The sequence below is a fragment of the Coturnix japonica genome, chromosome 11 (assembly GCF_001577835.2).
Source record: "Coturnix japonica isolate 7356 chromosome 11, Coturnix japonica 2.1, whole genome shotgun sequence".
Taxonomy (NCBI): domain Eukaryota; kingdom Metazoa; phylum Chordata; class Aves; order Galliformes; family Phasianidae; genus Coturnix; species Coturnix japonica.
In genome coordinates this window covers 4,234,502-4,378,680 of record NC_029526.1, presented here as the reverse complement: position 1 = coordinate 4,378,680, position 144,179 = coordinate 4,234,502, and the positions used below count along the sequence as shown (strand labels likewise).

At 38.6% G+C, this 144,179-nt stretch overlaps 1 protein-coding gene across 2 annotated transcripts; it reads right to left on the bottom strand.

The window, feature by feature from the left end:
* Positions 1-35,783: 35,783 nt before the first annotated feature.
* TOX3 (TOX high mobility group box family member 3) lies at positions 35,784-110,772 on the bottom strand. Of its 2 annotated transcripts, none has more exons than XM_015873900.2 (7): positions 110,235-110,772; positions 64,629-64,694; positions 60,483-60,737; positions 46,740-47,009; positions 45,627-45,854; positions 44,435-44,515; positions 35,784-42,296 (listed from the first exon to the last, which is right to left on the bottom strand). In XM_015873900.2, the coding sequence occupies exons 1-7, from the start codon at positions 110,334-110,336 to the stop codon at positions 41,556-41,558; spliced, it is 1,743 nt and encodes a 580-aa protein (XP_015729386.1). In that variant the 5' UTR covers positions 110,337-110,772; the 3' UTR covers positions 35,784-41,555. The 2 variants fall into 2 exon arrangements, with proteins under 2 accessions (XP_015729386.1, XP_015729388.1); XM_015873902.2 differs by having other exon boundaries at positions 60,483-60,734.
* Between the last annotated feature and the right edge of the window lie 33,407 nt (positions 110,773-144,179).

Sequence of the window (144,179 nt, the reverse complement as noted above, 5' to 3'; positions counted from 1 at the left end):
GCAATATCCCTCCTGGCTCATTTCATCCTTGAAGGGTGCATTTCAGAAGATCTAGATTGGACATAAAGAACACAGAATTCTAGCGGATCTAACAGGAGCACTAGAAAGCCAGTGAAATCTGCAGAAAAAAAGATACCATACCAAATCAAATTGTTGACACCTGGCATTTAGCTTTGATAGAAGTCTTGCTGTAACAAGGCATAAGACTGGATATATGCGGAGTTCAATCTCTGAAGGACCTACCTGAGGTTGAGTCCTCTCCTACATACTCTCCCATGGACTTTTCCTTAGGTAAGGGGCAGGACACTTTTCGTGGCCTAATACTTTGAGAAAATAAATAAATGAATAAAGCTATATTCCAATAGCTGGATTAGGGAGGGTTTGCATTTTAAAACTAGGTGTCTTACCGAAGCATCCTATACTCTGCAAAACACACATTTCAAAAGGAATCCATTTTTCTATTTACATTTAAGTTCAGAATAATCAGAGTTCCTTGCAAAAAGAATTGCTTGATGCTGTGGCAGTCCCATGACTGTAACAAATACTTTAAGGGAAAGAGACTATCCTGCTTCAGCTGCATAAGCTGAATAAGTAGTTCTATGGTACGACATCAATTAGCCATTCAATAATCACCAACTCAGATTCCACTGACTTAAACAAAAAAAAAAAAGTCCTTTCATCTTGCTGACAAGGAGAAAAAGACCAGTACTCTCATGTGTTTGGGTGCCGTTTTTTGTCTGTTTGTTTCACTAATAAAAGAAGAGATTCTGTAATTTTTAACTTACTGTACGAGTCTGGATTCATTAAATCTTCCTGAATACAAAAGAAAAAGTTGTAGTGTCAGGCACAGAATAGTTAAATACATATATCAGAATAAAGAAAATCAGAGCTGAAATATATTGTCCAGCATTTTAATAAAACAGTTAATCAGAGTGCTACTTTATATTTTCAAAAATCTAATTATTTTCCTTAATAAAGCTTAACTTTTTGTTTTCATCCCTATAGCATGCAGCTCATAATACCCAACTGTAATGTGAAGGAAAGTAGTCATATATGAGCAATACATCATCAGGAACAGATAAAGAGACTATCAGTGGTATCTAGCATTATAAAAAGATTCTGTGGGTAAGTGAACATATATTTAATCTCTGTTAACATTTTTTCCCTGCAATTTAGAGTAAGAGCTTCACTGTCATTGCAATGCTAAAGCATCATCTATCATAAGAGGAACAAAAGACCAAAGCTCTATTCAAAGATGATAACATGAAAGGCTTTGGGGGCCTTTTATGCTTTCAGTCACATGGCTCTGAATCCTCCTTTTCTCAATTATTTCAGTATAATACTAAATAAAATTCTGCATCTATCCAATGACAGATCTAGTCTGGAGATTTAAAGTAATGCTAATGGTAAAATGCAAGTTGTTTGGATGTTTTCTCAATTGCAACTTTAATTTTTCTTCTAGTTTTGATACTACACAGGTGAAGGCATCCATGAGAAAACAATTTATCTTTAGAGTCAGTGTATCTAGATCCCATGGCTATTTATTTAATAAATCCCTATTAAATAAAACCTGTTTTCATGTTTACAGTGCTTTTCCATGAGGATCTCAAAGCATTTCATAAATGATAATTAACAACATCCTAATCATATTTTTCTTTTTCATCTATTGATTTATTTACCAATAAAGAATCAGGAACACTGGTGGGGTTTTTTTGCAGGATTTTTGAAATCTGGCAATAAGCCTGTAGCAGAATTAAGAACACAGCCCATAATCGCAGGTATTCAAACACTGTTCTTTGAACACAAAAGCATTATTTCAGAATGTGTCTTGTTCGGAACAATTTTCTAAGTGAGCAGTTTTATAAACAAAATGCAGCAGAGCACTGAAGTCTTGGTGTTTTGTGTCTAGCCATAGGTACATGAAGTATTTATTCACATGTTGACATGAATTGTAGCCTATGAGAATTCTTTCTTATTCTGTTTTCTTTCTACTATGTCTTCAATTTTTCCACCTCTCATCAATCCTCCAGAAGTACAGCACATGCATTTTAATGGGGAATACATCAAAGGTCCACAATGATGCCTGACTACTCAACAGAATGCCAAACTGGTGAATCACATCTCATAGACAAAACAAAGACCAGTCTAAACACTTCATGTATGCTCGATTTTTAATCTCTGTATACAGGAATATACTTGATGTATTTTTCTAGGCTCAGCAGCATTCAGCTCTGCTTCCACTCTTCACTCACAGGTTTTGCCACATTCCAAAAATATCAGCAAAATCCCTGATTCCTAAATCTGTTAGAGCCTGGTGTCTGCTAGCCATGCTGAACATATCTTTAATAACATATTAACATTCTAGTTGAAGAACTAATGCTACATAAAAAAGAGGTATAAGTTGTTTCACAGAGCACTGTACGAGAGACTTGGATTCTTGTGCTTTCAAAAGGGAATATAAAGGGAAAATAATTTTTTAAGAAGAAATAAACTATATCAATAATGGTATCAGCTCTATAAAGTATTGTTTGTCTGCTGGAATTGGAGGCCAGGATGAAAGATTGAGATGGCATGTAAGAGAGTTCAAGAATTTCATCCATATCCAATATGTTCCATCCATGCCGTAGTAGTGTTGCTGCTCAGTCTCTCTCTCCCCTCCGTAGAATCATTTCATTTTTAATGGAATAAATACATAAATTTAAAATCTGAAAGCTTGCCTGCAGCCATTAGCTGACTATTGACAATTTTCTATGAAATATCTTTCTTGATATCTCTCAACTCTAGAAAGTCAGATGGCAAAATAAAAATGTGTAAAACGTAACCAAAAGTTGAAAACTAAATCTGTAATCCATGAAAATGCTGTGTTACTCCTACTTTGTGCTGATTATTGTCCCCTTTCACACAGTGTCAGCTGCCTCATATATTGAAGCAACAAGCTAAGCAAGCAAGATGAGCTGCCCCTGTAGGATGCAGCTCCAGCCACGCACAATGTGAAAGCAGCCAGCAGCATGAAGCTGTTGCGGTGCAGCGACACCTCAAGCACCAACACCTACCACTATGTCTGAGCAGCAGTGCCAGAACAGTTTGACCAGGGAGGTGGTGGAGTCACTGCCCCTGGAGATGTCTAAGAAAGGGATAGATGTGGCACTGAGGTACTGGGCATGATGATGATGGCTGGACATGAGGACCTTAGCGGTCTTTTCCAACTTTAATGAATGCTAATTCTGTGAAATCTGACGGCAGAAGCCATTCTAGAGCTGCTTTGCTTATACCCAGATGTTCTTCACCTGGGGTCAATATACAAGTGCCACTAGTGGGGCATCAGCAATCAAATTCTCAGCCCTTCCCTCCAGAGCATTGCAGTAAGACTGGAAGAGGGGCCCCAACATCCAGGACAGATTGCAGGAAGAAGGAAACACAGCTGAGTGACAAAGTCCTCCTTCCTTATCTCCTTGCAGTGCTACCTACTTATCCTTGCTGCTGAGCAGACTATCAGAAGAGGCTGGCATAGTCTGATGGTGAACAACCAAAGCACCCTACCTGTGCATGTCTGTGAGACATTCCTTACAGCTTTCTGAGACCCCTCATTAGAGAAGATGTAACACATCTGAATGATCTGACAATATTGCAGACCTTTTCTTTAGCCAGAAATCCAACTTTATCTACAAGCCTAGAAAAGCGCTGTTGTTATGTATGCATCACACATCACAGATTTTATTTTGCAAAAAAAAGCTAAAGGATATTTTGTTCTAAGGCACAGAGCTTGTTATTTATTTTATAACACTATTTGGACCTTGAGGCATGAGACTTGTAAAGAAAAACTGAACTATACACATGTTATAAAGCATTTGGAATCCAGACAGACCCAGATCCACAGTAAAGCAGACTCACATTCACTCCTATTTTTGCACCAACGCATACCTAATTTAACTGGGAAATAAGAAGTATAGCTATGGCAGACTGGGGGCCCCAAAAACCCAAGCTCCATTGGGTAGAAGTTGGTAAGACCCCATCCTGTTCTCCTTAGAAGACACATTTAATTATGATCTCATAATGGACACAGCATCCAAGCAAACTGAAAGTAAATAATACATTAGAAACAAGATACAAAAAAATAGATTATTTTTTTTTTAAAATACACTTGCCTAGTTTTCCTTAGCTAATTAGCATCCTTTCTTAGCGGTTTAAGTAACTGCTCATTTAGATCAGTGAATGATTGCTCTGAGATTAGGGTGTGGGAAATATCTTTCTGTTGGGAATAATCTACTTATGCTACTGTTTATTTGAAGCAGCGATAAACACAGAGATTTTCCTTCCATATGTGCCAAGTATAGGAGAAAGCAGAATGATTAATGAACCCTTGCATTTTGCTGATAAATTACTAACTTCAGATATAAATTTATAGTTTTCATTAGCAAAAGACATCACAAAAAATCATAACTAATTTAAATCTGTTTCATTGCAAGCTATTCTTGGGTTTTTAAGAATGTTTATATTATTTCCATTTGATCTGCTGGGAATGACATTTTGCACACCATTATTTATAATCTACAAAAATTAATTATGCTTCTAATTAACAGCATGCAAATAAATTATTGCTCAAGCAGTTATTTAATCAGTTGTAAAGTAGGGACTTTAAGACTGTGTACATACACATTTTAATCATGCTTCTAGGGTTTTCTGGTTCGCTTTGTTGTTGTTTTGGCTCTTGTTTATTTCCCCCATTTACTTTTAACTTATTCATCTTAAAGTATACATTTTACTTATTCATTTCTTCCCAGATTTCTAAGGTCCAATGGGCCTTTGTGAAAGTTTTCAGATACTCAGAATTGTTTGCTCTTCAATAACAACAACAACAAAAAAAAAAGAAAAACTTTATACGCACTCCCTGTCTAACATGAAGGATAAGTAGTCAAAAAATTAATAAAGAAAAAGTGAAACTACACTGACCAGCTAATACATTACCTTCTCAGGGCCATATAAATTAGAAATGCCAAAGCTAACTGCAGAGCCAAACAGTTAATTCTCTACTGAGCACAGAAACAGAATAACCATGGTACATACTGCGCTCTTCTTCCCAATGTCTTATCCAGGTGCAATCAGAAGGGGTCACCTTGTCACTGCCCCATCCCACCCCACTCCCACCTTTTGGTTGCATTCTCGCAGAGATATAACCTGTGCCTTGTTCTCACAGGGATTTGGCAGCAGACCTTGGGGGCTCCATTCCAACGCACACTCCCCCTCATCTCTTCACAGTCCCCCACCAGCTATTAGTTGGCAGAAACTCACAGTTAGAAGAAGGGGCTCAGAGCAGCCAAACTATTACTCTGTTTGTGCCTGCTTTCCATACATTTACAAGTTAATGGTAGAAACAGTCATAACAAATATTTTTAAGTGATGTTGTAGAATATTCAGAGAAAATGCACTTCACATCATAAATATTCATGCCCTATTCTTTAAGAAGTAACTACTCCAGGCAGAGAAATTGCAGGTGTGTTATGTCCAGGAAGAAGACCTCCAGTTTAGAGATGCATATAACCAGGAAAGAACTGGAAAACATTTCATGGACAGCCATATGAGAACAGAAATGATTTAAAACAAACAACTAAAAATCCCTGTGCTATTTTGTGCTCACAGACAAACGCAGGGTAGGGAAAGAAAATCATTTTATCAAATTCTTAATAGTTAAGCTCTGAGATTGACATGAACAACTCTCTCTTTTTTTTAAATGAAGTTAATAATTAACTATCAAAATAACTTGTATGAGCTTCAGTGAGTACTTCTGTCATTCATTGCTTTTAAATGTCAAGGTTAAGCCAGCAGGACAGTTGATAACAATACTCCTGCCATCTGGCCAACCCCTCCCACTCCTTGGGCTGGGATCCCAAATGCTTCCCCACAAAGCCCAGTCAAGGAGACCTGCTCATCTTCATCCTTCTCCCACAGAAGCCTGTCTGGATAACAGCAGGGATGCTTTGATTTGGACAAGGCATCCCACTGCAGAGGATAACATCCCAAGGAAATTCTCACACAAAGATGTGAGGGCCCCGTTGGGTCTGTCCTGCCTACCCAGCCACATCCAAGGGTATGAAGCATGGAACAGCTGGGAGTAAACCAGAATCTGAGATGCAGGTTCTTGTTAAATCACACAATACCATGGAGCTAAACCACAGTCACTTGAAAACTTACAATAGCATCACAGCATTTTTGCTCAAAGTACAAATCAAACATGGAAAGGGAAACCTTCCTTTTCACCACTGGTTCTCATAGAATCATAGTAGTTGGAAGGGACTTCTGGATGTTGTCTTGTCTAACTCTGCTGCTAAAGCAGATTCCCAATAGTAGGTGGCACAGAACAGCGTCTAGGTGGATCTTGAGTATCTCCAGAGAAGTCTACACAACCTCTCAGTCATCTATTTTTCTCAGTAGTTGGGTCACGTTGAAAACATAATAATTGTATCAAAAGGTATATTGGACAGTTTAATATAGAGATCTAATAAGCAGATGGCAGTAATGAACAGCTACCAAATATATTAAAATATCTTCATTCTAATAAAACTTAACATAAAGTAGATGGATTGTGATACTCAACAACCTTAGAAGTGGAGTTAAAATTGAATTATATGGGAGAAAAAACAGCTCTGTTCTGATTTCAAAATTATGATGATGTACTATTATGATCCATCACTAGCAGAGCAGTAGGTGAAACAACAATAAATCACTGTTATTTATAATGCAGCAAATCATAAGAAGTATCATGAGGAGTTATAACTCATTTTCACTTCAGGTCATAATTAGATATCTATCGCATTATATTTTCGCATAGGTATATCAGTATCATGGTAATTCATAATCCATCACACAGAATCAAAACAAGCGTAAACTGAGTAGAAAGCTATTTCTCTCCCCATTGTATTTATGTTTTAAGTAACCAGAGTAAAAACGGAGCATAACTGAAATGCAAGGAATTTTTTCAATTGTACTGGTACTTCAGTACTTCATATATAACTCACTAATGGTTTTTGAATTGAAGAAAAAATAAAGTAAAAATAATAATCTGCTTTGTCCCAAGAACACATTCACCAAATTTCTCCCTGCTTTTCATGCTAACATGGGCGACGACTTTCCAGACAGATGGTGGCCACTGATTTCCTTCTTGGTTTCTGAATGCACAAATGTTCAGGGCAGCCCACCAGCAAACAGATACTGCACTGTATTTGAGGGAGGAATTCAGTCACCCCCTTTTTTCTTATTTCTCCCTCCACCCTTAATGTGTGGATTTCTTTTCCATTGATGGTGCAGGGAGTGCTGTGTTACTGAAAAGCAGATAGAGACCATGCAAAACCCCAGCAAACACAAGCCCAGAGATGTCTGGGGGAAACTGCTTAAGCTTCACACAGAAGTGGTGCTATGACTGCCCTGGGTTACCAAGGTGTCAATATCCATACTGTCCTGCTCTGACCTTTCCCTCCATCTCTGTCCCTTTGCACAGGCCTGTGATGCCCCACACCAGCAGTGCCAAACAGCCATTTCTGCTGTGATTTACTGCTGGATGAGGTCAGACCTCAGCAACTCAAAGCACCGTCCTACTATGCTGTTGATTACAGGTTTATTTTCTGAGAACAACTGTCTTCCACTTAACACGTACTCAGAAATTTTTTTCCACTCCTCAGACCATAGCTAAAGGGAGCAGCCACACTTTGTCCAAGTGAGGTGACTTTGGAAGAAAACTACAGGAAACTTTGAGTGTGGAATAGGGACATGGTTTACTGAGCAGTATTGGTGGTGGATGGACCTTAATGATTCTATGAACCCATGATATCTCCTTATTATCCCCCAGAGATATAAGGGTTAACAGCATCCCCCCCCCAGGCTGCACATCCAGGACTCTACACACAGCAAGGTTCAGCAGAGACATCTGTCTGATAAATAGCTCATTTTGCAATCACTATCATATAATTTAGTATTTTGACAGGTGCATAAACTTAACATGAGCTTTATATAAATATTAAACAGCCTTTCTAAAAATGAAAGCTCTGAAATGAACACTGTTCCCCAGGCCTGCCTTAATAATTATACCAAGGAAAGATTTTTCTGAAGGAGAAAAGGAAAAGGATTTCTCCAGTGAGACAACATAGGAGTAATTTGGCTCTATTATATCCAGGTTTTGTGACTACCAGCTTCAGGTGCTATCAGGCTGTACCAGTGACTATAGCTCTGAACAAGCTTTGCCTTTGGTTTTTGTTTTTCCACTTTTTTCCTAGTACAGTCCAGGCTTATCTCTTCTACGCTACCCTGAAGGGAGATGTTCACTATAAATCTGCACAGGTATCACAGAACGGGATCAAGGCTGAGTGAACAGACAAGGAGATTTAGAAAGTGAAAACATGATAAAATTAATGAAGATGTTCCCTCTCCGAGCTCTTCCTGGAGCTCTCCGCTCTCACCCTGTGTAGCCCCACTATCATCCGCTGCCTCCTCCAGCCCTGCTCCTGCCCTCACTGAGCACCACTTTGTTCCCAGAGAGGCACTGAAAAGATAAATCCTGAAGTTTTTGTGCTGCTCTTTCCTTTTATTTCCCCATCCCCCCAGCCCCCCCAAACAGACATTGATTTTATACAGAATGCACTCTATTCTCTCTACTTATTGCAATCAACATGAAAATAGCATGATACCACTTCTGAGGATACCTTTTCTCTTCTTGTCTCCTATTATAAAGGATCATTTAAAGAGAACGATACAGCTGAAACCTGCTGTTTAACTTCTCAGAAACGTTCTATTTCTTTTTCTTAAATGCAGTATTAAAAATAACATTTTAAGAAGCCTTTCTTCTTTTCATAATGAAACCACTGAAAACTAATAGTCTGAATAGTCTCCACTTGTCCCAACAATACCAGGTGAACCAAATGCAAGCTTCTTTTTTAAGATGCTAGACTTTGGCATTTAAACCACACTACCCAACCTCAGTAGGGGTTATTAAGTTCCCTATTACCAATTGCACACAATAAGAAATGCACCTGAGCAGTTATGAGTTGTCCAGCACAATGGAATATGCTGGTCCAAGGACGGGAAATGAAGAGCCAGGAGCTCCCAAATCTCCATGCTTCAAGGTAACACTTTTTTTCTGGCCAAACATGACATGTGTTCCTTAAGATCCTGGTAGAAATACACCACACAAGGCATCAACATCTCAGTGAGCTCCACAGTGTGAACAACATCATCTCTGACTCCTCTATTACCCCATGATTTTCCTGTACATTAGTTTTTTAAAACATCACATTTATTTGTCTATAACCTATTTACTTACTGATGACAGCTCTGAGAAAACATGTACCTGTTATATGTATGTCTGATGGAATCTCTGTGCTATAATGGAACACTTTTAGAGTAAACTTAGCTAGCTTTGTGATAATGATTTTCCTTTTTTTCTCCCTTTTTTTAATAACACGTCAGCAGTATATCAGCCTTTTATGTCCCTATTATCCCCTTTGGCAATATGCAGATACAAAAAGAACATTCCTTCATCATTACTATTAAGGACTGAATCCTGCTGGGGATGACATAGAAGGTGAAGTTTTTCTCAAACTGCTTTCTTAAAACAACAGTTTTGTTAATAACAGCCTTACTTATACACAATTACCATGGAACTGAATTCTGAGAGGTATCAGAAGTAAAAGAAGCCAGTAAAATCATATGATCCAGAACACTCATTTAATTTATTCAGTATTCAGACACTGAATATGTTTTATTGTCTTTTTTAATTCATTTTAGACCAGTGAGCAACCAGATAAGCTCCAATTCCCAATACTGGCTGGCAGTCACCCTCCTTGACTATGCTCGGCACTGCTTTGTGTGTAAGTTGGGTTTCTGGCTCTGCAATGATGGAAATGAGGAGAGCCAGCCCAAACTGCACTCAAAAGGCTAGTCAAATCAACTTCATTTCTCACCAACTTAATTTACTGCTTAAAAGAAGGTGCTCATAGCTTCAAATTTAGGTCCTGTGTGCGCTAGTTATATGCACGTGAGTGCTCTCAGCTATGGAAAACCATGAATTACCTGTAAATATATTACACTGAAATAAGATAATGAGCATAACTGCTCTTAGCAACATGGGTAATATTCCCATACCACAAATACAGCTACAGGCACACGAGCTGGAACTCCAGACCAGCTATAAATGTAAAATACTTCTACTTCAAAATTCATTTGATTAAGTTCAAATTCCAAGAACGTTTACCAGAATTTTCAAGAAAATTAAATCCATTTCCTGTGACCACTATATCAAATTGATTCTAATACCTACAAACCTTTATTTGACTGTTTCTATACCACATTACCTTGCCTTCTTCCCTGCATGAATAAATCCCCTGAAGACCCTCATTATTATTTTACTAGGATGACTCAAACCAAATAAAGTATTTGGAGAACTGACTCTTTGGACAGATTTTCCCAGCAAAGGATGGGAATATATGAGGGTTCCCAAAATGTTTAGCAGCAGATATTCTTAAGACCTATCTGAATTTCACTGACAGGTTTTATCAAGTGTGATTTCCATTCCATTTTCTTCATCTCTGTTATATCATAAAATTTCATCAAGTGTAAATGTCAGATCTTTTCTTTATTATTTGCTAATGTCATAAAAAGTTGAATTGTTTGCTTTGTTAAAGGGCTTACTGAGCATTGACTTTTCTTTATTTGTATTTTACTACCAAAACACTTTAAAAAATAAAATTATAAGAAAAAAAAAGAAATCCCATCTGAAATGAGATTTAAATACCAGAGTAAGGTTTGCCATTATCATAAATGTATAAAGTGCTTTGTGAGTAATAAAATGGATCATGGATTCTGGATAATTCAAACTGAAATGTTATGTTCAGTATCAAGATTAGATTACATTAATGTAGTTCATTTTAAATGGTTTAAAGGCCATCAGATGCATGTGAAAAGAATCTGTATCATAACTTACAATAAATAGACTGAGACATTTGTTTATAATGTCAGTGCTAAACAAATCTATTACTACATTTCTGCATGTAACATTATGTTACCACTGTTATTAAACAAGCAGAGCATGAAGATAAATTATAGCTTTAATTATAAACATTACCTTTGCATACTTATTAATTTAAAATGAAACAATGTTCACTAACCTTGGATTATTTATATTTGCTAACATTTTAATTAAGTTTCTTTTATTTATGTTACCTCTTTGCTGCTACCAGTCATACAAAGTTATTTGTGCATGCTAATTTATCATACTACACATTATCCAGGAATCATACAGTGCTGTTTGGGCTAGCTTTTCTACAAGATATGTGCAAAAAAACAAGCAGTGACTGATAAGAAAGCTCACTCTCAGATACAAACTCCAACCTTCCTTTATTCAAATTGCACACATCTACCCACAATGTCAGCCATTATGCAAAGAAAACTCCCTGATTACCCTGAAATGATTCTATTTGACAATACATCCTCAATTTGACGTTGCAAGCTTTCATTCTTAAAGTGATTTGGGAAGAAAAAAGTACTTCAAGGACTCTGTGTTTATTGTAGCTCAATAACAAGCAGATAATGGGCTGCATGGAAGAATTAAGGCATAACACAGCCTGAAAATTCCTTTGCCTGGTTCAAGTGTATCAGAAAAAAAGCTGATGAAGTTTCAAATCCCTGGATGAGTTTCAAATCTTTCCAACTTCCAGCTAGAAAATAAGAAAACAAACTTAACACTGAGCTCCTTACTGCTGCTTTGCAATGAACCTCCTTATAACTCTCCATCACCCAAAGCCAGCTGAAGCCAAAATAAGACATAGCTGACTCTACTACTTTGAGCAATACTGCCTTGGGCCCACCTGCATGTCCTGATGGTGTTCTGGAGGGACAGCCGGGCTCCACACCCAGCACTGGGGCCTCTATCCAGCCTGGTGGCGTTGAGTTTTGCATACAGATGGAGATGCAGAGTTGGCACAGAGACATTCCCACATAACTGCTTCAAAAATTTATGTTAAATTTTGCTATGAAATACTCACACTTACATAGATTCCCTTTGTCCCACACATCCAGGAATAAAAATTTTTTAATTCCATCTGGTTTAAATACTAAAAGAGTATTAATATCCTCAGTGTGTTTTGCATAATTAAAGTTTTACTTTATAAATTTTTTAATTCCAGCACACTAAGTACCTTTAATATCAATAGCCACCTTAGACAATAAACGCCTTTAAATAAATAACAAATACTTTTATTGTGTTACTCGCTCCAACGCCAGAGTTGCCTTAGTAACCGTGAGTCAGGGGCACTAAAGGGAACCAAATGCACAGGCCTTAGAGAGGAATGAAACACTAATAAATTTTTAATATTAAATTGAAAGCTTAAATTAAGTTTTATAATGGATTTCTACTCTGTGATTCTTATCTATATTATGCTACAGCATCATACATTCTGAAAATACAGGAAGCTCAGCGTGCCCCATTTTCCCTGCTTACCATAGAAGGACACAGTCCTGCAAAATTCTATTTGCAAAGGTGCAGAAGATCTCTTGAAATCTGTTTCATCTTTATTTTGGATGTCCTATGTTTCTCTGTATTTATGAACTGAAGGCCCACAAATGTCAAAAACCAGCCATACCAGATCATAGGCTGCCAATCTTTCAGTAATTCTAAGAGCAGATGAAACCCTGTAGTGACATCACCTGTTAATTTCTGATAATCATCACTAAACTATCTAATTAGTCCAACTCATTATTCATTACAACTACTGAAACCCCCTTTTCTGCTCTTTTGACCTCTACAATTTTATTATTCTTCATATCATTGAGAGCACATCTCTTGCCAAAGCTAAGGTTGTAATTAACCTTAACAACAGCATCAAATGCTTTATTAAATTCTTCACCCAAAACTTTGGGAAAAGGTTGTGAACAGTAAGCGAAACTAAAAACTGAGTTTGTCCAAACAATAAGTAAAAAAATAAATAAACCAAAAAGCCTTGGAAGACTTTGTTCATTCAGGATTCATTGTGGGAAAAAACCATAGAAAATTAAGGTTACATGCAAGTGATTAAATCAGAATCATCATTCTTCCTTTAAAAGTATATTGTCCTAGTTCCTGCATAAGGCAGTATTTTTAATGATACCCAATTAAACTCAATAAAGCAATTAACATTAACTCTCAGGGTAATTACATCTCTGGGCTTGACAATGATCATACTTCAACCAACACACTGGCAGAGCTTGGAGATGAAATAAATGTGTGGCACACCTTGCAAGGTCACCTCCCTGATGTTATCAGCACCAACAAAGGAGTCAGCACTGCAAGAGCAGAGTAAGATGGCAAATGTACGCTCTTGTCTGATCATTCTTTTGCCCAATTTTCTTGATAGGCAAGAAACATCTCCTGGCAAAGCTTGGTGAAAGTCTGCACCATTCCAACCCCTCTTAACAAAAATAGAGGAGAAAAGCAATCTAACCATGCAGAAATTTGGATAGGAAGTGCCAAGATAATACAATTTTACTTTGTATATGCTGGGAAGCCTGGCAGAGCATAAAGGAAGCAATCCATGCGTGGTGTACCTGGGGAGATGTTGTAACTCTGAAGCTCTTGCTTCTGCCTTAGAAACAGTGAATTACAGATATCTTGGGCTGTACTTCCCATATTCCAGTAATTCTATTCCTGTGCAACTGTAATGGGAAGAGGCAAAATACCAATTAAAATCTTCTGAGTTCATTCCCAAAAATATTCTGTAATGATTACAATACCATCTTCAAACATCTCAGAAAATACTTGAAGACTAAGCAGCTATGGATTTCACTCAGTCTAGTTACAATTTCTAACAAAACCTCTCTTTCAAGTTGATTAACTTGGGTTTTGCTGAATTGGACTCCTACTACTCCAAATATGCAAAATTTCATTGGAAAAAAGACAAGAAAGAAGAATATCACTTTAACCTTTTTTTTTTATAAGCAGATAGAAACCCCACAAGAACAATTTATTGCACTGAATTATAACTTTCTGCCACTGCTAACAGAAATCTCCAAATGCAAGACTGAAACCAGGTGGTACATATTTATTATTGCAATGTCTAAAAACAGATTTATTTCTGATTTAGGTAAAACCATAATCTAGTGATATTTTCTTCACTAGTTCACTTTTACTTCATTTGTTCACATCAAAAGAGCCTCAGGAAAAGAATCCGAGATGATACTAATCCTGCTGTGACACATTTAATATTGCTCCAGATTTGACAGTTTGGAAAAATAAAAATCCATTATTTCCAGCACGAGTCTCTCCAATACATCTCGAATAGAGAACCTGAATAAGGATTTATAAAGTTACTTTTGAACTTCAGTAGTGAGACCATCTGATTTGGGAAAACAGAAAATAGAGAAGTGCAAGTGGTACTTGTGAGTCCCTGAGTATACAGGGCTAAATCCTGCTCTGAAATAGAACAAGCAGTGAGTTTTTGAAGGGTTGCTGCCTTTTCCCTGAGTTCAGTGTTTCCTTAGAGGCACAGCTGGTTGCTTTTGATGAGGAGAGGGGAATAATTGCACCTAATCTGCCTCCACTTGGTTCTCCTGCCCTTTCCTTTGGTGGCAGCTGGTACAAATAAATACAAGAAGAGGTTGATTGCCTTTACTGCTAGGGGGGGAAAACTTACCAGGCCTCTTTCAGACCTGTCTGTGAATGTAGAATCCCTATTCAGGGCTCAGGACCCACACCTGGGCAGCTGAAACCCCAGCAAACTCCCCATTCTCTTACATAGCAGATATTGTTCCACAGGTGTTGTATATATCATCTCAATAAAACTGATTTAATCTGGTCAGCCACACTACTTTAGCTATCATCTAATTGGCTGTGGTTTATATCTTGCATATTTTAATAGTTGTGTGGTTTATCCACTTAACCAAAAGATGACACATTAACATCCTTTATAAAGAACAGTCCAATTAAGTAAGATGCTTTTATTTCTTTGGATTTTTTATTGTGCTAAATAAACCTCACACGCTGAATTTGAAGAGAAAAAAAAGAACCTCTTTAATTATACATTTCCAGTCTCTGAGAAGGAAATTGAAACATCATTGATGATCTGGCTGAAAAAGATCTCATTATGCCTCTAGCACCAGGTCTTATTCTAGTAAGAGTCTTTTGATCTCCCCCTTTTTCCTCCAGGTTGACTTGTCCGAAAGGCTGCATCGTGTCTCATGACATTTCATAAGCTTTATAAATTCCATTTTTCCCTTTAGCTGTTTCCTCTGGTAGTTTTAAATCAGTTTATCACTCCCACAGAGCAGAGGTCCTGACCTGACATGGACCTTTGACCGTCACAGTACTAACACAAGAGCTCGCTTATCAGATCTGAGCGCCTTGGAAACCCAAAGACAGCTGGCACTTACTGAGAATAGGAGGTTAGGAAAATTAATGATGTTGTACTGCAACGCACAAGGTAAATATTTTGATATGTTAGAAGAGCATGTGTATCCATAAAAACTCATCCATATGGACACGGCACACAGAGCCTAAAAGTTTCTGCACCCTTTCTGAGAAAGGTTTGATTTTTTTCCTCCCAGTTTTCTATTTCTTATAACTGAGTTTTAAAGTGAAAGGNGAGACAGAGCCTAAAAGTTTCTGCACCCTTTCTGAGAAAGGTTTGATTTTTTTCCTCCCAGTTTTCTATTTCTTATAACTGAGTTTTAAAGTGAAAGGGAGGTCATTCTGCTCATCCTTAGGCATCCTGACAAATTGCTGAAAGTTGGAGATAAGTGACCTCTTTCAGACATCCTATGAAGGGGCAGCCAGGTGCAATTCTTTACTCAGTTTTTCAACTAACCCTTACAACAAACATAATTCAGGGGTAATACATCTGTAATGAAATTTTTATAATCAAATGCTAAAGAGAGGTAGATGTTATTTTACCAACGATGCTCATTTGCTCATTTTTAAGAACATGAGTAATTTCTTGGCCACTTCAGCAATTTGGAGTTTACTTGAGATCTTACAGAAGTAAAACAGACACAGACTGAATTATATTTTCAACTGAAATCTACTCAATTTCTCATCACTGGAGGAAAAAAAAAAGAGAACTGGAGTATGTTTGGAACAGTTCCTATTTAAATTATAGCTCTGTATGGGTTCAAGATTGCTATTGTTGCCACAATATCTATGCTTGCTCAAACACTGTGGAGCGGTTCGTTAGTGTGTATGAAGGAAAACCCTGGATAATTATGTAATCTATGCTACAAGGAATTTAAGAAGAAGAAATATCAGCCATTAAAATTAGATGGTTCTCAGGAAATACATCTGAATGACAAAAGATAATTAATCTCTATCTTAACAGGGTAAATTTAAAGGTATAAGTTCAGTAATCTGTCTTCTTCATTGCACTAGTTTGATTTGTTATTTCAATTTCTAACTTCTTCCAGCCTCTCTGGATCTGTTCTGGGGCTAAGAAGAGGAAGTCATGTTGAGGTCTGGATTTAAAGCAGAAGAGTTACACCCCAGTCACAATGCACAGCCCTATCACAGCACAGATGCACTGAAAAACAGAATATCCATTAGCAACATGGAAAGGGACCTTGGGCATAAGGATTGCATTGCTTCATGTCCCTGGGGCTCTCTCACATACATGGATATGAAGAGTGACACTTATCTTGATAGCACAAAAACTTCTTCTTAAAAGCTGTGATACAGCTCTAGATAATGTTTCCAAACTGGTCCTGCAATTGTGAATAGAGTGGAGGCCACCAAATCCCACTCAGTAAAACACAGTTTGTACCTACACCTGGAGATACACCATGCTTTTAAGACATCAAAGAACAGGCAGATTACTGTACCTTGCTAATCATTTCTGCTCTTTAATTATCTTTATTATATACTGCTGAGAAGTGGCACCTCAGCTGGGTATGAATTCCACTCCACAAAGAAAAAAAAAAAAAAAAGAGCCTCTGGAGGGGAAGGAAATGCAGTTGTTCTCACTGCAAAGGTTTTATGGTCAGACTCAAAAACATCTGTAAAACAAACAGAAAAACAAAACCATACACCCTTGGCCATGCAGGCCTGCCCTCAGGAAGTAGTCCAGATGACCACTTGAGTGATCATTCCACTAATTCAATGCAATAGCCTGCAATTTGCAAACAAGTTGTTCATGTGCTTCAGTGGGAACATTCCTTTTCCTTAAGCACAGAAAAAAAGCTGGCCCTGATGCTAATAGCTAACACCATGGCTTTATTAATGACAGCTGCTGTTCTACCAATAAAAATAATCATAATTTCAGTGCAGTCTTTTCTCATCCATTCAGATTTTCCTTCTTACTTTCATAATTAAGCATTGTATAGCTTCCTCGGTAGAGTTCATTTTATCTTACAAAACAATTTTTCAGTGGTGCTATTCTACAGAAAGAGAAGTCTCAATTTAAAACATAAATTATAGGAGCATAAATACAAGAGCTTCTTTTCCCCCCCCCCAATTCCATTTTCAAGCTTGACTTTGATTGGAATGGGATTGCCAGTGATGCTGGATAGTTTACAAGCTGTCCCCAAAATCCTGAATGATGTGTTTCTTGCCGAGCCTATGCCCCACAGGATCCGCCAATCAGGCATCACACTAATCCAGTATTGAACTAGTCAAGCATGTGGGAGTTCAAGCTGTCAAGAACTGTAAGAATCATATGTAAGAATCTCCGCTATTCTCTCTTTCTTACCCAGTTCATATATGCAACTACATTTATCAATATGTTATGTGTTCATCTCACCACAAGCCTATTCCGATTTCCTCCCTTGAAAAAGCCTCTATAATGTAAGCCAATCTAAACAATTCAGAGAATCTCATATGTTCCCTTCAGAGGGAGTTTCTGTGAAGAAATTGTTTTTAAAATTCCACAAAACATGAATGCGAGGACAGGTAGATGAAACCAGGCCAGTCTCTCAAGTGGTTATAGACCTTCCCTGTACCCTGAATGACTCTCTGGAATAACCACCAGAGCCACCCTTATTCCCCTCATCCAAGGAATTTCCAATATGGCCCTAGAATTCAGTGGGTGGTTTGAAAATAATAAAACCCCACAAAGTATTAACAGTCCCCAAATTTTAAAACAGAGGGAATTAACAGGCTCCACCAGGACAGTGAGATTTCTTGGCTGAGAGCTAATTTACCAGCTCACACCCTTGCTGAACAGTCTGAAGCAGAATAATTTGATGTAATTGCAGGTTTTGGTTTGGCTTTAAAGATACAAAATAAGGTTCTGAGCACCTCTTCAGAAGTATCTTGATACAGATTCATTCATAGTTTACACAGGCTGGTTCTGCATTTCCAGTAAAGGAAGGAAGAAAAAAAACCCAAAACTAAATTTTGGTTTAGAATGGAACCCCACTGTTGCATACCACCTCCCCCCCCCCCAAAAAAATGTTACAAAAAGCAGATGAAGAGAACAAGCATTCCTCAAAGTTGTCTGATCTACAAATGGAAGAGATCCTGGCTTGAGCTCTCTATAGCAAAGTGAGCAATATCTATTTCAGGAAAATGTTTTTATCATTTATTATGTCATAAGCAAAAGAGTAAAATAAACTGTTTATTATCATGTATAAAATGCTTTTGACCAGCCAACTGAAAAACTAATTTCATTTTCTCATTACGTTGCCTCAGGCATCCTTTAACGTCAATTTTTATTACAGACAAAGAAGTGAAATTAAAATGATCTCTTACAGTGGAAGAAAAAAACCAAATGCTTCAGAGTTTTAAAAAGTAAGACTAATAAGCAATGAACCTGCTAATCATTCCTGGTAATTACCATTAATTTTGCAAGAAATGGAAGATGGGTCCTAGGGATCTGTATTTCCATGCCCCAGAAGGAATTCTCTTGAGTAGAAGCACTGAGGTTTCTAAAAACCTCAGAACAGTGAAACCAAGAGTCTCTGCAGAGACGGCTGGATCTCTTTGTGCTAAGATAGCAAAGTTAGTTATAGAGATGCTCCCTAAAGAAGAATTAGAAGAGATTTCCTCACTTCTAGGTGGAACTGTCTGTACTCCTTTGGGTTAGATTAAACTGTCTTCACCAGTACAGTCCTATGACTTCACAGATTTTATGTCTAAAATGCATCAGATTTCTACAGCTTTATGGACATAACAAACAAAAGAGAAAGCACACGAGAGATGTCCCTCAGACACCTCTGGGTAGTCTCAGCCCTTTGGCTCCACAAAGTAGCTGTGCTAGGGCCACATCAGGCTGGTAGGGTAACCTGTGGTGATCTCTGACAGAACTTAAAAAAAAAAAAAAAAAAAAAAGGAGAGAGAGAGAGAGAGAGAGAAATCCTACTAGAGGTCCAATAACACACTGTGCAGCATAGCTTTTCTCTAAGTGTAGAGTCCTAGATATGTGATCAGAACATCAGTCAGATATTAAAAGCTGACAAGGTAAGCATCTAAGCATCTACCGTTTTGTAGATTCTTGGGTTGTTTCTTTTCCCTTGAAAGATTCCAAGAGAGTTATTAAGCACATCACCATCTACTGCCTGACAGATACAATGTAATCATTTCAGCTCTTTCAAGACTTTCCATGTGCCCCAGCTGCTGGCAAGGAGGACTCTGGTGGATATGACATCAGCTGTCTGCATAATGGCAGCCAAGCTGCAGTACTCCCATCTTCTTCCATGACCTAAAACAAAACAGCATGTTCCAGCCATACAACAACTTCACAGGAAAAGAGAATTTCACATCTCATTGCGCAACAATTTTGTAGACGTCTCCATTCCTATTCCCAAGTTGCCTGCAGATGTACAAATTCAGGCTATTCATTTACCTGGAACAGCTTTAGGAGCCATCCTGTTTTGTTTTGTTTTTCCCCACTCCTTTTTTACTCTTCCTTTCCCACTGTTTCTTTCTTTTCACAAAACACCCTAGGCTTTAATGAGGATGAATTTCAAATGACAACAGAACGCTACCTTAAATAGGCTGTCTTCAAAAGACAAAATTCCATGTCAGTATATAAAGTTTTATTTCATCTTGACATAGAAAAATCATCTCAAGATAAAGGAGTCAGTAACAGATGAAGGACATAAGGCAAAAGTCCGCATTATGAGCACAATCATCTCAGTCAGTTTCAGGATCCAAATCCAAAAAATCAATCCTTCTTTATGTAAGAAGAACAAGTTACAAGTTCTTTAATCTGCTAACACCTTAATTGCTAGGTCAAGTTTACTTTGTGTGCACCCCCCAGGACAGCCCTGCCTGGAGCACAGGTGAGGATTGCTATGGCCTGTTTAGGCCTGATGGCCTGGTGTTGTGTTTGGTCAAGTTGCACTGATTTCTCCAATAATCATGCCAGTTGATGTAAGTTTCAAATATAGATTACGCACATCTGTTTGCAATGATAGACACTTTCAGAATTGAGACAAATTTGTACATATGGATGTGAACCCCACACAGGTGTTTGTCTCTTTCGTGTCCCCAAAATTGTATAAATATTTCTGGCAGGTGTTTGAATGACTGCCATTAAAAGCTAATTTACCATCTACCTCCTTTCTAAGTGACATGTTGATTTAGTACTGTGTGCACAACTGTTATAACATGACTGAGCCTGTCTTAATTATTCTTTTATTTAAGTCTACACATTATCATTAGGTGTTTCTCTGCCAGTCCCAGTCTAACATTGAGACTGTGGCAAGTGCACTTCACTTAAAAATTATTCTCGATTGTATCAGGTAAAAAAAAAAAAAAAAGATATTATTGAGATGCTGAATGCTAATATAACTGATGCTAAACAGAGGCAGCAGCAAACAGTTAATGCATAGGGATGATGAGCAATGCTTGCTCTTAAGCTCCCAGGAACCAGCAGCTAACAGCATGCAATGTGTTTGTTTGGCTCTGTAAAACAAACCACTCTTTCAGGGCATAAATGTAATATAATGCTGGATTAAGGACACAAGAGGTGCTAGAATAATATTGCTAGAAAGCAGGAGAGACAAAACAGAAAGCAATCATTATACAGAAGTAAAAACAGTATTTTGAGAATACCTTCCATTATTCTTGTGAATATTCTCAGGGGAACAAGGAGGCTTTATATCACAGATAATTAAATGCAGTCTCTTTACTATTATATCTGTTGTATTCAGGAGAGCAGCAGGTTATAGGGCAATAGACTGAAATTAGATTTTAGCAGAACATGTGTCCTGACCTTTCTTTAAAGCAGATCTATTTACTTTATAATGCAGTTCATCTTGTAGGAACTGATGTACTCATAGCCAATGTAAAGGTTAAGACATATATGACACTTAAACCTTCCTGCTTCTGACTCAAGCACAATTCTCTTTGTTTATATTGTGCAAAGAGATATTTTAAACAGACAGTGTTGAAAATAATCTTTTTTGTGGTGATGTTAATTTCAGCTATCCTAACATTTATGCATGCAGTGAAGCAAATGCTTTTCTAAATTGCAAATCTAATGGGCCTGATCCTCTCAGGGTAAATCAGAATAGCTCTACTGAATCAAATACTGAAGCCAATGGAATTTCACTGATTTATGTCTAGGTACCTAACTCTGAGCTTAAATGGATTAAAACCAGATTTACATGATTGCAAGTGATAAGATCTTGGCCTCATGTATTTTGATACATTACAGGCCAGATTGTGAAACCCCTATGACAATGGCACAAGTTGCATGACTAACTGCTCATTGATGTGGCTGTGGGCTGCACAATCTGGCACTGTATTACACAAATATAAACAAGTAACCAAGAAAAAGTTATTAAGTGTCTCTGATGATATCATAAATAAACACATCATGACACTTAAGTAGCTTTAATAGTATCAGAACCACATGAAATACGTACAGTCTGATATTACAGATGCCCTGTGTTGAGGTCTTTAAACATAACGGATGAGAGCTGCTTCAACTATATCATGACATGATTCTGAATGCCATTTGATTTGCAGAGAAAAAATAGCATAAAATAGGACAATGTCACACTATGCAATGCAAATAGGAGATTTTGTGCATTCTTTAGTCCTACTGCTGTTACTGACTATTGATCACCAAGATCTTTTCTCTTGGCTTAAGATCTGTTCTAATGATCTCTTGTTTTCATCATCACCTACTTCAGGTTATCTCCAACTAAGAACTCTATGTTCTTGGATATAAGAAAGTAGTTTTTAACAGTAAGGGTGACGAGGTACTAGCATGGGATGGACACACTCCTATAGCATCTCACTCAGATCACCAAATTAGCTCATGAACACCAACCATTACACAAATTATCTCAGCCAAACAGACAGCTCTTTTTCAGTTAAGAACACCATTAAAACAAAACATAGAAGTGTAACGCAACAGAAAGTGCAGCAAGAACAGCAGTGCAGCAAGGCTACAGCAAGAGAGGATGTGTTCAAGCACAACAGTTACAGGCTCAGAAACAAAGGAAAAAATAAACTACTTACTTTAAGAAGACCTCACATAAGCAAGGATCTCCAGCAAGATACTCTCACCTCCACTCCCAACAAGGTCTGAGAAGGGGTTCATCCTGGCTCCACCCCTTCTAGTCCCTCGGGTACATTGCACGCACCTGTGCTCCCCCAGGTTGGCCCTGCCTTCCCACCAGCTGCTTCATCATTGCTTCAAGCCATGACTTAGCACTTCTGCTATAAGAAGTAAGGGAAGAAAATAACTTTTGACTTCAAACAAATGGAAGTTTCTTTAAAATGTATTCTGTTTGACCATTTGGAGAATTTTGAACTTTCAGCTGAGGAAAAGGGGGAGAAAGCTACAAAGAGCAGCCCCTCAAACACTTCTGTTGCTTTGCCTCTGCAGTCTTTTACAGGAGAAGCTTCTAGAAACAGAAGAGCCAAAAAGCAGGTGGGGATTAGCAATTAGAGCCAGCTGGAGAAGTTTTGGGCTTCAGATTCATCCTACCCCAAAGCAACTTGCTTCCTCCACTGTTTCTTTTTCTATGAAGCAGAGGGCAAGCTGTCATGAGGAATCTCACCATCACCAGTGCCATACTAGTTTCTAATGCTTACAGGGAAAAATATCCTTACATTTGTTTTAAGGAGTTTCCAAAAAGTTAAACTGAACGTATACCTTGGATGAAGGTATTCCAGAGCTGCAGAGTACAGGAGAAAAGAGGGAAAAGGTGAAGCATGAGAAACAGCAATTAGTGCTAAAATAACACCTGCAACTCTTTTGTTGCCATTGGTTTTTTCCAATACATTGCATGAGATCAGTGTTTTATAAAGATCATTGTTTTCAAACAAGCACCAGGATCTTTCTTACAACTGAAACAAAGAGCAAACTGCGGCAGCACAAAAACACAAGCTCAGCGACCATGCTCAGTAGTGCAATTCTAAGTCCCACAGAAATGCACTCACACTGGCCTAAATCTCAAAGTCAGAGGAACAATTACTTCCAGAAGAATAAGGGATATCAGCACTAATTTTAATGTGAACAAAATGGCTTTTGCAATGTTCTTAGAGGAGAAGGAGAAATATTATGGGAAAGGCCTTTACATAATAACCTTTTTGTAAAGCTTGGATGGCAAGATGATTCTGTAAGACACTGAAGTCACATGTCATTAATCAGAAATGACAGTCTTTATTCATGTATATTTGACTGAAACTGCATAATTTTAGCCTCCAATAGCCCTGGATAAATGACCCTAAGTATAGTACTTTTTCAAATTGACAGTGATTGATGATGGAGAAGAAATTATGAACACAGAAGAAGTAAATATAGGAAACAGACAAAAACCTTTCGTATCAAACAGACTTTTTGCTTTCACTTTTCCAGCTCCTTCCATCTCATTTTTTATCTCTGTAACCTCACTCTAAATGTTTTAATCATTTTTCTGCTACTGCATCTTTTACATTTTGCCTGCAGTACCCCACATTAAATCCTGAGCTCGCTGAAAGATTCATTCAGATAAATGGGATTGATTTCCTATTTTTCCATTCACAAAAAGAATCTTTAAAGTTGGAAGTTCTTCATGCAGTAGAAAACTAAGGAAACTGATTACTTCTAGAAGGAATTTATCTACATCTCTTGATAATACTGTGGAACACATCCTCACATCAGTAGCATTTCTTACATGGCACACAGCTAACCACCAACATCACTTCCAACTCCCTTTTGCAAACAAAAACCACCTAGATGGCTGTGGGATAGGAAATTCAAGTAATGTTCTTAATTGATTAAGGCCCCACCCTATTGATCATTTTCTGCTAATTGATGAAAGAGTACCTAATTACATTTGTTGGGCATTCATTATTCTTTCTCCATACCAGTACCTATTCCTGGAAGGATGTAATGCATGCTTTGATTGGATGTATATATAGCACGAGCTTTAAACTGATACTGGGAGACTGAAATTTTGTATTGTGCCACTGAGGAAATGCCAGTGCATATGTTTCTGGTCTGCACAAAATTAAGAACATTTATCGTTGTTTTTATCTGTTGTGAGAGCGACTTATTGGATTAATAAGACTACTATTGCCCTGTGTTATAGCTTCATGAGAATTTGCCAATGAGATTTTGCTGAATGAAGATTCCCTTATTCTCCTAAGCCCTACATAGGGGCTCAACAGCTGGCCTGCTGCAGTACAGCAAGCAGCCGATGCCAGGAGAGACCGAGCCTGATTTTCTCACACACTGCATCACACGATGTCATTCCACATCAGGGTCTTCTGAGTTATACTATGTCAGGCCGGCTTAGGGCTCCATGCAGCATAACAGAAGGCGACACAGTGTAATCCAAAGCAACAGGCTCTAAGGAGCCCGCCACCTCATCAAGGCTCTTGTACAGCAGGGCTAGGTGTTGCCATGATTGACGCTCCCAGTCTGCTTCAGGCAGGGCTGTCATGGGGCTCGGCTCCACTCTCCAAAGCTGGATCTTCAGAATGCACCACAATCACCTGCCTGGAAGTCATCATAGAATCACAGAATGGCTTGGGTTGCAAGGGACCTCAAAGATCATACAGTTGCATACCCCTGTCATGGGTAAGGTTGCCATCCACCTGATAAGGCTATCCAAAGCTCCATTAAACCTGGCCTTGAATACTCCCAGGGACAGGACACCCACAAACTCTCTGGGAAACTTCTGTTAGTGTCTCACCACTCTCTCAGTGAAAAACTTCTCCCTGACATCTAATCTGAATCTCCTTTCTTTTAATTTATAAATGTCTTCCCTTGTCCTATCACTATTTTCCCATATAAAAGGTTGATTTTCCTCCTGCTTATTATTTCCTTCTAAATATTGGAAGGTCCCAATGAGGTCTCCCTGCAACCTTCTTCAGACTGAACAAGCCCAGGTCGTCCAGCCTGTCTTCATAGGAGAGGTGCTCCAGCCCTCTGATCATCTTTATGGTCCTCTTCTGGGCTCTCTCAAAAAGTCCACATCTTTCCTTAGTTAGGAGCCCCAGAACTGGATGCAGCACTTCAGATGGGCAGAGGAACCCATGTGAGCACGGTGGGCAGATTCTGTATTTCAAAATAATATTAATATTAGTATTTTTAAAAAAGAAATGACACAAATTAAAGCAACAAAATAATTTCCTTCTCTTTACTTTGAACTTCTACCTCTTGGCTTGAAAAAGGATGGCACTCTACCAGATGTGTAGTTTAAGGTTTAGCTCATCCCATTTATTTTCACTTGCACTGACAAAGCATAGTGGTGGCCTAAATGTTTGCAGAAAGGAGCTGTTGATTTGAAAGTGGGAAGATGCTGGAGGCATCTGCCATTCAGAGAGCCCTGGGAGCACTCTGCAAATAGGAGGATAATCACAATGAATAGGCAGAACAAGTCCACAGATTTGAGACAGAGCCAATAAGAGCAACACTTCTCTTTTCTTATAACAATTGCAGAAGGCCATCTGACTTGCCTGAAAAGCAATAGAACTCAGTTTTTTTCCTTACTTCCAGCTGTCACGATTTTCTACTGGACCATGAAGACAACAAAAGGGAAAGCTGGAAAAGTCTTGATCATAATTCTGCATACCCTGGCACATTTCTCAGCCTTGGAATTATGCAACAGAGGAATCTGTCCTCGGGTGCCTGATTTTCTCTTGACATAAGTCGTGGCTTGTAATGCTGCATTTGGTACCCCCAAGGAAACAGAAAGAGCCCTTCTCTGTAGGAGGCATTAGGGCTGACTTAAACTGTGAAGGCTCCATGCAGGGAGTGGTGTGCTGCCCTGTAGGAAGTGATGAATGCCAGTGTTTATCCAGTAGGAATCTGGAACATTTGAAGTTCTCTTTTTCTTTTTTTTTCCCTTTACTATCTTTTCATCCAAGTGAAAAGCTTCAGGGGAAGAGCCACTGTGCAGTTTAAAAAGAGATTAGTGAGCAGATGTTCTTCTAACCCAAGCATCCACCATGAATTTTTGCTTATTATTAGACCTTGTTTACATCATGAGAATAATGAGGCTGTGACTGGAGTGTGCACGTGTGTGCTCTTCATCAGAGCCATCCTGCTGCAGGGTTTAATAAAGAAAGCCCAACACTGAAGGCACAGCCACAATGACATTAATAGGTGGTCACCGGGTCAAGATGTTCTACCTTCATAGTAAGCTCCTGGTGCACCATCTGAGAGTCTCCAACACTACTTGGTCATCTATGTCACCATAGTCACTGTCAAGTGCTACCATCATATGAACCTCACTAAGTACTACAGCCTTTATTAGAATAAACAGATTTTTATAAGCACTGGAAACAAAAATTCCCAATAGGAAACAGCACATTTCATCTGATCACGGCTGAAGTCCAGCTGTGGACCATTAGGACTCATTTCCAAGCTTATAGCACAGACCATTTTAGATTTACTGTTTGGCTTCTTTTCATTTTTCCTCGGGCTGATATTATTTCATATAACATCTGGGAAATGCTTACACCTTGGTTTAACACTATGCCAAAGGCAGGTGGATCAGGTTATGTCACTAGTTAAAATCCCCAGCACAAAAGGCATAAGCAAAGAGATTCAGTGCTAATAAAATATTAAAACTAGGCCTCCCAAACACTCTACACCTATTGATCAGGTGAGGAAAACCACAGAAATGAGCAAAATCCCAACCCTTGAGCCAGCTTCCAACAGGGCATTCCAGGCAATTGGAGCTCCTTGCTCTCATTCACACAAAGGTTACTAAGGAATCACTCTGGCAATGTGAAAATACCTCTAAGGGGATATAAATATTCAAACTTTAAGGTCCATTTATATAGCTGGAGGGGGGTAAAATGGCCTTAGGGCAAACAAGAATTAAGATAATAGATTTTAAGGCCAGAAGGGATCACTGTGATTATCTAGTCTGACCATAGAGTTTTACTCAATAATTCATTTATCAAGTTGATGCCTTCTGGTAGCAGGAGTGCATCTCAGTACTAGGGGTATTTACTGCACAGTAAGCCAGATGAATGCTTCACAATAAATACATTGAGGGTGTCAGATGCCAGGAAGTTCCTGTGGTGTTCAAGTCTCCTGTTTTAAGGGCTGGGTTCCTTACGCTTGGGCTGGGAGCCCACAGGTTCAAAGCTCAGCTTTAGCATTTTTGTTGGGGTACAGCCACAGAGAGAGCAGTGAGGTCTGTCAAATAGGGAAACAGCTGTTAAGAAGACCTCTTTCTGTTCTTGTCAAGGCTACTGACTTTACATGTGTGGAAGTCACAGTCAGAAACCAGAGACCATCCTTCTATTAATTCCATGACCCATCATGGTCATGACTACAGCTCTGAGGGGGGTGTAATTGTTCGAGCCTGAAACATGAGAAGATATTGTCACTGACCTCAGGGCCCATGTCCCATCCTTCTGAGGATGCAAGCTCAGACTCTGTGCTGGATCAAACTCTAGATGACCTACATGCAAAAAAATGGGTTCAAAAGTAGACCCATGCAGAAAAACAGATGCTGAAAGTGAGTTGAGCAATCTTTTGTAATTAAATGTAATTAAAAAATTGCTTCATTCATTAACTATGGTAATTGACCAGAAAGCAATAGGACACCTGCTATTTTCATTATAACAGCTCTGAAATAATCTAGGGTGTAATCTTCATGTGGAACAGGTCATTTAGGTTTAACATGGCTTCAGATTATTGTATTAAACAGCTCATAAATGTCCTCACCTTTTATTTCCAATGACTGCTTTCAACAGAGTTTGGCCAAAGATGAATCCTTAGCCCAGAATATATAACAATGTTTCACCAGATTACTGAGAGTGTTCTCATCTGCTTTTGTATTTGTTTCATTGCTTCCAATTCCTCTAGGCCCTGTCTAGCATGAAATGTAATTTTTACAGTTCTCTCAAAGTTCAGTGGATATTTCCTTCTATTTTCTTTATTTATTATTTAAATGTGATACTACTCCGTCGTATTTTCAGCGTTATGTATTTTCTACACTGCAGCACTGCAGGGAAGTGTCTCCCCTGGGGAGTACTATCTGACAGACAGATGTACTGAAGGTGTAAAAGAAGACTTTTCTTTTTCAGAAAACGGATTTATATTTCTATCTTCCTTTCTTTCTTTATTAACATCATACACAACAAGAATTTATTGTGTAACTGTAGAGATGTCAATACTGAGCCAATTCCACATTCCACTCAGACAGAGTTCTTACTTCAGTAATGTACTTACCAAGATTACAACTGTTGTGACAATTGGTTGCAAGAATCCAGAAAACTCAATTCTCTCAGTTTTAATTTAAGTAGTAGAAAGTAACAAGGAAAAGAAAGAAGACGAACTCATATCAAGTAACAATTTCGGTTTGTTTCTATACTGTCAAAGCTACCCCAAAGCTTTTAACTTGTGTCTAGACAATTTTAGCCAAACTTCATCTTGGCTGTGTTTTGTAAAGGCTCTGCTTATTTTCAGCTTCAGCTGTACAAGTTGTACAGCACATTGAATGATTTAACCAAGCAGATTTAGAGTTCAGTAGACAGTGTTCTTTGTTAGATTTTAGTCACATACCAAATTCAATAGACTCTCTGCTGCAGGCGTACGTCAAAATGCCAGGAAGGCATGAGACATTGTTGAATATGTTGGAGTTTATTGTTTAGAAAAAATTAAACTTGGTCTCTCATTCAATCTTTAATTAAATAGTCATACTCTACAGCTCCAGGGACAAAGGAAAAGAGAGAATAAAGACAGTTGTTCTGTAAAACACAACAGAGATTTCTTTATATCTATATTGAACAAGTCAGTATATGTCATCTTCTCTGAAAATAAATACAAGTGTGTTGAGTAAATACGTTCCAAGCAAGAAATTACCATCACTATAGTTAGCTATTACCTACATAAGACCATTAATGAAGAGACAGCTTCTCCTCACAAATAGAGCTGTGTTTGTTTCCTAATAAGAGCTGCCATCTTATCCTCAGCTCATGAGTTCTGGAAAACAAAACTTAGATCTCTGTGCAAAGACTTTACATAAAAACTGAACAACCATATGTGATAGCTAGCTAAAAAACAGGCCATTTCCATGCTACCTGTCTGCATATTTGTCCTTAAATCTGAACAGAGAGCAGACTGGGCATCAGGCTTGCATTGCTAAACAGGGAAGAGCAGCCAGCAGCTTGCTAAGCTCCCAGCTTCAAGGAACCCTTTTAAAGACTGCAATTAGTGGTCCAACAACAAACCCACCTGAGTGGGTTCAGAGTGAGAACACTTGAGTACTCCAGGTGTGGGGAACCATACCACAGAAATGCAGGAGCCATTGATTTTGACAGCCCTGCCATGCCACTGGCATTGTCTTCTCCAAGGCTGCAGTGGGAAGCATTCAGCATTTTGTTACATAATTTCAACAAGGTTTTAATGTCATACTATCCATGGGATGTGGCTCTTACCACTCCATGCTATGTTCATCCAAAGAATAAATCCTGCCTTCAACCTGCATTGAAAAAAAGATGTTTTGGTTTCTCTCTGGCACTGTCTATGTGGTTGTCAAAATACCATCAAGTGAGAAGACAGACCTCCTTTACCCCAGGAACTGTTATGAGATGTGTGACACAACTCCTTTATTCCTGCTGGTGTAACAGGAATGGGAAACAGTACAAATTCTGACCTATTTAATTACAATGCTCAAATTGTAATCTTGTTTTGCTCCTTGCAGAGCTTATTCACAGTAACTTGCAGCAAATCAATCAGTAGCACATTAAACAGGGCTCCTTAATATTCATATACTTAATTATCTAGTTAATGTGGATAGCAGAAGCAAGTTAATTATTCCCCTTCTTCACTTCAAATATTTTAAAATACAAAGTGAGATTTACAAGGTTATGACCAAATGGTTGTACACTGAATTGTGAAGGGCTCTAAAGCCATTTGAGGTGAGGTGATCAGCCAGCAGTCGCACTCCTATGAGTAGGTATTTTTTTTTAATAAAATCAGAAATTAATTCCAATTTATTTACAGGTTTAAAAGAAAAAGGAAAAAAAAAATAAAAAATGAAAGAAAGGAACAGGAGCCCAGCGCTGTGTGTAGACACCAAAGGCACTGGGATGGCAGGCAAAGGGGCTCTACAGACCAGCTGAGCAGGATCTGATCTTTGTTATAAGCAAATCAAAGCATGTCTTTAGCTGAGAGTACAGCAGCTATTTGGTGATTTTGTTCTTTCTTTTCTTTTTAAGTAGAAGTTCACCTTTTTATATAGTTGAACAGGCTTGAGGTAAATTCTGCCAGCTTCCATCTCCAAATGACAATGGCCAATAATCATCTACAATCCAGGTGCTGGGGATGTGTGCAAGAACCTTTTAAAATGTAAAATAACAGGATTCTGTGACGAATAGAAGGGAAATAATTTTCAACCCAAAAGCAGTTGGGAAATTCATGATGCGTACTCATTAAAAGTGCCTTCAAGATATCACGACAGGCTTTTTCTATAAATGCAAAATGAATAAAAATGGTAAATAGCAGCTATGATGTACAAAACACCTCAACGAACACACTTGTTTTTGTTCTATGCTGCTGCTGTTGGGTTTTCTGTTGTGGTTTTTTGGGTGTTTTTTGTGTGTTGTTGTTTTTTAAGCAAGTCTGTACTGCTTTTGAGAACCGTGTATGTACTAAAAGTGGGGTGAGGAGTTGGGCAGATGTGAACCCCCCGGCAATGCACAGAGGTGTAGGGAGAGTCTGACAGCACTGTATGCACAGGGTGGAATCACTAGGAGGAAGGGACTGGGATCCACTGCACAAAAGCCAGTATGGTCAGATTAGCTTTGCGACCAAATGCCAAAGCAGAAAAAAGGTAGTTCTTTTTGTAGCAAGGAGCTACCTAACTGCCTCAGAAAGTGACATGCAGCATGAACAGAATGTGAATCTATAGAATCATTAAGATCAGAATAGATCAACAATATCTTGAAGTCCAACTCCAAACCATCACCACCATGACCACTAAACCATGTCTCTAAGCGCCACATTTACATGTTACTTGAAAATCTCCAGGGATAGTAACTCCAATAGCTGTTAGGGAAGTGTGTTCCATCTGTGCTCCAAGGGGAAATGTTAAGGCACCAGCTCTTTCAACACCAACCACATCCCCATTTCATTTGAAAATCCTGGATTTTAATTACCAAGAACAATAATTATCCTGTTCAGCTGTCCACAAAGTCACTTATTTATCCTGCTGCTCATTTTAACAAAATCCTCCTTAAAAAATTTGCCTTCTCACTTCACTTTCATAGAGTGAAATCTCTACAGAATCAAAAACCTAAATAAGACATAAATCCTTTGGGAATTTTCATTATTTCTCTTTCCAAGTCCTGAAGGAAGAAGTAACTGCTCACAATCTATCCACAGGATTCTCCACTGTTCCTAAATCTTAATTATTTTTCCCATTCAGGAACATACTTCAAGAGGATCTTACCTTTAAGCATGCGCTTGAAAGTCATTGAAGCCAGGAAGAGGAAGGCAGGATCAGAATACTGCTCTGGGTGGCCACAAAAATCATTTGCTCCTCCCCAGGCTGAAAAGGTACCAAGGCCACAGGTGCCTGCAGGTGGGCAGGGTGGTAGAGATCCACCTGGAGCTTCTGCCTTTTTCTGGGCATTTCCAATCAATTACACTCAGTACCTACTTTTTTCTACATTTCTTTTCTGCCTCTTCATTCTCAGTAGCATACAGAGGGCAGAGCAGTGCCACATCACAGCATCCAGCACCCTCAAACAGGCTGTCCTTGACCCTCAGACATACCAATTTAAACAGCTAATGCTCTGCAACAGAGAAAAAAAAACATCAAATAACCCAAATTTTCAAGAGTGTAGGAGTACAGCTCTCTCCTGACATCCCTTCTCCTCCCACAGCTTTTAAACCTACAGAGAACACATAGCGTTTTTGCACATGCACTAAACTGGTCCTTTCCAATAAAATCATATTGGCTGGAGATCTGGATCTTCAGCTGAGAGGCAAAACATCATTACCACCTGGTTCCTTCTGCTTACCCATGGATACATTGCTCACAGCTTTCAGTGCTCTGCAGTTTTGGGCTGAGCTCACAACTGGAGAAACCTCTAAATTAGTTCCAAATAAGGAGATGCTCTTGTCTCAGGGACCTCCTGGGCTAGGTTTGCAAGACACTTTATCATTGACACTGCCTGGTGGGACTATCTGAGAACAGGCACTGAAAAACGATGGTCTGGCCTGGTCCAGATGAAAATGAGAGCGATGAACCAATGGGAATAACCAGAAAGTAACATCTATCCCCAAGAGCATTGCCTGAATGGCTCCTGCATGCACGTTGCACCCTGCAGGGACTTCACAAGGCTGTTGTGTTCATTCTGAGTTGAATTTTATGAGCAACAAATACAATTCTGGTGGAGTTTTTGCTGCATATAAAGGTTCCTCCAGTCCATAATTTTGAGAGGAAATAAAAGATTTTTTTTTTCCTTCTTCTTCTCTCTTTTTTTTTTTTTCTTTTTTTCCTGTTACTTCCAAAGAACCTGAAAGCTATTTCTTCTTTATACTCTTTCTTGTCTCATTCAGTTTTTACTTGCCTATGCTCTCAATAAAGACACTACCACGTAAAACATGTCTGGTTTGCCAAATCATATTACACTGTTGCACAGCACTCACCTCCTATAGTTACCAAGGATAAATGCACTGTAGTCCTATAAAATAAAATATAGTGCCCACACTTTCCAATTACATGACAGCAATTGTGAATAATTAAGAAAAATCTCAGGCTATTTGTGGCTATTTCTAACACTGAGTTTTTGTGCACTATATAAACATCATCTGCAGAAAATACAAGGTACAGCTGTTATGTGCACACAGATACACAGAATTGTGAGCATCCAGTTTAAGTTACAGGCTACATCTTCCTCCAAACTCTTTTTAGCTAAACCTGACCCTTCTGTATTGGCAGATGTGCTTTGCTGCACCCACCTCAGCCCCCAGTTTACCCACAACCCCATGCACACATCCCATGTCCCTGACCCCCCCCAAACCTGATCCTATTGGCTCTGCCCCCTGTTGGGATCTTACACCCCAGCTCAGGACTGAGCAGAGGTTTCCAAAGTCTCACAATGAAAAGCTTTTGAGGTGATCCAGCAGAAGGCTGCTGGCAGTGAATACCAAAGCAGGGGCTTTTCCCTCTGCAGAGGCCCCTTCTTAAGTATAAAGTACAAACAATGAAAATGAAAAGCAATAAAAAAGAGAGATCTGGGCTTTGAATGCTTCTTAGGGTCAAGCACTAAAACCTCTTTTGACAGCTACACAACCCACACTTGTTCTCCTCAAGAGAATTTGACCTCGAGTAAGGCATTGAACAAAGTGCATATTTTGTCTACAATGGACGAATGCGTTGCTCTAAAGCAACAAACAAACCTCAGATAAAACACACACATAACACAGAAAAAAATATACAGACCCTCCCAGCAATTAAATCCCACTATGATTTATGCAAATTTAAAAAAAGTATCTCTGGTTTCTCTTTGTGTAGTATGGCAGAAGGTTAATCAAACTAAAGTGTTACATTTCTCCTCTGTTATTGATTAACCAAAGTCAAATAACATTATCATTTTGCTTAATGCATTTAAATCATGACTGTTTCCCCAGATGCTCAGCACAGCCGTGCTGCAGATTTAGGGGAAACTGTTTGCATGCTGCAGCTCTGAGCCTGGACAGAAACACTTTGCTGTGATAGCAACACATACCCAACAGTTTTCATTTTCTCAATTCAGAAGGAAAATTGCAGTCCCTCCCTCTCCTTAGAATTAGCTCTTTTTGTACAGGACTCATTCCAGCATCACTGGAGGAAATGATAAGCCTGTTTCCAATGGCTGCATTTCTGTGCTCGTCTTCAGCTCAGCTGTGACCCAACGTCCCATCAAATCACTGGGATTATTTTTTCTGACTACATGACCTCTTATTCAGCCCTCTATATGCTACAAAGCTGGTTCTAATTTTTAGTAGGTCCAGTGCTCAATGGAGTTTCTTGTGCAGAGAATTTGGCCTAATGGCAGAGGAGTGAGTCCTGCCCAGTTGAAGTGACTGTGGCCAAGAGTGATGGGGCCAAAGAGATGCAGCAGTACGATGCAGGCTGATCTCACCTCCCTCACAATCATCACAGCTGTCTTGGGTGGATTTTTAACACTTGAAGGAGGTGAGCAGAGAAGAGCCCATGCTGATGGCATGGCACCAGCACTGCTCTGGGCACCTGACACTATCAGCAGGCACAGCTGGATGGGCACCGATCCGCTGAGTTTTGCTGATCAGCAGCTTTGAAGATGGAAAGACAATATCAGAACCAATTCAGCATGGGTTTGAAGCCAAGAACAGCTCCAGCAGACTTCAACAGAACTGAACATGAAAACACTATGTTTTCATTACTATTTTAGTTCAAAGGTGTTTAATTTCTCCAAGCCTGCTAGAAAGTTTTGGCTATTTTCCTGAAGGGAATAAAGATTCTATTTGCATTAGTATAAAACAAAACAAAACAAAGCAAAACAAATCCCAGATGGTGATTCCTTATAGAAATAGCAAGTTTATACTCAGAATTATACATATTCCACCAGGGTCCTATGGTCCTCAATACACTATCTGTGGTAAATGGCCAAAGCACTTTTAGATTTATCTGATGCAAAGTTGTAAGGGATAAAGTCTGTTTAGAAAATGATGATATTTATTATTAGCATCATCTATATTGTCAGTGCCACAGCATGGAAAGCAGTCACCAAACCTGACAGCCCTTGCTACCAAGCACTTGGAATATTAGTTCCAAAATCCATACCTCATTTTTACACATATACATTATCCATATAAAATTATGCATACACATCTGGACATCTCTTAATTTATACACCTATCACATGTTTGGGTTGCCTATTTTTTATTCCTTTTCCTATGACTTTGAGGAATAGGAGGGAGGAGAAAGGCTGAAAAAGAGGAGCAGCTCCTCAGGAGGTGCCGTACATGGCTGGTGAGAGGTGGGAGCAGGGACAGGAGCTGGTGTGGGCAGCAAGCACAGGCTGCTCCTGACATTGGAAGAGCAGAGTGATGAGGAAGGGCCAACAGGGGAGAGTGCTATGAGAATGTTTGAAAATACCCCACAGTAGTAAAACTGAGTCTGGAACACATTCATGAGCTGCTCGTTATGGTCAATTTACACGTATATGCACACATTCGTTCAATGGTGCAGCACAGAATCCCCCGATGAACAGCTGGCAAGGCAGAATTTTCAGAAGTAACCTTTGATTTTCAGACATTGAATATTCAGGAGGAGCAAGAAAGAAATTAAGCAATGAAACAACTACTTATCAATTTTTAAACATCCATGCCGTGTGGTCGAGTCTCGTGATTCATAGAAGAGCAATTCCAGAATTAAACATCTATAAGCAGCAGCAAGAGAAGTACAACACAAGGGATTTATTATTTCTTTACTTAGTGTTAATGCAATGTGTATGTTTGTCATTAGTACACTGCAGGACCTAGCATTAAAAATGAAGCAGTCTGAAGTAACAACAGCCTTTAAGTTTCACAAATATTGCCAGTAAATTTAATGATACTCTGTCTGCATTTATTTCTGTTTTGTAAATGCAAACATTTAGTCAAGGTATCCACTTAAGAACTGTGACTGCTGATCCAGGTGTAGATTTTTAGACCTGTGCACAGTAAAAACACCTCTAAATGACTGAGTATGCAAATTCCCAGTCAGGTGGTTAATTCCATACACATCTATAATGATGTACAGTTGCAGAACCAGCAGAAAGGTTAGATACCTGTACTTGAAAATCATCCCTGTAACTTGTTCCAAATAGAATTTAATAAAACAAAATGTGAAAAAAGTAAGCCCAGCTATTTACTTTTAGGTTCTAATTATTGCTACTTGGAATTGTTTGGAAATCAAATGCAATATTTTTGCAATTAGACTCCCGATCTATGAAAGCACTTGAGCAACTATACAACTGTAAGCATCTGAGCAGTCACTTTAATGAAATTACTACCTGTATACTTGAATTATCCACTCATTTTAAGTGATTTGCTGGATCAAAGCCTTTCTTTTTCAATTAGAGCAGCAGAGTTAAATTAATGTAACGACTTCACTTTGGAAAAAATAACAGACCAAAGATATCTGTATCAGTGCAGATATTAGAGAAGGGAAACAAAATACCAGGTATCTGTAGGAACTGCCCATTTAAGTACCACACTACATCAAATACTCTCTCCAGTTCAACATTTTATTTTTTTTTTAATTTCTTTTTTACCTAAAAGATTAAAACGAATTTCATTTCAAACCTATTAACAAAACTCTGCACTACTTCAGTTTGAGTAGGAGTGGAAGATGTTAACGCTGAGAACTTGGACAAAAATGAGATTTCAAATACCACTTCTACTTTTTAGCAGAGGTAAACAGTACATTATAAATCTCCAGCGTAGCCTATTGAGGTGTCAGAACAGCTCATTCAAAGCCACACATTCTCTTCTGAAAGATTTTAGTATTATAATCAAAAATACTCTCCCTCAGATGCACCTGAGAAGCATTAGCTTCTCGGTGACTTTAAGAACCAAATCCTTTAATACAAACCTAGCTTTTCCCACAGGCACTTGAAAACATTTAGCATTTTTTCAGCTGAATGCAATTTTCATAATAAAGTAACTCACTTGGCTACCTGACACTGCAGACAAAGGCAGCGCGTGAGCAGCTCCTGCCAACGTGGGCAGAGGTCGGCCTGAAACACCCAATGGCTGTGACAGTTCCAGAGAGTTATTTGTACAAGCACATATGTATTTTATTCCCTAGCATTCAGCTACAGCTCTCACACACTGGACGCCTCTCAGACAGCCTTCATGGAGGATAAAACACACCCTAAATTTCTGTGGCATTTAAGCTGCACTTTGATGGCCAATTTGGGCACTGAAGAAGCCCTTTGCTGCTCCAAAAGCAATTGGAATACCTCATTTTAATGTCTGTGTTTTAAGGGCTGGTAATCAGAATTTGCTTAATCTAATATCCCTCCTGCTCTGGAATAGATTCCTGCACACACACACAGCCCTTTCAGAGCTGCACTGAGTCATCTCTAACAAGGCTGCTACTAACTTCTTAGGGAACTGCTCACTTAAATTTCATTGGCAAACCTCTGAGAAAAGTATGGAAATTAGGTGTTTTGTTTGTTGTTTGTTTTTCTGTGCCAAAATACTCAGTCTGCTCTATCAAATCAGAAACATTTGTATTTCACTCTATTTCTGGCAGTTTTAAGGGCATTGCTTTAGAACTCCAGTCCGTTTTGTTAAATCAAGCTGCACGACGATCCTGCTTTACTTCCATCCACTTAGCCTACTAATGCAGGCTAATACTGCATGTTCTGTGGCAGCAAAACCTAAAGCGTACCAAGAGACTACAGTGATAGATTACATGTACATGCTGTGTCATATCCAATTAACTCAAATTGACTGTGTACTGCATTATGCTGTTAGTGCATGGAAGATCAATAAATATGGAGAAAATCCAACAAGGCTCTCTCCATTCCCATCCAATTCTAGTAGGTCTGAGACAGATCATGCTCCTATGATGTGTGTGCTGCTGCTGAAGAGGGCAGGTGGTGCATAGACACCATTCAAACTTGGCCTATTCAATCTAAACTCCTCTAACTCTCCATTCATGCATAGCAAAACACCATCTGGTCCTATTTTGCCTCCAGCAATCACAGCTGACCAAAAACGATAATAACAGCTGTTGCAAAACAAAAGCCAAACAAAGGGGGGAGGGAAAGGTTAGAATGAAGTCCAGTGCTAAAAAATACTCCATGAAGTGAGAAATGGAAAAGGAGCCATTCAAATGTCCAATCCCCATTGAAAAGAGACAGTGCAAGACTACTGGTTAAACTCGAGATATTTAATCCATCTGTCCCGCAAACCACAATGGTCAGGTGACAATATAAAATTGAGATTATGTTGCATAGAGGTATTTAAAGCCTTTGTTCTTCAAGTTAGAAACCAATGACCCTGTGTCAGCTAAAAATTAAACCTCCTTATGTTCTTTCATCATGTGTCAACCTGGGTTAATGTGAAAGTAGAATGTGGTTAACTGGGGTGATAAAGCATCTGAAACCTTGGGAAAAGAAGGGAGCAGTTAAGTACTTGTAAACAATACGAAGAAAACAGTCTTTAAAACACGTATGACACTGAAATCATGGATATGGCATTTTTTTTCCTGTATAAATTTCATAGTAAGTGATTTAAGTTAACAGTTTTATTTGCGACCTATGATAGCAAAGTTATTCACTTAGATGTAGAGAATACTAACTCCAACTTGCACAGTTTGAAACACAAGATGTTCTGCAATATGCTATTGTGGGTAATGGGAAATATAATTCTGTAGCAAGCAGGGGGATGCTCCAGTTTTCCATGATTGAAATTCTGATATTTAAACTGTTCAGTCCTGCTTGATGATGAATTTTTTTTTAGCTGTGGCAATTAAAACTTCTTTTTTTGTGTGTTTTTTTTTCTTTTTTTTTTTTTTTCCTGGAATTGACCATCAGCAGTTCAGCAGCTCTTAATCAAATGTGATAAAACCCAGGATTTATGAAATCATTTAATGAGTATAATAACACCTGCTTCTTACCACAAATAGTTGAAAACAGACTTCAGTTGTAATTAACTCTTATCACTAGTGACATTTTTCCCAACGATACTTCATAGGTCTTCAAAATGACAATTACAGAACTAATACACAATTACTGTCACATGCAGTTTAGCAATTATTTCTGAAGGCAGTTGTCTAAAGGTTTCAAAAAGACTATAAAATGGTCCTCTTTGTTATGTAACATTGGTTAAAACTGACACAAAACCATCTTTCACAACCAGCCTCTGCTGCGCCATTTCCAATGCACACAGGCTTCCTTGTGCCTGAAATAAGCCCCCTCCCTCCCAGACACGATTAGATATCATACGAAGGCTATTACGAGCATGGGTAGCCGTCAAATAACACCTATTACAAAAAGCTTCAATTTATACATGATTTTTTCTGCTCCAAGAAATCTATAAATTTCTAATTGGAATCTCTTGCTGTTCAATATTTGTAGATAATAAGCAGAGTACCTGAGGACTGTGAAATATTGAAAGCTGAATTCATTATTAATAAACTTGCACAGCACAGTACCTTTTCCCTCAAGTCTGGCTGCAACTTTTGGGGGATCTATATCCCATTATTTTGGTTGGGGTCTGGTCGGTAGCCATGGACACGGCCTGAAACAGGATTAGGATTCTGTTCGTGTTTGACACTTGCTGTTTTTAATTTTCATTTTATCATAAGCAGTTTAAGATTGTTGCCAGTGGTAATTTGCAATTTTTATCAAGACCTCTTCATTATAGCTCCTGACAGGACAGATGCTGTAATTAATCATGCAAGACAACTGGGGATAGTGGTCAGGCTGCACCCAGCACACAGCAATAGCAGGAAGGGATGGGAAAGAAGAAAGGAAGGGTTTTTGTCCTCCATCAAGAGTAGAAATGTAGAAAGAGCACTAATATCTTGCCAACACATTGGATGTAAATGTTTCCAAATATTTCCAGTAAAACAGCTCCCTCTCCACCCACTGCTCCCTGCCTGCATCATTCAGCACCAGCCAGAGCCTGGGACAAGCCAGAGGCTCACAGTCTCGCAGTCCTGGAGAAGTGGTTGGGCTTACAGCAAAAACACAAGGACATGAGGAAAATCCCAATCTGTGCTTATTTTTATCCCTGAGTGGCTGAGACAGGTTTCTTACCCTATTCCCACCGACAGACACAACACAGGGTGGGACGAAAGCTCTGTGCCATCATCGCTCCAACACTTGCTCTCTCACCTCAAAGCCATGGTCTGCTCTGCGGAGTTGCATGCACTTACGGACACCAGATCTGACTGCACAGACCAGTACCTATTTACACAGCATGGTTGATAGAATCAAGTCCAGAGAGTGGAATAAAGTGGTAGAGAAAGTGGTTCTGCAAGGAAACATTTCTGTTTTGTTTTTTTTCCTATCAATGACTTGTGGCCCATCGGTATTACTGAAATGTGTTTATTCTATAGCAAGATAAAAGCATTTATTTTAGATAAGCAAAATACAAACAACTTAATTGCTGCTATCGTAACTCATAAAAAAGTATAAAACAGCATAAAAACACAATAAGCAATGTAGCAATTAATAATTCATGTTACCAGTGTTTACATTAAAGCCTCATTTATGAAAACTTTACAACACATGATATGAAAACTTACAACTTTTAAAGAAAATATTTACATTGATTATTCAGTCGTGGAGTTTCCTTTAAATATTCTACTGGTTTTACAGCGTATTAAAAACTCTTGCATTTTTCATCTTAGCTTTTTGTAATAACAGCCTCAGTTAAGTGCATTTCCCTTTTAAAAATACAGTGTATTAAATCTGAAACTCATCACTTCCACACAGAATATAATATTCACATTTGTTCTGTAATTGGAATTAACGTAATAGGGTAACTGTCAATATATATTTTGTTAGAAACTATGGTAGGTTTCTTGGGAGAAATGGAGTGAAAGGATGGATCAAACACTGAAGTTCAGTTATTCGCATTTACTTTTCTGAAGATATTCAGGACAGATATTTAAGAGCTTTGGCAAAAATCTGTGACTTACTCTATTTTATTTCATGACAAAAAATGCCATCAACGAACTCATGTCATACAAGTATGACTGTATGAAATCCAATCATCATTTTACAGGTAGTTACAACTGTGCTTTAAGGGCTTCATGAGTTCATACTGCCTTGAAGTGCATTATTCACTTCTGGAGAAATCTGTAACTCTGAAAGGCCATGCTGCAGTCATAAGGTCCAGGTATTTATTAGGCCATTTGATTCACATATTGTAGGTAAAGCTTAAATAAATTAAAAAGGCATCACATGAATGAGAGCACAGCTTTTTCTTTTTTTTTTTTAATTTTTTTTTCCTTTTCTTTTTTAAACAAAATGATTTATAGTCAGCTAAAAGATGATACACAGCTACATTGTAGTTCTTTATTGCCTATCTAATAGACACTTTAGAGGATCGTTTGATCTGTTATGCATCCCTGCATAACTACCATCAACAATTTACAGTTTTCAGCCAAATATGGTTTACCCCTACCCCCTTCATCAACGCAAAGCGATGCTGTGAGATCATTTATCTTCAGAAAATACTGACCTGTGATAATACTTGAGTCTGTGTCTGAGATTGTATTTGTGACTGGTGCTGCTGAGGTGCTGGCTGAGGGCTCCCAATGGCAGGGATGGGAGAAGTGATCTGAGAGGCTACTGGCGAGTGCTGCTGAGGAGAAGGCTGTGACTGGTGTTGCATATGCTGCATCTGCTGCTGCTGCATCTGCTGAAGCTGTATGTGCTGAAGCTGCTGTTGCATTTGCTGTTGATTAATTTGCTGTTGAAGATGCTGCTGCTGCTGCTGCAAATGTTGTTGCATGTGGTGCTGAAAATGCTGTTGTTGCATTTGTTGTTGTATCTGCTGATGCATTTGATGCTGATGTAGCTGCTGTTGTTGCATCTGCTGCATCTGTTGCTGCTGGAGCTGCTGTATCTGGTGCTGCTGGCTTTGCATGGAGGGACTTACTTGAGACGAAGACGCCGTTGCCACCATGTTTGTTCCCATAGAGCTTATCAATGGAGCTGCAATGTTTGTCGGCATGTTTGATGCAATGGTAACAGAAGCTACAATCTGATTCATTGGCAGTCTCATGGTCAGAGGTTTGGGAGCAATTGCTCTGGGGAGGGACTGTTGAAGAGTTTGAGGAGATGCTGATACTGTGGCATGTTGAGAGAGAGAAGTATTCAGAATAAGGGAGGAAGACAAATTTGTAGATGCCAGTGTTTGCTGCACAGAACGAATTGTCTGGGCCTCAGCAGACTCTGCAGCAGCCTGTGTATGGAAAAGAAATTCAAGAACAGGTATTGGTAAAAGTAGATATAATCCTATATTGAGCTTAAAAAATCATCAAATCCGTTCCTTCCCCCTCACATCTCATGAGCTGCTCAGTGGAAAGCCTGCCCCAGGAATTGGTCCAGTTATTATAATGGTCTATTTAGGAAACGTAGTTCAAAATCTCATTTGAGTCGCCTATTTTCTTCATCCAATACAAACTTTTACTATCTCTGTTCTTATTTATCCTCTTTCAGTACCTAAATCTAGCTGCTTGATATACATTTAGAAAGGTTATGGACCCTGTCTCAGTCTGACCTGATCAATTGAAGTTACTTTGTGTTCTTAATAAAGAAAGCTTCGTTACTGTTTATATGGAAAGAAAAGTCACAGCTACTCAGAGAGACTGCTTCATCTTCTGTTTTCCATGGGGAAACATCAATCAGCAGTCTGAAAAAGGTCACTGGTCCATTACATTACACCTTTGGCTGTCTCTGTACAAGGCACCTCCAGCTCTCACTTAGATTCCAGTTCTTGGACAACAAACTAACTTGTGCCCTGTTCAACATCAGAAACACCACTTGTTCTGAGGAGAAGCATATCCTACTACATTGGTCCTGATGGCATAAAAGTATTATACAAGCACCACAACTTATCAAACAACTTTTTAAATGAGCTCATTGTAGTTCTTCACTTCTAGGGCATCATCTTGCATAGTTTTACACATCTGCATTGTATAAGACACGTAATATAGTTGCCTAGAATTCTGTTAAGGTGATGGGGAGAAAAATTCTCATCCAGTACAATAAATTGACATGTTTTAGACATTGACCTTAGAATGCATCAAATCTTGCCCCAGAAGTGCTTATTCTGAATCTATTCTCAACAACCTTCAACAAAAAAAGCTGCAGCAAGGATATCTTAAGGTACGGGAGATTTCTACTCACAGTCTTCTCAAAAGTCACTCAGCAACACAAGTCCCACAGATGAGAGCAGAAAATATGATCTCTGTTGTTTTTGAAAAGGGAATTTAGGCCTGACAAGACACATTCCCTCAAAGCAGCAATTTAGAATTGCTGCTGCCATTGAACTTAGCATCATGATATTAAAGATAATGATCTCACATTATCTAAGTCCTAGAGACAACAGAAAAACACAGCTTCGCAACACAAGGATATCTTCCAGCTTTCAAAAATGCATGTATCTAATTTCTGTTGTTGTACTTCTAAGCATCAATTAAAATATGCAGCAACTTTCTGTGCTATGTCCTAATGCTCTGTAGTTGTACATTCAAATAAACATTCTCAGGAAGTAAATATAATCAGTTTTGTCTGTTGCTTTCCTGTGATCAGGGGCATTTTTGTAGTTGGTCTTTATGAAATGTTATTAGAGAAATGATTGCCTTGATTTCTGCACGTGTATTAGAAGGACATAAGCACGTTTCCATTTGTAGTGTCCAGAGGCAGCAGATATAAAACCAGCCTCGTGCTACCAGTTAAAAAGGTAAATTCTCAAATCTGAGAGCAGAGCTTTGTTTTCCTCACGTGAGTTTCATACTAAGTAGGGATCCGCTCTAATACTCAGCATGGCTCACTGCCAGCTAGTCCATTTGTAAGTACTCTCCAAATTCAGAGCCACCACATGCATTTTTTTTCCCCCTCACCTGCAAGAAATACTTAAGCTTTGCCACACAATAACAGCTCTTCAAACCCATGCAAAACAAGTCTGCCTTTTGGGAAGAAGCACTCAAGGAAAAGGAAAAAAACAAAACAACCAACAGCAAAAACAAAAAACAATTCTGCAAATAGCTTGTAAATGTTAATGTCAAAAGGTCGGCATGTTTTTCATGACTGAATTTTTCTTCTGTAGTGAAGTGCATTATTTTGCTTCCCAAGATAATGGAAGATGCACGTTTACAAAGTTCTTGTTTGGTAATCATTACAGTGCCATTAAAAAGATGAAATTTCTTTGCAGAGGCCACACAGGGTTCAAGCAGCAGCACATCTTCTAGAATTGTATTACAGAAGTCTTAGGATTCTACTTTTGTGTTGCATTACAACACACTCCTACCCACATATTTATGAAAAAACACTGCCAAAAACTAACATGCATTATGTAGAAAGAATTATCAGGCTTACCTTGGATACAAGGCTTGCTCTGTAGGCAGCTAACTGCTTCAGATATTCCTTCTTGGCAGCTTCTGTTTTTCTTTTATATACCTATTAAAAGAGACCAAAATTTCACCAACTTCACTTATTGTCAAGTTAAAAACACTTTTTATTTCTTTTATTTCATGAGGGCTTTTTCTTTCCTGAAGTTTTAAATATTCCTGCAGGTGGCCACAGACTTTCAGGTCCACTTGCTGGAATGTCACCACAACATAAGTCCATTTGTCATATAGAAAAAAAAAACTGCTAGAGCAGCCAACTGTTTGACAAGACCAGTTATACACACTTCATCTTCCTAGGAAATGATATTTTACTGACACTGAGTATTTCAGGTGCTGAAAAGTATCTGAAGTAGTATAAAGCATCCAAAACAAACAAACAAAAATAACCCAGAACCCAAGGAAAACGTGGCTCACAGAGTTTTGACAAATCACTTTCCCCAGTGTCAGTATTAGAGAATTTCACAGAGCTTCAGTAGAACAGTTAAACAAAAAGTGAATCAATCTGCATTTCCAATCAGCACTACCTTTAAAGTTCATCCTTAAATCATGATCATTGTCTGCTAGATATCATCATCTGTCAGACTGCTAAGTATGACTGGGAGCTGCACGGAGTATCAACAGGCAAAGAGCCCCAAAGGATTTTTTTCCAATCTATGTGTAGGAGTTACATGTGTATAGCAAAAAGAATAACCCTCAAGGAAGAACAAAACTCATCATTCTGTACCAATTTTGAGTTGGAGATAACATTTCACACACAACATTGTAATGAGGCACAGAGGATTGGCTTCAAAGGTTTGAAATCAACATGCTTTGTAACAAATTCATAAGGCAGATCAAAGGAAACGGTAAATGTGCTGTACCTTCCCCTTTTCTATTCTAACTTCCGATTAATAAGAAATAAGAGCTTTGAAATGGGAATCATCAAAAGGTGGCCTTAAACAAGACTCCAGGACAGTATCACTTCAGCTTTTTACAAACCGCCCTTTAAAATTTAAAGACAAATACAGTCACTGAATATGATTTTTTTCAAAAATCAATGCAGCTCTGCAGAGTGAGAGGTCTACATCAGCAAGCAGTGTGCTCAGCTCCGAGATAGGAGGATTTTTTACAAGCAGTAACTATTTTACTTCTTGTGAGACATCCCTCCATCCATTTTTTACCTGTTTTTGTTCTTCTCCTAAACTGTCCCACATAGATGCCACTATTTTTGAAACCTCTCCAAACGTAGCATTGGGGTTCTGCCCTTTAATTGCAGCTTGTGTATCCCTGAAGAAAAGGGCATATGCTGACACTGGCTTCTGTGGCTCGTTGGGATCTTTCTTTTTCTTCTTCTTCGGAGTTTTCGGCTTCTTGCCAGAATCTGGGGCAGCTCTTTTTTCTCCAGTAGCCTAAGAAACAGTAGTAACAGGAACAGTCCACATACACATGAAATGGAAGTCAAAGAAATTCTGAATAATTATCGTCAGTCCAGATTACTAATAAATGGATAAAAATTCCTGTGTAGGCAGCATTTTGGACAGTCGTGTTGCATGGATCTTTCTCCCACCAAATAGCACTTATTCTGTCATTCTCATCAGAACCACTGGAACTAAATACCAAAATTATTATCACTGCTTTAAGCATGGCTCAGAATCATTCCTAGAAGCCTGACCTCAAAAAGTACACCACTAACTACATCTCTATTCTCACTGTTTAACCTTGATATTCTATGAATCCTGAATGGAACCTTCTTTCCATATACACAATTTCCATTAAGCTAATGAGAAAATCTTTCATCGAGCAATCTGAATTAGCCCTGTATATGTAGTGCTATAACATTTTCCTTTCATAACAGGTTAATTTAAAGCAAACTGTAAATTAAGTAAGCGTTCAGACAGAATCAAGTTTAGTTTATTTCTGTCTAAATGCATCTATATTTTAAATAACTCCAGAGAATATCAAAATGAAAAAAAAAAATAAAAAATAATATCCCAAAGTTGAAAAGAGATTCACCAGGCCTATAAAATGTAAAATGAACTGTGAATGTATTCAACTGAAAATACATGGACCGTTATGTATATTTTATATGTATATTTCAACATCTATCATGATGGAGGTATCACAAAAGCTTCCTAAGTCAGAAGCTAAACAGTAAATAAATGACAGCTCACTGTATATTAAAGTTTACATATTTTGTATGATCACTTGGCAGCTGAGACAATATTGCAACATTAATGAAAATACAGTATATAGCCATGTAAATCTTACTCACTGTAATGCATGGAATAACTTACTCTATTTGATTCGTCTGCATCTTCTTCATTTATTGAGCTGGAGGGGGAAGGAGTGGCTGATTTACTAGCAGGAGGGGAGGGAGAAGTGTGTGGCAAGTTGGTGCCTCCCAGATTTAGCCCCAGCTGTGCACTTAGCTGGGACTGGTTAATGGTGGTGAGCTGAGAGGGAGTCATAATTCCCGAGTGAGCAGCATCCGTCATGTGGACAATAGATCTCATAATCAAAGAGTGGTCTTGGCGGTACTGTGAAACTTGGGTGTGACTCTGATCCTAAAAGAGAGTGAAACATTAGGTGGTCATTAGCAGTGGCCATACAGCGCTAGCAAATCATTTTCACTGACTCACAGAACTGACACTGTCAACTTCCATTTTGTTTGCTTTCTTTTCAACAGATCAATAAACCAAATGCAGCAACAGTTACATTACTTACCTCAGGACTTTGCTTCTCCCTTTGCTGGATTTTCTTGGGTACTAAAAATTTTTATTTCCCTATATTTAAGTATTTTTTTTTCCTCTTGATGCTGTGCAAATACCCACATAAACAACTGGCTGACTGATGACACAGGGAAAACATTGCAACAGAGTAGAGACAAACTGCTGTCAAATGCAGAAAGCAAACAAAATGGGGAGGGAGCGGAGAGAGAAAAAGCATCTTCCTCTGACATTCAATTATTCATAGCTGTTACCAGTAACAGTAGTAGGTATAAAACAACTCTCTTTAAAATAACTTCTAAATCCCCTTCAGACAAAGAACGTTGCCCTGCCACATCTCAAGTGCAGACACAGCAGCACTCTGCAGAACTGTTCAAGTAATCCTAATCACTCCTAAAAACCCGTTTTTGCCAGCACCACACAAAAGTATACATTTTTATCTTTAATCCAACAATCAAACACATGTGGAAGTAGCACGCTATGCACTGATCACTCACTTTATTTTCTTGTACTTCATGCCTCAGTAACTCAAGTGCTTGCATGTTTTTGTCTCTGCTGTTTCTTGAGGGCTAAAACTAAGCCATCTCCTCCATCTACACAACACTTATCACAGTTGTAAACAAAACAATGTCAGACCCCAAAGGTAGAAGTCAACTGGAATCTGACTACAAACAGCTCAGTTTTGTTATTTTTAACCACACACAGATCAATAGACACATTTAAGCAGAAAAGAAGATTTTTAAACCAGCCAGTAAGTGGGGAGAATAATTAGCCCACAAATTGATTGAGCAGCTTGGCCAATCTATACCCGTTGTTCAAACAGTCAGAACCATGGGAAATGCAATAGATTTTGAAAACTTTTGTTATTAATAACCCACACAGCAATCCGCATCAGGTACAATGTGAAATACTGCAGAATAGGAAGTCCAGAATAGGGTCCCCCTGACTTCCACAAGGCATTGTGACTTAACCAGTGCATTCAGAACTTATTTGGAGTATTCAAAAACCTTCACCACCATTGAGTTTGTCCAGAGTGACTTTCTTCTTGCTCCTGCCCCAGTAGAGGCAGCGGGCTCAGTGCTCCTGAACACTTCCTAGACTAGCCCAGTGTAGCAGCACAGAGATGCAATGCACTTATAAGTGAAGGTGCATGCCCTGCCTCACCCACTTATTGTCATCCCTGAGTCCCGTACAGATGAAGTTAACTGTATATGTTCATGATCCAGGTGCTATACTGGGTCTCATCCTCATTTTCCCCTGCCTGCCAAGATGTTGCCAGAACAGCTCATCATCCACACCACATCACTATTCCTACTTTAGAGGCTTTTAATATTTTCAGCAAAGGAGCATATTTCCTCAGAGATGAATGCCTGTGCCAAAAATGGAGCACTGATACAGAAAGATCAAAACATCAGACTTACTGGCTGAAATACCCACTTGCTTCAGGGCACCTTTCTGTGAAAATTTACTACCGTTAACTAGAGGGTCATTTTGATTCAAAATTATATTGGCAGCGGCATCTGGAAGTCATTCAAAGTCTTTTTAAAAGGATATCACTTTCTGCATATTAGCCCATTCCTTTCTAGTTTACAGACATTGCTTTATTGCATTAAGAAAAAAAGTGTTGTTAAAGCAAAGGTCAAGATCATCACAATTAAGTTCAGAATTTTGCACGCAGCTCTTTCATAGTGCTGTTCACTGCCTTAAAGGCCTTTGCTCCCTATTGTTACACAAAACTGGCCTTTTTGGCCTTTACACCAAAGCAACAAAATACGACGATGGGTTACAAGCGATTTACTCCAAGTCTTATCATTTTGGTTGCATCTATGATTTTATTGAAACTAAATTCTCTTGACTTGTACTGACCCAGAATCTAATTTTATACACAAGCCCATGAATTCTTAACTGCCCCTTCTGAGACAATTTGAGGCTTCTGTGTTTGTTTTTGTTTGATTCCTGATTTTCCTTTCTATCTCTTTTCCTAATTTGTAAGCTACTTCTCTTATCCTTAAAAACTTCACTAAAGGCTAGAAATAGAAACAACAATATTTTGTAGATTACTACCTAGCACCACACAGGTAAAACCTGTTATATATACATTAAAAAAATAATAATATCATTTCCAATCTCTTCTCATGTTCATCTGCGTGCATACTATAAATATTATCAATCTGTTTTCTGCATTTTGAATTAAAGTTCTTTGGTTAATTGTATATATGTATATTTAATCACAATGAAAAGAATAGGAATTTCATTTTTATTCTGTGGTTTGGGGGTGTGGGCCTCTCTAGTCCCCCGAAACCTACAAAAGAGCTTTCAGACAAGGAAGAACAAGTCATTTGTGTTAGTACAGAGGTTTGGTGCATAGCAATAAGCCAGGGTAGATAGTCAATAGTAACACTGAGGATCATAGTATTTTTCTAGAAACTCTGAGTCAGCAAAATCTATCAAAAGAGGAATATATAATCAAGTAAACAAGTTTTCCATCAATTTTCTCAACCCTTATTTTCCTCTTCTATTACAACAGCCAGTATTGAAGCAAAAGGATCAGCATTTCATTATTCATGAAATGTTTAGCAAAGAAACGTTTAACACGAAAAACATACCGGGGTACGAGTGGGAGTACAATTGCACTAAAGCATCTGTGAGACACCCTAATTACATTACCACGTGAAAATTGAAAACTGAAAAGGCAAAGCTTGTGCATTCAAAATAATCCACCAAGAATGTTGTGAACATTTTAGAGAATACCACATGCTCATTTCTTACATAAGCTTAACTAGAAGGGATATGTAAGTATTATATGCATTTAGGATTTTCATAGCATAATGCAGAAATGACAGATCAGTGCTTAAAAAAAAAAATTCATGAGCTTCTAGAGTGAACAGAGTAAAGTGTTGAGTGAGCTTGATCTGTTTTGCTGGTTTGAACTGAAGTCGGGCAAAACTTGGTGGTTTTCACACAAAGCCAGGCAATACTCAGCCCCTAGTTTAGTCAGCTTAACAACAAAACAAGGACATAATTGGTGAAAAGGAACACAGAAGAGAAATTACTTTTGAGACTCCAATGACAATTTCAGATCTCTGCTGTCATTCTATGAGTGAGACTGTACGTAGGTATATCAGCCTTTTCATTCACTCCTGCATAGATCCAACAGCAGCCATAGTGAAGACTTGCAGCATTTAATGTGTAGAAAACATTACCAAAGGCATGAGGATATCCATCTACCCTACTCAAAACCACTCCCATTTATTTAGATAGTCATTCCAAAAGAAGTCCTATTTAGTCATTTTTAGAAGTCATACCCACGGATAGGTCACATGGCATATGCCAAGTACATAGCCTATTTTATTTTGATTGATAGAAGTACTAAGTGTTCAAAGTTTGATAGAAATCAGTTGCCCAGCAGCCAATGGAAAGCAAATAGAATAATGAGATTTAAAAAATAATGTACCAACTCCAACATTTTAATTTATACTGTGTACACTATTACAGGTGTTTTGCAACAATCCAGCCAAAGAGATACATACCATTGAGTACTAGGGTAAATTATGGCAATAAAAGATCATTCTTCTGATATAAAGTCATTAGGCACTCAGTAGGTAATACAGCTAGTGCTTATTTTGATAAACAAATAGTAGCCAGCCATGACCCCTAGAGATATCCTAACTTCCACCTGGCAATTTGAGTATCAATTGCAGACAATATTAGAACATTTTGAGTAATACTGAAGATTAAAATCAAAGCCTACAATATTCAATCATGTAAACAAGCCACACCTCCACTAAGATTTTTTTCTAGCTGCATCAGGACTAAGCCCATGGAAGTACCTACAAGAAGACACAAGCCTAGGATCTGACCCTATACTAATGTTTGAACCATTTTGTTAAGGGATGTTGTTAAGACTGCAGTAAATCTGCCGACAAAAAGAACTATGCAAAAGCTAACATGTTTATGCTCACTGTGCCCTGGTTTTGGTATTTAACTTAAAACATTATGTATTCTTTTGCCTCAGGAATTTGTCACTGTCAGTGTAACATAAGCTGATGTAATATTTTAAAGGATAAATTCAAGTTGAAGCAAATGCACTGCAATATGAAGAGTGGAATCCTCAGTTGTCCCTGTCTGTAAATTACTCCTGTTACTTATGGGCAAGTCAGCATATCTCTAGAAGAAATCCTCAATACTCTTTTCCTCCGCAAGTAAAATAGAGATAAAAGAATCCATTAATCTAAATTTTTAGAAGATTGGAATTCACTGCCAATCAAAACAAATCAAACTAACAGAATGCTTTTCTCTGTCAGAGATTAAATCCTTACTTAATAGAATATAAAATAGCTGCACTTGGTACTGCCACCGCTGAAGAAACATCCTACCTCTCCTCTCAGCTGCTGCAATCGGTAATGATCTGTCAAACCACAGTTATCAGGAGATCCTCTACAAGCAGCAGATTCTTTTCTCTAGCATTGAGAAAACTTCCATGTTTTCCTCCATGCCTCTCTAGTAAAGTAAACCTTACCTAATTTAATTCCCAAATAAAAGCCACAACAACAATCAGTACATGTCAGTTCAGAAAAAAAAAAAAAAATGTCTGCAGATGGATCTAAAAGATTGGTTGGTGACAGAAGGATTATGCACATTCTGCTGCCTGAAAGACATGAAGAAAGAGTAAGCAATCTCCCAGCCTCTGTGCTTCCCTAGTCCCAGTACATCAGAAATTTCTGTTTTCCGTTCACACAGAAAAAGCACAAAGCCAAGAGAAGGGTTATGAAGAAAGAAAAAGGAATAACACAGAGGTCCACTGATTTATTCCTCAAAACTGAGCAACTATCTCCTTTTCTTTTGTCCGCCTCAGATATCTGTAGAAATTCATCTTTCTGGAAATTCACCTCTCGCTATAGGACAGAATCAGCTACCACCTCCAAATTAATTTATCATGTGTACTCTGAATCATTCTGATCTACCACCCCCTAATTCTGCACCACTCCCAAGCTTCTCTTTCAGGTCTGACCTGTGATCAGGTTTGCAGAGACCCATCTCACGGCCACAGTTTGCTCCAACTATGAGAGAACAGAGTCACGAGCTTGATTCATTCCTTTTATGGACAACATCTGGGGAGCAGCAGTAGGAGCACACTTTGGGCAGCACTACAGGGATGTGGTGGGTGTCCAGGGATCCACCACGCTAACCTTGCCTCTGGACCTCTGCAGGCACCAACAACCAGACCAAGAGAAAGAAGAGTTTTCTCTGAAATGCTCCAGCATGTCATCCAACCAGCCTAGCCTGGAGCCTCAAAGGCATGGGAACCTTGTTCTTAATCATTTACTTTCCTGTCAAACTGCACCTGTCTGAAAAGCCCAGCACATTTCTCTTGTCATCCTCAAGATGGATGAAGGTTCCAGACCTCTTGTTGGCCTCAGCTAAACACTGAGTTTTCTGCTCTGTAACTTCCTCTGCTCGTGCTGATGAACACCATCATGGGCTTCCTGTAGCCCAGAACCAGCCACTACATCCACTACTGATGCTTCAGCATCTTCTAATTCACAACTTGTTTACCATTTAAGTTTTACACTGTCTTGCAGATGCTTTTAAAAAGAGATAAGCCATTCATTTTCTCTCAAAAAACTACCATGCTTTAAACTGTACTGAAACACTTCTTTTGGACAAGGGATCCAACAGCATGCTCTCAATACATGCAACTCAGATCATAGATCTGAGCTCTGATCTGATCAGTATGTTGGCACGAGAAGCTTCTATCCAAATTAGCAGTACAAGCTTAGATCTGCTCTGTTTGCAAACAGAGAAGACACATTGCAAACAAACACCAGATAGTTCAAATGAAGCTGCACAGTGTCAGATAAGTGCTGTTAGCAGTTTTGTTACAACCTCTGCAACTCCAGGTGCTTCAGCTCCCAAATCAAAGGCAGACTTCAAAGGTCCTTATTATGCAGCATGCAACATGGAGAGAGACTGCAAGAAAGCATGACAACCAACAGACATTACCAGAGGTAACACAAATCGTGTAACTTGGCAGGGGGGGGAACAGACTTGGGTGTAACATGGCATTTGTTTGTCAAACAATTGCTGCAAGCAGTGGTAGCTATGTACCGGGGTGTTTTGCTTTTGTCTCTGCAAATTATGTTGATTTCTGTTTATTTTGGATTTATTTTTTGGTTTTTTCTTTTAAAGCAAATCATAGAAGTAGGTCTCATTACCTTTCATATTACCAGAATCAAACTTCTTTCAGCTACCTGGCAACACAGAATAATTTAAAACTCTACAGATACTTTGTATTTCTCTATAGCTTGAGAATTTGAGGTGGAAGCTGAGCATTGGTTCAGCTGCCCAAGGGTGCTAAGGACTGAGAACAGGAGGAATTTCAAAGGCAGTTTTCAGCTGACCCAAGCATGAGAAACAAAGCTTCTGCCAGCTTCAGTATCTGCCTCATCCAGTTGACATGACAAAGCAGAGATAACTGCTTACTCACACTGGATTTTAAATGCAGGAGGCAGAATAGACCAAAGCCATGCCTAGGCTTAACCTTCAGATGATGTCCACAATCATTTGTATCCACGGGACTTCTGAGTCCACTTTCTACAGTTTTCACAGGCTCAGCTTCTGCTCCAGTTTCTGACAGCATCCTGGGGAGCATAGCATCTTCCATATACTCATATGGTACCTCCCAATATCTTCTGCAGTTGATGGATCTTGATGTAGACATTATTAATATACGACAGTCACAGTCTTTCTTTCCCTGTAGTCATGTATTTATTCTTTCTCCATGTGGAAGTCCTTCACATATTTGTGTAGATAATAACCTATTTGCAAGATAACTGTTTTCTCCAAGCACCAGCAATGCATGCTATTCACATAGCTGCCACTGTCTCCTATGGCCAGGTCCTCTCTTGTGGCTAACAGGACATGAAAATAGTTCACATTGACCAATGGACTATGAATAAATATTCAGTTAAAGATTCTGTTCTGCTCTGAATTACCAACTTCTGAAAAGATCGCCAGAATACGTTTCCTTCTCCAACCATAACAGTTCATTAACAGATGGCCTATTGTCTAACCATCAATGAGAAAGGAGAGAAGAGCACGTCTCACAGAGCAGTGACTATATTATCCGCTCTGAGCATTACAATGTCATTGAGGACATAAGAATCTACACACTATTAAAAACTCTATTATTCAGTATACCATCAGGCTATGCTGCCTTCATACCACATTGAAGTAGTAGTTTCTGTACAGAAGCCACGCCAATGCTGCCTGTAGGCTGTAGGGCTGCCAGCCCACTGCCCATCCTCCCCTGGGGCCATATGAAGTGGACACACACACACAACTCTTTGAAACTAAAAACGTACAGCTACATTATTAGATATAAAACATTTAACCATGCACAAAACAAATAAAAAAGTAAATAAATAAATAGACTTGAAAGCTCAGGTCTGAAGTAGAAACAAGCCTGTCCCAGAGTCTGCCTGACAACAGGGACCAAGCTGCAAAATCCCAAGTGAGTTCTAAATGTCCAGTTTCACAAAGCATCAGGCACCACTTGAAAGGTTCTGTATTTGACCAAACATCACCAGTTAGAACTGTAAGAACATTACTTCAGTTGTGTTTTCTTAGTTTTGAGATTATTTTTTTCCTGTTACTGCAAATTATTAACAACAGTGATGGTAACAGCTGCCATTTATGATGGGAACGTCCAATACAAACTAGATTATCACTGCTGATATGAAACCTGAGTCTAGTAGTCCACCCTTTTTCAAAGGAAAAATACAGATAATACTCAGAAGATAACCCCTCTTTCTAGTAAGAATAGCTGCTATTCCTATAAATGATTTTTAACCTTTCAAAATTAGTTGTATGTTTTGTATTAAAGATGACAATAAACATGTTCATAACAATAACAAGGGCTTGTTTAATAGTCTGTTCCAGGAGTTAAACACACTAATGACCCATGAAACAATTCCTTTATCAGCAACACATTAAACAATGTTGTTATAACACTGTATTATTAATTGAAAACCTACTCAATACTCTTTAAATATGGGATTATAGATGGAATACAAAAAGAGAGATTTACAAAGTACTTTCTCCGTAAAGGGAAATTAAACATAAATTAGAGGTAGGCAGGTGGGTAGAGAAATAGCTGTTTTGTGCCAATTCTAAAGTATCTCCTTTAGCTTTTATTCTCACCATATTCTGTTGAACTGTTCATTGAAAAGTTAAATTAGTAATTAGGGAATAAATTCAGATTTGGACCTTGACATAAAAGGCATCAGTATTTTGAAACACTGATAGTATTTCTGCTGTATGCAGTTCTCATTGAGCTAACACTTGCAACAGTGAGCTTTACAGCCACATCATGGAGCTGTTTATTTAAAAAGACTATTTAAAATAAAAACAATAGCCACCATCACGTCCTCAGTGCCACTTCTGAGTTGGAATGTAATTAACGATGAGCTTATTCCACCATGAATTACTTTCAACTGTGCAGAATCCTGAATGCTCTTAAAGCATTGCAAGAATTATAAAATATAAACAGCCTCAAATCTTCATCAAATAGGAACATTTTATCTGGCAGCATAAATAATGGAGGGAGTAAAATACGTAAAGTTATCGGTCTGTTTTTGTAACATCTGTACTTTTATGAATAAAAGAGAAAAATCAGACTGAAAAGAGACAATTATTTTACTGTCTGTTTCTTAGATATCAGAAAGAGAATTTTGAAATTCATCAAAGCTAACCTTCTGTTATGTACAACAGGCTAAGCTGAAAAGAATGTTAACAAGTTCAATTTTCATTCAATCAGCACTACTGCTCTCTGAAATGTTTCATTGCAGGAAAGAAATAAAAATAATCTATATGGTAATTATGAGGATGAATCCCCCAGTAACTTTCAGCTACATGAAAGGTCAGTTCTATTCAAGATATTTTATCAGTCCCCTGCACATACTCCTGTCCTGTCATTTTAAATCTGAACAGCATTTTATTTTCCCATTTACAGCTACCTGCAGAATTAAGTACTTAAGCCAAATAAGAAAAAAAAAAAAAAAAAAAAAAAAAAAAAAAAAGAAAGAAAGAAAAAAGAAAAAGAAAAAAAAAAAAGAAATGTTGAATGCTGGCAAAGGCTATAATAGCATGGAGATAAATCGTTCAGCTGCTCTCTCTCAAGCCTCTGGGGCTGCAGATTTTTCTTCTCCTGGTGCACTGTGGGTATTCAAAACTTGTTCAACATGATTTCATTTCATTTCAGGCACTGCCTGAGAAAACTAAATTACAGAATCAATCATACAGAAGGTCAGAGTGAGACTTCATTACAAGTATTGCATGCTTGCATGAATATCTTTCATTTATGACTGACCCAATATGTCACAATAGCTGTCTAGTAAAAATAATCCACTTTCTGAAATTGATGTACTACTGATGTCAATGCTACTCAGCAGGCTGGGCAGATTATAGAGAGGTGTTAAAAAAAGGAACCCTCAGGAGTACAAGTTGTAGTTTTATAGAATTGCCACAGTTTGCAGATTAAAGTATTTTATTTATTTTTTTTCATGGTCAGCTCAAGAGAAAACAGAGCATTAATATAAAATACCGGGGGTTGATTTTTGATGAGGATATTGCTTTTTATTTCTACTCTCTATTCAAGTATTTATAGGGATAATATTTGCATCACAAAAATCCGTGTGTTCTTTGGAGTCAGATGTACTTCAGCGCTTTGTTTTTCAGTGACTCATTTTGGAGTACAGGGATTTTATTTGTATGCTTTTAAAATACGAAATTTAATCCCCACTGCCTTCATTTTACCTTCCTTTTTTGTTGCTTTTTTTCCTCTTTCTAAATGTAGGAAAATGCCACTAAGTGAGATAAATGTTTTGTGTTTGCTGCCAATAATAATGAAGTTAATCAGCATTATGACAAAATGTCACTCTTTCCTTACTATAAATCAGCTCCTGTGTATCAGAACTTCCTTGCTCTTAACAGTATGAGCAATTGCTAACGCATCAATACAAGCTTTTAATAACTGCTAAGCCACATTTTTTTTTCTGTGAACAAATATCTGCCTTGCACCCTGAATGAATTTTTCAATATAATACTGCACAAAAATATGATAAAGAGAATTATTTCTTTATGTTTTTTTTTTTTTTTCCTTTTGTCTGCTTTCCTATGGGAAATATGTGAGATACTTGCAGAAGTATTATGAAGTAGCTAGCCAACTCCATACCCTAAGGGAGACATAGGAAAACCTTGACATAACCTATTTTTAACCATGCCTCTGGTGATTCTGCATTCAAGTTTATAGGTGAACATGTCAGGTAGTACATAGCAAAAAGCCAAAGACACACAGTATTAATCATAATTCTGTCCGAGCGCATTTTAGTTTTTCAACATTTGTGATTTAAAATCTCATGACATTTCTTGAAGGTGAAATTCTTCTACTGGACTTCTCAACAGGGTATAACTACATTTATCTAAATTAAATATTGCTTACAGTAAAGCTCTCTAATGCTTTGCAAGATAACCAATAAACTCAGCGCAGTTGCATTAAAATAATTCAAGTTTGCATTCAGCTAAAGAAGCTTTAGTGATTAGCAATACATTATTAATACAGCCTTTAAATAAGACTATCCTAGTATCGCTGGATAAGAACATTGTTCTGCAAGTGTATACGAACATCATAATTATTTTACAGCCCCATCCTTAGTTCTTTCAGATATAGTAAATTCAATTGACCATGAAATGAAATTTCATAGTCAGAATGCCTCCTTTACATTTTTTTTTTATTGCTGTAATAAAGTTTTTATAGCTCCAAGGCAAGGTAATTCATGAAATGTCTAATTTAAAGATGAATTCTAATATTATTAATAAATATTTACCAGTTTAATAAAGTGCACATTTTTCACATTAAATATGATACACAGTTTTCATTTTCTATTTTTGAAATATAGATCAATGGCTGGAAAATCTAAGTACTGAGAAGCATTACGGGAGTTCAGAGGAAAACTACACAAGGACTCTGACGGTATTTTTATATTTCCTGATTTTACCCAGCATTTACGGGCAGAGGAGAAAAAAGATTACTGACTACAATGCAGTGGTGGGGGTCACTCCATCTCATGGTATCACACAAATCAAGCAATTGTCGGGAAGTGCCTGACACACGACCCTACCCACATTGCTCCTCTGTATCAAATCCCACAGTTCTTCATCAGCTCTATGTGACAAAACTTCAGACAAGTCCCAGAACACAGCTTCAAAATGGCAGTCACCCTAGAAAATATCACCAGATTATGGTACACAGCAGCAGGAGCTCCCCTAGGTCTTCTCTTTGACCAGTGTGGGAACAAATCCTTACCATTGGAAGCAATGTAAACCTTTACTCATGGAAGAATGGCATTCAGTGGAAGCACGCAAAGCAACAAGGCCACTCTAGGTCAGGTTGCAAACCACCACTTGATAACACTGAAGGGACATGTGCACGTAACACAAGACTGATCTACCTTATGGCATTTATTACATATTCCCAAGCAAATTTCTTTGGATCCAGTCTACACACACTCCATTGCCTCACTTTCCAGGCATAACATGCTTGACTCTAAGCTTTTATTTATTTATTTATTTTGTTTTTGGCACTCAACAAATCACCCAGCAGGTCCATGTTCATGCATAAAGAGATCCGAAAAGTATCAATTCCTTTATGACCTGCTTCAGCCAGTCCCTGCTTTGTGTCTGCAGACTTACTGTACTTGATTCTTTGTTTCCTAAATAGTGAGCAGCTTGAGCTTCTTTCTGTATTAGTGCTAGCTACTCTTCATTACCTCAAAGGAAACATTAAAATCATCACTGAAGTTAGAAGCCTGAAGAATTCCTGATAAATTTGCTGTGTGATAATTTTTAATGCTTTGACTAATTGTCAGTCACCAGAATAATACAAAGTAAGAAAGATTTACAAGAAATTATAACATGACAACACAATGACCCTTATTATGGTCCAGCAGCAAATCTGTATTTTCACTTCACCAGGTTTAGGAAAAGGTCTATGAAACAACTGATCAGAATAACTACAGTTGATGTAAAATATCTGTTCAAGCTAATCATTCACCCTGGCATTAATATGCAACACAGAAACATATTTGAACTCTAAACACTGAGTTTAAAATGCTAAATATGATAAACTGACTCATAGCTCTGTCTCATCCCAGGGAGTAAGAGTGTTACTGCTCAAAGCTTAAGAAACCCATGCAGGGAGACCATCAAAAGCCAAAAGGGGAATGTACCAATGGAACCTTCCTCTATGGTCACAACCATAGAGTATGGATAGATTCTGGAGAAGACTTGATACATTTTCACTTTTTATTGTTCTAATGACCAGAACTGATCACTCAAATCAGCCAAGCAGACTCATCTCTTATCCATACCCTAGGCAAGACCATTCTGCCCCTTTCTGGAGGGCTCCAGAACAGTCTAGGAACATAGAAACCAGCTCAGCCTGCCCATAGTCTCTGATCAACAGGAGCACTGGGCAGAAAAAAGTCTATTCATAGCTCTGTATTTCTGAGTGCAATTCAGGTAATGCATCCCTACAGGAGTTGTAAGAAAATAAATTTCCATTTATAACTACCTAGCCCGTGGAGTATACAGAAAATAGGGAAATATACATAGATATTACTGGTGGCATACTGTGTCTGGCTCCCTTTCTAAGCTGCTCTCAACGGTGTGCTTTCAGAATATCCTGCAGGCTGTCAAGTAAGGGTCCTACACCTGAAATGTAGAGAAGTAATTCCTTCTCATACTGTAGTACATTCTGGCCAACACAATGGTTTTTCAACACATTATGCTAATTATTAACTGTATAAAAAATTCTTGAAAACTAACAGCAAAGAGCTTCACAATGTCAATGGATATGGGCTTCCAAGTCTGTTCCCAAAATTAAAATTCTATGTTGATAAAGCCTGAGTGCTTTTTTACAAGAGATCTGTTTACACATGGTATAGCATTGTGCTGTACATTAACAACCATGTTCATCTTCTTGAATCCACCAATAGTGAACCTTTAAACATTTGCCAACTGCCTTAGGGAACTGAATAATAGCATATCATTGTTTGCTGTGCAACACTGACAACATGTGTCATCATTCATACAGAATCTGCCTGCACAGAATGCAGAACATCCGCAAACGCTTGGATGGACCACAAAAGAAAGAAATCACACATATCTTCGGAAAGGTCAATTAAAACTAATACTAATATATTATGCTTTGACAGACAAGGTTTTGCAATTGAAATGCAGAACTGAACCTACCATGTGCAATCCATTGCTGTGGATGACGCCATCTTGCTCCATGAGATTTCGGGATATAGTAATGGAGGGGAGATCCAAGCTCTGAGGGGGAAACTGGGGTGTAAATTCATTTCCTTGGGCTGGCAGCTGGTCACCAAGGCCCTGAAAGGGCAGCAGGATGTCTGCCATCCCCAGTGCAGGGTCTGACTCGGGCGGGGGTGTGATAGGTGGGATTTCAAACTCCTCATCCCCCAGGCTCGGCGTGTGGAACGTCTGCTAGAAAAGGACAGGACAAAGCAAACCACATTAGAGCACTCTGTTCTCAGCAGCCATATTTAACCAGTCATTCCAAGTCTTGTTTTGCACTCAAATGCAAATTCTATTCAATATTTAAAAAAAAAAAAAAAAGTTTCATATACTAAAGGGGTTTGTGGATCATTCTGATTAAGGATTTAAGTCTAATTATCGTATGGCTTTAATAGAGTATCAGTATTAACAGTTTTTTAATGTGTGCTTAATTAGCAACATCTGTCTTTGTTGTTAGTCTGAGTATCAGCTACACTGGATTTGGCTGTATAACAAATTGCCACTTTATTGATATGTTAGTGAAATAGCACAAACAGCTTATATTGTTCTCATGCTTCATAAAATACCCACAATTTTGTAGCACACACACAACATTAACTCAGAACTGACCATGCCACATCTTTTGTCACCTTTTTACCTTCTTCATAAACATGAAATATAACAATTCTGGTCCTTATTTATTCTCCATCCCATAAGTGCAATGTATCCTACGCACCAGTTTTGTAATTTGGAAGAGAGCAATGTACTGAACAGCGCGGGTGATTACTGCAGCTTTGTAAAGCCAGCCAGCTTTGTTTAAACAGTCGGTTTGTTGCAAACCAAACACCTGTTAAGATGCCTTTAGCAAAACATTTACTGCCAGTTATCTTCAGTGTCTGTGCATGTTCGTACACGTGCACGTGTGTGCGTCGTAGACGATCTTTATTCAAGCAGAGCCTGTATCTGCCTTCAACACTGCTGACTTTTATGTGGGAAACAAATGAGCTATGCTTATTCAAATTTCTTGCGAGTTAAATGAACTTTCATATATTATTTCAGGTCCACTGCTACTTAATAATAGAAATCCAGTGCTTGAAATTAGGCCATTTTAAATGGACCCAAATCAGGAATGTCTTGATCAAACTGGGCAGTTGGCAATCCTAAAATAGGCACTCTGTCTTGTTCTGGACATGCAACGCTGCTCTGGGATTTGTTTGTTTGTATTAGTTCAGGATTCTAGATGAGAGGGGGGAAATTGTTCTATGTATTATTTACATTGTTTGAAAGAGTGACTTAATGCCAGTTAATTTAAAAATGATATGTTCAGTGAAAGATCTCATTAACTGCCGCAAATTGTCATCCTTCAAACTGTTAATGATGATATAAATTAATAACCGCCTGAGAGAAGATGGAAACCGAAACACAAGAAAAACCTTTGCTTGCATATAGAACCTGTCAGCTGTCATTATTGGTCTCGCACCAGAAATGATGAGGTCCCAGACTGCTGCGGTCTGCAGTATCGTCAGCCTGCTGAGATGCGAGCGCAAGGCTGCAACTTAATTCTGGACGCAAAAGCTGGGCCTGGATGTTTGATTCTGCCTTATCACAAAAGGTGTGATTTTTTTCTCCCTGTAGATCCCTCAGTCCACAAACACAAAGGATGGATTGGCCACAAGAAGTGGTTGGCTAATGAACATAACCCTATGGCTGCATTTGCAGTTATTTTGGCACTAATGTGGTCTAGTAACAGATGCAACTGTAATTTGTGACTCATTTGCTACCCCATTACTGCTTAATGAAATCTAACATATCACATTAACAATACGGATAAACACTCATTCTTGATATGTGGCATTTGGCTGTTTTCATTACCACTGTAATTAACACTTGAAATATTATTTCAATAAATATTTAAGGTGCTTTAAAATGGGTCGTGGTAATCATGACATAGAGACAGAAAACATAAAGCAAATGTGAAGCTTCTTAGCCTGAATGTGCTCTAGGATTACACTCTTAAGGCATTATTTACAGGAATAAAATGGGCTTCTAGCTTAACAGTACTCATGCCCAAAATGCTAGCGAGAAATCTACAGTCGTGTTAATATAAAAACACTATAATTAAATCCATTGTAATACAGTAATTGCAAAGTTAGGCTCATGCTTTAATGCAAGTGCTAACACTTAATGATATTTTTATTCCTTGTTCAAGCAAAAGGGCTCAGTGAAATTAGTATTATAGTGCATTTGAACCTTGTATTTATATACTTGTATTTATGAAATAGTAGTAGTTACAAGAATTGGATCTTCTTTCCTCATCTAGCAGAATAAATCTAGGACATCTGTGTAAACATAAAACACAGATAGTCAATTATATTCTATTTTACTTAGAGAAACAACATTGATCCTAATAGTCATAGCTTACTAGAAATGGGAAAGTGAATCAATGAAAGCCATAACAAATTTTTAAACATAAATTTAATTCTCACAGTGTAACTTTTCCAAGTGCGTGTATATCCTTCTAAAAACATTTCATACCAAGGACCTTAGAACGAAGATGAAATAGATGTAATCTAAGAAGGAAAAAAGCCCCTTAGTGAAGAAGTCTTAAATTCAAATCACTGGGCCATTCAGACCACAGAAGGGCTCTGCTTAGCACACAATCCAGGATTTCAGAAAGGTGCTGTTATGCCCAAAAGGCGGCCTAACGTTTGTGAGATTCATCATACTGATCACTTTTTGTTGTTGTTGTTTTTTTAAGTTATTAACTTTTCAACTATTTATGTCTTACACACTTTATAAAAACACACACAGACACAAAAACTGTGTGCACGGTTAAATGCCATCTGTACTGAAATGTTCAAAACATTTGTTCCTTTTGATAAAAATGCAAATCTGGAGAACTGTTGTATCAACATATAACAGCCAATGTCTGACACGGTGAATTATCACAGCTGGAATTAAATTGTCTCTGAACAGCTGCTGGCAGCAGAGCTTTCATCAATGTTTGATTCAAATGTAGGAAAGAAATTCTACAGAAAGAAACATCATGTTGTCATTACAGATGGGGTTTGTGTTCATTATCACAAATAACACTGGAGCTAGTGCCAAACAATATTCCCTTATCTAAGCAGTCTTGCTGGGTAAAGAGAGATGGTGACCATTGTATAAGTGATTCATAAAATAAAACTCTTAATTCCAGCCTTCATATTTATTGTTACACTCTTCTACTTATTTTCTCCAAGATCACTTTTCTTTTTTAATATTCTGACAATACCTGCAACTGAATGTTGTGACTTACAACATATGAAGTCACTGCTGCCCAGGTTTTTACCTTTTCTTATGTCTGTACGGTCATTTATGGGATACATGCTATATAAACACAGGGTTCTTTACACTGTCACACGGACTACAAGTCAGTGCCTCCTGCACTTTCATCCCTTCAGTCTCTTTGGTCTAAAATATGTTGATTTTTAGCAATGAGAAAAAGGTGCTTCTGTCTGGAGCTGGGGTCAACATTAGCATGTTGATGGTCTATGAGCTGGCTGGAAGGGGCCCCCTGTAACAACAAATGCACACAGGCCACAGCTGCCATGCCTTCCTCCCATCTCCCATCCAAAACCACTGAGCACACCTCTCAGCTCCCAGCCCAGGCACCCCCCGATCCCAGGTTTGTTCCCAGCCCTGTTCCCTCGTGCAGCATGCAGCCCTCAGGAACAAAGTTAGGTTTGTTCTTCTAACTTAGCTGATTGTTAAGAACCCAAATTAAAATATTTCTATCTGTAGCAGAAAGTAGCACATTAGCTTGGGTTGCCTGTTACTAAGCATGTTTATTTGTTTCCTTTTGTTTATTATTTTTTTTCGTACATAAAGCAGATTTGTTTCTATTGACATGCTATGTAAGTAACAGCCTTATGGACAGCTAAATTGACTAGTAACAGAGAGCTGTCAGGTTATTTTCTTTCTCATTAAAGTCTTTATTTTGTGCTCCATAAAACACACTGAAATTCAGCCCTTCACTCTTCACCCATTCACAGTCTGTTAAATTATCTAAGCACAGTAGAATATAAGCATAGATAAAACAAAGAAAAGAAAAACAGCTACCTCATTTGCAGCAAGAAATGCATTATTTGCTTCTGCCATGTTCATGTAGTTGTTATTGTTTCCAAACTGAAAGAAAAATAAATATTTGGATTTTAATGAGTGCCAACATAAACTTCCATTTTCCAGCATGGAAAAATTTTTAAAATACAAAATCATGAGACAAACAGACAAGATGTAATTTTGTTGATGTCCTTTGAAGTCAGAATCAGATTCCATGTAACAATGTTGCAATTATTACATTCTCTGCATCCCCAGACGGGTACACAAAAGATCTCCAATCGTATTTCTTCAACTTTCTGTGTATCAAAGCCACACCACAGACCAACAAATGCCTTTGGAAATCAAGTGCCCATTACTAGTGGACTATTCCCCAGAAAAAAAATAATGATAATGTTGTATTAAAAGAAATGAAGGTAAGAAGGGGAAGAAAGAACATCTGCAACATTGCTTTTAAAACCCCATTCTTTCTACAAAATTAAAAAGCCAAACAATCCCCCTTTGTCCATCGGTCATTCCAGTTGAGCTCCCACTCCCAGAGAACCTTGAATGCCAGAAGACTTCACTCATCAGAAGAACTGCATTATGCTGAGACCCTAACAAGTGCCCAAGGCAGAGGTGTTGAGTGCCTCGCTCATGCAGTGCAGCTCCAATGGTGGTGAGCAGGAAGTACCCAACAGATGCCATCAAGCCATTTCAACCCAATGTTGAACTACCAACATCTGTGGCTAAACTTAAGTACTTTTCCTTCTGTAGACCGAGTGTAGAAAGGAAGAGACTATCAGCATTTCCAAAAGGTGGGCAGGTGTTTGGAGTACTTGCTTTGAGGAACAGACAACACGCACACCACACAGCTAAACCACTAAATCATACGCTTTCATATGTTCAAGTTTCTATTCTTGGGCAAAGCACACATTCCAGAGGTCTCAGTGAAAGCAAAGCATCACCACCACGATGCCCAGCCCCGCTGTGCTGCCCCTGGGTCCGCACACAGCACCTCCTTACACTCCTGTTTGTGACTTCTTCAAAGCAACATTTCCCACCAGGCTTTTGTCAGACCTTGCCAGAGAAAACAAAGCAAAGTGAAAATCACTTCTCACCCCAACCAAAACCAAACAACAATCCATTCCAGCCAATGCCACCAGCACAAGCCCTACAGGAGAATAGCTGCCAACCAGCAGAGTTCTTCCTTCCAAGCAACAAGCCCCATTGTGCTCCCAGAGCAAAAGTACCTGTCCTGAAAGGAAATCAGCTTTGCTCCAGCTCAATTCACTACTGCAATTTTTAGTGGGGAAATCCTTCACACTCTGACTCCCTGCAGCTCCTGCAGCATCCAGGAGCAGAGGGGGATCATAGAGTGACACTTTGAAGAGCATTTCTTTCCCAGAAAAATCCAAAATTTGTTTCTCAAGACAAAACCAAAAGTAAAATGAACAAAAAATTTTAAAAATAATTAAAAAACAAAACAAAACAAACAAACACAAAGAAGGTGAGGAAACTCTTAGGACAGAGAATGAAAAAGGTGCCCAGAAAAAGAAAAATGGAGACAAAGAACTGGAGCCTCATAAGCCTGCTGAAACTATTGAGTTCTGGTCAACAAAACAGACTGAGAAATAAGATATTCCTTACTTCACATTGCCTAAAATCACAAATCTTACAACTTGTATCATCTTAAGAAACAGACGTGTTTACACGTTATGTAAGCTGCTCCATAGCTATTTAAACTCTTCTTTCCTCAGCTACACAGGTATTCAAATAATGTCATCCACTTTTAAGTCTCAGATGTCATTTGGAAGGGAATTTAAAAAAACAACATCTCAAATTAAATTGCACATTCAAGTTACTGTTTTGATACTGAAAGATGTGTGCATGGATTTGGGGCACCAAGACATAATACTGCAGCTCAACACCAAGATCAACAAGACAGACAGTTTTTTTTCATATCAGTTAAAGACAAAGAAGGTTTTACATGGAAATAAAAACAGCCTCAAATGGTCCCAATAGAGCTGTTGTTTCAACAGCAAAATAATAATTATTATTATTATTATATCAGTTTTTCAAACTGTACCTAAATGCAAAGGTAAAAGAGACTTCTATAGCTGCAACATTGAATAAATAAATGGAAACAAACCCAATCTATTTCCTTAGCTTACAGTCCTAGGGCTCAAATGAAAATGCAGCTGAATTTTACCTTGAAGAGTACAATTCTACATTATTTTTATCAATATTCATTCCTCACATCACAGCTACTGCTGGTTTGAATGCCAAGTATTATTTTTCCTTTCTGTTTTATAAAAATAATGCAGAGGAGAAGTAAAAGCACACTATTCCATTTAATAAGACCAAGAAAGTAAATGATATAATGAGGACTGTCAAGGCTAGAAGTTGCAGCTACATGGCCCTGTGGCTCTTATGAGGATACAGTATTTAGGACTCCGTGGTATATGGCTCAGGCACTGATGTCAGAACCTGACACATTTAGGCTTTTGTTAATATGGATAAAACAACACTGAAATTCATTTTTTTTTCTTTCTCTCTCTGAATTAGAAATCCATTTAAGGCACACAGCAATTATCAGTGAGTATTTCTAAGATTAACATTCCTTATTATCTAACGGTACCTATAACAACAAAAGAAAATAAAATGGTTATTATCTTAAGGACCTAAACAATTCAAAAAACAAATTAAGCTTAGAGTGAAATAAGAACTGGGTTAGAAATCCTCTTCTGAACAGTTAGTCTGCGAATGTAATTACTGAAGAAACTACAGCTAATCAGCTGTGAATTGTATCCATTAATTAGTATTTGCCCTGGAGAAATGAGAAAAATCAGTAACAATGTTAACACTGCAATGCACTGATGAGTACTGAAACACAGGGCCCTCAGCGTTTAGTCAAGCAGGTGGCTCCAATGGTCCAAGTAATTTAAAAAGCTCTCACCTGAAGTGCAGAGCTGGAATTACAAAGCACTTCTTGCATATCTTTGTATCTATATAAGGCTATAATTAATGGCTTTTAATTTAGAAATGCTTTGTGATCAGTGGGGAACAGTTATAAATCATTCTAAATAGAACAAGGGGTTCTTGTCAATTTTAGTAAAATAATTTGGGAAAGATGTGTTCTGTAAAATGACTCTTGTTACAACATTGCTTTTTTCCTTTAGTTTCCAAAGGATCACATGCCCAGACCCCTCATAAACATGACAGAGCATTCCTCCACTCGACAGCAGGCATTCAAATTAAAGGGTCAGATCTGGCAATTGTGCCTGCCCAGGTACAGCCCTGTGGGGTTCCACCTCCACCTCCTTTATTTACCTGGGTCAGAGCAAGACTGAGATGCAGCACCTAGTTCATCTTTTTGTTTCATGCTGGCTTTGTGATGCTTAGCAAATGAGTTAGCCATAGCTACCAGCAAGGTTTTGCATAAACTTTTAGCATTTAAATATCTCAGAGCACTCAGTTCTGTAACTATAAAAGAATAGGAACTTTCCGGCTTCCCTTGTATATGCCAGTGGTGTTCATGTTTGTTTGTTTTTTAACAAAAATAGATTTGGCCTTTCAAGCAGCATCTGTAGTGTCAATCAAAGCTGAGGCAAAGCATACTACTACTTGTTTCCCTTGATTCTAGGAACTCAGAAAACTCCATCTTCAGTTTAAAGAAACATTAAGCCCGAGTGTCATATCTTATTGCCATAGCAAATCAATGGAAACCATCCACACACATATTCTGATTTTACAGAACGGACTGCAAACAAACAAAACCTCTTCTGAACTTGCTGTGAAACACAGCTTTCATTCCTCATGCAAATTACTGCATGGAAAGTATGACAGTTCAGTTCTCTACTCTTCTGCTACAAGGGCCCTTGAAGCGGCCCTGCTGAACTCCACAAGCACTGAGAAGAATACTGTCAGGAGGCTGGGTGTTTGCTTACTAACACCTTGTATAAAGAATGTCAAGGAAACTGATTGTTTCTAAAATAGTTCATTGATGCTCTTCTCTTAGCCATGACTAGTCAACCCAAAGCCCAACACGTAGGCTTAACACTCTTCTGTAGGAAGGGTGTATATGTGTAATGCCAAGATAATTCATACCCTCTATCTTTCCCCCGTGCATACCCTAAGGAGAACCAAACGAGCTCCTGCCTAGTCTTTATAAACCGTATCATTGCACCAATTCTACAAACAACATATTTTCAAAGACCAAACCTAGGCCAGACATTACAGTAACTGTGAATCAAAGGATTAGCCGCCTGTAATCAAAACATGATGCTGCCTGGGTTTCCAAGCCACCCTGTGTAGCAACCAGAGCTTAAAAATTGTTGGATTCTGAAAGCACCAAAACAAACAAATTCACATGAATTGAGGAACTGATGTTTTAAGAAAGAAGTGTGATATGACTGGCTTCATTACATAAATCTTGACAGCTGGGGATACAACAGTCACTAAATAGTCATGGTGTCTGAATTCCTAAAACAACAGCAACAACAAAAAACCAATGCACAAACTTCAGAAAAATCCCAAAAGGTTAAACATAGGCCACTCCTTGAGTTCTTTTGCAACTCTGAAGAGTCAAAAGCCACAGCAAGAAATAAGCAGAATAAAAGTTTACACAATGAAAACATAATATGCAGAAGAAGTATAAAGACTGAAAGGAATTTTATTACTTATGAAGTTATTTTAGACACAATATAATTTTGAACCTATAACTTTAATGAGAACTTTGCTAGTGATTTTAATTGAAGTATTTTATTAGAACTCTGCATATTTCTATCTTTAAACCAACCTAATCATGATGCAACTCTAAACTGAAAAGCAGTAGAACTCATATCCACTATTCACTGGCAGACCAAGGGTACTTGGAGACATATTTAAGGAATACAAAATCAGGCCTACAGCTACCCAGATTTTTCTCTGAGCATCTCAATGGAACAAACAAGAATTTTTATAAAACTGGCATTTTATGCTAAAGAGTAAAATTAGATTCATCAGGTTTTTAAAATAAGTCCTTCAATAATAATGCTGGTTAATTTAACAATGCAAGGGGGAAAAAAAAAAAAAAAAAAAGCATTGGATAGATTGGATAGGTTATTTTCCCAGCAGAGAATAAAACCATGGAATGTGAATAAATGTTCCAAATGAAAAAAAAAAAAAATCAATCAAAACATATATAGAAAAATGAAACACGTTTCGTCATCTTCTCAGAACATACCAAGAAATTGATTATATATTTTGCTTAAACAGAATGATTACAATTCTGTACTCAAAGATTACATATCGTTAATCTGAGAATAAATAAAAGATTTACTGGGAAATGACCACAGAATTCTCCTCTCCCTCCTCATGACTTAAGAGTCCTTTCACAATTATTGGTTAATGTTTCATCAGCACATGTATTTTAAGTTTCTCAGCTCAGATACTCAATAGTATCTTCAGACAAGAATTCTGACTGGCTTGATGCTGAACTCCTGCCTGCAAACTAGAGCTAAGTTAGTCATGTCAGAGCACTACAAGTGAGTTTTAGGTAGTTGCATACCCACCAAATTCTATCATTTCTAAGGTCAATTTACTGCTTAAGGAAAACAGCATCACAGTTCCAGTGGTTCAGCAACAAGATTAGAAACCATATCTTTTGTTAAATAAGGACATAATAAAATCATTCTTCTATAGTGTGAACATACTCATATGTTTTACATAGAATAATATCCACTTGCACAAACATACATTACGGCAAAGATCTCAGTTCTATCTTCAGATCTGGCAAAATGATTCCTCTGAGGTCGCACTACCCTTATGAGTAAAAAGAAAGATAACGATCCCAAAAGATGTAATTACAGACCAAAACTAAATTACTTTGCAGGTCTAAGTACTGTATCTTAATAATTTCACTGGAGAACATCTTCACTGCATTTGGGCAGATTTGATTTTGCTGCCCAACCAATAATTACAACTCTGGCAAATACAATGCCTGATAAGGACATCAATTAAGAATAAGCATTGTGTTATTTAAAAAAAGAAAAAAAAAAAGAAAAAAAAATCATGTTCACAGCCTGCCTGATTGAATGAAATGCCAAATTAAATTAATGGAGATTTCTAAGTCTAGCTGGCTGGTGGGGAACCATGCAGAAAGTGGGACAGCATAGACAATAAACTGTCTGTAATTAAAAGATGAGAAGCTGGACTAATGCTACTTCAGCCTGATTACTCCAAACAAAACAACATAGACTAAAATTACTCTGGTAACAGAAGTAGATGGGGTGGGAATAGGTTTGGGAGAGGGTTGTTATTGTTTCACTAGTATCTAGAAACACCAGTGTATCATCATATGTATTATATTAAATATTGTTTCTTCTCATCAGGAAACACAATCTATTTTCTTAGTGAAAGTAAAAATTACATTTCTATTCCAGATGGATAACCAGCTTACTCTGTAGAGGCTTTACTTTTAAGCAAGATGTGTTCATAGCAGGAGCAGAGTGTTCTCCTCTGGAAGAGCAACTACTTCTTGACAGTTTCAATACCTGAGAAGCAGTAGGTGGCATTCATATTATTTTATAAAATACAAGTATATATTTTATTTTTGCTACGAGAAACTAGGAAGCAGATTTTAGTAGCTGGTTCACAGATGTCATATCACTACATTTCTTAGGGATTTATACTCATAAAAGCATATTTCAAAACTCGAAATGTAAACCTTGTAAACAGATGAAGGACAAATTTTATCTCAAAAGGAATGCAAAATGATGTCCTCAATTTTGATGCTACAGAGATACCCTCAGAAGTATTTGTGCTTCCCTGGCATGGTTCTAACAGTGTTGAAGAAACACCACTCTTTGCCAATTGCAAAAAGTATTGTTTACCAGCAGCAACAAGTGGCTTTTGGAGATCAAGCATTGATTCCCTGAGTTCAGAAGAGATGGACAATTTGACCAGATGCAGCCAAAGGGCTCTCCATTTTGGGATGACTTTTGTCCAAACATCATCAAACAGATATTGGAATCCACCTCCATTAAAGTTCAAACCACTGTACTTATGTATGTGTAGAGTATTTATACAAGCACAGACACAACACATTTTGTCATCAAAATATACCATTTTTTGATGAATTTCATGTTGTGCTTATTGCTTAATATGCAAGATTCGTATTTGAGCCTTTCCAGTCCAATTCCTAGAACAAATTTATGATTAGTCATTGTTATAGGATGGCACAATAAAAATCAGCTTCCTGAGGCAGATTACAACGTTCTGCATGTTTTCAGGGAAGATATCTTCTCGAAGTAGATTCATTTTTTGCTAGGTTCTACTATTAATTTTCTAGGAAATCTCCCGGTACATGTGCAAAAAACTGCTTGGGATGTGTTAATTTTACTGGCTTCACTCACCACAACTTACTGCACCGTGGTTATTTTTATCATTTTCTTCCAGGATTTATAAAATCATTCTAAGGATTCTTTACAACACTCTATCATGATCCTCACCTTTGATCAAGGTTCCATAATGAGGAGGAAATGCAGGCCCCACTGAAAACAAGGAGTTCCTACAGTGGCTCCAGATTTATTCACTTAAAAACACATCGCTGTTGAGTAACTGGCCAGCAAGCATAAAATATTAAAATAAGTGTATTTCAATATCCAGTTTTGCAATCACATCTCCAATGCTGAATTTTAAGCAAAGTATTTGTTCATTTAAGGCAAATTAATAGGAATAATTAGCAGTTCATGAATTATTGTACAGTCATATATTGGCAGTCTTCTGATATTTAAAGTCTTAAATGCCTTTAATTCAGGCAACCATTCAGATTCCTATTGCAGAGTGTTAAACATCTGCCACACTAATTTTCATATAGATGTGTGTCTGTATATACATATGCATGTATACACACGCTTTTACTGATTGCTTATAGCCAAAGAAAAAAAAGAATCTCAGCGAATAAAATACTTGAGTAAGATCCTAAAGAAAACAGACGTGGATATTTTATTCATATATCCTCAAATCTCCCTCAGACACATTGTTTGCAAATAGCACAGATTTAAAAGTTCTCAGAAAGCAATTAGAAGGAAAAATATTTGAAATTACTTTAAAAGCTTTCAGCCAACAAATAAAAACTTCAACAGTAACAGTAAAAAGCACTGTCTTAATCTCTCCAATTCCAGCTAAACTCTTTAATATGAACTCCTTCAGTGAATTCCATGGCCAAAAGCAGTAACTGAATGATATTTTGCCAAGTGTGACACTGAGCAATCTAAGGAACAGTAATGAAAGGAATATTTAATGGTCTCATGCTAGACATTTTCAGATCTCTTAAGAAAGATACAGGCTATAAATGTTTTTATATGCAAGAAGTAACTTTATATGAATATACACAGTATTATTATTCTGCTGATTGACAGTCAAAGCAATTCTGTGTATGCCAGATTCCTAATGCTTCTTATTCTGTATTTAAATGTATAAATATTAAAAGGTGGTCTAAACTGCAGTACTGCTCCTAATATTCATGCAAGAATAAGGTGTTTTAAAATTATTATGAATCATGACATTTCTCTCCAAGACCAACTTACCAAATGTACTTTGCTGCCACATGTACAAAGAGTTTCATGGTCTTGCATGTTAGCAAATTGTAGCCAAGGATGTGTTTTCCATTCCACTTCCTTGGCTTCAAAGGTACTAAAACTGAGAATCAAGCATGTACTCTGGGCATCTCTCTGCATCCACCTCCATATATACTAAGACTATTTTTCCCCCATAGAAGGTGAATAAAATTATTAAATCCAGACCACAAGATCTACAGAGATCCACGAGATCTACAGATGTTACTTAAAGGAATTCTGATGAGCAATCTCTACTTCCATGCTTTCTTGCTATCTGAAGGTTAAAAATATGAGATATCAAATGTTAAGATAAGTACAATTAGAAAGCCAAGGAGAGAACTTTACAATTGTAATTGCTAAAATGCAGAAAGAACTTCTCATAGGGATTTGGCTCTTGCTTATTGATTTGTTTTGTTTTTTTAAGCAACTTTGCAGCAATTTGGATTCTACACAAAAAAAGGCAAATAATAACATCAAATAAGCAGTTTCATAGCATCTATTTAATACATGTATTTTATGAGTCATAATCATTATCTAAACAGCTCACATTGTACATACAATCTTATTTCTGATAGCTTCAGAGGACAGAAGGCAGTTGAATTACGTTTTTTGCACAACTGCTTCAAAGAACCACTGGAAGGATAACGCGCAATTGATCCCTTTCCATGGCCCTGTGAGAGCCTGGAAATATCTCTATTCTCCATGACATTTACCAAACAGAAGGAGATCAACAGCCTCTCAAAACGGCGTCAACATGTACACATGGATAAAACAGCTTGCTAGGACTAAATCTGTGGACATGAGTTCGGGACTGCCCCTACAGTCTATCTTATGTCCTGCTCAGTAACAGCAGCCCAACAGCACACATGGGCCTAAACTCCACCATGGTTCCATACACCAGGGTCAGAATCAGAGGTTCTCTGAGTCCTCCTAGAAAGGGAGAGGCAACACTATGCCATTTGAGTCTCCTTTTGCACCCAACAGCTTGTTTTTAACTGCTGTAGGGGATATTTCTGTACTTAGAGACGGGAGAAAATGCACAAAAACAGAACTAAACAGACCTGTTTTTTGTCAAAATACATTTCTGTTTCACCTTTCCCTTTCTGATAATAAGTTCATGCAGCCAAGGTGTTAATCACATCTACCCCCATATTTATTTCATATAAGCTGTCTAAGCATTGAATTTGAGCATTTCTTAACATAATGACAGCATTTTATTCTTAGAATCCCAAGAAATAGTTTTATATCACTATATTCAAGATTACTGTAACATTTTCTCACATGAATTTAAAGAGATGTGATTATACTGCAATTGGGCCATAAGTAGCTTTTCTTAGAATCTTATATCAAATTTCTCTCACTCTAGCAAAAATCATAAATTCCATTCTAGACTGTGATTCAGCTCTACTACACTAGCAAATTATATCAGGTTTTAAATATAAAATTGATAGAGAAAGGGTGAAGCAGATGTAGACATTTTATTATAATCATAATGGAGGATTAGTTGAGACACTTTCAGGCTAAAGTCAATGCATGCATGAATTCTTAAATACCTCAGCTTGCAGCCATGTTGACACCAGTGGTTCAAGTGATTTTTTCTGAGATTAAACACTCTCCACTTTAGAAAATATAACCGTAATCAAATTAAAAAATGACATTTTTAAAAGACTGAATTAATTCTGCTTCATTATATGGAAATCTGTACTAAGTAATACGATCTAGTTCAAAGACTCTGCTCTGATTACACACGTCTGAATAAGAACTGGAGAAAAGCCACCCAGAAACACACCAGCTCCAGATCTGGAGTGAGTGACTGTCACTCCCAATCAAGATGGGTTCTTGGGCAGCACAGGCATTATATACTTGGTTTCTTTGTCCCCTCATATGCTTTTTATGGGAAGTTTCTCACTTGATTCCTTAATGCTGATTTCCAAAGTGTTTTTTACACAGCAGACATTTCCCAAACACCAAAAAAGTGATGACTCCTGTTCAGTAGACCTAAAGGTGGTGGGGCTGTCACTGCTCTGAGCTGCAGCAATGCAGAAAGCAGTGCCCTTAGATGTGGAAAGAACAGGAAAGCACAGATGAGGCCCAGGGATTTCCTATGATAATCCCATAAGAGCAGGCACAAAGTGGTTGTATGAGAAGCTGAGTGACAGGCAAAAGGTTTAGGAATTCTGCTCAGGTGAATTGGTTTTCCAGTTTTGAACATATGTCAATGTAATACAGAAGTAAACAGTTGTTTGAAACAGGAACATAGTATTGCTTTCTCCTATTTCTTTATCTTCCATCAACCCTAAACCTGGTGTATTTCTCCGCTGTTTTCAGCTGGGGTTGAATTACAAACCCCACAGCAGAAAGGCCTCTGGAGAGTCTTCAGCAACAACTAACTTTATTTAAACAGGCAAGATTGAATTGGATGCAATATTCTGCAATAGCAGTAGAGGAGAATTAAATTTAAGAGTGGAATAATCCCTCATGCTAGCTTGTATTCCTATTTATGCTACTGCGACTAATCAGGCTTAATTTATCTATTTTTAGCAGCCCATTGCATCGTTCCATCCTAAAGGCAATGTTTTGGGCAGCAGAAACTTATTTTGTAGGTGAGTAACCTACTTTAATTGCATTTTCATCCATTACTGAAGTCTAGCATTCTCCTCTTTTAATTGGGTCACTGTATTTCTTCTTTCAAGTGGGCACAGAAATTACTTTGGATATTGATTGCAGCCCCCAAGGTTCTGCAGATATGAGGACATAGAAAGTGCTGCAAACTCCATTCACGAGGAGCAAAATGATGGAAGGTTTACTGAAAGCCTCCACTCCAGAAAATAATAGAAACAGACAAATTGAAAAACACAAACATGAAAATCCCAATGTTGAAATATTAGAAACGTATAGTAAGTAGGCTACTGGCAGTTATGAAAACCCCAGCTTCAGCCAGCCCAATTTCTTCACACATGCACCCCACAAATTAGGCCTCACCATGATTCAGGTGATGTTCAGCACCAGTATTTCGATGTGCTAACCACTAATTACCATGAGAATTTTAGCACATATTAAAAAATCACACCAGGCATCTGTATTTCTCCTCATAGTTTTCAGATGCCAGAGAAAAAAAAAAAACCAACAGTTTAACATAACTAAAAATTGTAATGAAAGCATTTCTGAATATTTAAAGGCTATCTGTTGTATCTTGATAAAAGCAATCCTGAATTTTGATTCATGCAATTCTTGAGTTTCTTTTCTTTAAGTGTAAGAGATGCCAGAACACGGTGGCAATTCTTCTGCTGAGTTCTTCCACAGCTCACAACTCATGCTCCGAAAATATTCTCCTAGTTTAGCAGACTGAGACATTTCTGTGTCTTATGCTACTCACACTAAAGATGTGAAAGAAGCTGGATATTTCATAGTTGAATTTAAGAGCATCCGATTTAGATTAAACTCTAACTGTACCTGTGAAGTGAGTTGTAATCTGTCCAGATTTAAATGAACCTTCCCTGTCTGAATGTTCAGAAACTATCCAAACTACTTCTAGGAATACCTTTTAAAAACAGGCTAATAAATGGATGTCAAGTGGGAGATGTCCCTAGCTTAAATTCATGTTGTACTCCTTAAGTTTTCTGGTTTTTTTTTTTCATATTTGGAAAGAAATGTACCACTTGTAACAGTAAATATGAAGCCTGAACTAATTTGCTAATTCCAGACTACAAGAACTTCTGGAGAAAGGTGTTTTTTTCTTTTGTCTCCCATACTGTCTTATATTTTCACCTTTCCAAAACCATGGGACAGCTGTTCAAGAACATCCTGGGGAAATTAAGGTTTACATACCCATGATGATACTTCACACATCCCTCTCTTCCAACCCTTCCTTACTACCACTGAAACCAGGCCAGACAAAAGACAAGGGAGTCAGGAGTGTCATTCAGTGTTGTACTTTCATCCAACCATAGATACAAATGACTGGTTATAAGAAACACTTCCACTTCTATGCTGCAAACCCCTGCGTTATATGAGAAGGACAGGGAGAGGCCTCCATTTAATACAAATATCCTCAGCAAATCTGCTGTGGAACATTATGGTGATGTCCTTAAAAAATGAAAAATAAAAATGCAAACAAAAATCATTTGGGGGCCATCCAGGAAAACAAGGAACAATCATAAAACAAGAAATCTGCATCAGTATTTACCAGACAGGAAATTGGTCAAGGGTTATTTGCTGATATGAACCAGGAGTTACCATTAAATTCATCTGGTGGTGGTGACTGTCCACTATATTCCAGTAATATCCTCTATAGCTAACAAGCTACCATAAAAAAAAAAAATAAATTCCATGTTAACATATGCCATCTTCTGGGAAAAGGAAAAATTTCTGCCACATTGCAATATTTAACCATGCATTTGTGAAAGGGAGAGGAGTGAGTGTGCATCTATCGATTACATTCCTTATAGAGACCTATCCCTAATTGCTTTATGTATCGAAGGCTAAATTGAAAAAATACTCAGTCTCTGTAATAAGGCAAGTCTGACATTCCCTACATAAACCTCCCAGCATTTTCAAATGTTCATTGTCTTTCTTTTGTGCTCAGTCTTCCTATGTTCTGTTCCATAAATACAAATTTGGGGAAGACAGGTCCCTTTCTTTTCGCTCGATCCTCTCTCAAGTGTGATCCATGCAGCTAGTTCCAGAACCTCTGGCTCCTTCAGAGATACAGAATGGCATTTAGCTTGTTAATCTCATAGCACTTCAACCTCATACATGGGTATGCTTTATTATCAGGATCTGAAAAGTGACAATTTCACACAGTCCTTTCACACCAGCAGAAGTTCCCAAGTCATCTAAACAGTCATCAATATCAACAACTATGAAAGAGATTTACAACCTATCTCCAGCTTCCATAAAACAGTTATATGCAGGGTCCAATGGCAGCTACCAACAGCAGTGGGGAACAAAGTAAAGGACATTCCAGCGACTACAGGTCACAGCATCAGCACTGGCACCTGCAGCAGTGTTGTGAAGTAACATCAGGTTCTAAGAAGCATTTACGTTGCATCATGCTTCAAACATTCATCCACTTGTGCATTTGGTATTCACTCTATAATTCACTATCCCTTGCTTATGCCCTCACAATTTTTGTTGAGGTTACACTGCACAGATGACACACACTGAACTCACTGGGATTTGGGGGCAAATGCAATTTAATATAGGACATGAATGAGGAGCTGAGGAATGAATTCCTCAAGCTAGCTACAAAGACAAACCGGGCACATTATGAAACCATGCACTTATTCACGCATACAAATGCTAAAACTTAGTAGCAACTTGTTTGGATACAGGGAGCTGTTTGGTAAAGTAGGCATTTGCTCAGAAGTTGAATTATAAGAAAACTTGCCTGGAAAGGAGATGCTGGGCACTTGAAAATCTTATTCACTCATTAAAATTTATCAGACATTCTATACACAATTGACTCCTGCTAGGGAAAGAAATGTATATGGTCTACTGAAAGCAATGTTGATTAAATTTTATGTAACCAGTAGATAAAGTTTGCTTTGCTATCAGGCACTTCTGAGAGGCTTATAGGACAGGAGCAGGATTAGTTCAAGACAAGGGAAATTATACATGTAAGAGTTAAAGCTTAAGAAAAGGGATCTGGCTTCCATCAAGTTGACGCTTCAGATAAGAGACTGTGTTATAGCAGGCTATAGTTGCAAAAATAATTTTGATTGGCATTTCATTTATACGTACTAACTACTGCTTGGAACCCATCCAGAATATGCAGCGTACTATAAACTGTTAGGAAATATATCTGTGCTTTGTTCAATATTTACAGTGTGCTTTATTTTGTAAATAGAAGACCTGGCAAAAAAAAAAAAAAAAAAAAAGAAAGAAAGAAAGAAAAAAGTTGACTATTAAAATAGTCCTGTTTAAAACGAATGCCATTTTCACCATAAAAAGAAGTATTTCACTAACAGCAGTTGATAATTCTGTTCGAAAATGTTCACAGTGGAGCTAAATAAACTTTCAATGGGAAAAATTTGATTGCTTTGTTCAGCTGCTCAAACAGATTTCTATCTCTACTAATTTGCATATTTCTGAATATTCTCTTTCAGGCCCACTCCATTTTTGCTAGCAAAATCAATTTTCTGTTGGACAATAAGTGAGATTTGGTCTAATGATTTTAAGCTTTTAAATAAACATGAACCAAATGGTGTAAAGAGCTCTCCTTTTAAGAAAAGATCCTTGTTGTTTGGAAAGAAAAGAATTCTGCGCATTCACAGATATCAATTGACAGCAACACATTTTAACATGAAGAAAGAAAAAAATATACAAGGGCAAAACAAAAAGAACTGCTACCTAATTATGTAGCTACAACACAGACTGCCGCTAAGGTTAAATTTTGAGGAGCACCGCGTATCTACACCCATGGGCAAAGCGTAAAAAATATTAAGCTGTGATATGAAAGTGTTATTATTGATTTGCTAAAGCTCAAAGAATACTCATATTTATGATATTTTCTTCTGCACCCAAAAAGAAAAACTGCTCTAAAACTGCAGAATTTGTAACAAACCCCAACCAAACGCAGCTTTTCTTTGTCTGTTCAGCTCTGCTAATAGTTATTGTTTGCACAACTGTAACTAAGTACATTACCAACTAGTTGTTCAATCTATATAAATTTAAGAAACACGCATTGCCAAGAAGTGACTCATATATCAGTCTATTATATGCTACAGAGCTGACTGTATTAAACAAATCACTTTCCCTACAGCTGAAGAATAGAAGCTATATACAGAGCAGAGGTTATTGTCTAATTTAAATCTTGGCTCACTTCCCAGAGCTGTACAAGATTCCAATTTGTGGAAATGTTACTCTCTGCTACTGCCAGAAAGGCTACAGAAAATGGTATTGGGTGCCTTCCAGAAATATGTCTGCAAAATGCCAATCAACAAGTCACTAAAGATTAACAGTATGACTGTACCAAATTAATTTAAATTATAGAAACATATGGCTAGGATGTTTGCACTGCACTTAACACAACACCTGCTTCACAAACAGCTACGTTTCCTTCCACGGCTATAAAATAATACATGTCAAACACCTTGAACCTGATTCCCATAAATGAGAAAAAAATCAGTTAATAAACAGTAACCAGGGGTTACCACTATTAGCTAAAAGCCACCATTTTGTAATGGTTAGGTTCTTCATTTATTTAAAATTTTAACACCCATCATTATTAAGTGGCCTTTCCCCATTACAGTCGAAGTAATCAGTGAAAACAGAACTGAAGGAAAAAGATGACAGAAACAGCAACTATCCTTATATTTCATTTAGGCAGTCCAGAATGATACGTTGATATTGCTAAAATGTGCTTCTCTTCTCACAACCATTCAAATATGGTTTTCCCATTATATTACACAAAAAGTTGACAAAGGCAAAAGCCACTCCTGAAAGGCACAAAAAGCTCCTGATGAGATTAAAAATTACACATCAAAATTCAAGTGTTTTATGCTTCATTGATGATGTTTTTTTTTTCCATTGTATTTATAAAGCTCTTTAATATATATGATCAAGTCATCAAGTAAAAATATAAAAAAAATCTGTGACAGTCTTAGAAATATTTACACGTTGGTGTATGCCATATTTCAATTGAAGAAGAAGGGAGCTGTTTTATGTTTCTCTCCACTGCTTTTCTATTATTGTCTAGCTAATGGAAATACATCAAACAAATGTTCTGCAAGAGCAATAAATATTAAAGTTGACCTATCCATCTGGAAGAAATGAGAACAATACTGCTCACTTTTAGCCCAAATATGACACTGATAAATGAAGCCGTGAGATTCCATCACACTTTCAGCAACCTGGGCTAAGCGCCCACCACGTGATTATTGTACCAGCAATTTTCTCCATTCATCTTCATTAGGCAGTCACTTGACCTGCCTCCTAACATCCCTGTCAAATTTGAACCTTCAGGGGGCTGGCTGTACTTTCTAACAATGTACTCTGTTCCCTTTTGGAGAAAAAAAAAAAAAAAAAAGAAGGGGGGTAGGAGGGTGGGGAAGCTCAGATGGACATGAAAGAACACAAGAGGCATTTCTTCTGTAGAGAGAACCATCAGATATAAGTCATGATTATAAAAGGAAATCACAGCACTGCACATGTGACGCTATGCACAGAGGTGTCCTTGCAAGTCCAACACCAACACACAGCCTGGCACAAAGCACAAATAGGCAAAAGCAATCCTCCCCTTTGGCCACTGAAGGACAATTATGAATTCAAATGACAATAAAGATAACCCCTTGCCACAAATGGAACACCTTCTATTTCATCACGCAGTCACTGTTGGAAGCAAGCTGGAAGGAGCAGCCATAGCATCCTTAACCAAACAAAATAAGAGTATTTCATTACATTAGCAGTTTTACATTACATTACCATTATTTGCTTCTCCAACAGTACAGTAATAACAGCACTGATTTGATTATTCTGTAATATTGAAAAGGAACATCAGTTCAATATGAATTTGCCAGTATAATAAAAAGCTCCTAACAGGATTCTTATAGACCTCCTAGAAAGACAGTTTATGAGTTTATGATCACTTAGGGAAATCAGAAAGGGTATAGGCACCAAGAGGCATTAAGCTTATGACACTAAAACTATCTCAAACATTCACGCAACTGCAAAACCTTGGTTATGGTATCTACAATGTTTATCCAGCAAACACCTGAAGTATTAACTATGTTTTTTCTACAGTGCACAAGCCTCTTATCTTTCTTTTTTTTAAAGAAGTCTTTAGAATCATAAATAGTGCAGACTGTCATGGTCATGCAGCAATTAAAATATACCCAGAATAGATTTCTTTCATGCCTTAAGTTCTTCAGCCCTTTCTCGGGTTGATTGGGTCTTACACAAGTGGCTCCGTACAGCTGCTAAGCGCACCAGGGACTTACTCATCCAGGAAGAAATTGCTGACTGTAAGTAAAGACCACAGTGAAAAAGAAAATATGAAATTATGATAAAGAGAGGCAAAATGGATTTCACTGTGATCACCAGAAAATGACCTGACGTGACTTCTACACAAACCAACCAGTTCTTTCATGCATGGAGATTTCAGTCATTCTAAGTTGGATTTATTACAGCAACATTTTTGCTTTTCTTTTTAAATGCATCTTCTTTCCTGCCATTTTTTCACAGAGCTCTACAAGTATCAGAGACTGTACTGAAATGCTGAGTACATTTCCAAAAGCATGGACAAGAAAATTTATTAACACGATGTAAAACTTAAGATCTGTTATAAGTGCGTTTATGGTACATACTTAATTTCTTTACTACACAAGTGTTGTAGGTAATAAGGAAGTAATAACTGATAACACACCACGCTTTCCTGCACATCACAAGAAATGCTTGTCTACGAGCTGCAGCCTGGATGTTGACCCAAGCTTCTTTTTAATCATAATTGTATGTTCTCACATCTGCATTAAAGCAATCTCACAATCACCCCTGGCAACATTTTCATCAGGTTTTTACAAGACAATGAACAATTCACAAAAAGCCATTAGTGGCATTAGTTTTCACCTGAGCCAATCTGGTATTAACTGGAATAGTATTATCTGCCTTAGTATCTGTGACTGCAAATGACTTTACCAATAGATACTGAGCCTTTTAAAGTGAACAAAATGGGTTCTCTCTTATTTGCTTGTCTGGGATGCTGAAGATTTCAGGCCCTCTGCACTGACTCCAAGCTCAATTTTTGTCATGTTTTCTTCTCTGATGACAACACAGACTTTGGCCCATTTTCTTTGTATGAATGGATTCTTCTCAAGAATGTGAGGATGCCTCTGTGATGATAGAAAGATTAAGAATCTCACACGTGGTTTTTGGGTGCAGGTAGTCTACAGTTGCAGGAGACAGACAATTCTCAACAAGGACTTGGAAAGGTCAGCTTTGGGATTCAGTAGTTCTCAAAACCAGCCACAAGTCCATCATCTACCATTTGTCTGTCTGAGGTAACTTCTTCCATACAATTACCATCCAAGTTCTCAATGAAACAAACTACTCTAAAGAGCACCTCCCATTGCAAGAGGACTTTAAAATACTGTACCAAATTTGGCTCCTGAACAAAACCTGATTCCAACAAGATGAAAACCAGAATTTTGCCAATGCTGAAAGCTAGAAAAATCAAAATGCCAAACAATAAGAAAGAGAAGCCTGAGGCTGTTTTTGAGAAACTTGCTATAAATAAATAAATAAAGTGACAGATCTCAGCACAGCTCCAGAAATGATCCTGTGCATCGTGAGAGATGTAATGTTACAAGTCCAAGGAAGTGTGTCAAAGAAAGTACCCTCAGGTCTCAGGAGACCTGATTAAAGGAAAGAAGCAATCATTTCCTCTGCTTCCAAAGAAACCATATTTTTTATGCATATATGGAGAAAACCTATGCTAGAGGAAATAAACAAGCAAACAACTGATATTCCAAGAAGAAATACAGTCAAAGAAGAAGAAATACAGATTTTCACCTCAGCTAGCTGATGCTTGCTGTAGAATGTTTCATGAAAAGTGATGATGATTTGTTCTGATAATGTCAGCTTTACCACCACCATCAGCTGTCATGCCCAAACTATTCTGTGGCTCTTGATGATAAAGTGGCTCTTCACCTCCTCAAGATTGAGTGACTCTGAAAAAACCTGTAAAAGTATTTGCTAAACAATTTCAAAAAATAAAAGAAACAAACAAACAACAACAACAACCCAAACAGCTGCATTGCTTGAATTGGGCTATGCATACATGAGTACAAGATTCTATATGGATTAGTCTTTTTCTGAGCAGAAACTTCAGTGAGCGGTTCTGCCCTGGCAGATGATGATTCACCTTAAACTTCACTAACTTCACCACTACTTACTTAACTTTACTCAGAATGCTCTTTCAAAAGCAGTACAGCCATGAGCTCTATCACTGATAGTGCATTTTCTGCATCAAATCTTTTCAGCGGGGTTATCACCACAGGTTAATGGATTTGTGTTCTGAGAAGCCATGATTAGAATAGGTTTACCAAGAGCGACCTGTGTTCTGCATTATACACTGGAAAACATCTAGCAGCATGATTGTTATCAACCATCAAAAGAGATAGCGAGAGCTGTGTGTGTAGACAGCACTAAACTCTAAGCACTAATGCTTTTATTACTCTATGTAGGTATTGTGCAGTGGTTAAATCTGACACATACAAATTACAGAAGTGAGGACTTGCAAAATAACAGTGTCTATCTCGATGCTAATGGCTTAGTTTAGAAAATGATGTGCAAGATTTCAGACTCAGCATGAATATGTATTTAAATATTTGTGGCACTTTAATGGACGTTTTCATTAGCAGAGATTATAACAATGGGAAAAGTCTGAAATGTAATGGAAAGTCTGAAGTAATTACAGTAACTTCACAAAATAACAAAATATACTTATTTTTACTGTTGGAAAAAATATTAAAAATTAAGACCCTTGCTCTCCTCTCCTGCAGCAACTATTCCAACAGAAAATCAAACACAAACAAATACAAAGGAATGTGTTTTCATGGAGATTTGCAAGTTTTTTGTCCCTTCTGCTAAAGTTTTAAGCATTGTATAACACAAGATAGTAGAATACTTAAGTTGTAGTAGCATTTCTCTTCCTTCTTTCCCTATTCTGATACACACTATTGGTATAACAGAAAAAATTAAATAAAACATATCTATATTTTAAGTTGAATACACTGCTGTCATACTAGCAGGGCATCAAAAATAGTGATTAGAAGTGCATTTAATAGCAAGTACAACATTAAAAAGAATAAGCAGCACATTTGAGGTAAAATGCCAGCTAATCACCTCATGAATAATAACACTATCAGAACAGACTGCTCATACAATGTAGGCTTGGACTTCAAGCCACAGCCTTCCCTTGTTCAAAATTGGACTTTTGCAGACTGATTCTTTTACCAAATACAGTGATTCTGAGTTGTAATACTGAAACCATTCAGTTACAAAATGTGCATCAATAAAGAAAGTATGCAAGAGAAGACTTCAGCGTACAGGTTCAGAAGGTCCATGCTTCACAGCACCGTGCCTAGAAACACACAGCCCTCCTAAGAGCTCTACCTAGCAAAGGGCTGCATTTCCAGTTGCTGCAGAAGAAAGAATTCTTTCCAAGTTACATTCAGCCTGCTTGGAGCAACTGTGAAAAAGCAACTAGTCCTGATCTTCCAACAGTAATTTATTTGTGCCTGACTCAGGATGTAATTTCACTCAGCACCTCTTTGCCACTCAGCATAGTGGCTCTATCTGCCTCAGTTGTTGTTACAGCTTGTTTAACCTGTTCTCAGGTAGACAGACAGTTTTTATACCTAATATCTGTTACACTGGCTGTGCAACCTCTGACATAGCTCGCTGCCTAGAAGTTGCTGATGATCATTTCCAGGACATACCGTTGTTAGCAGTACTTGTAAAATGCCTCTCTTTAGAGGTGGCTGATGAATAGGTGCTACAAATGGCCCTTTTTCTGTTGCCTTTTGAATAGTCTCTTTAATATGGAACCTGACTGGTGTCCACATTGCACACTCACCAGCTTTGAACTGAAGCACCTACTGATGACCATCACTGACGGAAGCACCTTTCTTCATATGTATATAATTATTTTTTTTAACCTGTTATAACAAAATAATAATCTCTGAAATAACAGTAATGACACCAAAATAATAACTTCTGTGAAATATCAGAAGATGGAGCTTTCAGATAACCATCCTAACTGCTGCTGTTACCATAGTTACACAAACTGCCCTGAAGGCTGCATTTTCTGAGCCTTAATGTTGTCACACCATTAGGCAATATACTGACCAACACTTGCTAGACATGAGAGGACAATTCAGACTCTTCTGCTCAAATAAGCTCTTTCAGGATTTTCTTTTGAAGACCATTAAACACATTTCTGCAGAGAAGATGGTAAGTGCTGTCTACAGAAGAGCATTTTCCCACAAGGAATGACAAAATGTTAAAAAAAAATAAATAAATCACGAGCAGCAAAGAACTCTGAAAGCTGCAGAAGTGAACTGTGGTCCTCCCCAGGTTTCTGTTACCCCATCATCCACAGGCTGCAAGTTAGGCACAAGATATGGCTGGCTATGAAACATGGATACTTCCCAAAATCCTAGCACTACATGCAAACTACCTTGAAAAAAGCACTATTTGGCATGCTAAGAAAATGATTTAACATGATAAAGAATACACACCTCAGTATTTTGCAGGAAAACATTCAAAAACATCACCTTTTTTAATAGGATTTAATATATTTTGGAATCGACATAAAATGCAAGCAGAAAATCAAATTTCAAAGGATTGTTTCCTACTACTTCAATAAATAACTTGCAGTTCAGGAATGATTTGCATCTTAGTGGATGACAAAGTCTGTTCTTGAAAGCAGAAAAAAGAAAGAAAATAAAAAGCAGAGGCAAAAATCTTCATTTTGAGCATTTAATTTTTTTTTTTTTTTAATAATGGTATGTGTCAATTAAGCCAAGATCAAATCTGAAACTGTCCATCCCTGAGCAATAACCAACAGGAATGCATTACTGGGAATGTTTAATTTTCCTGGCACAAGAAGTTATCTTCACATCTGCTAAAGCTGATTTGGAATCACAACTCTTAGAAGACAGATTCTCTTATTTATTTAAGCATAATTCCCCAAAGAGGCCTCAGTCACACAAATGGGGGTAACCCATTCAGCCTATGCCAGCCAGGGCAGGGGGGAATAGTTTTGATGCCACAAGGTCATCCCACAAGACAAGAGAACTGAAACCAGACAGGAGATGGGGGGCTGCTGATTCCAGTCCAATACAGCTTTTTGGTTTCTCCTTGGGAGCCACTGACATACATGGAACAGCCTCAAGGCAGTTATCTGTAAGTTTCTGCATCATGTTAAGAAACACTGGGAGAGAAATGATGGAATTACAATGAAGAGGTAACGTGTATAGGACTTAATTCTGGCACTGTAGTTTGTGTGTCCTTGGTCAAGCTTCTCAGCCTCTCTGTAGCTCTTAGTCCTGAGTATCTAATGACAGCAAAATACTTGTTACATCACAGGGCATAGGTTTTTAAGTAACACTAATAAGGAAAAAAGAAAAATTGAAGGATTGTTGCTCTGAAAGCAAAGAGAATAAGCCAAAAGCTGTAAAGTCTACTGAGATAAAGGCTTTATCAGGCATCAGAATTTAATCACCACATGCTAACATCCAGTTGGGTATCAAATTTAGGAGGAGAAAAAGCGAGAGTATTCATACTGTCTCAATAGGCTAAGCCAAGAAATAGTAGTCTTTCTTTGGAGACACTGGCATTTGTAAGCTCTTTAAGTGTAACGGTACTAAATTAAAAATACCAAGACCCTTTTTATTGGCACAGGGCTAGATCAGCAAGGCCTGTGCATGATTCTTGCCTGCACATAACTTTTAGGCATTCAAGTTTCAGAACTGGGACTACAGCCCTGAATGAAGCCCACATTCACAGTCTTAAGGGTATTATCAAGCTGCAGTTTTCTTTTTTCCATGCTCTCTGCAGAATGTTGACACTGTTGGCTACCCGTAGAATCAAAGGGTTTTGTCTTGTTTTTTTTTTTTCTCTAGATATTTAACACTTTTGAGAAAACGTCAAGTTCATAAGGGCTTGAGGTAAAAGAACACAAAAGCAGCTATTCCTAAAGCTTGCACTTCTGAATTTAGACATTTTCTACCTAGATCTTAGTTCTATGCACTAGGGTATAGACTCCTGAACTACTCTGATTTCCAAAGGACAGAAATATTACTTGGTGAATTAGCTCTTGGTAATGCAGAAACACAGAATGGAACAATCACTCCTAAAATGTGACTGATGGGTTTTATTCTGGTACCTCAGCTGTTTTGATTTTATTCCTCTCTAAAGATTACATAAAGGTATAAATTTCCTGCATTACCTTGAGTACAGAACACAGAAAAATTCATGAATGTTCAATGTAAGACAGACTTTGTAACTTGAATTATGACATTTGCATTACATATGCTATTTGTTTAAATTGCACATGGCACAAGTGGCAGACAGATCTCACTGAAGCCAGCAGTGACACGCAGCCTCCCTGTAGACACAAGCCAATGCTTTCCAAAGCAAGAAGCTTTTGCTTCACTCCTGCAAACTAGATAAGGTGACACTGAAACTTCCAAAAGGTTGCTGATGACAGAGGAAGGAATTGTAGAAACTGCTGTGCTGGAAAATTGCACTGTAACAGAATAAATCATGGGAGAGTCACAGGAGCTGCATTTTTCCCCTTTCCATTTTTGCTAAGAGAATGCAATAGAGCTTGGCCCAGGAGACCAATTCCAGATTGCCACATAAACCGTAAGCACTACTGTCTAAGGCTCTTATCAATTACCTTGCTGGCACCATGCACTATCCCCTATCTAAAAATGAAGGATCTGTTAAGTAAAAACAACTTCCTTATTTTAAAGAAGTGAGAAGCTTACATTTTGTTTCTCCTCTAAAATGTAATACATTTGTTTTAACAGGCAGTCTTTGCTGAACTAATACTCAATGCAGCAACTCCTTATGTTGCTCTAAATCGTTGGTTTAAAACATCTGGTTTTGTATCAAACTGGTTTCACTACAAAAGGAACATCACACAACAAACTCTTCCCGGGAAAACAGGATTAGGATGTACAAAAGATGTTACCTCTGCAAAAATACAGCATTCAAATACTACAGTATAATTTGGTTTCTATTCCAAGTATTTCAATGTACACTGTTAACTTTAGACAACATCATATGAACCTTTTAATTAGCATGTTATCTTCAGTGCAATTAATATCTTGTACCTCATATGTTACCTTCAAATTAAAACTTTTACTGTCTGAGCCATATTAATTAATCAATGCAGCTCTAAGAGGGAGCAGACATCATTCACAAGCGAATGTTTTCAGAATGTCACAGCCACTGACATTTCAGAGCAGTTATTTAGCTGTCTTCAGATAATACATGGCTATTACCTTCAGCTTGCAGCGTCCCTGCACAAAAAAATTACTTGGCAATTATTATGTACATTCTTTTGCATCTAAAAACAAATTTTTTGTTGCCCTCCACCAAATATCCATTATTTTTTTTTTCAGTAAATAAATATACACAATATATTTAAATGCTTAAAAACCCTCTCAAAAGAGTCAAGAATATTCCTCTATTAGGGTCTGTAGCAAAGCATATAGCCAGTAGCACCAGTTCAAAGTAAGAAGTGATGAGATTTTTTGACCCTGAAGATAACAATATAGATGATGATCTTTTAGAAGCCATTGTGCCAACCTGACTTGCTGTGATGGATGAATAAAATCACAGCCTAACAGCTTGTCACAATACTTGATATGAGAAGTTAAAAGAGAAAATAACTTAAAAAGATTATTGTCTTTATGGAATGCTCTTGAAAAGATATCCAATTTTGCTATTACACACCAGAGTTAATAAAGGTAAGCACAAAGCAGCTTAGTGTGTCATGTCCATCAACAAATAAGGCTGTCTTTTTAATGATAAACTTACTGCACTTAATCGCTTTTACCCCAGTTTATAAGCAAAGGACTCCTTAATCTATATCACACCAAAGGAAAGTAATTTATTCCTAAGAAAATGCAGCAATAGGGATCAATTTTGAAACACTAAATTTTCTTGAATTGCCTTAGAAAACGGAAAGACCTAGAAGTATTTAGTAGATGAGATGAAGATTTTCTTAGAACAGCAGCACACTGCACTCCAAATTTCATTCCACAGTTACTTTATTCTGCTGAATCCAAAATATGTAGGATAACTGGACACCTGCCTACCTGACTGTTTTGCTTTCTACATAATATCATGCCATAAGTAGACCACTATTCTAACAATATCAACTTTGCCATTCCTCTTTTTAATTAAATTACTGAGTTTTTATCATCTGTGTATAAATTAAGATCCATTTATTTTATTACAACGTACCTATTTTCAAAAGAGATTAACTCAGAAATAGGCATTCTGAGTTAAAACACATGAACTTAAAGGAAAGAATTTGCTCCTACTTCTTAAATCTATATCCAGCTGTAATGATGAATGAGTATGAAATCACCAGTAATGTCACAGCATGACTCACTCATACAAACTGCAGTTATACAGGAGAGTAGTTAAACATGCTGATACACGTTATATATTTGTACATACTTCATATCTAACAACATATCATACATGTATGTATAGAGAGGTCTGAAGTAGTGCCTCAGACAGGCCACCCACAGCCCTCCACAAACAGCAATGAATTATGTTTCAGAGCATTACCAAGGGGTTTCTATACATTATCATCTCTGTTTTCATAGAAGAAGTCAACAAGGGACAAGCACAATAAATGCCTTGCCCAAGGTCATATAGCAGTGCAATAACTGAAATGGGATTGCAACCCAAACACCCTGACTTTTATTTTAACAAAGTGTTTCTTCTGTTAGAATAAAGGACAGAAACAGAGCATCTGGTTGTTATTTTAAGCGGACAGTCTTGCTATCTTAAAGTTATCAGGTTACATTAGTTACAGATCTTTCAAAATAAGCTATTTTGGAACGGTAAGTTAAAAGAAAGTTGAAGTTACTAATCAGAGAACAAATACGAAATCGATAAACACTGGGTTTGAATTGCACCCACATCAATGTTAATCAGTGGGTTTGGGTCTCTGCTTTTTTGTTTTTGTTTTTTTTAAGCAGCTGCTTAGGAATAAACTTTCATCCAAATAAATACCTTTTACTTTTCTTACCAAAAATAGGCAACTTTCATTAGATGTTCATAATAAAACACAGAAATATTTTGATGAAGCTAGCTTTAAAAGTCACTACAATCATAATCTAAAAGAATTTTCTTTAAATACATATATATTTTAATATATAACAAATACACACACGTATCAAATTAGTACAATAAGCCCAGGGACATGTATAGCTGCTGGAATTATTTAACTTCTTTCATGAGACAAGGATAAACGCATGCTGCATAGTCAGAATGAAATCCTCCTCTTTCTGAAGCCCCCTGCAAAGCCCACAGTCCCAAGGTGACGTTAGTTTGAGCTCATACATAACAGGCACTCTTTTTGGTTAGTCCTAACTTTCAACTATTCCCAGCCCATAAAAAGCATAATAAAGGGCTATTACAGATTATTGCAGTATCAAAATTACGGGTTTACAGCTATGACTTCAAAAAGAATCTGTTCTAGATTGAATTTGCAGAAGAAACAAAGTGATGAAATGCAAACATAACCAAAGAAATGGTGTCTGAAGACACTTCTTGTTTGGCCCTCCAGAGAAAATACGTGTGCAAGATCTAGACCATGAAAGGTCCAGAACCACTCAGCTGTCTGATATGTCCTCCAAAGACACAGGACAACCTCCTCAAGACTCCCAGACTTGAATGCTTTCCTCCATGTCCCCCTGTCTTAAAATTAACCTGAATCGTTTTGCCAGGAGTGCCAAAGAATGGGACAGAATATGTGCTGCTCTTCCCCACACCCACTCATCAGTGTTGTTTGACCTTTTTCTACACTCAGTGACAAAATTACCATTCTTACATGTCCCAAGCTTACATATTCCAAATAATTTTATCATAAAACACAGAGGCTTCATCCAAACCACAGCTATTCCAGAAGGCATGGCTGTCACTGACTCACCTAGACATTTTTCACTTCTTTTCCTAGTGAAACTATCACATTCAGTCAACTAAAAGGCAAAAGAGTCTAATCTTAAACAGATCACTGCTGAAATTTGGATGAATGATGGCTGTCATGCAATCTATTTTTAATTATGGAAAAGAGTTTTGGTTAACCCATAGTCATGATCTGAGTTTTCCTTTCCAATGACAGGATATCTCTGATTGAGAAAAGAAATTTAAAGAATTTTAAAGCAAACAGTTTTCATTTACATTTAATAAACTCATCTACTTTTAATAAATCTTTGGTATAAATGCAAATAAGTGCTTATGCAGATGAATAGCATTAAACAATTAATTAAATGCTACTGAGCAAATGTCATTTATTTATTTATTTATTTTTGAAGTCCATATGAATATTAGCTTTGTTGGTAAAGGACATGTTGAATATTTAGGGATTTAAAAGGATGTGCCTCATTTCTTTATACAGCAACAAATCTTCAGACAGTATTGCTGCCTGACTGCAGAAAACTACAATTGATATCTTTTCCATATATACTTAACCTCCTACAGATTTATTTGATTCTCAATAATTACTATTCTCTGTTAAGAGGCATATGTTATTATAGCACACTGCACTCCCACAAGCTGTCCACTCAGTGTATTTTAATAAATCTCTGCCAAAGCTGTATAAATTTGATCCTGTTTAAATTTAATAAGGATCAGAATATATCAAAGCACAAATTCCCATGGGAGAAATAGATATTTTGCATAGTTATTGAGTGCCCTATTCATAAATACAATGTGTAAGACCTAGACCATCAACCTTGAATTAAAAAGAAAAAGAGATTAATGTGTGCAAAGCTAGCTACTTCTTAAATAACAAGTGAAATTAGTCTTTAATAAAACATTTTTTCCCTATGCTACTGTTGAAGATAGCAGCACTACAGTTTCAATGTAAGCATTCTGAATGTCAGCAGTATACAAATATCTTTTCAATTTTGTAATTCTTTGTTTAAAGATACACTCACTCAAGGGCACAAGCTGCTAAGCACACTACAAATGGTTCCTCTTGGGTTATGCCTGTTCTGTCACGTTCAGCAGGATCTCTGCCTTAAGCACAGACTAGATCAGCAACTAAGAGCCATTGCACAACCAGAACTCACTCAGGACCACAAACAACACTAACAGACATTTGGCATCCATTTTCTTCTGTCATCTAGGAAAGGAAGAAAATATTCAATGCTCTATTAACTCAAGATAAATGCAGGTGAGTCTCCAAAATACCCCACAAAATGTTTATGTTCTATCAAGGAGAACATTTTCATGCTTGCTGTGGCAAAGTCATGACTGTGCAAAAAGATGGTGATCTACCCATCTTATGAAGAATTATGAGGACCATGATCATAAACACAGTGCATGCCTTCTAAATACATACGCATGCACTTATATATTTCTTCAGTTACCAGTATTTTCTTCTGTTGTTGTTTCAAATAAACATTCTTTGCATATAGGGAAAATACATTTCAACCTGTACATGTAGAGACTGTATCTGACAGCTGCTAGTTACAGAAGTGATTCATCAGTCTTCGTTAGGAAGTCTGCATTCCTTATTGTTGGTTTCGGTTAGTAATTGTTTATGTAACCGTGCACACAGCCTACTGCTTTCAAAACAGATTCATTTTCTGCCATCATCTTTGATGGTTAAATGATAAGTATGAGAGAAGGGGGGGGGGGGGGGGAAGAAACACAACTGTATTCATCCTGAATTAAAATTCTCACTCTCAGAGCAAGAGAATAAAAGTTAAAAGACAAGTCATTTTACGTGGAGTAGAGATCTTCCTCAAGGGGGAAAAAAAACATGCTAAATCAATTTACCATTGTTTTACAAGTCAGACACTGAGGATGAAATCACAGACTGCTGAAATTAACGGGAGTTTTGCCATTGACTTCAACAGGCCAAAGATGTCATCTTCAGTATTTTACTGTATGTAGAGGCCTTATGTCAGAACTAGTATAGCATTACAAATACAATCCAGAGTAATTCAGCCCATGACAGTGAACCTGGTCATACTCAGTCACTGTTCCAACTCACATCTATAAGATTCTTGCTTTCTTTTCACTTCATCATCATATAAGCGCTGGGAGTCAAGAAAAATCTGAAGCAACTTATGTTGTTATGGTAAAAATGCAGATAAAAATGAAGTTAAAAATTCAAATGATATCAATGGAAGCGGATGGACACCACAAAGAGCCAATACAGCCTTGCCAGAATGTTGCCAGCGCAATCATAGCACTTCAAACACAATTACTTGAATTCATATCAAATAATACCATATTTAAATAATCACCCTGGGTAAACACATGGCTAGCTCTTTCACATGCCACCTGAAGTACAGGGATACAATCTGTCTTTGCTTTCAAGAACTTCAGAAAATACTGCACATCAAACAATGATAATGTTGGTTCCATTCAGAAATTCCGATCTTAAGCACAAAGAGCACTGAGGTAAGAGTACAGCACCTTAATTTCTTCACTTTTATAGGGTTTTGTCTTTCAACTTTATGTTATTTCAACAGTACTTTGTTTATTATGGAGATATTCTGTTGTATTTCCTTTTTCTCAGTTCATGAAATTTTCAATATAACAAGGAAAAAAAAAAAAAAAACAGTTCAAATCCTCATTTTGAAAACCATATTGCCATTTTTATTCAGCCTGTATTTTAATATAACATCAATATTTAACTACTTCATTAAATGAAGTGTGACTTTTATAGTGAAAATGTCAGTCTTTGCAGTTCATTAAATTCATTTAAAGCATAGCTGCTTGATTTTTTTTTTCCTTTTCCTGAAGGAATAAAGGACTATTAACTGAAGGCATAAACTTAGCATTAGTATGCACTTTTTTCCTTCAAATTAACATTCAAGATTTGTAACAGTCTTTATAAATTTAAAGGATTGTTTGTATCCTTCTGCATTATCTTTATTTTTATAATAGATGTCATTTTTATAGCGTATACAAGTGTTTATCACAGTTGGATATGACCAGTAGGATGTCACAGTGGATATTAACATGTCATATGCTATTATAGAATCTGTAGAATTCTGCAAGTAGTATTAAAAATTCATTATTTTGAACCGTGGCATCTGGAAAAATAAACTGTATATGATGTAAAATGTAATAACTCTAGGAATCCAATGGGGTTTACGAGTACTGCTTTTCTGTTTCATAAAGCATTCTTTGATGGGTACCCTTTTTCAATGAGGGTTTCTATTAACTAATACAAAAGAGTATAAGGAAAGCTCAGTTTCCAGCAAGGCAGTGGCATGTTTCTGCCAGATGTAAGAAATCCTGGCACACACTCTCTCAGACCTCTGCAACTAAAGTCTGCAAGTCTGGAAATGATCACTACTTCTTGTTAATAAATGGATGTGACTGTAAAATACTTTAATAAAAAGAAAGAAGCTTCTTTGAAATGTACTAACAAGTAGAAGTGATAATAGTTACTGTGGAGCCTACTATTCATTTAAACATTAAAAGCAGATTTCAATGACAGTTAAATCTTTGGTATTGAAAGACAAATCACAATTTCTTTTCAACTGTAGCATTCAGGTTTGCCCAAACAAAGCGACTATGTTCGCTGCTCCCAAAGCAATGCCTCCTACTTTTTTCCCATGACAACTGTAACTGATACAAAGGCCACAATAACACTATTTGATAGCATAAATTCTCAGATACAAAATGCCACTTTCCAACAGTTACCACCATTAGTTGCCAGTGATGAACAAGAGCCTGCGTGACACACTTGCAACAGTTTGCACCAGTGGAGGTGATCCACTGTTTCACAGCTGCTATGATGGCATAATTGCTAGGAAAATATTGCCCACACAGTCCATCTTTCATCAGCTCAGACAGACAGAAGTCAGAAGGTGCCAAATCTGGACTATACAATGGTTGTCTTTGCCTCTAGCCTTATTCTGGACATTCAAGACTTCAGCTTAGTCAGTGACTCAAAGTAGCCATCAAAGTCAATGGTTTGTCCAGAATCCAGGAAATCCTGAAGAATCACCCATTTCCTATTCCCCACCCCACCAAAAAAAACAACAAAAACAGTGCACATCACTTTAACTACTGAGGGCTACATCTTTAACCTTTTCTTCAATGGGGAATCCATAGGTGACCCCTCCATGAACTGCAGTTTTATTCCAGCTTGCAGTGATGACACTACAACCAGTCACTGTTAATGACACAATCTGGGAAACTTGTCTCCTTCAGCCTTGTATTAGTTCAACAGGTCCTGTCAAACTCTGCTGCCATCTGTTGCACAGCAACAAAATTTAACAGGATATTGGTGGGAAGGTTCAACCTCTACTGCCACACCACCAACATTCACCTTTAATGTTGTGGGCCAACAGAATTAAACAGGAGGCACTGCTTTCAGAGCAGACCTCATGGTAAGCTATGAGAACCACTTCCACCTCCTTTTCACAGGTTGCACTAAGTAGTCAATGCTTAATTTCTTAACATACAGGAGGTAACTGTGGGTAGGGGTCTGGACATGGACAGTGTGACTTTTTAGTGTTTTACCTTTATAAATGTAGTATTCATCCTCTGAAAAATTAGTGTCCACTGTCATGAGCACATAATCCAAAATACCCTACCACATGTAAACTCCTTGGGTACCACACCTCAATAGTATTGTGCACCACAAGGATTTAGGACGTCAATTTCAAAGGTCACCACATTCCCCACTCTTCACACCCATGGACACCTGAGCCTCAGTGCAACCTGAGCAGACACCAAACTAGAGAGGAAGAGGAACTGAAGATCGCAGTAATTAGTGTCCACCTAAGTTTTCAGCTTCCTTAAACAGATTTACAGATTTTCTTCCACAACCATGCACAACAAACAGTTGTATTTTCAAGGAAAGCTACTTTGCATCTCCAAATCTGTGTTCAACCAACGTGATGTCTATTTTAGCGTGTCAGCAATAACAGGGCTTACAGAAAATTCTGGTGCTTGAACTTTATTCCTCTTAATTATTTTTTTTTTAAAGAGAATAAAAACTGAATTAACACATGATGCAAAGAAGAAAGAAGGAACTCTAACCCTTAATTACAGAAGCAACTATCAGATATACAGTTAGCCAGTACCAGAGGCACACTCTGCAGACTAGAGTTTCTGACAGATTCAGGCTTCATGTAGCGTCATTTCCTACCCTGTTACATCTGCCAGCTCAGACTGATGGGCTCTAAATATCAGTCCCTCACTGCAAGATTACATGGAGCTAAACAAAAATAAAAAATAAAATAAAAATAAAAAATAAAAATAAAAAAATCACTGCTTTTAGGATGCCATAAGTTAACATGTAACTACAAAGACAGAGGTCTCCGGGAGGCTGCATTAAATCCACATGCTTTAGCCATGTCACAATGATCAACTTGCTGTCACCAACACAAGCACATCCTCCAGTTCTTTCTTTTGAACTGTTATTTTAATAGATTCAAGATAGCTATTCTGAATGTGAATCAAGAGCTCTGTTTCTCCCCTGTATGGGGCCCACCATTGTGCTGTCCCTCTACAAACTTGCTCCAGAGTCAATTTAGCCAACTATCTACTGCTACCCACAGGTTCTCTTCAACTGGCAGACATTTGTTTAAAATGAACAAACACACCACCTACATTTTCCTATTTTTTGGTAAGCCACGAAATAGAAACGTACCTAAAAAAAAAAATAATTAGTTATATGATAGCTATTAGAAAGACATACAAATAATCACAGAGAACAGCAGGGATTTCCCTATATGGGTAACTAAAAAGATATCTTGTTATTTTTGTACACTGGCCTGAAGACAGGTACAAATGAACATCATGAAATAAAGTGTATTTCCTGGGAATGCCACTCTCTAAAAAACTCTCTCTATATATATATAAATATAAATATAAATAAATAAATAAATAAATATATATATATATATATTTTTTGCTTCACTATGGTTGCAATCACAAATACTCTACACAATGATATAAAAAGAGTGATGCAAAATGCACCGATTTCCTATCTAAACAGGATTATGAACTGGACTGTTCAAGGAAAGATTGAAAGAATGGAATTAAGCTGCTCCTCTGTACTTTGGATATTAACCAGTAATCCATAGTTCAGCTCTAATCCTTAATTTACTCTACTGTATGTAATTCCGCTTTTATCATATCGATAGCAACATCTTTACTGTCAAGAGTTTTGCTTAAATTTAAAAGCCAAAGAAGCTACATTGTACAATGGTAAAAAACAGTGCCTAGATTAGGGAATCTGAGTTTTCCCAGCCCTTGTTGTACACAACAGTGAGGTCTGGCTGCAAGAAATTGAGTGTCCAAATTTTTAGGGTGGGATAGAAGGAAGTTACAAAGAATTGCATGGTTCAGTAAGCAGCTCTTGCAGGGCTGGAACATTTACAACAGTGCTGGCAGATGGAACTTCTTCCACAGACACAATGACATACACTGTACTCAACTCATGGTCAAAAGGAAACCCACCAATATCAAGTGTGAACACAGGTTTCTTATTCCCAGCAGAAGCCCAGAGCCAGCATTTGTGCAGCCATGTCTGTATCAACACTGCCTTCTCCCTCACTTTGCCACATTTCTCATATTCCTGCTGAAGCATTGATACTTCAGGTTTCTTATGTCATCTTTTCTTAAGAAAAATCGATTCTCCAACTGCGAGGTACTTATTTAAAAAAGAAAAAGAAAAATCTTTGCTGCCAGACCTGCAATTTTATGTGTCAGTTCTTTCACACTTCAGAAATGAAGATTACCTACACCTTCCCAACTCAAAGCAGCTGAGTGTAGCTTCATTTTAGTTTGGTATCTAAGATGGAGAAAACATCAGAATGATTCACTTGTTTAGTAAAAACACAGACAAAACCACCTGAGGATCTTCTTCATGCTTTCTACAGAGGCAAATGTGTGGATGAGATGCTGGATAGAGCTGGTGCTTTTTAGAAGTCAGAGCAATGCTTACCAACATCACAGCCTGTCCACACATAACGTATGATTAGAACTGCTTCTTTTGTTTTGTCAGCAGGTACGAAGAAGTGGCTTTATGCTTTTACAAAATGAACGGTTCAGTGCCCAAGAAACGACCACTTCAAAACACATCCGCCAAGCTGAATTTTTTTTCCAGCAAGTTTATGAGGCTCAACTAAGAAGCAGAAACATCTCTCTTCTTCAAAGAAAGAATACTCTGATGCACAAGAGCAGGACTGTACTCACATCTTCAGAAGAATTTGGAAAGTAAAAATGAGAAAGGAAAAGTTGAACGTGTTTCAAATCAGTTCTTATCAGAAGTTCAGTTTGTTTGTTTGTCTCATTGATTTATTATGTTTTTTATAAACATAAGTCATCTTCACAGGGAAAACTTCAGCAGCTGGGATCAATAAAACAACTGCCCTTTTCCTAGCATTCACACTGAGATTCATCATCTGAAATCTTGTTATTTCTTATTTCTGTATGCAAAGATCCCAGGCAAAAAGGAGATACAGGAGAAGGCTGAAGACAGGAGCTCCTTTGTGTGGATAACACGTTGTCCATGGAATAAAGTAAAAGATGAACTCACAAACCTCCCTCTTTCCCCAAAGTTAATGTAAATCTCAAAATGCAAAGAGAATGCATTTCTTCCTTCTTCCCCACCTCCCTCTCTCCAAACAAACTAACAGACAGCATCAAAACCACAGAAAGTCAAGAACTCAAGCAGACTGAAAACAATGAATCCCCAAATTTTAAATGTTTAACAGTGTTCTCTATATGCTACTTCCTCTTTCTCATTAATGTGTTTTCACAGCCCCTTTCCCATTCTTTTTCTCAATTAACAAATGGCCATTTCCTAGGACACCAGAGAATACAAAGACTGCTTCCTACCACAGCAGAGCGAAAAACCAAGTAAAAGCACTAATATTCGACAAAATAAGAAGAAACTAAAGAACGATAGTTAGAAAAGAAGATAGGAGATTTCTCACAGTTGAAACTCTGTGCCAGGACCGTGCTGTGCATTGCTTGTACTCACCGCAGCTGCGACATATCAGCCTGAGTACATGATTCTGAAGGAACAAGATTGATTGATTGATTTCCCTCCATGGAAATCGTTCCTTTCTTTTTTTTTTTCTTTCTTTTTTTTTTTTTTTTTTTTTTTTTTACATTCACATTTATTTTGAAAGAAAAAGGTTACATCCAGGTGGGGAGGAGGACAAGCTGCATGCTTGGTATCAGTTCTTACCCATGCTGAGAATAAATGAAACTCAGAAGATCTGCAAATATGGAGTCTAAAATCATATAGAAAGCCTTTAAATTCTTGTGATTCCAAAACTTTATCCTTCCTTATGCATTTTAAATATTCACTACTGATGTCATGACATTTTAATGGAGTTATCCTTTTCAGAGACATAGAAACAGAGTTAGGAAGAACTGTGTAATGTTCACCTGCAGCTTGCCATAATACAAATCAAGCTCTTGATCACTGTCACTCACTTTTCACAATGAGACAACTAAGACTAAGAATTTCCATTTAGAGACAGTTTTGCATAAACACACAGTTAAACAACATGGAACATGCAGAGATAGCCACAGTGAAATTCAGTTAATTAGCGGGAGTGCAAGCAATGATAAGGAGACCTGTGATCTCAAAAGATACACATATCCTAATGTATGCAACCTGTACGACAACAAATAGCCTCTCCCCACCTTTCCCAGCAGTGGAACATTGCTACAGCTTACATAGCGTGTTATCACCAGTAATACATTTGTGCTGACAGAAGTTAAGCTAATCTTTGCCATCCTTTCTCAAGTGCTTTCTAACAGAGAAGACAGGAAAGGCTGCTAATCTACCACAAGTTGTTTGCTGACTATACTTAGAAAAACAATTTTCTACTTAAACTGCATAAACTGTAGCTGCAGTAAATAAACACAGAATCTTAGAATGCAATTCCATACTTTCTTTAGTATTTTAGCAGTATTACAGATAAAAGAGCAAGATCTGTTGCTGAACACTATGCTGGACATACCACAAGTCCCTATATGCAGAATTCTGAAGACCTATCACTTTGCCTACTCAATGAGTATAACTTATGTTTGCATTTTGTGATATCTTTCTAGGTTGTGCTTAGCCCTAGATCACACTATCTGCCTTTTGCCTTCCTAAGCCAGAGCTGTATGTCAACCAAGTGCCTGTCCCAGCAGCTGTGCCCCCCAGAGACACCAGAGCAGCTCCAGCAACCTGCTGTCTCACAGCAAACTCCAGGGATGCTCTCACAGAAATGGCACCCACCAAGTTGACTCCACAAAGGCAAAATCTCAGCAGCAAATCCCCATTTCAAGGTGCAACTACTGGGAAAGTACAAAGTAGCGTATTTCCCTGAAGCCACTGATGCACACAACTGTGTCAAACATTATTTTAAAAAGACCGAGGTTAAAATAGATAAATAAATAAATAAATACATCGCAAAAGCAGAGCACAGATGATATATGTCCATATGGCTCATCAAATCCTTGATACAACAATGTATTTTCAACCAGCTGTACTACACATAGGCACCTTACAGGCATCAACTTAGAGCTCAGCACAAAACTCAGTAAAGAAGGTGTATCAGGTACTAGACTCTAAAGCACAAAGGTACGAGAAGGAAAAAAAAAAGGAGGCTTTTCCTTACCAGCACTACTGCTGCTTTCAAAACAACCACTAGGTACCAAGAAAGCAATGGTGCAAGTCACCACCTATAAAGCCAGACTGGCTGGCATTATATAACACCTGACTTAGTTCCCATGTGTGCTCCATGGGCTCAGCCGCACCACCAGGTGAGCACAAAGACAACTTCAGGTGAGCTTTTAAATTGTTAGAAGGAATGAAGGCTTTTAAGATGCTAGAAGGACAGAACAGAAGCACCCATTCAATCCATTTCCATAAAAATATCCTGTACTTCTGAACTACTTGGTCAAACAATATAAAATGAAGGAGATTCGACCGACTTGTCATTGTGCACTCTTAGAAAACCAAAAACAGGGAGTCACATACACATAAACACATTATTTAGTTCAAGTCATTACTCTGTAGAGCAAACACTTTCACTCATGCATCTAAATTGAACTCTCATTCAAAACTGCACCTCCTCGAATGTTAAGCTTTGTGGTATGCCCCATGCACAGCCTTGAAATCAGTCTCTTTTTACCTACAGTTCTGCCATGGAAAACATGCAGAAAATTCATTGTAAAATTCTATTTCTTTTGCCTCGTGTATAGAGCAGGAAACAGGTTTTTTTTTTTTTAAACTGTAAGGTCAATGTATTTCTAACTATAATAAGCAAAAAACAGGGAAAAAAAAAAAGAGCCAGGATGGACTATGGTAAGACACTGTAGCTACCAAGTTTTTCACAGGAACAAATCAACAGTATGATATCCTCACATTTACATGGGCACCCATAATCATCATCATTTCATCCACATGTTTACTAAGAACCACAAAAGTAACTGCAGTACCCTACACTAAAGCAAACACAATAGCTATTTTCTCGTGCCTAATACAATTCATATTTATTTAATGAAACAAATCCTTTAAAAAGCAGGTCTTCTAACCCTCTATCAGTAAAACCCTTTACTGAGAAAAGTAGTTTAAAAAAAATACACTTTTATGAATAGCACAGTAATACAGAAATACAGTCCCCTAAACCATTCAACTATTTGTATAAGCCTTTTGACTTTAAAGAGAGTAATATAAAAAGCAGAACAGGAAATAAATATGACCTGCTCCAAAAATAAGCTACACCACTAGGCAGCAATTGATTTTTGCATGTTTTTAACACATTTTTTCATATCAAAATTAGACAGCTAATCGATACTGAGGTGTTTAAATACACCCTGAACCTGCAAACCTTTAAGTAATTCACTTTAAATATAGGAGCTTCCCCATTGGGACAGTAAGGGTGGTTCTCACAGTTCAAGTTGTTTCCATGCATGGGTTCCTGGCGAGATGAAAATAATTCAGTACTACATTAATTTAAATATCTAAGAAACTATTAAATATTTGTAATCCCTAATTTCTCTCGAATTTTCTGTTTACATAATTCTAGTGCAGATTATATGTCATTTTCACTGCTAAACACAGAAAAGTTTCTCTTGACAAGTTTTCTTTAGAAAGCCAAATGGGGACGTGTCATTTTTGTATCAGTTCTCAAAAGGCAGTGTCATAATGAAGCGAAGGAAAAGATTTTTTCAGACTGAAAACTGAACCCTGCTTTGATTGCTATAGCGTTTGTGGAACTCAAATCTACTGAAGAGCTGTAATAACCCCAGTAAGGTTCAGTGCCAGAGGACTCTTGAAAAATTAGAAGGTAGTCATTCCAAAAATTGAGGGGTTGGTCTTTCACATATAGATGAAAGCAAATAGCTTCCAGTGACCAAAACAGTCTGAATGCAGAACTTCATCTTGCACACATCCTACCTACTGGTTATTCTGCATATTCGCAATCTCTTATTCAATTGCCCAGATGATCCAAACTCTTAGAATACTAAATCTACAGAAGAGAAAATTCTGTTCCAAATGTGCATGTAAAAGCAATATTCTGTTTAGCATAACGATTTTACATCATCACCGATGAAATCTTTCATGAAATGGAAGAGACAAATGAAGAGATATCCATGCCTCTGCAGCTGCCACCTCCAGCAGTAGCAAATAAAGTCATGCCCAAAGAAGTAGAAATGTAAAGTACAAACAGAAGGCAAATAGATGCCTTATTTCAAAGATTGCCAGTCCCAATGCTGACCTTTCATCCAAACTTCCCCTTCATTTTTACCTTCACTATGTCACAACCCACTCATCTGCATGAGATTTAATCTCAGCTTGTACAAGCCTGTGGCCAGGAGTGATGATGTATGGCCATAGTGACCCAGACAGTGAGAAAGATGGCAACTTTGCAATAGGAAAAAATAAAGCATTGAATTGCAAACGTTTCTCCCAAGAAATGCCAAGGGCAGGTCTGATCTCATGTCCATGTGAGTAAATCAAAGATGTCTACATTGAGTCAGTCTACAAACTGCATAAACAAAACTGAGAAACAATTACCAGAAAGGAAAAGAAACAAAAAATAGATAAAGAAAAAAGAAACAAAAAATAGATAAAGAAAAAAGAAAGAAAATGAAGGAGAAAAAAAAGAAAATAGAAAAGATTTTATTTTTTTAATCAAGCTTAAAGGGATATTTAAAGGATCAAGTGCCTGGTTTTTTAGAACAGAGTGCTTCAGAAAACACATTTAGTTTTGACAGCATATCCTCAAGTATAGATTAGAATTTGGAGGATTCTTCATCTTCCTAAAGATTTTTTTCTTTCCCCTCTTGATATTTACATAGGGATTCTCAACAAAATGCAGGTTGCTGGGCAGGAAGACATGCAGAACATTGATACCAGCAGCTGGCACGTCAGCTAGGTAAACAAACCAAAAAACAAGAACTGTTTATTTAAAACACTCTTCATTTTCAATAACAAACTAAACCGTGCTACCTTCAGTTGCACATCTTAACAGATGGAATAGAGTCTGCAGTCCTGGTCAGATGGATCTGTAGCACCCTGCTGGAAAACTCAGTGTTTTCAATGTACTGAAAGCAGTCTGTATTCTCAGCCTGCCTGCCCATTACCACCACACATCTGAGAAAGTTGGTGCAGATCTGTGTTCAGATCCCCAAGGTGTGTGCTGCAGAAGCCATTGGGCAGCAGCAGCCTCCTCTTTGGTTTTTGCCAGTTTAGCAGTGCCACAAACACATCTTCCAATATACTGAAACTGGGAATACATGCAAAACACAATTTGGAATGGTCTGACAGGTGCTAACACACAGTGGAGAAGATATGAAATGGTAACCTTGTTACAGAAACAAACAATGAATAAGGCAGCAGCAAGCTTGATCTCATCAAAGCCTTCATCTGAGCGCAGCACAGAGGCAAAGACCAGAAGGCTCTTGTGTGACATTGTTATCTGAAGTCTTGATTAGATTTTCACCTCAGAGTTCTCAATTTTGGTAGCAATCATCGCAAAGACACTATAGTGACTGGCACTCTATAAACACATCATACAGACAAGTAACAGTACGGAGACAGCTATCAGATAAGAGTTTGAAGCATCTGAAAATGCAGCCCTGCCATTAGGTCTGTGTAACGGTGCAGTTTTACAGCAGAAGAAATGTGATTACAGATAAAAAGGTAGGATTAGCGCTGCGCAAATTCATTTCCTCCTAAATTAGATTATCATCACTCAGTAGCATTAGTTGGGTTTTTCGGGGGTGTCAGAACTCAACAAATACATAGGTATGAGTTAAGTGGACATGTGATAGAAGCCTGCAGCACACCCCAAAGGGCACAGTGTGGCAGACCTCACTTTGTTCAGTTGTCCTCACCATAGAAGCAGAGGTGTGAGTGGGTCCCTGACACATACAGCAGAGCTGCTATTGCTACTTTAAACTATGAGTACTTTAAAAACACACCTGCTTATCCTTTCTGCACACAGTGAAAGTACTCCTGATTACTCAAGCACTTGGTATATTGCTGTGCATTATTACAAGGGTCTTATTGATACAATTGCAATCCACTGTAATGAAAACAACCAGCAGGTGTTGGGTTGTTTTTTTTTTAATCATCAAGAAGAAACCGTCTCTCCTAAGTAAACTTTGTATACAAGCAGCTCCTCCTCATGACTTGATAACTGAGAGTGCATTCAGTACAGGATCTGCAGCATTAGAGCAGAAAAGTTGCAGTGCCCAATCCAGTTAGTGCCCCTGTTACTTGAACTGATTCCAAGCAACGTAGGGTCTGGCACAGTTGTTGCCCTTGGCATCCATGGGTTTCCTTGCAAAGCTCTTTGAGAGAGTCACATCACCAAATCTGGAGGTGACTGCACCCATAGGACAGTGCAGTGCAAGTGGGGGTGGTGTTACAAAGGGCAGTTTGTGTCCTTGTGGACACACTCATAGGATCCTCACACTTCTTACAAGCACGAGGAATCACACATCCATCATGGGCAGCCAAATATTTCAGGATCTTTTTTCTTTCCCAGCAGTAGTTACCTGCATAGTCCTGAGGTTTAGAGATACGAGAGGCAGGGGAAAGCTGTTCTGGGAAAGAACCCATTCAACACACTTGCCACATGTGCTGGAAGATCAATGGGAAACGTCGAAGATAAAACAGCATTTACAGAGCTCCTAGTCAAAAACAACAGAAAGTTCTCAAGCCCCGAGCCAAAGCTAGGTATGTACCTACCAGGGCCAGCCTAAGCATGGGCAGAGTAAGGCTACACACATGCCCACAGAACACGGCAGCTCACAGACCACTCTCACTAGGAAAGGAATGGCCGCATCCACACCGCAGCACAGCCCAGATGTGAACCAGCATACACGCAGAGCAGATGATGAGTGAGCACTGAGCTTTCTGTCTTAACAGCGTACATGCACTCATTGTCTCTCACCATCTGCTGTATGAAAGAAAAACCTATGCGTGTATAGGCACACTAAATCTGCAAGAAGAGTAATTTTCAAATCGTTTGCATAACTGTAATCCATTTTTGCTACCAACGCGTGCTAATAGGAATGGCTTATAGGCCAGCTGAGCATGCTACTAACCTACTGCTATCTGTGCTTTACCTCTGGAAGAACAAGATAACCTTCCTGAGCTTCTTTTGTAAAATGCAAAATATTTCAGCCAAAAAAATCAAGCTCTGCCATTCATGCATGTATGCCGGTGCCTAAATGAAGGTATGGGTGTTTGAAATTTGTATCCTTCGAGGACAATCTGTACAGGAGAGATAAACATTATAAAATGTAGACAGCTAAATAATGAAGTAAGGATTCTGGAATTTCATACAATGAGAACTCATGGGCTGAGCAGTATGCGTTTAAGGTTTGGAGTTTTCTTTTTTCCTTTTCAAATTGCATCATGGGAATTATGGTTCCTCTAAAATATACATACATATATATTTGCTGTGATGAATGGTAGCCCAGGAAATATTTCTAGTACAAGACAAGTTATTTACTCAATAAGTGCAAAAGTTTGTTTAGAAAAAAAAACCACTACAAAACTATAGTGAATGTCCAGAATTACTCTCCATCAGCAGAGCCATAAAAGGGCTCAAAACAGAAGCAGCATGTTTTACAACAGCTGGCATCCTTCAACTTTCTGTAGTTTTTATAGCTACTTTTCAGTGATTTTTTTGTACACAAAGCAGCAGGAGCCTTCTAGAAACAGACCGTGCTCAGGCAACTCCACGGCACAGAGGTGCATCGCTGCTATCCCAAACCACCAGCAGCCAGACACACGCAGGGTCAAGTTATGGACTCTCACACCAGCACTGAAAACTTATCAAATATGGCCCTGATCCAGCAAAGCACTTAAGCACATGCTTTACTTTAAACATGTAAGTAATCCTATTAGAGTAAATGAGATTCAGCATAAACCACTGGGCTGAGTCTCAGAATACCTTGGTTGTGGCCCTGATTATGTCAGTGACCGATGGTGTAACCTTGGAGAAATTGCTGTCTTTCCATCTCCCTGTTTCCTCTTTCACCCCTTCTGCATGTTTACCACCTTGCCCACTATCCAGACAAAAATAAACCCCACCAGGACACTTGTAAAAGCTGCACCACAACTTATGGTCCCTACCACGCTTTGTTCAGGCACTCAGAAAGGGTCTATCTTGTGCTTAAAAGTAATGCTCACCCCAAAAAAGCAATACAACAACACCTAGCCTTCAGAATGCCCATCCAGTACGGACGGCAGGTTTCAAAAGCACAACACTGAGCTTAAAAGGGAGCTGTGGGGCAGGACCCAGCCCCATGGTACCGGCACAAGGCCTGGACCCCTCACGCTGCAGCTCAGAGGCCAGGCCTGGTGTAGTACCTGGCTATCACACTGCTGCCCCCACTGAGGAACAAGGTGCAGCCCAAGGGACAGCTGCCTGTGCAGCAGCCCTGCTCCTGCATCATGGTTACAGTAAGAGGCCTCACACTCAACGTTCGCAGACAATGCTACAAGGTACAGTTTGCCATAGGTACACCATACACCATCAGCACTGTGTCTTGGTGATCCTGGGTGTGCTTTCGCAATAGAGTTGGGCTTTAGCAGATACACCCAATCACACAACATGCTCACCTCTGCCTGCATGCTGCCTGCTGTCCGGTGCTTGTCACAGGCAGCACAGACAAGCAGGCAGGATGCTCAGGTGAGTTCCAGAAAGATTTTAGGTGAAATACCGTCCCCAATGAAATCAATAACAGTTCTCCTATTTGCTTCAGTGGAGTACGCATCCCAGCTCTCTCCTGTGCTTTCTGATCACCTCGGTGCCAGCCAGAGGAATCATTTATTTTCCTTTGAAAAGCAGGGAAAAGAAAGGGAAGAATGGATGGAAAGCAAAGCAGGGGGGGAAAGCTGCCAAACAAACGCTCTCCTTTTATTCGCTGGTTTAAAAAACAAACAAACCAACCTTACCATATCTGCTCCGAGTACAGATTATAGAGAACAGAGTGGATGAGATTAGCTCAGCGCAGCTAAGGCCCTCCTTTCTAGGAACTCACTCAGATTCCTCGTCTGTCCTCAGAGCAGCTGCACCCAGAGCACAGCAACACAGCCCTGCTCCGTGTGTCCTGCCTTGTGCCAAGATAACCATCACAGGACATAGGCAATAGGAGCTGTGCTCCGCTCACTGAGATACGTTTTGCCACAGACTGGAAGCCTGGCCTGCAAGAGATGTGCCAAGATTTTATTCAAGAGTACAGAAACCAAACCGGATAGGTCAAAAGTTGGTTACTTCTGACTTATCCTGAATGTGTGCTCTGTTCTCATTGTACAAGGAAGGGAAACACCGCAGAATGGTTATAAATACTTCTGCATTTGCTGCAAGTTAACAGGCACAATAAACTTTTGGTTTTGAAAGCATTCAACATTTTGGACGTTAAAAAAAGTCACAATGGAAGGACCATCGCAGCAAACTGTAACAGCTCCTGAGATAAGCACACACCGTGTGTAACAACCAAGCTCCTGAACAAGTCAGATTTACAGTAAGCAAAGCTATCCGTCAGAAAGCACTGTAAGTTCCCAAAATTAGTCGGTATCTCTGACAACAGTGACTATTTACACCGTGTTTTTAGAGCTCTTGAAGTCCTTAGCAGCGTTCGAGGTTAAGGTTGACGTTTCATCTTTAATTCATGCTCCCGTGTCTCTCTGTATTAACTACTAACAAAGCAGCATGCTAATGGGGCCGGCGCTGTGCATGCGCAGTGCTGCTGCGCGAACGCCGCTCTGCATCCCCGCACCGAACGTGCGCGCACCTCGGGGGGGGGAGCAGCCCGTGAGCGGCACCGAATGGGTTCCAACGGGGCAGCAGCCGAGAGCGGGGTCATAAAGAGCAACAGGGAAAGGCACTCGCGACATCTAGTTAGAAGGAATTCCTCTAGAAAGTTTTATTCAGCTGCGAATCCTCTCCACTTGAACCCGCGTTATTTCTCCCTCTGAAAGCGCTCTTTGCGTTCCTCCAAAGTTCGCCTAGCTATTGCGAGAGGGCTCTAAAGCAGCGAGCGGCTTTTCGTGCGAGTTCAGACTCAGCGCGGCACCCTTTCGCTCAGCATCTCGCCCGGCGCCTCACAAAAGGCCCCAGAGGTTGGACAAACACAGCACCAGGAAAACACGGCGTGAAAGGGATCTTTATGTGCATGTGTGAGGGCCCGCTGCTAATAGCTCAATGCGCTATTGACACATCGCAGTGCAAACAGCGAAGTCTTTGGCAAAATAGCGTGAGTCACAGCGCCGTTCTTAACTTCGCCTTTCTCACATGTGGGTAATTTGTGAAACAAATCATCTCCGTATTATTAAAGCGTATTTCTCAAGGAAGATAAGCCGCTGGGGAACCACTGCTGCTTCCGACCGTAACAAACTACACGCGCCGCAAAGAAGGTGTGAATAAATAGAAGTGGTACCGCAACTTCTTTGACAACCCCGTCACATTCAGGCGTCCGTTACCTTCAGCGCTGATGTACTTTCAGCTAATGCCCGTTCTCTCCCATCCCAAAGGCACGGAGCCGGCATCGCGCGGAGGAGCAGCGCCGACCCCGTCCCTTCCAGCCCCGTGGGGCTCTCCCCGACCCGCGGAGCCACAGCGTGAAAAGTTGAGCGTGTTTCGGAGCGGCGCAGCCGAGCGCCCATTGTTCCACGCCGGGCCGGGCGCTGCGCCCGCCGGGGAGCAGAGAGCGCAGCTCCGGAGCTTCCACGGAGCCCCGAGCCGCCCCTCTTTGCACCTTCCCCCCCCAACCCCCGCCCCAGCCCGAGGAACGACCGAACTCGGGGGGTAATCACCTTGTTGTAGTTATAGTAGCCCAAGCACTGCGCAAAGTCCAGGTTGGAAGGGTCTCCGGGAAGCGAGCCGCCCGCCGCGGACGGGTAAAATCTTACATCCATGCCGGTGCTTTGGTCCCAGAAGTGCACTTGGAGAGCCGGCCGGGAGCTGTGATAGATCCACCTTCAGGTGCCTTCCCCGGGGTCGGGGCAGCGCGGGGATGCGACGGGCGCAGGTACACGGGAGGGGGGGAGCGGCGGAGCCCAGGTGAGAACCGTCCGCCCGGCGGCAGGAGGGGAGGCAGGACGGGAGGAGGGCTGCCGGTTTTTAAAAGCTCGGTGCCAAGCCACGGGCTTCGCCTCCGCATTCAGGAGCAGCTGCTGTACACAAAGGAGCCACGCGCCCGGCGCGGACGGACCGACGGACGGAGCGCCGCAGCCTCCCGGGCGGGTGCGGGGCGGGGGCACACGGCGCGGGGCGGCAGCGGTCCCGCCGGGCGGGAGGGGGCGGCGGTGGGTGCAACAGGGCTGAGCGGGCCGGGCGAGAAGTGCCGAAGGAGCCGGCGCCGCGCTGGCAGCGCTCCCCGGGAGGAGCGGCCGGGCCCGCGCCCCTCCCCGCCGCCGCCCCTCCCGCCGCCCGCCCGCTGCCGCCCCCGGCGGCCGGTGTGGGGCCGCGCCGCCGCTCGCCAGGCTCGGGCGGCCCATGGCTGCCCCCGCTCCTCGGAGGGCGCAGGTGAAGAACTTTCCCCGCGGCCCGACTCGCTGCCCTCGTTTGGTCTCCGTGCCCTGCACTTTATCGATCGGTACCGCTGCCTCGCGAGGAGGGGGCGGTCGCAGGGGGAGGCTTTCCTTAACGCGCTGCCGGGAGCGGGACTTCAACGCTGCTGCCCTGCAAAAACCTTCCTGACCTCCCAGAGTCAGGGGAGGTCTATCCAAAAGCATCCCCTAATAATCCACGTTTGTTCGTGCACACTGCAGCTGTACCACTGCAATGTGTGGTACATCTTGCTCCAGAACTCTTGAAAGAAATGTGGAAGCAGTAAGAAAGGCAGCATAGCTTGTGCCCTGCAAGCCTGGTGCAAGGAGGAAAAGGATGGAAACGTGCCCTGCGCTCAAGGCTTCAAAAGTTCTGTGATGGGGAAAGAATGGCCCTTTGGCTCCAGGGCAGGTCCCATGCAGTTATAACCCAGCTGAAAATGTACCCACAGCTGTGTCCAGTTTACTCCAAATCTGCCATATGCCACCACCACCGTGCAAAGTTCAGCACAGCAACCCAACATCTCCCCTAAAGACTGCACAGTTGCACTGCTGCAGATCCAGCAGACGATGGCTGTCCAGGGCAGCACTGCTGTCCCAATGCTGACCACAACCAGGTCTACATTGTGCAGATACATGGGAACAAATGGCAAAGCAGGCAACAAGGGCAACATGGGTAAGGGAACATCCTCCTGATTCAAATCAGATAAATGTTGCTTGCAAGATTTATTGCAGCACAACATTGTGGCAAGCTCCTGCTAGCATCGGGAGCATCAGGTCAGAGAATCGGGGATGCTTATTTTGGGGTGTGGATTCAGAAGTGTCATAATCTGGAGCCAAGAAAGATCTCTAAAGTGATGTTTTGCTCTCAGAGCAAAATTAAACATAGCATGGGCATATCTCTGTATTTACATGGAGTATTTATAATCTAGCTTTATAGAAAAATGTGCGTGAACTGGTAAATGCCTAAGCAAAAAAGAAAGCAGGCACATGCAGCCAAATACTTAATCCAATTGCATATTCATTCAGCATCAACCATTCCTAACCAAAGGGAAAAAACTGCAAAAAATCTGCGCTGTTGCTACAAGGGGAATGGTTGAGGAACACACATCTGAGTGTTCTCTCAGGCAGACCCCACACCTGTGGCAAAAATTATTTATGCTCCTTAGAGAAAGCAATTGTTTAGAAATAAAGACAGCCAAGTATTGAATCTGTTTCAGAATGCACCACTGCATTGGAGCGTTGCTCCAGCAGCAGAAAACTGGTCACACATAGGCACAACAAACTCTTTTCAGCGTTGAGCTTGGGCTAACAAAGCAATCCCTGCTTTGCTTTATTCATTAGGTGGCAAATGTTTCTGCAAAACAAGTGGACATGCTGGAATAAGCAACTCCCAGGTAGCAAGGGCGGAGGTGCCCTGCTATATACATGCCCAACCCAGGGCAGCCTGGCTCCAAGCACAGGGCAGGGCCTGCAGGGCAGGATACAGAGCAGCTGCTGCCTTGGAAGCAAGTGATGGGACAGTGTTGCAATGAAGCACGCTGCTTCCAACCCTGTTTCTTCTGAAAAGAACAAGTAAAATTGGAAAATCCCAGCATACTTAACCTGGTCCTCCTCAGTGTGGAAGGGAGTCAGTATGAAATTGAAATGGAAAAAACAGTCAGATCTTAGTTTGTCTTTAATTCCAGCAAGGTAAGATGCTTATCCCCAAAAATATTGCTTAGAGAAAGGCATTGAAATATTGCATATTCTTACACTTAGGAAACTAAGACACAGAAATACGGTGATTTTTGGAAGAAAAAAGAAATCCAGTTCCTGACCACGATAAACTGGGATCTCTGCCAATGCCAAAACTCAGCATTTTGCAGAACTGGTAAGACTGCAGCAAAATTAATGGGTGATTTGAAGAACAGAAGAGAAACTGGGATAGATGTGCTAATTTGTTTCTTCTCTTTAAACAAAATATTATGTTTTATGTGATAATGCACCAGAGGGAATTTTACAATCTAAAACATTAACAAGTGTGTGTTTTCCTTGCCTGACACCTCTTCAATGTAGTTTATTAAATAAGAAAACTTGAGTAATCTCTGCTAGGCTTTAAATCCATACACATGAAGTCGGAGCTGGTTGTTAGGAATGAAGCATTTATCTCTAGAGTACATTAAAGATAGAATAGGAGCCAGAGAACGTTTATCTTTCTGTGCATATCACTTGAAAGGAGTCCAGCAAATTCTCTCAAATCATTCAATTTGAGATCCCTCAATGAAACTCCAGTTCTAGAATTCGACATTTTCTTTCAGAGCAGTTGGAAGTATCAAGTATTTGCAACTTGAAGCATTGCCCTTCTTTCCTGCTGATTGAATGATAGTAAGCATCTACCTGCTCTAAGCAGGGCACTCCAGTAGTTCCTCTGTTACTGGGCAGCCTCACTTTCATAGTGACTTTCTGAGAACTCAAATAGAGCTGGAGTGAACTTGAATAAAAGTGGACCGTATGCCTCCTAATGCCAGCAACGATGATTCAGGCAGTCACACACAAACTGTGACTTTGTTCCATCTTCAGCTATACTTTCTTCTGAGTCATCATCAACAACTCCATTTTAAAAGCCATTAAGGATACTCAGACTGCTTTTCTGATGCAAGAGCAGAAATTGGACTTGAGTGAATCAGTTATGTGTAGAGTTAAAAGTACATATGTACCAATTCTCACTGCTGCCCAGTGCAGCACTCACCTGCTTACACTGGTAAATACCAATGTTCCAGGTGCCACTGATTTCCACACCAGCCTGGTATGCCCCTTTTTTCTGTAGAAGTACACAGCAAGACAGCACAACACATTCAGAGGTTATAGCTTATTTGCTTTATCCAGCAATCCTCACTGCTACCTTTATGGACCTCCCAAACTGCATTATCGTTAGCCCTGCATTAGGCTCCCAGTCTGTAATGTAAACCCCATGCTATAGGTTCAGGCTCTTTCTTTCAAGGTCAAAAGTAACTGGTCCACATCTGGTAGCTCCTGCATGGACTAGGTGGAGCAAAAGGAGGGGGAAGAACACAGCATCCTCACGTCACATGCTGAGGAGCAGCACCTGGCCCTTCCCATCAGAGCAGCTATAGAGAATGAAGGGACATAAAACAAAATGAAAGGAAAACAGGTGGAGAGAAGATATAGCACCAACCAGGTTTGGTTTAGAAAGCAATCAATACTCTCTTAGAATCAACAGGAAATCCCTTTAAATGATTGCAATAGGTTGTGAATTAGACCTATATTCTACTTATCAAGTACAGATGCAGAGAATCAATGATATTTTGACTTGTTTCTCAAAGCAACAAGTGCAGTGGTAACTTTTGGCTGAGAAAAAGCACAACAGCATATTAATTCATTCCATTCTCCTCAGGGTGTAGGGTCAGCTGGCATTCACAACTGATCTTATAGGCAGGAGAACTCTACATAAACGAGGCAAAAGAGCAAAAAACCTCTTTTGTTTGCATTAATTAAGCTCAAATATTCATTGATACCTCTGTTTCTCAGCAAGTATCTCAGGCAGAGATTGCTAAATACTTTTTAGTCACTAACCATGTTTCCTGTAGTAAAGGAGAGATGGGAGCAGCCATGTCACCTGGAGACCTGGAGTTTGGTGCCTGTCTGCCAGCTGGTCCTTTGCCTCCTCTGTCTCCATTGCTTTGTGTGGAAAACTACAAATCAAATTATATATTAAAAATTATTTTTGTAATCATTCCTTAAAAATAAAGGACATTATTTAAATATACAAACACAGAGTGATTGGGGGGGGGGGGAATAAACAAAAATGAAAGTTAATGGCTTGTTAAAATTCTGTTTCTTCTGGGCTGAAGTTGAGAAATGCAGGATTTTATGACAACAGGAAAAACAAAATGCTGAAGCTTTTCAGACATTTACATGCACCTGATTCGACACTTCTATGCATTACTGAAATCTCATTTTACCTTAAGTGTTTCACAACCTCAAAAAAAGCATTTAGATTTATTGGCTGTTTACAAAGCACAGACAGCCACGAAGTTGAAGCATTATTTCTGTCTTAACGCAAAAGGGTCTTTGTCGCTTTAAAGAAAGTCTTCCACCACACTCGGAAATAACCTGTGTGTAATGGATAATATAGGATTACTTTTTGACAGCATGAATATCCTGTTGCTATTGACTGCAGTGCTACAGTATCCTGACACAGTAGTATACAGCTATTGTGAGATAAAGACCGTGTTGAAAAACAAACTGACTGCAGTACTGAGAGCAGAAATGGAACTGTCTGGTACTATAAAAATTAAATTCTTTAAGAGAACAATGACTAGAAGGCTGTCATTTCTAGAAGAAGCATCACAGAATAAATGCTATGGCTGAAACTAAGAGAACGTTGCAAGGTATACCTTTCTTCTGCGGCTGCCATTTTAAAGCAAGATGGAACAGCCTGGTTAGAGATGACTATAGATATGTTTTATGTTACCTGTTGATATAACACCATCACTGTGGTTTTGGATGTTCTTTTGGATGGTTGGTTTGGTTTATTTTCCCCTCTGGCCCTCTTCACATTCATATACTTACAGATATTAAACAAAGAGATTTATTAAAAGAGGGGCATCTACTGTTTAAAAAATGCCTGCAACCTTTCAGCAGAAAAATGCTTATCAAAAGCAACCCAAATTCTTCTCTACATCTCTGCATTAGTCTTAAGGAACTTGTCAGGAAGAAACTTTTGTCTTGCAGTAGAATCAAACCTAATTACTAAAAGAATTATTTAAATGAAACTTATCTGAAAGGTCTTAGTGAGATGCAGTGCACAGTATTTCCTGATGAGAAAGGTTACATTTAATCCTCATCACTGCACCAGATTCACTCAGACATGTTTTTCAGTTTTCATTTCACCCAATGTTCTATCAGGCAATTAGTTGAAAAATACAGTAACATACTATAGAGGGGCTGCCATCCTTGTGAAAATGAGGTGCAATGAGATGCTGGGCCCCAACACTGCTGGGAAAGAAAGAGCTGACCTGTGTAGGATATCTCCCTGACTTTTGTTAGCAGGGATGGCCATCTGCTCTCATCTTCCTCTCCCAATTACCACTTCCCACCCCGCTGCTGTGCTATGGGAAGAAGCAACACATGTAAAGCTACTGTTCTCATGTTCCTTGCTAATGAGGCAGTGCCCCAACATGGTACAAACGTCACCCTCTACCAGCACAGGTACAGGACATGGTTTAGTGGGGAAACATTGCAGGTAGGTGGGTAATTGAACTAAATGATCTTGGAGGTCTTTTCCAGTCTTAATGATTCCATAAGGTGATTAGTGCTAGAGAACATGTGAAGATAAACAAAAAATTATCTATCCACCTTTGATAGGGCTGTAAACATACAACTTTACTGGGATAGATCAGATCCATGCAATAACTGAAAATAAATGATCTTTCAAAGGACTTGTTAGTTATTCCTTGTGTCTAATTAATGCAGTCTTCTGCAAGCCTATTATTAAATCCAGTATTAACAACAGGAAGATTCTACCTGAGTAACAGAAAACAAGCCATTTTTTGGTAAGTACTGGTACAAAAGACTTGAGGATTTAGTAATACACACATACATAAATTCATCACATTAAAAATTAACAGACAGATTTCTAGAAGTATGATCTAGGGACTGCAACTTCTCCAAATAGAACTGGTGTGCTTTCATTCAGGAGACTTAAGCTCAGTTTAGAGTTGAGCTCTTCTTCTGATGCTTCAATGCAGTGGGTTTTCAGCATTGAAAAGCTAAAGATAGATTTCATCCAATTCTCTGGACTATTTCCCCAAGCTTACAAATAGTACCATACCATGCTTATTCTTGTAGAATCAGCCCTTGTTTCCACAAACAGCTAATATTTAATAAAACATCTGATCACAAAACCAAATCTAAAAAGCAGCAGTAAAATTACACTCCAAGTTGCTGCTAAATACAGTGTGTTTTGATATAAGTCCATTTCAACTCCATTTATTTCAGGGTTCTACAGCAGTCAGAATAATCAATGCGGAATTTTCCATGCGATTTACACATTGCTTTTTAAAATGAATTGACTGAAACCAAAAATGTTTATTTCTGCTGCCTCGCTCGTTTTCTAAAACATATTCTCTTTCTTTTAAAGTGAGAGAACGACCTCTCCTTCAGGAACAATTTTCTGAGACAGTGTGTTTATCAAATGGCTTCTCTGCTTTCATGAAAACAATTTATTTTCACTGAACTCTTCAAGATAAGCATCGAAGTCGGGAGGAATGTACAATGACATTTATAATTACATTCAAAAAACAAATATTTTACTCAAAGAGAGGTTTTGGATTTTTATCTTCTTTTAGCTATATAGAATATTTTTTTCTTCCTCCAACACACCAGCTAAAGGTATTTTCTTCCTGAAATTACAAAGTGCATTTTCATATGCATGGAAAGAGAAGCCTAGGACAGTAATCTTCTCATAGAAAGGCTACAGTATGCATCCTAAACAATGAAAGCTGTAGCATAATCCTTACAACCAATTTGCCTTCCCTGCCCCACTCTTCGGAAATAATCTGCAGACAAACGACAGGGAGAGCAGGGGGATTCGTGACCCTGCACAGCCTCCTCCAAACACACCCATATGCCCAGTACTGCAAAATGGACAAAACAATTGTCCCGTGGAATGGCACGTCCACCTCTCCAGCTTTCCTCCTACATTCTCTCCTTGCTCAGAGGGTTTCATAAACCCTAGAGCTCTCTGCAGAGCCTATGGACACTGGCATGGTGTCCCCTCCTCCCCCTGTCTTTGGGGAAATAGATCTTGCTTAAAAAGCTCTCCCTGTTTCCCTTGCGGATTCAGCTCCAGTTCCATTTTCAACTACCAACAACAAAAGCTCAGTCATGCCAGACAATTACTGCTTCCTGCTATATTCTCAGCTGCCACTGAAATCAAGGTAGGCCATAATATAGCTCATCTTTCAGGACAAAGCAGCCATAAATTTACCGTGCCTGTATTTTCTAATGTAAATTCAAAAACTACCTATGCAAAAGCTGCCCATGTATGTATTTAGGGTTTCTGTTTGGGCTGCATGGAAACATGGGTGTTCCTAGGTTAAAAAGACACCAGCAGAATGCTCTTTAATTTGTGGGAATTCATTTTAGAAACAAAAATTTAAGATCCGGTTCATTCCTTGTCAGTCAGACATCCCAGCTTTCATTATTCCATTTTTCAGAGCATGGAGTTGGTTCTCATCATAAAGATTCTCTGATAAAGTTCTCCTCTGGAGACACACTCTTTTTGTAGGCTCAGCTAGTGAAGAAATATCATCCATTTGTAATACTCATCAAAGAGAAGTGGGGGAAAAAATATCAAAAGCAGCTGAAAAGAGATTGTGTTTCACTAATATACACCAAGGCTTTATTTAAAATAGAAAATGTTAAATTTGATCAAATATCAGCCCACCATTCAGAGTGAAATAATCTCTTTTAATTTGCATGTATCTGTGAGTGCCAAAGAGAAGCGTGTTTGCTTTCAAGCAGGTGCACATCCTGCTATGACTAAATCTCTAACTCATCAAATTGCTTTACCAGTGTGGGACATGCCCTTTTTTCTGGAACAGCTTCAAGCATTTTCCCCAGCATTTCAGCCACCTGTTTACTGAGTTCATACTCCAAAGGAGATGCATGCAATTAGAAACAAGGAAATGAAAATAAATGACCTTGTTTGTTATAAATAACAAAGAGACTCAGCAAAATTAATGCAGTGAAGCCTGACCTTGTGACCTGAAAGAAAGAATCACCTCATTCCTTTGTAGCAGACTCACAATGCGCCAGCACCAGGCATTGTTATGCAGCTTTGCTTCTTTTGATGGATCTTAAAGGAGTATATTCTAAATATTAAATGTTTTACAAGTTAGATTAGGAAATTTGCATTAAAAAGCACGATGAAACAAAGTCAAGAGAGCAATGCTAAAGATTATCACTGCTTTTTTCAAAGAGCACAGGTAAGTCATGAGTGTGTTAGTTCCCTAAAACACAGGTTTTTTTCTTTTCCATTAGAAAAAAAATTGGAATTCCGGGTACTAAAGAGAGATGGTAAATGTCTGCTTTGGTATTCAGTGAACTGATCAGGAAGAAAGTTTTAATTACCCAACTCCAAGACAAGGAAACATTTTTCTTTCATAAATTCTTTGTGCGATGATGATCTGATCTGTAAGAAAAAAGCAATGCACTTCCATAGCTACTACCAAAAAAAAAAAAAAAAGCCACAATTTTTTTCATTATCCTTTGATTAGGCAAGCAGAAATATCGCCTTTTGTACAAAGTCTACTGAATAACGTTTCTAAGGGGCACATTTTCACTTCTGAATGATTCATGTCATTGTACAACAGTGTCCAGCTGTAATGGAGGGCAAGGTGTTAGAAATTTGTTTCGCTGCTTGTCTGTGGAGGTAATGAGAACATACAGTTGTTTTTGTGGCAAAAAGAACTGTGTGTAATTACAGTGCTGGTTCCCATCCTGTCACTCTCTAAAACAAGTCTGTTATTAATGATGCAACTCAGAACTGCTGCAGAAATGAAAGGATAACACATTTGCATCTCACTGAAAGCAAAGCCCACGACAGGTATTGTTTGACAGGGATATTTCCAAAACTTGTTTTCCTTCTTTTTTTTTTTTTTCTCTCACTTTCCAGGACACCCAACCAGCAGGCTGCAAGGCCCTTGGTGCCATTCAGAGCCCTCAGCTCTGCAGGCTGTCCTTTTGGATGGGGCAGGAGTTGAGCAGGGCAGCTCCTCCTGCAGCACCCACAGGGTAAGAGCATCTCATCTCCTCCCGTCCCTCTCATTGTTCCTGTGAGTAACAAAGCAGGGGGTCTACATACCATGGAGCAACTTCATTCTGTAACATTCCAAGTGAGAAGGGACCCTCCATAATCTTTATTGCACCCAAACCCCACCCCAACATCTGAGAGCACCATCCCAATGCTGCCTGAGCTCCAGCAGCATAGGGCTGTGCCCACTGCCCCAGGAGCTGTTCCATGCCCTCTGCCCTCTGGTAGGACCCCTAGGAGTACTGTCTTCTCAGCAAACCTGGAGCTTCCCACACAGACTGAAACCACCCACATTTCTGAACTGCACTCCATGAGGCCCCTCAGAACAACTGCCTGCTGAGCTGAACCCAGCCAGTAAATTACAATTCTGTGGCATGGAGTCCCCATAGTAGGAGGCCATGCTGGCTATAAGTTGCATTTATTTGAGTATCTATTGAGAAAAAACGAGTTTTTTTGTTGGTTCCTAATGACATCAGCAGTCACCTTTGTGAGGGATAAATAGAAACAATTGATCATCTCTTATAAAATCTCATGTATATCCATTCAGAATAAACTCTGGATGAACATTCTCTAGCAAGGAACTAAAAATGTACGTGTTTAATATCTGTTCTGAAATTTATTCATTGAAGCAAATGGGGAAATTCAGCCTAAAAAGCATTTTATTCTGGGCAGAACAAACTCAGGGCTCACAGGAAAGGTCTGTTAGCTCCCCCACATTTTCTTTATTTCATTTTCAATATATGATGGCTTAAAATGAGAAAAAAATAATATTGTAAGTACTACATTGTTATGTATTTATTCAAGAAAGATCTCCCTGATAGCTGAGAGCTGCGTGAACAATCAATGAGTAGAAAAATTAGAAAAACAACCGAATAAAACCAACAGAGAAGGAAAGGTGTCAATTCCACTTTGATTTAATTTGCATTTAAGCAATTACCAGAAAACTGATACTGTGCTAATTAATAATTCTCCAAGACCACAGCAGCTATAAGAAGCTATTTTCATCATGCCAAGTAGATCTCCTAAAGTTAAATCCAATAACTTTGGTCCCATCTTGATATTATTTACAGATAGAAGAATAACAATATTGGTCCTGCCTAAATAAATTTCTGCATCTAAAGGAAAACTTGCACAGCCTCTTTAGAAATGGCAGATAGTAGAAAAGAGCAGAATCCTCTTCCATGCCACACATGAGCAGCGTGATCTGGCTCAGCAATTCTGGCCCCTTCTGGACTGGGCTGTGCTCCAGCATGTGCTTTAGAGCCAAGCTTCACCTGAGACAGCTGAATACAGGCATTTTTCCTCTCTTTCAAGCTTCCCAGACTCATGCTGCCTCCTTCAGCTGATCATCTGAATTCAGAGCAATCACTGACATTTTAAGCCCTCTGACAAGCTTACTGCAAATTGTGCAGACATCACAACCACGTTAAATGTGCAGTTTAGACGTGCAAGCTGGTTGTGCAAGCTCAACCTTTAGCCCCACTCGTTTGAATGCTCTTGCACTGCATTGGTGGGACGCACCAAAGTGGCCTGGCCTTTCTGTAACAGTAACCTAACCACGATACTAAGGCAGGTGAAAGACACAGTGATGTTACATCCAAGAACCAATGCTAGTCATCAGCACACACTCGGAGATGTGCGAACAAAAAAGTATTCCAAATGCTTGGAGATGATTATTGTCCAAAATGAGTGATATTACAGACTTAGTTTAAAAAGAAGCAATTTTCAGGAGCATTATTTATACAAATTAGATGCATCAGTGCCTTTCAAATTCACCCAAAGTCAGGTATCGCAGGAGAATAAATTGTGTACTTTAATACTTGGTTTCTTTAGCTCTCAGGAAGGCAGTATCCTGCACTGGAACAGCAGAGCATACATTTCGTGTACAAGCACACAGCAAACACACACTGCCAGAGAAAACGTTTCTGGAGAACAAAGTTCCTGCACTAACTGAGGCTCAACCAGTTGCTGGCCTTGCATTTTGAGGGTGTCAAACTTACCATCACTTGCATTAGGGAAAAGCTAAGAATTAACAGTTTCCTTCTTTCTTCCTTTGGTTCTCAACCAAGGAGAGGGTAAACAAGAACACATATGGTTCAAAAAGACAAAAAGGTGTCAGAGACATTGTCCCCTGGCAGAGTGAGACAGCCCACGCTGGCCACAGCTTCATGAAACACTACAAGCATATATGGACTCTGCACTGAAATGCAGTGCTCTAACCTGAGCACCCACAGCTCTTACGCTCCTTCACTAAATGTTCTGCCACTCCCTGAGAATGAGAGGTTTTATAGAAAATCACAGTGTCAAGTATTCCACTGGTAAACAATATCTTATATATATTAAACTGGTTTATAGTTGTCATCTGTTCTTTTCAAGATGTGACAGGACTTTGAATTATTTGCTCTATCAGCTGTAGTAAATTCCCCAGTTCTGCTGTGCATGGCAGGCTTGTGGAAACACCCCTGACAATGAAGTGAGCAGAGAACACATACATGACAGAATCCACTAAGCAGTCTATTTTGGGGGACAGTTGGACCTCAACAAACAATCCTTTCTTCTCATTCTATAGAGGAGCTGCACTGGGGCCTACTTTGGCCATTAGTCTAAGGAAAGCCTTTGTTGAACATATAGCTGCTTCTCACATTGAAAGAATAAATCACATTCTTATTCTGAGTATGTCTTCACTGCATTCACTGATGTGAATGTTGTTCCATGGCTGAAAAACTGGGTAAACAGCTTGCCCTGTGCTGGCTCTGTGCTACAGTGGCTGCATCGCTGGCTGAGCAACCCAATTTAAAGTGGTCCTGGATGTGCCCCTAAAAGCCACATCCCTGGGTTAGCGCTGCAAGCAGTGCATCCTTTCAAGGTTATTTAGTTCATCAGGCTGGATTCACAAAATCACAGAACTGGAGGGGTTGGAAGGGACCTCTGGAGATCATCCAGCCCAACCCTTTTGCTAAAGCAGCAGATCCCTGCAGCAGGTTACACAGGAAAGCATCCAGGCAGGTTTTGGATATCTCCAGAGGAGACTCCACAACTTCTCTGGGCAGAGTGTTCTAGTGCTGTCACCCTCAAAGTAAAGAAGTTCTCCCTCATGTTCATATGGAACTTCCAATGCTTCAGTTCTTTGCTCCAAGAACTGCTGGATCACAGTAAAGCAATTCAACAGTCAGTCACCCTTACAATAACATGCTACTCTCCACTTTTCAGTGCGTGTAATCATTTGGTATCAACTTACAGTTTTGCCTGTCTTCATATCCTCAAAGATAAGAAAAATGGAAGATCCAGGTTTTGGCAGACCACAGGGACCTCTGCTGACAGCTTCAATGCAGACAGTCATCTTTGGGTGAGCAGAAGTGGTCTTGCATGATACTTGAGCTTCAGTCATTCAAGTACATCAGCCTGTGGCACCTACAGATAGAATCCTCCATTTTACCATTTTAACTGCAGTCTGCCTCTCTCTTATAAAATTAACATTTCTCCCTTTCTGCTTCCCATCTCAGTTAGCACTTTTCCACCAAGGGCTGTGCTGCCAAACAGAACAAGGGCTGCAGGGAAGAGGAACTGCTGTTTCAGCAGGGAGCTCTCAGGGAGCAGCACCCAGCTCTGAAGCGCTCTCACAATTTTTCATCAGGGCCACAAAAGGCACAAATTCCTACACTGTGTTTTAGTGGGCACGTGCATTTGTGCACTTGTCTGCACAGATGTGTAACTTAAAATACAGTTTTAAAAGGACACATAAATACTCTGATGACCCAGACGTCCCATAATCCCTTCTACTACAAATGTTTTCAAACAGGGTAAACGGTAGACACACAAATATATTCAGTTAAACAATTGTTCTATTCTCTTACCACACAACATTGGGGAATTTGATGCAGAAACATCCAGTGACAATGTCCAGAATTATGAATGCCTTTGAATTAAAATCTCTATTTCAAGGTTTTTCCCTCTTCTTTTCTCTTTTTAATTCTTAAAATATAGCTCTGCAGCAAAATAAATTAAGAAAAAAAAGTTCATAATTATTTCCAAAGATAACAGCTGGCTTTCTTAGCTCATACTCCCTTGTTCTTGCATCTCAGAAGAGTTTAACTAGCCCAGTAGCATTTCAGGATTATCTTTGACTCTACGAGACAACCTTTCATCTCTCTCTTCTACAGACCCGCTTCCTCTAACATTAACAAGTAACTAAGGTCTCTCTGACCTTTTACCATACTAGTTTCCGCTTGGAACCTTGTCTGTTCATACAAAACTTTGCTTCTTTTTCTTTTTAAAACTACAGACTGGTCTCTTGAGCATTACTGCAGCACTGTCATCTCCCACTGACACTGACCTCTATGAAGCCTCTATATTTGCATTTCACAATTTGCCCTGATTCTTCACTCCTTGTTTTCACTGCAGTTGAGAACCCTTCAGCCTTCTGCCCATTACTTTGTATGGTCTCTGAGAACATATTTGACACTTTCTTTAGTTGATTGTGAGCTTATGGTTGTTTCTGTTGTTCTAAGTGCTGTTCTATGTGTTTTTTTTCAGATTTTGAAGTCAGCTTCTGAAAATCACTCATATAAAAAAAAACATCACTGTATATCTTTGTGTTCTCTCCTTCTAAGGAGGATTTACATATACCTACTATGCGGAAGACTCCATGGGACAGTATGATGATGAATCTTAGTTAGCAGTTCATACAATCCAAAAATTTCCTGTACAGAAACTCTATGTCTGATCTATTTTTCTGTATTTACAATAGAAGAATTTGGGATGGAATGCATATCACTGGAAGGTCTTGCTTTGACAGGTTACTTCTTTTCTCTACATGTTAAACTTACCATTAGCTATTTCCACTGCTATGGAATGAGTGTGCCCTCTCCATCAGTACCCCTCTGCACCTACCTCAACCCAGCTGCCACGTGGTGCCCTTCTCCCTCCACAGCAAAGAAGGAAAAAGCACATAGTACATGAGGGCAATGGAAACTGCTATGTGCAAAACTGAGGAGGTGTAACTATTCCGTTGTAACTACAGACTATCTGAAACATCTGCCATGACTTAAAATCAGCCAGGAATTAAAAGTCTTTGACCATACTTCAAATCATCAGGCTTTTCCAGCCAGCCACAGTTTCCCATGACCTGTTCAGCATCTCTGTTTCCCCCTACGTGTTATAACTTCTCCCAGAAATCTCTGTTGATCTTTAAAGTCCTGGATTTTGTCAGTATACAGAAACTATATTAATTCCTTATTCTTTTTTCTGTTCCTGTGTCTCCTTTATTTGTATTATCCTTATCTTTATTGTGAAAACTGAGTCAGAATGTTTAACACTTGAAAAATATATTTCTGTGAGTAGGTTACCTTTGCTATGTCTAAAACTCTACTGCTTTATCCGGAAACCTCATTTCTTTTGTATTCAGAAAGTCTTTTATCTTAGCCCTTTACACAAACTTATTTTGTACCTTTTGCTTACACTCTTCACTTTGTTCTCTAATCTTTCAATCTTCCCCACCAGTTTTATCTTAGAGATGATTGACACATGGACTTCAACAGTCTCAACTGCTCTTTTATTTCTCCCAAATAAGTATCTTTGCTGGATGGCAGGTGTAATTCTCCAGCTACAAAACTTCAGCTTTGAATACCTCCAATTCAATTTTTCCATATATACCCTTCCATGATCCTTGTACTTTTCTTTCTTCATGCAATTTTTGATGTAAGTATAAATCTAACTCGGTTATAACACTTCATATCAAGATATTCTTCTGTTCTTACATCTCCAGTCATGCTATGTTTCTTATGCACATCTATGAAGAGGATTGTTCCTTTTAGTCTATTCTTTTAAATTGGGTAAAGAAGCAATATTGCAGTATTCAGTCTGTGATTTAGGCTACATACCCAGACTGAATTAAAGCTAGATGGAATGACAATTCAGGTACACTGTGTGTTTAAAGGTCTCTGTGTGAAAGAAAAAGAAATCTATAATGTTACCCTCGGGATTTCAGACAGTGATATTCCAAGTCTGAAAGAGAGGGAATAAAGAAACTACAAAAAAGATACACACCACTGACCAATCAATTGAAAAGTACGATAAATGGAAAACAGAAAACTCCCTAGATTTTCCTTGTGGGCTGATAGCAGTGGTTTTAGATTAAAAAAAAGAGCACTTATGAACCACTTTCTACTCAAGATATAGAAACTAGTTTTTCTGAAGGCATAACCCATGGCAGCAAATTCTTCTGTGGTGGGGAACAGCCTGCCACTCCCCAGGCTGCAGACTGAATGATGGATGACCCATCTTCCAGCTACCCCACAGCCTCCTTTCTCCATCTCTGAGAAACTCACAGGTGACTTCTGCCCTGCTTCTAATTTCCTCTCAGCTCAAGGAGACCACTGGCATCTCTCCTCACCCAACGGGCTTTCTAATAATGTTAAATAATCATCAGCAAAATGAAAAAGAGTGCCACACTAGAACCAAAACACAAATGTGAAAAGCCAAGCCTGTCAGCCATATTCCCTGCCCATGCAGGCAGCCTTGGTCTCTGGAAGCGTTCTCCAATCAAACCAAGGCACACCTTTAATCTCAGTACAACTTCTCCCAAATACTAATGGTGATACTTTTACAGTAAAATTCCTCTCCACAGAAAGACAGAGCAGGCTTCACAAGCTCAGTCCTAAAGGATAGTAAAATGCTCTCCTCTGCAATGCTTTTTTCAAACAAGCAGAATTTATTTTGCTAAACCACAGCTCACCTTTTTAGTACAGGACACTTCAGTCCATAAAAGTAAATAGGCAAATATTAAGTGAGGTGACTCAAACATTTCCGCAAGCAAAAACCACCCTTAATTTGTCAGAAAACAAAAGTTCACTGTTGACAGAGTTTTATAAGCCATCTCACTTCACTTTGTTTTTCCACTTCTTTTTTTCACAGCCCAAAACTTGAAGGGCAGTGTAACCTTGGTGACTGCCAAGGGCACACACAACTGCTCAGGACTGTCCCTGAGCTCCCAGGACTTCCTTTGGCTATGACACGTGGAAGCTAACTCCACCACAAGTGCTGGTGGGAACAGGAAATGGTGCATGGTGCCTCTTAGGCATGTTCTTAGGTTAAAGGGAAGGCCAAACTAAATCCCAGCCTTCCTTTTTTTTCCACGTGGAACATGCACAGATTATAGTTCTTTATGTAATTATGTTTCTTAAATGACTCCAATGTATTTTAAAATATCAATAAAGAAAACCTAAGAGCCTGCAGAAATTTTGTTTGTATAACAGGCACTGAAAAGTCCTGCCTTGATTGCTGAGTCACATCGCTTCTCACTATTTTGATATCAATTGCTACCAAGTTTCAGCAGCTGAAAAGGGAGAATGGAAAGAAATTCTAATGAGCTGGACAAAAACCTTCCCTTAAAATAATGCAAGAATTACAGAGGGACTACACAAAGACTGTTTTACTGTAATGAAAGAAATATGTCAAAATAAATCTAGTTTTACTGAAATGCTTAGCTGTTTTAGCTTGTGACTTCCTCTTTTTGTGTATAATTTAAGCCATATAACTTGATAGGGAAGGCACTGAATGGAGACTAGAAGCAGATAACTCTATTCCAAAACGATGCACATAAAGGTTGTATCAACGTTTAGTGGATAGTGCCCTAATTCATTACAGAATGGGATTCGTATACTTACACAGTAAAAAGCTCGGATTAGGCACACAACATAATTTCCATTATGTTAATGTTGCTTTAAAATATATTGCACGGAGTGCTGCAACAATCAAATTATCAATTATAATGTCTACTCAGAGTAGAAAAGTGTTGCAAACAGAGGGCTGATTACTGCTTCAGTACTTCCAATCTGCATACTCATTGTTTAGTACAGGGAAAACAAATTATCTTGTGTTGGCCCTAGTTCAAATTTAATTAAATGAGTGCAAAGCAATTATAATAAAGTACAATAGTATAGTAATGAAAGGAAAATAACTCATTAACCTATTAATCTTTATTTATGTTCCTCTCAAATAAGTATGTAATTTCTTTATCACTGCATCCCATAAGAAATAGGCTCTCAGTGCTCACGGCCTGCTTTGGTAGGGTTTATTTTGCTGAAGATCATTGTATGACTTCACTGTTACTATTTATACAGATTTTATTTAATGTGTCTGATTTTTCTCCTCTCCCTTACACAGTGTATTTTAAAACCCTTTCCCACATATCTGCGATGTAGATTATAAACCTGTTCTCACCCCTCTTTTCTTTTAACACTTGTCAATTCTGAAAGGTAAACCTCTCTAGGAGCACTGGTATGGCTTCTGTCATTGCGTAAGGGAGGGAGCGCTCCCAGAACATCTGCTACAAAAGTCAGCCTTACATTAAGACATAAGATGAAGGCATATTATTTTTAAAAGGATCTGACACAGCTATCTCTTTACAATCTATGGCTTTAACAACACACCTCATATTTTCAAATGTCCTTTCCTAGTTTTTCCTTCCAAGTTCTATCTAAGTTGCTCAGTTTTGTTATTCTGACAAATTTCAAGTTTGAAGAAAAACAGTATTTTTAGGCTTATTAGCTGAGTATTGGATGATGGTGTATTTTAACCACGCCTGCTGTATGCTAGCTATCATCATTACCTCATCTGTACAAAACTGGGTTTGTTTTCATTGGCATCTTACATTCTGGTGTGTACATTTAATGTCACACACCAGTGCTTAGCTTATTGCAGCCAGGCAAGGTTGACTCCATCCTTTCACTAAGCTGAGCCATGCAAAAGAAAAACAAACAATAAAACACCAACCAAAGCTAAGCACAGGGGAAACAGCAAGATTATGAGCAAAAGCGTGCTGCAAAAATCGTTACCAAATAGCCTTTTCTTTTTTTTTAAAGAGTGAGGAAATTAGCAACACTGTCATTAAAATGTTCTCGGCTAAATAAGAAAAGTATATGCGATATTGTACCACAGGCAGTGACCTAACATTATCCTGGCAAACAGGCAAAATTAAGGGTTCAACAGGCTCAATAAAACATAAGAAAATTATATTAGAAGAATGACAGTTTTAAAATATAGCCTTCACTTCTGCATGCACAAATGTAACTTGGAGATGACCAGAGGTACCTGTGCAAAACAACAACCAGAAATACTGCTCTGAACACACACAAAGACTGGATGGAGGCTCCTTCTGGGAGCTGGGAAATAAAACCCTCACAAGGAGTTTGCAAAGTCAGACATCCCGAGGCTTTTTCCTTTCGTCTGCAGACCCAGTGCAGGCAGGGTCCAGTCTTTCCATCTTATAAGACTCCAGCAGAATAGCTTCCAAAAAGTTATTAACAGATTCTCAGAGAGGATTGTAAAGGTGCAAATTTGCAGCTCAGATGGCTGAGAAACATGCAAGTTCACCATATCTTTCTTCTTCACACATAGCAAAAAACTTCTGCCTTGCAGAGTATATTTCTGGTTTCACAATCTGCTGCTGAGAACTCTGTTAACAAGAAATGGAACTCTTTAATCTTAATGACACTTAATGAATCACTCCATTCTTTGCACATTTTTAACACTCAGTTCTGTATTTCACACTTATTGCTCAGTTCTTGCTTTTATATTATCACAGCACTCGTACTGCATTAACACAGCTCTGCGCAGAGCCACATACAGAGCCCCTCTGTCGGGCAGTACAAATGGCATTGCTCGTTGTGACATTGCCTCTGACCTGTTGGGAAGAGCATCAAGAAGTGCAAAGCCATCGCCAATAGGTGGCACATTTGCATTTTGCAGAGCATAAGTGCTACAGTTCTTTTTGCTTGTTTGTTTTTGTTTATTTGTTTGCTTTTACAATGATTCATGTTTTAATTACAGCATTTCAACATGTGAAGCAACTAAATCATTAAAAAGAGGGAGAAAGCAAAAGGAAAAATAAAAAATCTGCCACGTACAATCATCAGAATCTCACACAAATTGTCATCTTATTCAGTCCGGAGTTAAGTACTTGTCATCAAGCTAAATTAATGTCTGTCCTCTTTGTAGAGCAACCACTAGAGGGGAGTTTGACACTCGTGTTGCAAGTTCACAACCAGATACTGAACTGCGGGGAAATACAGAAGATGAGAAATCCACAGTAATTAAAAACTACTATCCTGCCAAACGCACAAATTCTCACCATCTTTTCAGATTACTGAGTGAGATGATTTCTGGCTTAATAAAAGTCTGAATCCCGCTGCCAGCTGAGCTGACTTAGTCCAGTTTCCTGATACAGAAAGTGAAAAAAAAATGAAGCTGAGCTGAAGAAGAGAACGTGAAGCATGCTCAGTAATGAAGACAAATGCAAAATAAAATTGGCTGAGGCTGGACTAGACCTCACAGCCACTGGGCTTCTACAAGCCACAAAGCAGCAGGGAAGGAATCTTTCTCATTCTCCTGCCTGCAAATCACTGGGCTAACATGGTACCCCATGAAAATACACAACTTTAAAATAGATAATAATGTCTGCTATATGCAACTAAAATGTATACCTAACTGTCTGTGATTTTTCCTCCTGTGTGTAATCCTGACTTGATTTAAAGTGAATTCCTACTGTACTGTGCACCACTGAGTGACAAGGTCAGATTTTCAGAAAGCATCGATGGGTGTAATGCACATCATGGGTGAAGCTTTTCTTTAATGCAAACAGACACAGCTTCACTGAAGTTACCTCATACCTGCAAGATTTAGCCATTATCTGCATAACTCAAAGCACACCCTGCCAGAACATCAGACCTGCTGCAGAATGCGTAGCTGCATTGGGAATTAGGACACAACCCCTCAAGTGCTTGGGCACAGGAGGTACAACCAATGCATGGTGACCATCCGATACCCTACACCTAGCACTTCTGCCAGAAGGAATGCTTCAAGTCTGACTGAGTCATCCTATTAAACACATGCAGTTCAATCATAACAGAGTGCTTTTTATCACAGCTCTATATGGAGACCACCAAGTAAATAACAATAAAAGCTCAAAAAAACACACACCAGTCTGCAGCTTCCTTGAAGTTGCAGTCTGTATGGCTGTAGATATTTTTAGATCCAATCATATATGTCACAAGTAGAATATACATGTGTGTGTGTGTATTCACAGACAGACCATTTTTTTCATAACTTTCAGATGTACTCCTACTGATCTTCAGAATAATGGAACAGTGCAGATTCAAAATAATGAAAAGAATAATATATCTTTGAGAAGAAAGAAGTGAATACACTGCACATTGCTTGTCACAAAGAATGTATTTAATCCCTGCTCTTATTTATAGCATCAAAATGCTTTTGACAGATGTAAGGATAGTAAAAAGTCAACAAACATGAGACAAAGACATGAAACAAAACCACTCAATTTAAATCAAACACTGTTTAAAGGGGCATTGATCATGTAAGTATATAAAGTATATATTTACAAGTTAGAGCTGTCACAACACTGCTGCTTTGCTCCATAACACACTGTTCACCTAATTTACTCTATCACACACCAGTGTAAATCAGGATTTATTCCACTGATGACAATGGAATTTTTCTGGTGTTCTATTGATAAAAGTAGACTCTGTATCTGAAAACCTTCAATTAAAGAAATAATTAGTGTACACAGGTGTTGTTTTTCTCTGCTAATTGATGTGGAAGCCTGAACAGTTCTAAAGGCTGGCCATTTGCTTGACAGACAGGAATTTATCTTCCTCTTTAATGAGCACAATTTCACATGGATGGGCTTTTTTTTTTCTCCGCGAAATAGAAATCTACATTGCAGCATTCTATCTTGCTCAAGCCAAAACCTCAAATGGCCCCAAAAGGTCTTCTACAGCTCCACTGAATTTATGCAAAATGCTACAGCCATTGCCACTGCAAGAGGGCCAGAAAGCAGTAATTCCTGAGTATTTGGAAACATGCTAAGGTTGCCAGACACCTGCTGACTACTGCTCTCAGTGTTCATACCTGAAAACAACTCACAGACATTCCAGGGCAGGCACATGAAATAAGAAGGCACAACAACCAAAGAGCATTTCTCCATTATTATAACTATAATACTAAATATAACTAAACTATAAAAGAAGTTTGCACACCAGCTCTCCCTCCCAGGCATGGTTCAGCTTAGAACAAGAGCAGGAATGTGATGGCTGGAGATGGGACCATCCTTGTAGAGGACAACACGCCTTGGCCTGCAGCTCTGGCAGCAGAAAGGCAAGTACTTTTGTCCATCATCAGAATTATTCTTAGCAATGATGCTGTGAATTAATGTACAAATAATTTCTACAGTAAAATGAGATTTAAAGATCACAGTGCATTAATTGATCATGAAAAGTTCATGAGTCTACAGTGCAACCATCACTCATACAAGGCTAAAGACAATCCTAAAATGTTTCACAAAAATAGTTAAGGAGCTGTGCCAGTGCTCCCATAAACCTGCTGGCAACCTATAATCTGTAATATTCTAAGGATGATATTCTCTTCAATATTCTGTATACTGAACTGGTTCAGATGTGATAAGGAGATGTACACAGACATGGAGACCCCTAGTCTTACAAGGACTTCTCAGGAGCGTGCCAGCCTCACAAAGCAAGTAGCTCTAGCATAAAACCCTTAAAGTCACTATTTACAAAGTGTGATTCATCTGTTTAATGGTGACAGAGAATTCAGTATGTAGTCCAGATGGTAGCACAGCTAACAAATCTAGCCTGGCTTTTTGATGCAATGGACAGGCTGTCTGGCTCACACTGAGATAGGTAGATAGATTGATAGGCTGACAGACAGACAGACAAGGACCCTCTCTTCTTGACATGGTGCTCCTCTTAATATGCACATTAGAATAAAACACCCAGATATGCAGTGACCTTATTAATCTAGAGCACTAGCACAGGAAATAACCTGAAAGTACAGGCAGATTTTTATTTTGTCTTTAAAAGTTCAGTAGTCTTTAAGGTCCCTTTAGGAAAGAAAAGGGCAAGGCCAGAGTTTGAAACCCTATTCAATAATAGATCTTAAACTCTAAGCTAGAACAGGACAATTCTGGGCCAGCACGATTATTTGCCAGCAGCTGGTGGATGTACTTTGTAGTACTACAAGCTTTTGGCAACAAAACTCAATCAACTCTGGGTTCTATTCCCAGTGCTGCCTTTCCCCAACTTTTAACCCAGGGCAATTTACCTAACTTCTGTCTGTTCCTGGTTAGCCATCTGGTAAATAGACAATATAATTGAATCCATCATAGGCTCATTGCAAGGCTTAATTATTGAATGCCTTTAAGATAAGTCAGGGTTCTTGGTGAAGACTTGTGCAATCCATTAATAAATAATAATGGAGGGATGGAGAGGAGGGGGATGGGTAAAGATGGATTGCTGCACAGAAGCAGTGTTAGCTCAATGGAGGCAGAAGAAATACAGGAATGTAATTAGCTGACATGATCTGGAAGGAAGAAGAGCAAAAATCACTAAATTGACAATACCAAAAAACATATGGAAAGAAAATGGGCTAAGTTGAAATGACAAAAAAAGTAAATTTGTACAAATGAGAAAGGACAGAGCTAGCAAAACAGAGTAAATCATAGGAGAGGTGTTGAAGACTGAGCCAGGAAACTCACACTGACTGGAAGGAGAACTTCTCCATGATGCACAGTTCCTGCTGCATCCTGTCCCAGCTTGCTCATTTCTCTGCAGCATGGATCGTAATAATGGATGGCATTGCCACGGGGCATGTGCCCTCCTCTATCTCATCCCAAGTGGGTGGGACCTCAGGGATCTGACAGCTTCTCCTGGAAGTGTTGCATTTCTGGGACATACATCTGCACAGACATCTCCCTGCTGCCTAAGGGAAGCAGCAGACTCCCATCACCAGCCTGATCATCTGCAAATTATATCACAGGAACTACTTGCATTTCCGAAATATAATTGCCATAAGTGAGCCACTGATTGCTATCTGACACCTAGCTTTTTTGCTTCCATTCCCCAGATGTTTCTGGTTCTGTCATTATTCTTAACTCCATTTTATCAGAGACATGACAACATATATTAAAAAGACATGGCCTTCTATATCTGATAAGTACAAATTAGAATCAGTATTTGAACAGGATTATCAGTAATTTAATGATTTGCAAATGAAACACAAGCCTCACCGCTGCATTCATGCTTTGCTGTGGTATTCCTTCTCTACTAAAAATGTGCAGTTTCATCCAAGAAGGGAAAAAAAAACCAAAACACAACATACTTTCTAACAGTGTGAGTAGTTTCTTCTCTAATGTACAAAAACAAGCAGTGGGTTTCAAAAACATTCTCAAACTGAGAAAAGTCCTCCAAAGGCACATACAGAGCTGTACTATAAAGAAAAATATCTCATACTAATCCAGCAAGAAAATGGAAAAAATGGTAAAGAAGGAATTTGTGGTAATTTTCCAGTCCTATTGCTGAGTCCATGGAACACACCCCAGGATACACTGAGCAGTGAAATGATTTTGTTCCATTAAATAAGTTTTGAAAAATCATTTGGCCTCATCGCTCAGTAGAGAACAATGAGACTTGCTCAATCTTGCTCTTAAAAGTATGAGTGACTCATAAAAATTCCATGCCTTTTTTCTCTAAAATATTAAGTATGATAATACTTCAGCTTGCCTTCTGCCGCTCCACTCCTCATTTGCCTGCTATTGACAATAAAGGTGTGCCATTTCCCGTAAAACTTTATTCCAGCATTCAAATTTGTCTTGGAAACACAAGCAGGTGAATCCTTGATCTGCAAAAGATAAATGCTATACTGTTCTAGTTCATCTGACCAGTCTGTCAATGACAGTCATTCATCTGCTGTGGAACAGTGAACAGTGCGCCATGAATTTGCTAACACCACATCTGCTAGTACATTTTTCTTTGATAGTAAGTGAGGCATAATAAACCTTGATCTTTTTTATATGCTGCTTTTTGTTTGGCAAGTATGATGTATTGGCTATTTACTGCTTCACTTTTTTCCTCTATAGAATCACATTGATTTGTTGAGAGTGTAGACTCTCAACAAATTTCTTTCTCTGATTCAACACAAATGACTAGTTACAACTCTTAAAAAAAACAATAATTTAGCAGTAAGACCTCCATGACAAAATTTTAGGCCCTCATTTACAGCCCTGACACCTGCTGAGTGATGCATCAAAGAGAGAGGGCCTATTATTGCCGTAAGAACTCAAGAAATTTCTTTCTGAATTCCAGTAAATAACTTCCTTTTCAGCAGCTTATTCAAGATATATGAATGTGATGAAATTCTCTGTTCTGTGCGAGTGAAAATGTTTTCATTTTCATTCAGCAAGTAGCAATCTGCAGCCCACAAAGGCATTAGAAAGAATGTTCATCTTTACAGTGCCCCATGGAAGTTGTTCGAACACCTCTGTCAAAACTTTTCAGGCTAAAAGCTCTACCTCGCTGACCAATTAAACACACACACAATTGATCATTTAGGGGCTGGAAAAGTATTCTCAGATCTTTCATTGCCTGTGTGATGGTATTTTGCTAGCAGTACATTTTTCAGTAAGTCTGATTCTAAAAGAGAGCACACTGCTGAGCTGCTTTTTTCCTATAACAGTAAAGACTCGCGTTCTCCTATCATGCCCCTTCCAGAAGAAAAGCCAGTTTGTGTTTCACGCAGCATGGATGAAAAACTATTAACTATGTCACAGATTTCTTTCTAGCTAAGTTTATTTATACACAATTAGAGTATCTTTGTTTTTTAAGAAAAAGAAAATAGGTAAAAGAGGAGAGGGACCAAACTAAGGTAAGTACAAATTATTTTATGCATGGATGTACTTGGATTAAAGAACAGCTTTCCACTCATGCATACTGCTTTATCTCACCTGAAGTTAATGGACTCACAATAATTGACACCTACTATGAACCCAACTAATGTCATCTGCACACAGATGAGATAGCACTAATGAAAGGAAATCATGACAGAAAACAGCAGTAGTGCCCCCTGTTAAATATATTGTGTCTGTACTTAAGTAAGCCAGTATGAAGATTGTTTTGACCCCACTGGTCTCTCTCACGTTGAGATGCATGTGCAAGGGTTTAAAGCAACATGAGATAGGCTTCTTTTACTCCAACACCGAGAATCCTTTGAAAAATGAATGATTATGTTTCCGTATGAATAAAAATTACTTTTGTTTTAAAATATTATCACACTCCCTCTTTTTCAGCTTGACTGGTAGAAAATTATTGTCCATTATACAGAAGCACAATCCATTAGAAAAAAAATAAAACAAGAAGGTACATGCCATTCTCAGTAATGTAATATATAATTACTGGATTACTTTTTGAGTTTACTGTGGGAAACAATTTTTCGACTCTGTGCTAGCACTTTCCAGACCTCTGGTTCTATTTTTCCCATTCTCATGAGCAAATTTCTCTTTGAATGTAGACACTCTCTAGAGGGAGACTGCAACTGCATTTATAAGTGCACAAACAATGATAATCACTGACACCACATTCCTAATTGATTTGAGTCAGGAAGATTTGGAACAGCTTAGCTCATGCAGTAGGTGCATTGTGGAGCAACTTGCACTTATTTAAAGACAGAATGATAATTACCATTTATACAATAGCAGAAACGCTCTCCCATGAGCTTTATTTTCTAAGCTAATATTAGAATTCTTTCATATATTCACCATATTTCAGATTTTCTTTCTTACGCACTGAAAACTGGTTAACTTTTTCCCCTACTGTAATGTTCCATGTTGAGAACAGCAATGAGAACAAGACAGAAAACCATCTGTAGAAAGTAAAACAACCATCTAACTGACATATATTTTCAAATTAGTATAAATATTGATATTGAGCTTATATTTTATGGCAGCATCCACCAAGAAAACCAAGCACTGAATCAGTACTCACACAGAGACTTGTACCAATAGTGGCTAAGCAATCCTTCCTCCAAATACATCACGTGTAATTGATTTATTCAAAATAGAGGTACTGGGTATTATGGTCTGTCTGTAAGACTGCATTGAAACTAATCAGCAGATGCCATATCAAGCACCGTGTGATCACAAACTGTTTATATAATCACAATGACACAAGATCAACACTTCTGGTCCATAAAGATGGGCTGACTTCACTGACTTACAGTACTTGAGAAAAGGGAATTCAGAGAATGAGCCCAATTCCTTTTGGAGTAAAGGCAAAACATAAATACTATCTACAGAAAGCACTAAAGCAGCCTTTAAGTGCGAGTTACACATATCTTTACCAAGTTTCAGCATTGTTTCTTTTTGTGCAGAGGACTACTCAAATTTTTGTAACAGATAAATAACATTTCCTTCAACAACATGTTCCCTTACTTTACTAAGCTTTTCATGTATACAGGCTCAGCTATTAGCTGTTCTCACTTCAACAGTTAGCAGGATACTTGTCATCAGCTGATAAAACCAATTACTTGCTTTAGCAAAGTACCCCATAGTACATTCAGCATCTATCAGCTTTGAAAATCCCATCTTATACAACAGTTTGCTGTACATTTAAAAGCTGAACTAGACTGAGAATTCTTTCTAACCCTAAGGAGATAAGCTGACTGGCTTTATGGCCAAAAGCTATATCAATATCTGTACTTAACATCCTTATCAAGGACAAGTCAAATAACCCTTTCTTGGAATTACACAGTGATTAATTCAAATAAATAAACCAGACCATGTAATTCATAATCCTAAATGGAAACAACTAATTTTCAGAATGTGCCTCCTGTGAAAGAAAGCGCTGCCGTTTCAAAACCGTGATTATTCCACCTGATTTGCTTGTGCTACAACACATATTAGCCCACTTCTGAACAAGTCTGGAAAACTAAGTAGCTGGGCCTACAAAACTGCACTCTGTGGATTTCATAGGAGTCCAAATGTAAACAACAGAACTTACATCTAGTTGTCTTTTAGATAAAGCTGACTTAAGCAATTAAGATAACAACTCTACAACATTCCAGATGAAACATAGTAAAAATGTTCATTAATAACTTAGCTGATACTGAGCTCCAGATGTTTCTTACTCTGGCAGGGTTCCTTAAGCAATGATAAGCAGATTTACATACTTAACTAATATGTTTAGTCAAAGAAAATTTCCAAATCCAGATTTCTTATTTGGCTTCAGATCAAAAGACACACTATCAGTAAGGATGGAATCCAGGAAAAACCCTTTCAACATCTGCCGAGAAGTAACCAACAGATATTTGATTTTCCCCAAATTCAATTTCAGACAAAATTTTACTTCATCCAATATATATTTTTTTATATCCTCAAGACAGTTTGACCCCATCTTTTGCATATTCAAATCTCAGAACACAGCACTTGCACTGGCAGAGACAGCAGTTGCTAAGGAAAAACTGTTAGTTTGCAGTTCACATTTAAAATGCTATCAACAATTTCTCTCATAGTGAGAACAAAGGCTTTTTGGAAGCAAAGCCCTCACCACAACAACAGCATCAGTGATTTAAACAAGCAGGTTCAAAAATTTTCTTTTCAAAAAAACACTTTCAGTTATTAAGAAAAAACAACTATTGAAGCTCTACTCTTTCATACAGGCAAAGGATGGAAAATGAAGTTAGTATTACTGTATCATAGTTGGTATTTTTTGGCACGTTTTCTTGTCAGTGTTCTATTGCTACACTTAAGAAAAACTAAGAAAAGACCAACTGTGAGCAAATACTTCATAGAAAATACTTGAATGAATAGATGCTGTTTTGACTTCCTTCCAAATTGCAGAAAGGAAAATACAAATATATTGTCCACTAGAAGGGCAATTGTACATTGCAAAAGGGAGTGACCAGAAAACATGGGCTTCATTTTCACAATATGCACTCACATACACTTCTACTGAAAGCCAAGATAACAACTACATAAATGTAAGAGAGGTAAACATACAGCATTGTGTTACCACTTTAGGTATGCAGGAACTATGTGAAGGATTAGGAAAAACTGCCCAGTAGTTTTTCTTGTTCCTTGGTGTACATGAAAGAACAGAAGATATGTCTACCAGGAAACTGGGACAGATCTGGATAACGCTAAAATATGATTGGTCTCTAATACTTTATACTCAAAGCTTTCAGCCTAGTTTGGAAAGCATTGAAGTATGGGAAATATGCTAACACAAATCATCCTGGAGGACTGCAGAGTCAGAAATAAAACTGTAAGAAACAAGAACACCTTACCCAGAGAGGCTTCAGCTTTTTCCCAGTCAAACAGCCATGTCTCACAGCATCTCTTCCCCTACATGTGTTCCCAAGTTCTCTTCCATGTACTGTCCATCTTTTGGCATTGTCAGATTCCTCTGTTCTTTTTTGCACTATAAATAAATAAATTAGTCCATATCTCTTTCACACTGACCTTTTTCCAGCACTGGTTCATGTCAGTTTTATTAAGCAGAAGTACAAAGTGCCTTGAAACATCAATTCTGTTTGTTTCTCTGGGATTTTTAGTATATCAATAGAGTCACAATTTATCTCCATTTTTTAAATTTTTTTTTTTTAATGTGAATGAAGCTTTCCTGAGCTTTATGCAATTATGTTCCACAAATCCCTGAACCCTCCAGACTGCTCTTTTTAGGTCCTTCTTCATTGCTCCTTTAACTATGGTAAAACTCGTGGAGCATGAAGCAGATTTTATCATTTAAAAAAAAATGTGACTGTATAAAATAGATTCAAATAAAAAAAAACCAAACAAGAACTGGTATATAACATTCCCCAGACTATCAAAGCGACATTGAAGCTGCATTCCCACCTTCAAAAACAACTTCAATACGTAAGAGAATTTGAAAAACTGTAATAATCTCACAATAATTATGCATTTGTGTGAATTATACTTTTTATCTCAATTTAATTACTCACATGTACTCATGTCTGTGATTAATTAGATTGTTTTGAAGCAGCAGTGTACAATTCCTGGAAGCTTACTATAAGTGATATACTAACTACTGACATAACAGTATAACGAGGTTTATACAAACCTTTTGAAGGGGCTTAGAGCAATCCCACCCTGTGACAGAGGCATAGTCAGGCAGGAGGGGTACTTCTACGGGCAGCCTTTGCCCTGGGGCAGGCAGGTCAGCTGTGAATCAGGAGTGGGAATCCTGTACAGCTGTGCCCTGGCAGCGTCTGGTCCACTTCCCCATTTTCCAGAGCTTCTTTAAAGTTACAAAACCTGCTCACACCTCAGTATCCCCTGCCTCTATTACTTACTCTGCATGGATTGACCAAACCTCTTGTTCCTCTCTCACCTTGAACATAATTCCCTTATTCTTTATATTTATTTATGTTTAGGACCATAAGATGCTTTATGGCTGATAAACTCTTTAAGTTCAGAGTGTTTACATGGAAATGAAGATATGAATTTAGAGAATTCAAATTAGTTCTGAATCAGCTTAGTTGTTTTCCTACTCTGTCATTCTAATAAATGAGTGATCCTTTAGTAAGCTTTAGTATTATAAGGGAAACAAAATCACTTCTAGAGTCACTTGGCGACTTGCAGCTAACAGTACAATTACACATGAATCCACACCAGAAAATAGGAATGCAAATATTAGGAGGGTTTTTTACTTATATGTATTCTGTCTGTGTAGCAGCGTCAGAGCTGACAGCTGAAAAGACTGCACTTTCCCAAACTCTTACTTTTTAATAATCAGCAAACATGATTGAAGGAAGCAGTAAGAAATCTAATAAAAATGAATGCAGAAAGGATTAAGGAGACAGCTCTGTGACAATTTATGGTTCTACATAGCAGTCTCTTGCTACGAGTTGCGATAAGATAAATCTTGTTTACAGTGTGCTAATCCCATGTCCCAAATAATGTCAGTAAGCAATGGATTCAAGCCTTAGAAGAATGGAGCTGCTTGTGCATTAAATGAACAGCTATGGTAGCAGCAGCCTGAATGAGAGAGCAGAAGGTCAAGGGTTATTCTAGATTACAGTCTTCAACGAGTCATTCACATCTCCCTTCTTCAGAAAATGCTGGATATAAATTATACGTAAATCTTTATTTGAGCTTTTCTAGGTCAATGATCGACTTTTATTCTCTCTGTAGAGAGAAATTTAAAAGTTGGCTTCCCGTTTTTTCACATAAGAAAGATTTTATGCATTTTTTATGACTAAAAAGTACTCTCACATCGTGAAATAAATTTAGTCATGAACAGACTGTGTATTTATATAATGTCAGATTCTCCCTTAGATCAGTGTCATATACAAAGGTAAAACTTTGCATTTCTCCTTGCAGAGCAAGTGAGAGCTCATGGACTATTACTTTTTGGGGCTTTTTAAAAATCTCTTTATAGGCGGTAGGCAATTCTATTTATTACCCATAATATTATTTCAAAATATTTTGAATATTTCCTATTATTTCAAAATATTAGCTAATTAGATATCATCAGACCAACTCACCCTGAGAGGTAATGGTTTGGCCCAGATTGGGCACAAGACTGGAAGTCAGAAGCCAGATCATATTTCTAGATCTGATGTTGCATTTGCTGGGCACTTGAGGCAGTTTACTTCACTTTCCGTGACCATTTATCTTCCAACTTTCCTACTGTTGACTCTAAGATTTGAAACACTTTTTCTGCTTTGGTATCTCTCTCGCTTTGTTTTGCATCAGTAGAAAAGAATTAGCAATAAAGTTCATCCAAAAAGTTACAGGAACTCTACACAAGTCTGGTATGTTCAGTTGTTGCTTACTGGTAATGACAATCGTTCCATTGTAGTATTCCACTTATACAACTTTCCTGTGTACTGCACTATATGCCAAAAGTGAAAAGCTAGTTCTCCACTAGTCAGCTTTTATTTTCTTTTTCTCCAGCTCATTCTAAGAAATGAAAATCCAAATTTCTTCTCCTTCTGCAATTTGAATACCTACATCTTGTAATGAAAGCTAACCAATCTGAAAGCTATGAAGCTGTATTCTTCTTTAATCACATCTGTTACAGGAGATGGTCACCTTAGCAGAAAGACCACTGTAATGGGTTGCTAATGGGCTATTAAGGGGCTTTCAAGTAGCAAGATGATCATCATAAGTAAGAACCGAGAGCCATTCTTTATTCCTCTGTAAGATTAATTTTTTTCCCCAGTAATTCCATGGATTAATAATGCAAGGTTTGTGCACCTCAGGAATTGCTTCATGGCTTCTTACCATATGCTACACAAATTCAATAATTAGCTCTTGACTTCAGAATTCGAAAATAAGATACTACTAACTGCACTGACGGATGGGAAAAATACCAAGGTGAGCAAACCTTCTGAAGGAAACAATTAGGTGACATTCTTGAGAGGGTCTTGCTTTGATCAGTTATCAGAATTACCTTAAAGCCTATGTTCCTGTAGCCCATAAACATTCTTAAGTGTGCAAAAATGCACACAAGATTTCTAACCTCAGCCCTTGTTTTGTTACTTCTTTGTTCTTAGATGAATTTCTGGATAGTAACTTCTTCGAGAGCTTTGCAGACTAAACAAAAACGCTCTGCATTCTGTCTAAGCTTATGCTCACAGTGCTGGTTTCCTTTCAAAAGAAAGCAGAAAACATGGAAAGTGGCACAAAACATTCAGATATGAAATACTGAACTTGTGTTCTTGCTTATATAACAAATGAAAATGAAAAACACAGGTTCTTTCCAATCTCAACTGATTATACATCTTCCAACAAACTGTCAAACCATTTGACTTATGTGTTGCATTTTGCTCTCAATACAGGTCTCAGTTTCTCCTAAGTTGATCAGGTACCCTTTCACTGGCAGGCAATGGAACGGAGAGATTCACCTGCACACAAGACCTTCCAGCTTTAAAGGTTACCTTTCCAATGCTGTACAAATGCATTTGCATAATATATAAGTAATGCATATACAAAACATTTTTTGCCAGTAATACCCTTATTCTCAAACATTTCTTCCCAGTTAGACACCCTTTTCTGCCTTCTTTTGGATCTGCATCCTGACCAACACTGCCTGCACACCTCACAGTTAAAACAAGTTGATCTTGTGATTGTGCCTTTATTTTCTGCCAACCCAGCCACCCCATGTTGCACCTCCTGCTCTCCCTTACTATCCCAACACTATCTTGCAGGATAAGTGTCAGCAGGTGTAAACAGGAAAAAGGAGACAAGTGGCACCATTACAGCACTGCTTTCACTTGACAGAGGCTACTTTCAGAACAGAAAGCACTTGCAGCAACTCTTATTTGATTGGCATCATTGTCTAGTGAAGCTGGCACACCATCTTGTGAGCAGGCACAATGCCATCAGAACAGATGGGCATGTGGAGAGGAAGCCAAAAGATAATGTATGAGTACCAAATGTGTGTATTGGAGGGCAAGTTTCCCAGTCAGGAACATCACAGTGGCACTTTATAAGCTCCTGCACCTATGTTTAAGGGAGATAACGTACACACTGTACCTTCATAACAGGTGCATGGGTAACACACTGCAGGAAGAGGAAAGGACCTGCAAGCACAGCAATTCAGTGACTGCAGGAGGACTGCAGAACTCTGTGTAAGGAAAAGGGTTATGTGAAACCCAAAGTCAGTATCTTCATATCTGCGAGCTGAGACACTGTTTACTGTATATCATACTGTAGGAAGATTAGAAATGCTACACTGAATCAGAGCAAAATTCTTGCTCGTGGCAGACCAGGTGGGGGTAACAGATGAGCAGGAATCAGGAGTTGCACTAAGGGGCCTCTCCAGGACACACGTACTCAGTGACAGTGTCGTTCTGAGTCGGTGTTTCCACACAGAGCATCAAATTTAATAACAGCTGGACTTAAATCTATACATTTGTGTTACATCATTGTGACTCCATCTACACTTTTGACCTCCACAATATCTCATATTAATGAGTCCTGCGAGTGAATTATTCAGCATCAAATGAGCGAGCACTTCTCTTGATTTCTGTTCAATGTGTCACTTAATCAGTGCCACTGTATAACAGCACAGTTCCTATGTTGTTAGAAGTACTCCCTTTTTGCAGCTTTCCCAAGAAGTGAGAAAGAAGCTGACACTTTTACAGTTTGGTCTGAAATCTCCTCTCAGCTAGAATTCGGTCCTAGTATATCTGTCCTCCCAACACCATCACAGCCATAGCTAGTCTGGTCAGGTGCAACGTTACATGGAATATAATGCAGGAAGCTGAATCACTGGCATGATAAATATTCATGAGTGATTTCAGTCAATTCAGACTTGGCAATATTGCACATCATCTTTAACTGGGCTTGAATCACAGGAGAAAACAAATCACATCAATTAATGCTGTGTTGTACTTCAGTATGAAACCGCATTCTTTAGTCCCCAGTGGCACACATACTCCATGAAGCCCATAAAAGTAGTAGCAAAATATAAAATAATACAGAATCGCGGAAATAGGAGTTACATAAGTCCTGAGAAAGTATATATCTCAGCAGAAGACAGAGCACCTTCACTCCTGTC

What these genes read in the sequence shown, in the direction of transcription:
- TOX3 (XM_015873900.2), bottom strand. Translation starts at nt 110,336, where the DNA reads ATGGATGTAAGATTTTACCCGTCCGCGGCGGGCGGCTCGCTTCCCGGA. An exon ending in GCTACTATAACTACAACAAG is followed by an intron (nt 64,695 to 110,234) that starts GTGATTACCCCC and finishes TTTTTCTTTCAG; the next exon opens with TTTGGAAACAATAACAACTA. An exon ending in CATTTCTTGCTGCAAATGAG is followed by an intron (nt 60,738 to 64,628) that starts GTAGCTGTTTTT and finishes GTCCTTTTCTAG; the next exon opens with CAGACGTTCCACACGCCGAG.